We start from the raw sequence: 144,179 nt of genomic DNA on the forward strand, positions 1-144,179 counted from the left end.
ATTTTTCTCAAGATAATTAGACTTAGTAAACTTAAATGACAAAGTAAATGAAAGATATAAAATGCATTTTAGAAAACAATTTTAAAAGAAATATTCAGGTTCTACATCCTGAATATGCATCAATGATCTTTCAAAAGTATGTTACTAATGTAATTCAAGAACAATTAATGAATTTTATTTATTTTTTAAATTTTTTTATGGTGGGTACAAAGTACCCACCCCTTGGTAATACACGTTACTAAAAATGACTTGGTATTGTGAGGGTTAAAAGAATGATGTATTCATCACGAATCCTTAATGTACCATTGCCTTGAATTGGCTGCTCTCTACCTAAATAGTACAAATGGGCTCCACGGACCCACAAAGGATCATGGTAGTGTGATCAATGAAACATCTATTGGATTGCTTGGTAGTTGTGAGTCCCCATTTCTGTTGACCCTGGATGCCTGTCGCGTTTCTCAACACAGACTGCTTCACTTGGCACCAACTTACAACCAAAGACTATAATACACCAACAGTAATTTTCAAAGATATTATATTGAACTATACTGTGACATTAATTTTGTACATTACAAAAGCAGGGATTCATACATTCTTTATAAAATATAATTTGTATTAACATTAATAATTATTTTTATCCAGTTATGTTAAATGTGAAAATACATGGATGGTTAACATTGTGGAGTGTTCATATTTTTGTATAAAAAGAATAACAAATATAGTCACAACTACTTAATAGGACAAAGAAATAAAAAATATAGAAAAAATCAGTAAAAACCAAGCTCTCCAGTAAAAGCAGAGAATCATCTAAATATCAGCCCAAAATGATGTTGGATGATTCATAAACAGTGAGACCAACATTAATATAATTAATTAGGAAAATGGAAAATTACCCTTCCTCTTATACAATGTTCCATTTACTACCTGTAATTCTCCTTTGGTTGGTTCCTCATTCTTCTTGGCATGTATGGTTTTCAGCAATGCTGGGTCTTCACACTATTCAGCAGCAGTGACCTTCAATGCAGTGATGCGTGAGATTTCATCCACACTGATGTGTTACCCAAAGGCTTGAAAGGCTGTGAGCTGTCTTTGAATCTGTTTTTCTATGCCCTTGTGACATTGTAGTCCTGAAGCCACAGTGCCTGTATCAGTAGTCACATGATAGATCCTTCAGACTAATCACTTGGCATAGAGAATGGTGATCCATCACTGTGGTGAATGGTTTGCTACATAAATAAAGCCAGAACATGTTGATGGCCCAACAGCTGCGTATGTGCTCTACCTCAGTTGTAGAGTAGTTCATCTTGACTTGAAGAATACTTTGGAAGTATAGCCTATCACCTTTCCAGCACTTTTCTGAATTTATACTAGAACTAACCTATCCCAAAATTGCTAGTGTAATTTGATGTTCACTCTCAGCATTCATGTCATACAATACTAGAACTGGAGAAGATGTTAATGCCTCCTTAAGGACAAGGAAGGATCTTTCTTGCACCTTGTTCCAGGAAAATTTGAGCTCCCCGTGCAGTAGTTCTTGCAACACACAGTCCATGTTTCAGAAGTCCTTTATGAATTCTAGTAGTATGAACACATTCCAGAATAACTTATTGTATCAAGAATGCACAGAGGAATTGGAATATCTGTGACAGCTTGTGAGAGTAAAAATTTTCCAGATGTTTTGTAGTCAAAGTTTGGAAGTAAATAATTTCTTTGAGTGCAAGTAAAAATCTTGTACTAATTTTGTATATAAATGAACACTCTTTATTAGTGGAATTATATGCATTTTTGTTATGCAGAGTAATCATTCAGAATATAAAGTTTTAATTATTATGTAAGAAGATTTATCAGGGGAGAAGCTCTGTTTTGTGTATTTTATTATTTGTATGAGGTGTTTGGCCCAATCTCTGTGCTGTTCCATGAAAGTTGAAGTTGTACTTGGAGTCTTGTTGGGCAAAGCAGGTGGCGAAGAGTATTCTACACTTTCTTCATATGTGTGTTGTTTTCAAGAGCATGATAGAAGCTATGAAATATTGGAGTTTCCAAGTCCTCATTTTTAGTAAAAGTTAAGTTATTCTACAGGTAAGAAGAATATTTAACAAGTTGGGGGTTTGCAGAATACTCTGAGCTGAAGATTACAATGAGATAACTTAAAATATAAATGAACCCTCACAAGCCCATATTTTCCATGGATCAGGACAGATATTCTATCTGTGGTGACTATTGACTGGCAGTAACTGCCACCTGTGAAGTGCAGAGTAGACGGTCTTTGGGACTGAAACTTCCTGGCAGATTAAAACTGTGTGCCCGACCGAGACTCGAACTCGGGACCTTTGCCTTTCGCGGGCAAGTGCTCTACCAACTGAGCTACCGAAGCACGACTCACGCCCGGTACTCACAGCTTTACTTCTGCCAGTACCTCGTCTCCTACCTTCCAAACTTTACAGAAGCTCTCCTGCGAACCTTGCAGGTTCGCAGGAGAGCTTCTGTAAAGTTTGGAAGGTAGGAGACGAGGTACTGGCAGAAGTAAAGCTGTGAGTACCGGGCGTGAGTCGTGCTTCGGTAGCTCAGTTGGTAGAGCACTTGCCCGCGAAAGGCAAAGGTCCCGAGTTCGAGTCTCGGTCGGGCACACAGTTTTAATCTGCCAGGAAGTTTCATATCAGCGCACACTCCGCTGCAGAGTGAAAGTCTCATTCTGGGTCTTTGGGACTCTTTGTTCTTTGGAGTGGTCTTGTTGCCTTGGGTGCTTATGTTCATGTTGTGATTTTCTGTATTGTTTTCCTTGTGTATTGTGTAATTATATGAACCTTAATGAAAGTGCCAGATTGTAATAACTTGTAGTTTTCTGTGTGTACTCAGTTGCTATAGCCAGAAAATCCACATTGGTGACGCCGAGTCACAAAAATGCGTTGCATTTGCTTGCTATGCATCACCGGTTTTGCGCCACTAGACAATGTTGCAACCTCCAGTTTCCAGCAGTGCAGGTTGCCACGACCTCAGAATGGACCTTTGACTGTGAAGCGCAATGCCTTATCCTGTATGCTACTAATACACTGGGAAGTGTTTGCTTCGACTGGCTAGATGACCCTAACCTCTGCCAGCACACCATATGGGCGCTGTACAGTTTAGTGCAGATGCCTTCTATGGCATTGTTTGCTTAACAGAATGCTCCTCAAGCACAAGATACCAGAAACCCCTGCACCCCAACATGGACCATGTGGCTGTCCAGTTTCGGGGCCCACAAGCATGGCCGCCCCCTCCTGAGAGCGGTCCGTCGTTTAATATACCCTCTCTGCGCTGGTTGAAGGGACACTCACGTCAGCTGTGCCGGGCCATGTATATGCCTATCTGTCCTACTACCATGCACACACCTCGGGCAACACACCTGCCATGGTTCCGCACTCTCACTCGGCTCTCAGTTGCGATTTCGTGCATCTGCTCGAGATTTCGTCTGCATCACCCATTGATCCCTCCGCACCTGTCATGCCACGCTCAGTGTGTGGCCGTACAGATTTACTGCCTACAAGGACTGATTATCATATCTCACCTGCACAGCTACTGGATGTCCAACACACCACATCACTCGTCACTGAGGCAGAGTTCACATCAGTGTACACTGTGCAGAATCCCCTTACAATTCATGCCTTTCCTCCACCCCTGCAAGCACTGGCCACTGGTCGTTTCTAAAAGTGGCTGCCATTACAACCGGATAACCTAGTGATGTGGTTTACCATGGTGGACAACATTTTGGACATAAGGCATTCGGATGACAGCACTCGTATTGTATGTTTAGTGAACCATCTACATGACCACCCTGATCTCATCAGTGACTTGTTGCTGAAACTGTCCAAGAGGAACAAATATGCCTTTGTGCATGCATTAGTCATTGAATGCCTCTCTCATCCACCAGCTGATACTATTCATAACATTATTTATGACGAGACTATAGGCGACAGAACCCCCCTCACAGCTGTGGTGAAGCTTGCGTGCGCAGGTCAGTACTGAGATCTTGCCGAACTTATCACTCTGGACATGATGATTGAAGCTGCTGCAAGAGCTACAATTCTACTATTACTTTTGCTTCCACATATTGCAGCATCACTCGAGGATAAACTACGTCTGGCAGACCAGGCATACACCATTATTTGGCACCGCCATATCCTTTCACGCAGCACAGTGCCTAATACTGCCGAGGTTGGTAATCCTGTGAATATACTTCTACCATTGGGCGGTAGAGGCCAGGCATGTGTGTATCATGAACAGCACATGGAACAGCAGCCATATAGCAGACAAGACCTGGAATCACCAGAGTGTTGGTGCCAGCTGCTCCCTACTGCAACCAGGCTAGCTCTTGCCCACCCATCTTCCCCTCGCCTGATGCTTTGGCTGGCAGGACGAATACAGCTAACTCATCTCACTCATATGATGGTTCCACTCCACTTACAGGGACGCCACTCACAACTGCTGCCCACCCTGCACATTCCCAAATGTTGTCATGAATGGGACAAAACACAAAATTGCCATGACAAATGGGCCACCAGTATGTCATAAAGTGCACCGACTGCCATCACATAAACTATGCCTTGCTAAGGCTGCAGTGGAGAAACTAGTGTGGGTGGGTATTGTTCATCCATCAGACAGTAACTGGTCTTCACCCATACATTTAGTTCCCAAAAAGGACAGCAGAGTGTTCCACTGCAGCGACTGTCACTGAATCAAAGTGCGGATCATATTAGACAATTATCCGATACTTCATGTACAAGACTATGTGCAAGTACATAGCAGAGCACGCATCTTCAGTGTCCTGGACTGCTGCAAGGCATATTTATGGATACCCATGGAACAGAGTGACATACCACTTACAGGGACGCCACTCACAACTGCTGCCCACCCTGCACATTCCCAAACACCGCACATGGGCCACAGTAGGCACCACGGCTCATGGGTACATGGAAGGGCACCCACAGATGTTGCATTCTGTCAGATCCCCCACTTCACAAGGATGTTCGTATACCTTGGATTTAGGTTCATGCCAGTATTTTCTCATAAAAACTGGAGCAAGTGTCATACTTCCCTCATTAACTGTAAAGGACATGACACCAGCCAAACTATTTCTTCAAGAAGCAGATAAATCACCACTTTGTTTCAACAGTTTTGCCAAGTTACCTTTTGAACTCATACGTGGGAAACAATTCATTTGGTCCTTATTCGTGGCTGACGTAGAAGACCCAATATTAGGCACTGACTTCCTTTTTCACCATGGAATGTCTCCAGACCTCCAGTCGGCCACGTTATTACACCATGCCTCGTCTACTCATATTGTGTGTTCAGTTGCCTCCTCGGCTCCCTCTCAGCTTCCAGAAGATTTAGACACAGCTTTCATCGAGTGCTCTCCACTGGTGGACAGCCTCACAATTTCCATGGCCCAACTTCAGTCTGAGCACTCTGCAGTCGATCTCCTCGCTCACAATGCCGAACTGCACCACCCCATATTGTCGGCTATGCAAGTCCTCACTGAGGCATGATACCTTGTACAACTGCTGTCAACACTGCCACCCACTGACACTGGTGATGCACCATGTGGAACTTTGACACTGCCTCCCCCTGACATGGGAGATGCACCTCTTGGAACTTTGTCGCCGCTGATGTGGACAGCTTCCGCAGCACATAAGGTTAGTGACTCTTGTGTGCTACCGAACTGATTCCCATTAGCAATACCCCCCAAGTGAGTTCACCAGCCCAGCTGAATGTTGTCATGAATGGGACAAAACACAAAATTGCCATGACAAATGGGCCACCAGTATGTCATAAAGTGCACCGACTGCCATCACATAAACTATGCCTTGCTAAGGCTGCAGTGGAGAAACTAGTGTGGGTGGGTATTGTTCATCCATCAGACAGTAACTGGTCTTCACCCATACATTTAGTTCCCAAAAAGGACAGCAGAGTGTTCCACTGCAGCGACTGTCACTGAATCAAAGTGCGGATCATATTAGACAATTATCCGATACTTCATGTACAAGACTATGTGCAAGTACATAGCAGAGCACGCATCTTCAGTGTCCTGGACTGCTGCAAGGCATATTTATGGATACCCATGGAACAGAGTGACATACCAAAGACAGTGTTGATCACACCTTTCGCCATATACGAGTTTTACTAAATGCCTTATGGTCTCAAAAACGCGACCCAAACTTGGCAATATTTTATAGACTGACTCCAGTTTAACTGCATGTATTGTTATACATACCTCAATGACATACTTATTTTTTCCTCCTCTGACAGAGAACATGAACTCCACCTGACCACAAAACAGGACACATAGACGCGTAATGGAGTCGAGATCAATAACAACAAGTCACAACTTCAATGCACTGCTGTCACTTTTCTGGGGTACACCATCTCCTCTGGAGGTGTATGCCCCCCTCAGGAGCAGGTTGACTGCATTCGTGATCTACTTCTCCCAGTGTCATCTTGTGAATTATGCTGGTTTTTAGGAACTATCAGTTTCTACCATCATAACATGCCAATTGTGGCAGTAATTCATGCCCCTCTGACTGACGCATTGGCCAGGAAACAAACCTCAGGTAATCACCGGGTACAGTGGTCTGACAACATGGTGAGAGCTTTTGAAGACCTTAAATCAGCCTTTGTCAGATGCCTGCATCTCTTATTACAGCGGATGCAAGTGGTTTCACAATCAGTGCAGTCCTCCAACAGCACGTTGGTGACACGACTCAGCCACCTCATTTTATTTTTTTTTTTTCAAAAATCTATCTATAGCTCAATGTAAATGGTCTGCGTTTGACAGAGAATTGCAGTTTATGAAGCCGTAACATAGTTCTGCTCAGACATTGAAGGAAGGAGCATAACAATTTTCACAGATCATTCCCCCCCTCGTGGACCTTCCCCCATGTAGGTTTTAGCAGATGGGCTCAATTTTGCCAATACACAGCAGACTTCTATTACATCCAAGGTTCAGAAAATGTGGTGGCTGACTACCTATCATGTATCAATGCAGTTTCATCCCTCATTAATTTTGATGAATTGGCCCACTTATTGGACAGTGATACCAAATTGCACAACCTCCAACAGGACCCAGATACTTCCCTCTAGATTGTTTTCTGCAATCTACTGGGCTCGGTCAGGCCATTTTGGTGTGATACATCCATGGGCACTGCACAGCCTATTTTTCCCCCTGCGCTGCGTCGCCAAGTTCTCACTACGTTTTAACCTTTCACATCCTGGTGCTAAAGCTACTATGTGCCTTGTTACAGAATGATTTGTGTGGCCAGGTGTGAAGAGGGATTGTCGCACTTGGGCTCATGCTTGTTTACAGTGCCAGTGCTAGGTAAATATCACATCCCAAAAGGCCACTTCCAACATGTGCATCTGGACCTCGTAGGACCATTACCTGTGTCTGATGGTTTCAGGTATATCCTGTCTGTTATCAACCATGTTACATGTTTGGTGGAGGCGATACTCCTGCAGGATTCCATAGCATGTGCATTTGTATCTTCCTGGATAGCTCAATTTGGCTGTTCTACATCCATCACCACTGACCAGGGAAGGCAGTTTGAATCCCTGCTGTTAAACAAACTCTGCATGCTCTGTGGGGTGGATAGATTCTGCACTATGACTATCACCCACAGAGCAACGGACTGGTCAGGTGGTGGCACAGGACTCGGAAAGTGGCCCTCATGTGCCACAGGATGAGTGGTCCACGGTCCTTCCCTAGGTTATGTTAGGAATATGCATGGCTTACAAGACAGACCTCCAGGCTTCACTTGTGGAGCTCCTGTATGGTGAGACCCTAGTTCCCCCACAGAGTTTGTCAAATCATCGACCTATCCAACCTCTGCTTTATTTCAGTGTGTCTGGACGCACATAGCCACGATCTGCATGCCCCCTCCATGACCACACACCTGTCCTCAGGTCTTTCTGCATTTGGTGCTGGACTCTTGCGAGTTTGTTATGTTACAGGATGACACAGTCAAATTCAGACATAGCCTTAAACGCTTGTGACTGAACCACCAAATCCTTCTGTCAGTAAATGGGGTATGTTCTCAACTGACTCGGTTGTTTTAACCCCCTCCCCTGATGGAATGACCCGCTTCCTAATTCGGAATGTATATCACCAATACGGACTTGTAGCTGTCACGTTTTTGTGCTTACTGCTACGTATTTTAACAGTAGATAGCTCAGTCCTAATGGTAAGAGATAGTAGTGAATTCAAGTTGTTAATATTTGAATACAGCACAGCTGCCACACGCTCAGTTCACTTTTACTCCGCTCCTACCCTCGCCATTGCACAACATTAACTATGTGATACTTGGACCTTGCTAAGCTATTAAATTCACTTGTGTGTACATTTTGACCATTACTAGCCAGTATTTATCTAATGATTAAAGTACACTCCTAACTGGACTATCTCCCAAAGAGCTGTGATGATTGAACGGGTTCGATCCACGGCCTACAGTGCCCTACAGTTCACACGGTACCACTGCCTACCTGACCCATTTAAGTTGGTAGTGAGCTTATGTACCCAATCATCACTGCTAGCAGCAGTGGATAATCCTATCAGCATGATGAGAGCAGCAGACTTACCGTCGAATCCTCCTGAAAAATATTTATAACTACGGTCGCCAGCTCTGAAGGAGCAAAAGAATGATTCAATTTTTGGCTTGTTTCAAAGTGAAATGGCTTGAGTTGAATTTAAACTTAATTTTGAATATTACTATTACTGACCATTCAAGGTGATTCAACAAAGCAAATACTCTTTCAATTTCTGTGTTGACTTGGTAATTACTACCAAGACTATTTATGCAACTTGGGTTAACAAAATTCTATCCTTCAACTTTATGTAATGATTTTGGATATTAATCTTTGAACAATTGATATAGAATTACTTAAGTGACATTACTTAAAATGTTACTCAGAAAAATTCAAGTTAACTATAAAATGGCGACTCATTCTGGTGTGACCATTGCTCTTTTCAACGTTCTTATACGCTAAAGTATTCTACAACAAAATGAATTGTAAATGAAAGAGGCGATGGTGGCCTCAGTCTGATTTCACTATACTATGTTTGAGGTTACTACACTTTACAATGAACAACATGCATCGTAATTGTACTCATAACTGTATTTCGTCCTCTGTACTTGCATAAAAAGAAAAACTGGTACTCTCCTCTTACATTTCTATAAAGTTCAAATTAACAATTACAAGCAGTCTTGCCTTGGGTGGACGTACCGGTGCTGGTGGTGAGATGTATGTGGATAACGCAACTCTTCACGCCTCATGCCCTTAATGGCGGATGGAACTACGAGCCGCAGCACTCATACAAGCTACTGCAAGTTTGCTATAAAATCTGGGCACAGGAACTCTTACAATTAGCCCCAGTGGCATAGAGGCGACTTCGATAACCATTCGTCACGTTTTACTCCACAAACAGTGACAATATTCGCCTCTTCACCATTGCACAATCACTTTTGTGTGAGCACAGTTACACACGTCTGATCATGTCAACTCTCCCCAGGCCATTCTATTGTTCAGTCCCTGTGTCTCCAGCTACCATGAGTGACGCTCGTATCACCAAGAGTGGGGGCCTTCCCCTACCACATTTTTATCGAAATCATTTAGTGTTTAAGAAATTTTATATTTATTACCTGGAGTTCATACCAGTCATAATTATTTGCTACTAGAACTTAACAACATTAAATTATACAGCAATAACTTATAATTAACAAGAAAAAGAATACATTTGAGTCCGAGAGCTTAGTGCATTGTGTGACAGATAGCATGGTGGTGCCTTACCGCTAGTTCCCACTAGTGTCAGTTCGCTAATTCCTGGTTTTGCCAATAGATGGCATCAGGGTGCGTTCCCTGGCAGTCTCACGCCAGCACACCCATTTCCGACGTGCAGGCTCCAAATTACTGGCAGCCTACCATCATTTCAGTTCCGTTACACATTTCATCAAGATTTTCTGGTGGGTTAGATGTTCTTAAAATCTCTGTGAAAAAACAACAATGTCATTCAGATAATAACTACATTTTAGATGACAAAGTGTTTTTTTCATCGTACATCTGAAGGTAACTGGAGCTGTAAAAAGTCAAAACAGCATTGCTTAGAACTCAGAGAGGCCACCAGGAGTTATGAAGACAGTCTTTTGTCAGTCTACCTTGTAGCCTCATTTTGCCAGTACCTTTCCATAGTTGAGAAATCCTATGTTACTTTCATGTGGTCTAAGGTACCGTCAATGTGTGGCAATGGATAGACATCTTTCTTCTCAAAATAAAAGAATTTATCAAAATTGTTATTTCCATCTCTTTATCAGCTGTCCTTATCCCATTTTCCAGTGTGGTTCAAATATAATGTTTATCTTGGAAGATGCTCAGATGGCATCTTTTTGATGTGGCTGTAAAATATTATTTTTGGTAGTGTCTTATCTCTTCTGTCATTAAGACACAGAGGAAATACAGACATTTGCTATGAGTGGACACTGATTTAAATCAATGGAGCAAGTTGAAAATTTGTGCCATACTGGATTTTGACCCCTGGTCTCGTACTTACTAGGCAGATGCTCTGACCACTAAGTCATCCAGACACAGTGGTCATTGCACCTGCATGGACTTCCCTAGCACACCTCCCATCAGACCCAAATTCTCAACTTATCCATGCACTACTCAAGTAGTGTCTCTTATCTATTGTCCTCATTGCTTGCAGTGTTTCAATGATTCCCATAAGAGTTTGATCCTGCTGTGCATTTGCACAGAAGAGATCATTGGCCATCTTTGCCTTAATTATATATATATATGGTGTCTCTTCTTTTAGATGTATTCAAAAGCACAGACACCACATGTCTCTCCTGTCATTGTTGTTTAGACATCTAGTTGTCCTATATCTTCACTCTGCACTCTGTCTCTTAGTGTTAGTCCAAGAAGTAGCCTTAGGAACTTCATCTCAGCTGCTTGAATTCTTTGTTTATCTCCTGTTCTTATGATCCAGTTTCCACTACCATACATAAGGTCAGGCTTGGCCACCATGTTGTGTAGTCTTAGTATTACCTCTTTCCTCATAATTCTACCCAGGTACTTCCTCATATAGCCATTTATAGGATTTGGTTCCTGTATATTTTGGATCACATCTGAATAAGTTTTGTATATTGATATCTTTGCTCTGAGATATTTAAACGAATTAACCTATTCTGTTATTTTTTATCACTGTTTTTCCAGTTCTTATTGTGTTGAAGCCATCTGGGATAATTTTACTTCCCCTCTTGTTTTGCCATCTGCCTCCTGAAAATTCATTTTGTTTTTAATTAATTGCCATTAACATACACATGTATAATCTGCATTTTCATAAAAGAGAAAGGTTGGCCCTCAGTTTTAAAGAATATAACACCAGATCTAATTTTGTGATTAGTTTTATGTATGTAATTGATTTTCTAATTTATATTGACTATGCCTAGTTAGTATTTTTTGTTATAGGGTGAAATCAGTAATTGTTTTGTAACTTAAATTCTATTGTTGATGTATAAACAAATATAAATTGTGTACTAAGTATAAACATTTGGAGGAACAACAAATAGTATTCTTAAAGTATGTATTTGGCTCTATTCAAAAACATTTTAGCAAAGCCAGCCCTTAATTAATTCCAAAGTAACTAACAATTTTGTTGAAAGTATTGTTAGCATAATGAAATTTGTTAATTTCATTATTTAAACAAATAATTTGGCTTAACCCTTGTAGTAGAAGGAACTGTTAAAAAGAACCAATGTTTCGATGTATTCAGTTAATTTAATGAGTTAAGTTTTAATTGTAATTTCTGTAAATTAAACTTAGAACAATGTGTAGTTTCAGTACTTATTATTGTGAGGATATATAAGGACTCAATTTTTGGACATCAGACAGTCAGTCCACGGCTGAGTTGCAAAAGAGGAACTGTGTTGGTTAGAACAACAACAATGCTTCAACTTAACTGTGGAATAAGTGTTACACAGTTAGGCTGTGTGTAAAAACAATGACAGAGTGTCTTCTCTGTATGTACCTTTCTATTCTTCAAGAACTGTGAACTTTGTGGTTAGGTTTTTACTGCTCATAGATATTCAACAGTAAACTATTGTAGCAGTATGTGGATGTTCGCCTGAAAGCTATTAATAAAGCTTATTGAAAGTTGGCTGTGTCATTTACAGTAGGCAGTACTGCAGATCCACTCCCTATTTGTTTCAGTGACTTTTTTTCAGCCAGTACAAATGAAGAAATAAAAGAGGGCAAACATCATCACATGTGATGCCCCGGGTGAGGTATATTGTACATAACCACAATAAAATAGGACTCCCGAATTTTGAACAGTGAACTTAACTGCAGTTTACAGTGCAGCAGTCAGTCAGTGCATGGGTTTCATGGCCACAGTAGGACAGCAGTCAATCAGTGAGCAGGTTCTGTTGAAGCAGCATTGAGTACATGAGTAGCCAATCAGTGCGCAGGTGGACACAGCTTATTGAGATAAACAAGATGCCTAGCTAATAGAATTACAACTTGCAGTAGACAAAAAATCAAGATGACAACTGCAGCAGCAAGCAGCAGATGAACAATTAAAAAAAAAGGTAATTTCCTAGCAGAAGGTGTTTTGTATTAAGTGATACATAATGAGTAGCTTTAAAGAGCCAGACAGTGTGACTGAGGACAAAGTTGTAGAGGTTAAGTTTTTAAATAAACAAAAAGACTTAATGGGGACTGATTTGCAGGATAATAGTCGTTACAGGAAGTGGAAGCAATGTTAAGGCATGGAAGCAATGTTAAGGCAAATTATGAGTAGTTTGTGTATGAAAGAAGACATTAGTAGGTGGGAAAATAGTATGGAAAAGGACATTAATAGGTTGGGAAATAGTATAAAGAAAGTAGTACCTAACACTAATGAGAAATTACCAGTAATAAGTAGCAAATGTGTAGAAGAGAGAGAGAGAATCTTTGTGATGATTATAGTAGGAGAGTGGAGGCTTCCAAGAAATTTTGTGCTCAAAGTAGATTTAAACTTGAGAACCAAATGGATCACATTAAAAATGATACAGAAACTGAGGTAGAAATCAAGTGTGCAGTAGTGGTAGAGGAAAAACTGGTAAAAGTAAGTGAAAATGTAGATTCAAATTTGGCTAAAATTGAGAAAAAGGTGGAAGAAGTACAAAATCTAAAGCATAGAGAAACTGAAAGTGGGTCTAGCAGTTGTAATGATGAATCCAGTAGTGATGAATTTATAATTCATAATGATGGCAATGTGTTCAGAAAAGAAAGAATAAAGGAGGATAATATTAGGCCTAATGAAGAGCTAGAGTTTGAGAGTGGTAAAGGGGAAGAGGAGCATGCTATCTGTCTTTTGACTGGGTCTGATAATCAGTTTGGTAAGCAGGATGTTAGTTTTTCCACAGGCAGGATTAATGAGGATTTGTTGTATGAAGAAGATCACATCATATGTAAAAAGGAAGTGCGTCAACCTATAATAACAGCAAATGTACAAGGTATACATGTTAAGTGTTTACTGGACAGCGACAGTGATTTGAATGGCATTTCACAGGCATTGAATCTATTAAGAACACAGATGATATAGTGGTGATACATGTTTCTGGAATAACAATTGTTGGTGCTACTGGCAAGCTAACAAATAGTGGGAAACAAGAAGTACTATTAATTGTAAAATTGACAGGACAGCTGTTGGAGTGCAATTTATTGGTGATTCAAAATCTCAGCATTGATGTAATATTTGGAACTAATTTCTTGTGCAAATAGTAAGTAGGCATCTCAACAATCTGTGTTGGATTCATTATGTGGCAATAATGCTTATCCCAGCTGTCTGTCTAATTTTTCATGTTTCCTGAGGCAGTCAAACTCTTCTCCTATCTTATCTGTAGGTTATAAGTGAGTCAGAGACATTCTATCTTTGGCTGTCATGTGATTTTGTACAGTAGGAGACTTTAGTATAGGGAAATGTTAGAAAAAAATTCTCCAGTGTTGTATATATATATATATATATATATATATATATATATATATATATATATATATATATATATATATATATATATATGATGATGAGACTTACCAAACAAAAGCGCTGGCAGGTCGATAGACACACAAACATACACACAAAATTCAAGCTTTCGCAACAAACAGTTGCTTCATCAGGAAAGAGGGAAGGAGAGGGAAAGGCGAAAGGATGTGGGTTTTAAGGGAGAGGGTAAGAGGGAGAGGGAGAGGGTAAGGAGTCATTCCAATCCCGGGATGGAAAGACTTACCTTAGGGGGAAAAAAGGACAGGTATACACTCGCACACACACACTCACATATCCATCCACACATATACAGACACAAGCAGACATATTTAAAGGCAAAGAATTTGAGCAGAGATGTCAGTTGAGGCGGAAGTGCAGAGGCAAAGATGTTTGTTGAATGACAGGTGAGGTATGAGTGGCGGCAACTTGAAATTAGCGGAGATTGAGGCCTGGTGGATAATGGGAAGAGAGGATATATTGAAGGGCAAGTTCGCATCTCCGGAGTTCGGATAGGTTGGTGTTTGTGGGAAGTATCCAGATAACCCGGACGGTGTAACACTGTGCCAAGATGTGCTGGCCGTGCACCAAGGCATGTTTAGCTACAGGGTGATCCCCATTACCAACAAACACTGTCTGCCTGTGTCCATTCATGCGAATGGACAGTTTGTTGCTGGTCACTCCCACATAGAAAGTGTCACAGTGTAGGCAGGTCAGTTGGTAAATCACGTGGGTTCTTTCACACATGGCTCTGCCTTTGATCGTGTACACCTTCCGGGTTACCGGACTGGAGTAGGTGGTGGTGGGAGGGTGCATGGGACAGGTTTTATACCAGGAGCGGTTACAAGGGTAGGAGCCAGAGGGTAGGGAAGGCGGTTTGGGGATTTCATAGGGATGAACCAATAGGTTACGAAGGTTAGGTGGACGGCGGAAAGACACTCTTGGTGGAGTGGGGAGGATTTCATGGAGGATGGATCTCATTTCGGGGCAGGATTTGAGGAGGTCGTATCCCTGCTGGAGAGCCACATTCAGAGTCTGATCCAGTCCCGGGAAGTGTCCTGTCACAAGTGGGGCACTTTTGGGGTTCTTCTGTGAGAGGTTCTGGGTTTGAGGGGATGAGGAAGTGGCTCTGGTTATTTGCTGCTGTACCAGGTCGGGAGGGTAGTTGCGGGATGCGAAAGCTGTTTGCAGGTTGTTGGTGTAATGGTTCAGGGATTCAGGACTGGAGCAGATTCGTTTGCCACGAAGGCCTAGGCTGTAGGGAAGGGACCATTTGATATGGAATGGGTGGCACCTGTCATAATGGAGGTACTGTTGCTTGTTGGTGGGTTTGATGTGGACGGATGTGTGAAGTTGGCCATTGGACAGATGGAGGTCAACGTCAAGGAAAGTGGCATGGGATTTGGAGTAGGACCAGGTGAATCTGATGGAACCAAAGGAGTTGAGGTCGGAGAGGAAATTCTGGAGTTCTTCTTCACTGTGAGTCCAGATCATGAAGATGTCATCGATAAATCTTTACCAAACTTTGGTTTGGCAGGCCTGGGCAACCAAGAATGCTTCCTCTAAGGGACCCATAAATAGGTTGGCATACGAGGGGGCCATCCTGGTACTCATGGCTGTTCCCTTTAATTGTTGGTATGTCTGGCCTTCAAAAGTGAAGAAGTTGTGAGTCAGGATGGAGCTGGCTAAGGTGATGAGGAAAGAGGTTTTAGGTAGGGTGACAGGTGATTGGCGTGAAAGGAAGGGCTTTTTTCAGTGAGGCCCTGGACATGCGGGATATTTGTGTATAGGGAAGTGGCATCAATGGTTACAAGGATGGTTTCCAGGGGTAACAGACTGGGTAAGGTTTCCAGGCGTTCGAGAAAGTGGTTGGTGTCTTTGATGAAGGATGGAAGACTGCATGTAATCGGTTGAAGGTGTTGATCTACGTAGGCAGTGATACGTTCTTTGGCGGCTTGGTAACCAGCTACAATGTGGCGGCCGTGATGTTTGGGTTTGTGAATTTTAGGAAGTAGGTAGACGGTAGGAGTGTGAGGTGTCGGTGGGGTCAGGAGGTTGATGGAGTCAGGTGAAAGGTTTTGTAGGGGGCCTAAGGTTCTGAGGATTCCTTGAAGCTCCACCTGGACATCAGGAATGGGATTACCTTGGCAAACTTTGTATGTAGTGTTGTCTGAAAACTGACGCAGTCCCTCAGCCACATACTCCCGATGATCAAGTACCACAGTCGTGGAACCCTTGTCCGCCGGAAGAATGATGATGGATCGGTCAGCTTTCAGATCACAGATAGCCTGGGCTTTGGCTGTGGTGATGTTGGGAGTAGGATTAAGGGTTTTCAAGAAAGATTGAGAGGCAAGGCTGGAAGTGAGAAAATCCTGTAAGGTTTGGAGAGGGTGATTTTGAGGAAGAGGAGGTGGGTCCCGCTGTGATGGAGGACAGAACTGTTCCAGGCAGGGCTTAATTTGGATAGTGTCTTGGGGAGTTGGATCATTAGGAGTGGGATCAGGATTATTTTTCTTCATGGCAAAGTGATATTTCCAGCAGAGAGTATGAGTGTAGGACAGTAAATCTTTGACGAGGGCTGTTTGGTTGAATCTGGGAGCAGGGCTGAAGGTGAGGCCTTTGGATAGGACAGAGGTTTCAGATTGGGAGAGAGGTTTGGAGGAAAGGTTAACTACTGAATTGGGGTGTTGTGGTTCCAGATTGTGTTGACTAGAGTTTTGAGGTGTTGGGGGGAGTGGAGCTGGAAGTGGGAGATTGAGTAGATGGGAGAGACTGGGTCTGTGTGCAATGAGAGGAGGTTGAGGTTTGTTGGAAAGGTTGTGGAGGGTGAGTGAGTTGCCTTTCCGGAGGTGGGAATCCAGGAGATTGGATAGTTTTTTGAGGTGGAGGGTGGCATGCTGTTCAAATTTGCGGTTGGCCTGTAGGAGGATGCTCTGAACAGCCAGAGTGGATGTGTGGGAGGAAAGATCGAGGACTCTGCTTAGGGATAGGAGTTGAAGGGTGTGTTCATTGGCTGAGTTGATGTGCAGGTGAAGGATTAGGTGGGTGAGGGCTGTGGTTGTGCAGTTTGGAAGTGGTATAGGGACTGATGGAAAGAAGGATTACAGCCAGAGATGGGAACTTTAAGTGTGAGGCCTTTGGGGGTAATGCCAAATGTCAGACAAGCCTGAGTAAATAAAATATGGGAGCGTAATCTGGCTAGGGTGAAGGCATGTTTGTGGAGGGAATGTAAATAAAATTTAATGGGGTTGTTGTAGGGATGTTGTGAGGGTATGTAATGCCAACCTATTTATGGGTCGCTTAGAGGAACCGTTCTTGGTTATGCAAGCCTGCCAACCCAAAGTTTGGTAAAGATTTATTGATGACATAGTCATGATCTGGACTCACAGTGAAGAAGAACTCCAGAATTTCCTCTCCGACCTCAACTCCTTTGGTTCCATCAGACTCACCTGGTCCTACTCCAAATCCCATGCCACTTTCCTTGACGTCGACCTCCATCTGTCCAATGGCCAACTTCACACATCCGTCCACATCAAACCCACCAACAAGCAACAGTACCTCCATTATGACAGGTGCCACCCATTCCATATCAAATGGTCCCTTCCCTACAGCCTAGGCCTTCATGGCAAACGAATCTGCTCCAGTCCTGAATCCCTGAACCATTACACCAACAACCTGAAAACAGCTTTCGCATCCCGCAACTACCTTCCCGACCTGGTACAGAAGCAAATAACCAGAGCCGCTTTCTCATCCCCTCAAACCCAGAACCTCTCACAGAAGAACCCCAAAAGTGCCCCACTTGTGACAGGATACTTCCTGGGACTGGATCAGACTCTGAATGTGGCTCTCCAGCAGGGATACGACTTCCTCAAATCCTGCCCTGAAATGAGATCCATCCTCCATGAAATCCTCCCCACTCCACCAAGAGTGTCTTTCCGCCGCCCACCTAACCTTTGTAACCTCTTGGTTCATCCCTATGAAGTCCCCAAACCGCCTTCCCTACCCTCTGGCTCCTACCCTTGTAACTGCCCCCGGTGTAAAACCTGTCCCATGCACCCTCCCACCACCACCTACTCCAGACCGGTAACCCGGAAGGTGTACACGATCAAAGGCAGAGCCACATGTGAAAGCACCCACGTGATTTACCAACTGACCTGCCTGCACTGTGATGCTTTCTATGTGGGAGTGTCCAGCAACAAACTGTCCATTCGCATGAATGGACGCAGGCAGACAGTGTTTGTTGGTAATGAGGATCACCCTGTGGCTAAACATGCCTTGGTGCATGGCCAGCACATCTTGGCACTGTGTTACACTGTCCAGGGTTATCTGGATACTTCCCACTAACACCAACCTATCCGAACTCCGGAGATGGGAACTTGCCCTTCAGTATATCCTCTGTTCCCGTTATCCAGCAGGCCTCAATCTCCGCTAATTTCAAGTTGCCGCCACTCATACCTCACCTGTCATTCAACAACATCTTTGCCTCTGCACTTCCGACTCAACTGACATCTCTGCCCAAATTCTTTGCCTTTAAATATGTCTGCTTGTGTCTGTATATGTGTAGATGTATATGTGTGTGTGTGTGTGTGTGTGCGAGTGTATACCTGTACTTTTCTCCCCCTAAGGTAAGTCTTTCCACTCCCGGGATTGGAATGACTCCTTACCCTCTCCCTTAAAACCCACATCCTTTCATCTTTACCTCTCCTTCCCTCTTTCCTGACGAAGCAACCGTAATCAGCTCATTGGTGAAGCAGCAGAGGCAATATGCAGTAAAAACCATCCTAAATATGATATTAATTGTGGTATAGTGGAGGTGTTTCTGTTTGGTGCAATCAGTATATGTGAGATAACTATCTATTTGTGTCGTGGTACAGCCTTTCTAAAATTAGGAATTCCAACTTTAGTCATAGTTTCCTGGAGTAATGTATGTGGACAGAATAAGCAAGATTTGTATGCATATTGCCCTTCCAGCTAGAATGTCAAGCAAATAATAGTTTTTCTAAGTAATTATTTTCTCTGATCTGTAATGAGAATTAAGTTTGCTTAGCATAAGGATCTCTTTCTGTGGAGTGGTTTCCTGTAGAATAAATTTTGCATTAGATAAGCAGAGCAGGTGTTTAATTATTAGTAATGAAGCATGGATAAACTGACTAAACCAGAGGTTGTACAGAGTTTCAGCGAGAGCATAAGGGAACAATTGACAGGAATGGGGGAAAGAAATACAGTAGAAGAATAATGGGTAGCTCTGAGGTATGAAGTAGTGTAGGCAGCAGAGGATCAAGTAGGTAAAAAGACGAGGGCTAGTAGCAATCCTTGGGTAACAGAAGAAATATTGAATTTAACTGATGAAAGGAGAAAATATAAGAACGCAGTAAACGAAGCAGGCGTAAGGGAATGCAAACGTCTAAAAATGAGATCAACAGGAAGTGCAAAATGGCTAAGCAGGGATGGCTAGAGGGCAAATGTAAGGATGTAGAGGCTTATCTCACTCGGGGTAAGATAGATACTGCCTACAGGAAAATTAAAGAGACCTTTGGAGAAAAGAGAGCCACTTGTATGAATATCAAGAGCTCAGATGGAAACCCAGTTCTAAGCAAAGAAGGGGAAGCAGAAAGGTGGAAGGAGTATATGGAGGATCTGTACAAGGGCAATGCACTTCAGGACAATAGCATGGAAATGGAAGAGGATGTAGATGAAGATGAAATGGGAGATACGATACTGCGTGAAGAGTTTGACAGAGCACTGAAAGACCTGAGTCGAAACAAGGCCCTGGGAGTAGACAACATTCCATTGGAACTACTGACGGCCTTGGGAGAGCCAGTCATGACAAAACTCTACCATCTGGTGAGCAAGATGTATGAGACAGGCGAAATACCCTCAGACTTCAAAGAAGAATATCATAATTCCAATCCCAAAGAAAGCAGGTGTGGACAGATGTGAAAATTACCGAACTATCAGTTTAATAAGTCACAGCTGCAAAATACTAACGCAAATTCTTTACAGATGAATGGAAAAACTGGTAGAAGCCGACCTCAGCGAAGATCAGTTTGGATTCTGCAGAAATGTTGGAACACGTGAGGCAATAGTGACCCTATGACTTATCTTAGAAAATGGATTAAGGAAAGGCAAACATACATTTCTAGCATTTGTAGACTTAGAGAAAGCTTTTGACAGTGTTGACTGGAATACTCTTTTTCAAATTCTAAAGGTGGCAGGGGTAAAATACAGGGAGCGAAAGGCTATTTACAATTTGTACAGAAACCAGATGGCAATTGTAAGAGTCGAGGGGCATGAAAGGGAAGCAGCGGTTGGGAAGGGAGTGAGATAGGGTTGTAGCCTGTCCCCGATGTTATTCAATCTGTATATTGAGCAAGCAGTAAAGGAAACAAAAGAAAAATTCGGAGTAGGTATTAAAGCCCATGGAGAATAAATAAAAAAGGTTGAGGTTCGCCGATGACATTGTAATTCTGTCAGAGACAGCAAAGGACTTAGAAGAGTTGAACGGAATGGACAGGGTCTTGAAAGGAGGATATAAGATGAACATCAACAAAAGCAAATCAAGGATAATGGAATGTAGTCGAATTAAGTCAGGTGATGCTGAGGGAATTAGATTAGGAAATGAGACACTTAAAGTAGTAAAGGAGTTTTGCTATTTGGCGAGCAAAATAACTGATGATGGTCGAAGTAGAGAGGATATAAAATGTAGACTGGCAATGGCAAGGAAAACGTTTCTGAAGAAGAGGAAATTGTTAACATTGAGTATAGATTTAAGTGTCAGGAAGTCGTTTCTGGAAGTATTTGTATGGAGTGTAGCCATGTATGGAAGTGAAACATGCACGATAAATAGTTTGGAGAAGAAGAGAATAGAAGCTTTCGAAATGGGGTGCTACAGAAGAACGCTGAAGATTAGATGGATAGATCACATAACTAATGAGGAGGTATTGAACAGAATTGGGGAGAAGAGGAGTTTGTGGCACAACTTGACAAGAAGGGACTGGTTGGTAGGACATGTTCTGAGGCATCAAGGGATCACAAATTTTGCATTGGAGGGCAGCGTGTAGGGTAAAAGTCGTAGAGGGAGACCAAGAGATGAATACACTAAGCAGATTCAGAAGGATGTAGGTTGCAGTAAGTACTAGGAGATGAAGAAGCTTGCACAGGATAGAGTAGCATGGAGAGCTGCATGAAACCAGTCTCAGGACTGAAGACCACAACAACTACAACAATGAAGCAATAATAAAATAATGAATAATGTTAGGGTCTTAATTGTTAGGGAGCCTGTCTCTGCAGTAGGGGTATTTTTTGAGAATGCACTCCACTGACTGACAAGGTAAGAAATTTAAGTAAAATAATGGAGCTGACAGACTTGAGTAATGAAAAAGATAACTCTGCACAAACAAATGTGGTGCACATATATTAAGGATCTATTTGTGAACTAGGCAACATTGGCCACTATATACCTGGTGATCAAAAAGTCAATATAAATTGGACAACATAATACACCACGTAATAATGTAGTTAGAGAGGTAAAAATTGACATACATGTTTGGACTGACATGGGGTTTTATTAGGGAAAAAAAAGAAAAAGAAATCAAAGTTCACAAAATGTCTGACAGATGGTGCTGTAAAGCAAAACGTGTCAGTGACTGCGCATGACAATTGTGTATAAAAGGAGCTGTAATGAGAGAGAGAATCAGAAGTGCCAGCAGTCACAGCATGTTGACGTTACCTGAAAAGTCGCTTTTAATGAAGCTGTATTATCAGAATGGGGAATGTGCTAGTTCAGCATTACTATCCTATTGCAGTAGGAAGGGGATTCGAATGGGTAAAGATCCATTGACAAATGCAGCTGTGGTGAGAATGATTTCGAAGTTCGAAGCCATGGGATGTTTAGACAATAGACCCCGTAGTGGCCGACCGAGCACAAGGCGTAATGCTGCTGATTCAGTTCAGGAAGAAATGGGGACTGTAGTGGGTTTGTCTGTGTATGGGGAAGTCAGTGCTCGTGCAGTCCCATGTCGCACCGTCATTCCATACACTACTGTTTAGTTGGCACTTAGGCGTACCCTCCAATGCTATCCGTACAGAATCCAGTGTTACCTGGCGATTTAGTGAAGCTGAGGGCATTTGCGGTGTGGGCGTTTCAAAAGATGGCGGAAGATGACGATTGGTTGAGTAACGTGTTGTGGACCAACAAAGCTCATTTCATGCTCCGAGGATCTGTCAACGCCCACAACTGCAGAATTTGGGCTACCAAAAATCCTAGAACTGTCCATTGCACGATGAGAAAGTCACAGTATGTGTTGGATTTACCACATCTACCATTATCGGGCCTTTTTTCTTCGAGAAAATGCGTGATTCTTTTTTGTAACTGCTACTGTGGTGGGTGAGAGGTACGCGGATATGTTACAGAATCGCATCATCCCCAGCCTGGCTGATAAACATCTGCTGGAATGTACAATGTTTATGCAGGACGGTGCTGCGCCCCATATTGCTAGACATGTGAAAGATCTCTTGCGCACGTTGTTTAGTGATGATCGTGTGCTCAGCCGCCACTTTCGTCATGCTTGGCCTCCCAGGTCCCCAGACCTCAGTCCGTGCGATTATTGGCTTGGGGGTTACCTGAAGTCGCAAGTGTATCATAATCGACCAACATCTCTAGGGATGCTGAAAGACAACATCCGACACCAATGACTCACCATAACTCCGGACATGCTTTACAGTGCTGTTCGCAACATTATTCCTCGACTACAGCTATTGTTGAGGAATGATGGTGGACATATGGAGCATTTCCTGTAAAGACCATCATCTTTGCTTTGTCTTACTTTGTTATGCTAATTATTGCTATTCTGATCAGATGCGCCATCTGTCGGACATTTTTTGAACTTTTGAATTTTTTTGATTCTAATGAAACCCCATGTCATTCCAAGCATGCGTGTCAATTTGTACCTCTCTATCTACATTATTCTGTGATTTATTCAGTTTTCAAATTTATACTGACTTTTTGATCACCCAGTATATTGTGCAATTCACGACACTGCAGGTGAGGAATTATGAGATTAAGGTGGTAATACTGGGATGAAGAAAAGTAATTTTGCTAATTAACTGATAATGGTTGTGCTAGGCTGATATGAATATGCTGACAGGTCATCTGTTTGGTAGCATTGTGTGAGAATTTAATTTTCTGGTTGAATGAGAGTAGTGCTCAGGCCTGAATAGAGAAGTGGGGCTATGATTTGATATAACTTTCATCCCCTTAACTTTGATTTGAGTAGTAATTCAGTTATATGATGCTGACTCTAATCTTTTTTCTTAGCATAATGGTTCGTAATTCTATCCAACTGAACATCTTGACTTTTTGCTATTTTGAAAATGGAAGAGAGACCCAAATCTTTCAGGTTTAACCAGTTTCAGACAGTTATGAGTAATGTTTTGTAGTGTAAAGTGTACTTGATTTTAAAAAATTTTCTAATCATCACCTTTTGTACTATGGTCAATTTTAATGCTAATTGTTGTAATGTTATGAGAACTATGTAGTGTATCTTTCTATGAAGTAATGACTATTATTTTTAGTGTGAAACATTTTTCTTAGACTAAGTTAGAAGTAAAAGTAAGTGTACTAAAGTACGGTAATTTGATTTTTTCATGCATTGTGGCGGAGGAGGACCATCTACAAGGAAACTGATAGCAGTTCATTTCCTCGCTAACTGCCCCTTGGACCTGTTGGAGGCATGGACAACTTGGTTAGGAATTGTGTGAAAGCTCATTAAAAGTGTGAAAGTGCTTGCAAAATATACTAAACAATGAGCATGTGAAATTTTCTGTCTAAACAAGTGAACTGCAATGTTCAGTGTAATTTAACTTTTTGCAACCTTTGAGGATTTATTATCTGAGGCAAGACAGGACTTGTATCAAATGATATGTATCTTTAAATATAATCCATGTTTACCTGAAAAGAACATCACTTATGATGAAGATGAAAAATTTTGTTAAAAGTATAAGTTGTGGTTTTTTTTGTGACATTGTACAATGCACTGTATGTAAATATTTTGTATGGCCAGTTCATATTAAGTTAGAATTTGAAAAGCATATGTACTGTAGTTTTTGATAAGATATCTTATGTAATATTTTTTTTGTGTGTGAATTTGAAACCCAATTTCTGTGGTTGCTTGTGATCATTGAATTGCCTAGTTAGCTGTTTGCAATATCTGTCTGGTCAATCCAATGAGGGGATGATGTGATGAAGCAATCTGGGATAATTTTATTTCCCCTCTTGTTTTTCCATCTGCATCCTGAAAATTCATTTTGTTTTTAACTAATCACCATTAACATAAGTGAGTATAATCTGTATTTTCATAAAAGAGAAAGGTTGGCCTCAGTTTTAATGAATATAACACCAGATTTAATTTTGTGATTAGTTGTATGTATGTAATTGATTTTCTAATTTATTTTGACTATGCCTAGTTAGTATTTTTTGCTATAGGGTGAAATCAGTAATTGTTTCGTAACTAAAATCTATTGTTGATGATGTATAAACAAATATAAATTCTGTACTAAGTGTAAAGATTTGGAGGAACAATTAACAATATTCTTAAAGTATCTATTTGGCTCTATTCAAAAATATGTTAGCAAAGCCAGCTCATAATTAATTCCAAAGTAACTAACAATTTTGTCAAAAGTATTGTTTGTGTAATGATATTTGTTAATTTCATGATTTGAACAAATAATTTGGCTTAACCCTTGTAGTAGAAGGAACTGTTAAAAAGAACCAATGTTTCAATGTATTAAATTAATTTAATGAGTTATGTTTTAATTGTAATTTCTCTAAATTAAACTTAGAACAATGTGTAGTTTCAGTACTTATTATTGTGAGGATATATAAGGACCCAATTTTTGGTCATGAGACCATCAGTCCATGGCCAAGTTTCAAATGAGAAACCTGTGTTGGTTAGAACAACAACAATGCTTCAACTTCACTGTGGAATAGGCGTTACACAATTAGGCTGTGTGTAAAAACAATGCCAGTGTCTGCTCCATATTTATCTTTCTGTTATTCAAGAACTGTGATCTTTGTGGTTAAGTTTTTACCACTCGTAGCCTGGACCACATGCTGGGGCAACACCTCTTCCTCCGGCCCATGTTCGGCACCCTCTAGCCATTCATGGGCCGTGGCCCGCTGAGAGGCCCCCATGTGGCCATGCCAAGTCCAAACTTAGAATATTTTCAGGGTACCACAACTCACCCATTACTCACACACCTCCACTTATTAACATTCTGGCATGCCAGAATGTTCAGTTGTAGCACCCTTCAGTTCATACAAGTACACAGAATTAAATGATTAAATGATTAAAACACCAGGCCAATAGTGTTTACAAAATTATTGTAGTGGTGTGGGAGTGGCATGAATTTTGAAATAAACTTCAACGCAAATTATGAACAAAATGGCATATTAAATAAATGCCTGCATTTCAGTTATGTATAAAAATTTTTTTTGGACAAAGAAATAAGATTTTTTAAATGTACTTCCACTTATGGCAATTTTGTAAGCACTTCTTGTGCCGCTCACTCAGCGCTAAGGTGCCTTCTTGCACAAATTTTTTCTGTCACACTACACACGCTTACGCGGATTTTAGCATGAAGTATTGATCAACTCACATCAGTCTTTTGACCAAGTGCCTCGCAGAAATCGTATCTGTCTCTGAATTCTGAGCTCCACCATTTATTGTGACAAATCTGTCTACAACAAAAACCAAAAGTAAAAACCCATCAACCAACTATTTCCCAAACCCATCCGGGATCCTCGGTAAAGACTCTGTTGACGGAAAATGATACTTTAGGAACAAAGTCACAAGGCAAATGACTAAATCACAATAAGCTCAAATTCCCACAAGTTCTATTTAATTGACTTTAATAATTACTTCCTACCTCCACACACCAAAAAATGCATGCACATACAATTACAATTTTTACATCCTTCAAATTGACCACTAAATTCTTTGCCATACTCTTATACAAAGCATAAATCTATACATATTTTTCTTAAATCAATGAGGTCACTGGCCTCCATTTACCCTCCATGCTTAAACTTTCCCCTCTTGCACACATACAGTGGCACAATAAACTAACAAATTACTAATGAATCCCCAAGTAAAACAGAAAATTGTCCCTCCAAAATTACTACCACTAATTACAAATTAGAACAACTTTTCATTTCTCCCCTTTCTCTATATACTCTTGACTGCATCAATCACTTCCTTAATTCTGTTATGCATATTGACTTCCTCACTCCAACCCTCCATAACTATAGTATGTGCAGTCTGATTTTCACCTGTTAAAATTCTTAAATTTTACTTGCTTTTTTTTCATTATGAAATTCGAATTCTAGGCATTTCCCTACACAATTAAGCAAAGTATTGTATTTGCACAGGAAGTCAGTACCTAAAACTACCTCTTTTACTGGACCACTCACTACAAAACATTCTATCTTGAATTTATTTTCTACACATTTAAATTCTAAAAGTATTTGTTGTTTTATTGGCTTACTCATACCACCAACTGCTGTTTTAATCTGAACGCCAGTGGCTGGGAAGATTACTAGTTTCCTAATTTTGATCCTGTTCATAAAGCTCTCTGACACTGTTGACGCATTACTACCTGAATATAGAAGTGCATCTACCATTTCTCTGCCAACTTTAATTTCAATAATTGGCTGTACATTTACCATTTCCTTTCATTCTAAATATTTCTCCCTTAGTAAATCTTTTCTATGTCTTGTCCCTTCTCTTCCAATTCTAGCATATACACATCCTGTTATATCCAGCCCTCAGTCTGATGTTCTTCCCAAAATAATTCATCAAATATTTCCTTCACCCCAAATTCATTCCTTCCCTTTTCTAAACCCCTAGCAATTTTAAACTTCTCTCATTTCCACATATGTGGCAGTAATGACTGTAACGTTCTACCGTACCAATGCCAATCAGTCTCACTTGAGTCATATTCCTCCATATACCAATTTGTATGAACTTCATCACACAAACTATCCCCATCTATACTGTTTATTTCAGCCCTCTCTAAATTTTCTGTTAGTTCTTCCACACATTTTGTCAATTTACTACCCACAGCATGCACAACTTTACTGTTTTTCCCCTCCAAAATATCGACGCTTGCAGCTTCAACAAAATTACACATCAATTCACTGTTAAACACTTTATCTTCCTGAAATAATACATCAATGCCTAAACCATCATCACAAAAAATATTCATCTCAGCAATATTATCTGCTGATACACCATTTAAATCACTATATAAATTCACATCAGAAACCTTACTTCCCTCTGTTGACAAATTAACTTTACATGAATCGTACACAACTTTATCCCCCACTGGTACATTACACAAATTGCTGCTACCTAGTCTTACAATTTTGGGACTTCCAGACTTCCTACATTCCGGTGTGATTGGAAAAAATCAGCACACACTGCCATTTCTACACACTTTTCATCCAGATTAACCCCCAATCCTACTTTATGTACATTCTCACATTCAGACTTTGACAAATGTTTTAGATCCACACATTCATCATTAAGTTTTGCCATCATTTGTGACTAGAAACACATAAATTCCTTCCTCCAAAGTATCAGTACCAGTAGCTTTTACACCATTGCTTTTACATCATTACACAAATTACCATTACTCTGTTCCTTTAAACAGAAATCATCTACCTATACCGATACATTTTTTACTTCAACTGCTGACGAGACCAATGCTAAGCCTCCATTAGTAACACTGATGCTTTCTGCCAAAACACTATCACTTCACTTGCAGCTGGTGAGACCAAAGCTAAACCTATTTCACTAACATCGACTTGCTACTACAACACCTTCCTTACTGCAATTGCTACTACTTGCTAATACCTCTTCAGAACTCTCCACACAATTTGCTTTACAAAATTCATCTCCTTTTTAATTTCTTTTTGAACCACTTAATCTTTCCATTCATCACATTCACACACTCATTCATTACACATTCATTGCTTACATCATTCCCTGCAAATTTATTCCCATTACTTAAATCTCTCACAAATCTGTACTTCCACCATTTGCACCTGCTTTTATTGAAAGAGACATATATACAGCCTTCCTCTTTAATATACTCCACATTACATATTTGTTACCTTTTTCCAAACCTATCAACATTTCTACCATTACCATTATCTCCAGTCCTTTTCATCACCTGTTCAGATCACCATCCCTGGACCTGACATATGGCGAACATCAGTTTCCTGACTGGTTGTTACGTGATTGCACTTCGCGTGAATTGTCCCTTCAAATCTGCGTTCTTCACTTTGGTCCCATTCATGGAAGTTATCACACATGTTTGTTGTCCGACCATTCTGCTCATTCCAGCTACTGTTTCCCCGAGAATTCCTTTGATTTCTCTCACAATTATTATTTTGTTGATGATTATTTGGATTCCCATTTTGATAACTACCATCCCGTTTACTCTGATTTGAACTTCAAAGCCCTCTCTAATTTACCTACAAATTCTATAAATTCATCCATGGAATCACATGGACTATGGACAAGATCCCACTGCAAATTTTTGTGTAATCGCCTTTTTAACATGGTGATTTCTGTTAAACCCCCAATGGATGTTTCACATGCATAAGCTTGCCAAGTTTGCACTTGCAAAAATCTCTCATCACCCTATTAATGCACCTGTAACTCGTCCCATTTAAGAATTCATTTCAGATCCATGTCTGTCTTGCCTCGCTCCAAAATTTATTCAAAAAACACTTTGAGCTCTTTGTATGATTCGCACGAACTACATTTAATGTTTGCCCAAGACTGTGAGTCTCCCTCCAAATGCCGTTTTAACATATTTTATTTTCGCTTCATCCAACATACTGTGAACAAAAGCATGCCTACATGCAGCTAAGAAATTTACTGGGTGATATCTTCCATCATCTGTGTAATGTTTCTCAGATCTGGTATTTGCCCAAAGGATATTTATAACTGGCATGGCCTGTTGGGAGGCTAATGAATTGCATTTGTTTTTTAAATTAATTTTCACTAGTAATATTGGACTCTATTTTATCTTTAATTTTGCCCACATCTTTTCTCACTCTCACCTGCACAATTGGCAATGTTACTAATTGCTAAATTTATGTTACTTTTATGAGGATCTTGCACTTTTATGCAGTTGCTTACCTTGCCCCCAAGTTCCGTATGTATCTTATCCATTTTTTCCCCAACATCTTTTTCCATTGATTTGATTTTGGATTTTACTATTACATTTTTGTCTGTAATTTTCCCCCTATCCACTGAGACACATTTTAATTTATCATCAATTGCTATTTTAAGGTTATCTGTAATTTTTTCAACTTCTTCTTTCATAGCAGAACCTATTTCAATTTGCATTGTACCCATATCAGTCCAAATTGTATCCATAACTGATCGAAATGTACTGATATTCTTTGCCATTGTATTATTTCCCAATCCCTGGCTCATTTACGTTAAGCGAGACATCATATCTCCCCCACATTCATTCCCCTTGCCTGAATTCCTGCTAGTTACACTTTCGTGCTCTGATTTAGGACTAACTGGCTCACTTCTGTTTTCAGAATTACACATACTAGGTGTCTGTTTTATTTTCTGAGATCTGTAAGTGGAGCTTGAACTTCAAAGTTAAACACTATCTCACTATTTGTGCTGGTTAGCACACTGGACTCACATTCGGGAGGATGACGGATCAATCCCGTGTCCGGCCATCCTGATTTAGGTTTTCTGTGATTTTCCTAAATTGCTCCAGGCAAATGCCAGGATGGTTCCTTTGAAAGGGCATGGCCGACTTCCTTCCCTCTCCTTCCCTAATCCAATGAGACCGATGCCCTCGCTGTTTGGTCTCTTCCCCCAATCCAATCCAACTATTTGTGCAGGCACTTATCTGATCTGAGATGGTTCCCCCTGCCAAGGTGATGCCATCAGTTGTAGTGGAAGTCAACACTGAAGACTGCCGTGGAGTACTTGAAGACACTGCCATTTTACTGCTGTTGATCTGCTTCCACCACTGGAGAAGTCGCCTGATGTAACTGTAACTGATGCCGGTCACTGCATGTTCCATCTGTCTCTGATACTGCTGTCCACTAAACGCACTAACTGCTACTGTTCCCTGCACTCAACTTATTTAGAATCTGTGCCCCCACATGAATTGCCTTTAACGTGATAGATTAGGACCTCTATCGATAGCATGTGTTAATTGTGAAAATTACTACGTAATTTCACTATTTCCAGAAACCTACTTGTGTGTGTGTGTATGTGTGTGTGTGTGTGTGTGTGGGGGGGGGGGGGGGGGGGGGGAAGGAAGAACGATCTCTCACTGTGTTTTGAGAGAGTTTCACCCTACAGACTGGTATGCTGAATAACAAAGAGCAAAGGAATTACCACTTTGCAGGACACAAATCCAGGACGACAAACCTCCAATTGTGGGCTTTCAAATAAAAAATGCAGTGTGGTGGCCCTCAACTATGTACCCTCAGACTCAGATTTGAAATATTAAAAGTTTCAGCTGGTTTTGTTGAATATACACATAAATCGAATGGTCAAAGGTTCATATCACTCGGCAATTGCAAATTTTGAACATAACATAGAATTATAAATGAAAGATTGCAATTAAATAATTTCTGCAGCTACTATTTTTAACAACTTTAAATGCTGAGACCAATAGCAGAAGTACCTTTAAGAATGCCATTTATTACTGCAAACACTTATTGGTGTCAATGGTCCAGGAATTACGTAAAATATAAGTTGAATAATAGCGAACCAATAGATTCCTAGTTCACATAATTAGTTATGAACAACTACATAGCTCACAAAATATTCAATTATAAATACATACTACATCTTCACTGCAGAAGCCATGTAAATCTCACAAGCACAGGTCGGACTACGAAAGATTTCTATCTCCCGTGACCATGCACAAACTGCTCCACTCTCCAAGTAGTTCCTGCGACTGTCCATTGCTGCTTCCTGTCTAGCACCCTCTGTTCTGTGTGACCCAATGCTCCTCCCCCACCTCCATACAGTCTCCCCATTAACGAATGCTGTGATTGGCTAGAGTGCTCCCGCCATTTCTCCAAGCCAACCCACACTCACAAACATATTGAAACACATACGAAATACTTGATTTACATTTAAATAACTTGAAATTAAATATCCCTATGGCTGGACGATAAACACTCTCTAACACACATTATTAAATACATAAACAAATCAAATAAACATATATCAAAGGAATAGAAACCAAAAGTAGGCCATTAGCCTAATGTCTCTGAGCTTTCTAAAACACAGTAAATATTTGACCAATTTCTTCATGAATAGTATATATCAGATATAAACAAAGACATACATGAATAAATATATTTATAAGCATGCTGCTAATGTTTTTTTGTGTCATTGTGGAATACTTATGGCCTGACGCTATTAATAGTAATCAGCCACTTTGACCTCCAATAATGCACGTACTATTCAAGTTACATGCCTGTAATTCACACTAATTTAGGTTTACACTAATAGCTTTCTAAAGACACATTGATTGACAAAATCAGATGAACCATTTAGATTTTGGAAATTTATTGTTGAGTGTTACTTGCATAATTTACAGTCAGATACTAAACTTTAAAATAATAAAGATAATGAAAATCTGATTACACCATCAGAATTGTCGTGCAAATAATGGTAATGTGCATGTTTCTTTTTGAGGTATCGTGATTCCTCTGGCTACTATTAATTTCTATGTGAACTGTGAAATGTCTGCCATTATGATTTCATGAAGTCCACCATCTTTGGCACTCCTGCCATACAAATCTCTTTCATAGACACAAAGCACCTTTGACACAGTGTCAACATGGTATTCCCAGTGACACAGTCAGTCTGGACCATGCACTGGGGCTACCCCTCTTGCTCTGGCCAATGTCCGGCACCACATGGCCGCCGACAAGCCATGGCCTGCCGAGAGCCCCCCATGTGGCCACGCCAACTCCGAACTTGGAATATTTTCAGGGTGCCACAACTTGCTCATTACCGGTATAATACTCTACACACAGCTGTTTTATTATCTTTCCTCTTTGTTTCTGAGGCTGTACACACATCAACAGCCCCTTTCTCCATTTCATTTACTTTGTCTTTCTTCAGGATACTACTCTGCATTGTTAGTCAATGCAAAAATGTCATGTGCCAACACTTTTCTTCACAAGCACCACAGGAGAGGGCCAAGGATTCTCTGAAGGTTCAGTGATGTCATCTTGCAGTATTTCTCCACCCCCTCCTGGGTTATCCATCATTCAGTCATTGGAACTCTATAAGAGCACTGGCTGATTGGTGGATGATTCCCAGTGTTGATAAGGTGTTTTAGCATGGGATGTCTTTTCTCCACTTCAGATTTGAAAGCATCCAAGAATTGACACATAGCAGCTATCACGCATAGATCATAGATACTGTTCCTGTTTTCTGGCCAGATCCTATTGGCAGTTCAATAACAGTCAGCCCCCCCCCCCCCCCCTCCCCCATGTATAACCACTTCTTCTTCATGACCATTATAATTCTTATATTCATTGCTGGCATGGAACTTTCCTTTGTGAGTCTGAGTAGCTGTTTAAATTCAGCAAAAGCTTCTTAGTTCAACTGAGCATCTCAACTGATGATGACCTGAACTTGCCTCATTGATGATAGAGGGATAACAATGTCTTCAGTGGCAAATGAATCCAAGAGCAATTTTGTTATGTGAAGTTGTTGGAATAGCTTCATGAATATGGAGCTCTGATCTTATGATAACTGCAAGAAATCCCATCTGAGAGTAACACCATGAAAAATTTGAAGGGCTGTGTTCTGTTATTAATAGCTATTTCTCCATTTCATATTTCATCAGCTGGACATATATTTCATTTGTAAAATTCAGTACAATTCCTTTTGTATCATGGAATACAGTCTTTCTTAGGTGGGAATGATGAACATTCAACATCACAGAAAAAGAAGCCTTGAGATGATCAGTGCTCAAACTAGTTGGGCATTGATGAGACTTCCTGTTATCTCAGTAGCTGTTGTCCATGAAGAATTTTCATCTGTGGTGACCTTGCCTCTCTTAGTTTTCCTGAACTGGTGGCCTCACCTTGTTTAATTCTCCTGAATTCAGACGACAGGCAAGTAGCTGGTACCCAATTATCTCTTCCCACAAATCAGCTATGATTGTTGGCAGTGCTTGCCATGTTGTCATTTGTTGGGGCAGTTGGGGGGTGGGGGATGGTAGAGGAACATCACAAGTTATGCTTATCCAAAAAGTAGATACATGGGGGCAGAAGAAGTTATTACATGTACAAATATAAAATTTGTGCTGCACGAAACTGCAACTCATTTATTGTCGTTCTTCATCAGTGTAAAGCTATTTCATGGTATTAGAAAGCCCACATTTTATTTGAGTGCACCACTTGCTTGCTTGAAATGGGAGTCCATTTTGTGGTAGGTAACAGAAATTTTATGATTTTAAATTTTGTATTTAAGTTTCGATACTGTAGTCACAAATGATGGTTCTATGTGGCGTGCTCACATGTATCCAATCTACACAAAGTTTACATCCTTCCTAAATAAGAAAGACCATAAACACTGTTTATAGAACCATGTTAAGATTTTGCAGCAAATAACCGATAAGAAAGGTATTTTTTTAGTTCTTACTATCTTTTCACTAAGATCTGACATACAGCAAAATAACAGAAATACATTCAATATTTACCTATATACTGCACTGTGAACCTTTATATGTATGCCCATACATATAGTATCTACAGGACTATATACCTAGATGTTACTTGCTTGCTTACTCACTGTCACTCCTCATAACAAAACTATTGACATGTGAGTACAGCTGTTGATAATAGCTAGTACATGGAATATTTAGTCTCCAGCTGCAGCTTGTTCCTTGTTAATGTACATTTTTCCTTGTCAGCATCACAGAAGATTCTATTCCATAATAAGATCTTCTCCCAGGCACCATTTTCTCAGAACTCCGCATGTGGGAACTAGCATTACAGTATGTCCTTGGTTCTCACCACCCACCTGGCCTTAATTTATAATTTCTTGCATCTCAGCTTTTCTTCACTGTTATTTACGCTTTGCTTCATTCTGTTGTAGTATTCTACATCTTTTATTGCCTTTCCCATCTATTTCTCACTGCCCCCTCCAACCTCTGTTACGTACAATTCACTTAGCTTCTCACTGTTATTAACTTGTGCACAATGTTTCAGTAGTAATCTTGTCTTGCAAATTACCCTGTATTCCACCTTTAAGCTCCCAGGTTTTCAAATCTTGTCCAATGCAGTCCTCAATAGTCAGTCTTTACTTCTCATCCCATACAGTAAGTCTCCCCTGACCTGTGGTTGTGGGTGACTTTCCCAAAATGTACCTCTTTTCCTAGACCTCTCTAGTCCTTTTCCTCCACCATTCTTTCTTCACCTTCAACTCTTCTACCTGAAGAAGGAGCCACTGGCTCCAAAAGCTTGCCAATCACAACAGTTTTTTATATGTGTGTTCTGCCACCACCTAGTGAGTAGATCATTTTATCCATCCAATTAAATAAGAACTCGGGTACACAGTAAACAAAGGGTAAATGTATGAATAGTCTCCAGGTTTGGTGACTAATCAAAACAAATTGTTGCTTTTCCACTATAACAGGAAACAACTTCAGACCTTCATTATTAAAACTTGTAGTCAGACTCTTATGAAATCATTTACTTTTCTTTATCTTGATATTTATTGAAACTAAGCATAGCATCATCTTTAAAGCAACTGATAAATTCCTTAAACTTCCCCACTAACTAGTGCTGCAGAGGTTTGTTGTCCATTTGCTTCGAAGTGCAGTTTGCACAACAAGAATGGACATTCAAGATGTTCATCACAAATGTGGCTACCCACATGTGCTGTAATTACTTTGATTTCTATTTTAGTGCCAGTTTTTCAAAACGACTGTGTTTTCTTCTGTTATTATACTATTATTCAGCGATTTCATTGCGTATCACTGTTTCAAATTTTTGAAAAATCTTTCTTCTATTTCCTACGTGTTTGAAAGTGAAGATATCAGATTGATTATACAAAGTTTTGCTAAGAAATTGTTTTCCTATTTCATCTGTGTTGGAAGAAAAGGACATGTTACTGACTTTATTTGTGTTGTGTGTGTTAGTGAGACAACTGGGGAATATGTTCAACAATAATATTTTATGTAAAATGTTATGTAAAACTACAGAATTCCATGCATTTTTCCTTATGCTGAATTAGTTTTCCTGCACTTCACAATTTATGTTTATGAAATAGAAATGTGTATTTGTGATAGAGCAATTAATTTGCACAATGTAATTAATTTTGTTTTGCTTATTTCTTCACTAACTGAAACAGAGCGATCCTTGCTGGGGGACAAGAAATGGACACACCCATGGGCTGATGAAATTGGAGTAATAATTGGTATTCTGCTTATTATCTTGTTTTCTGCGATGATGGATTACATCAAGTATAGCCATGTAGCTCAGATCCATGATGTCATAGAAAAAATTCACAGAATCAGAGTTATACGGGGTGGTAAGGAAAGTATCTTGTCTACTGCAGAGGTGGTTGTTGGAGATCTCTGTCTGGTAAGTTAAACATTGATTTATCCAGTCTTTGACACTTTTTTTGTTCTCTTCTGATGATGATTGGATTACATTTTCAACACTTTTGTGCATCTCTTTTGTTTGCATAAATTGTAAGATGCTACCACAAATATTTAGTTTTCCATATTTACCTATGTGAAAAGAAAGGAAAGTAACAATCAGAAATTTGCTTATTTTCCAAAAAGGTGGATAGCTGTACCATGCACTGTTGTATTTAATCAGCATTGTATTAGATATATTTTTATGGAGTTTATGTGCCAGTGTGGTACTATTTTAATTTTCTTCCACATTTTTTATTTTATTGTCATTGTACCATTACACCAGTAGACAGTGTCAGATACATAGTACAATGCAATGATATCTTAAAAAGTACATTACAGTATTTTGTTATAATTAATAAATTACTTTACATCCTAGAATGGGTGGGCATTGTTGTTTGAATGCTTGTTCAGGTAGATCTTGTACAGTCTGTGAAAGCTTATTAAGTAATCTGTGCCCCATGAATGGTTGCTTGCTTTTCTCAGTTTGTTGTATGGAGCAAAAATGTACACATTCTCAACTTTTCGTTTGGTAACTTCTTTGCATAAGTTAGAATAAAGTCCACAAGTTTATTACCATCATGACTTTTTGTTCACAAAACAGGAGTTTACAGTGGAGCCTTATGGAAAGAACCATAATTATCCGAAAATCTTTCTTCTGCAATAATAAATTGTAAGGAAGACAATACCCATGAGATCATTAGGAATTCTGCCATTGCAAATAATGACATAAATAAGTGATTAAAAGCTATTTTTAATAATTTCGTCTTGTTATAAATATAAGTGTTACTGCATTACTGTAAGTGTTAATGTTGTGTGCAATAAGGTAATGCAGATTGAAGAAAACATTTTCCTTACTGCACCAACAGTCATAATTTCATTACTGATTTCACATATGAGGATCATGTGGTAACACTATGTTATGGAGAGTGCTCAAATGAAAAGCTGCAAAATGTCATAACAATCAATCTGGTTGAAATTTGCTTAGGCAGCTTTGGATACCAAAGTGAGACATCTAGGGATGTGGACACAGTGTTGTCATCTCCCTGTAAAATATTAAAAACCTATGCCCTCAGCATTCAAGGTGATGCTCACCATTTTTTTAACATCTGAGGTTCAGTACTCATTGAATTCCTAGAGCAAGGAAAAAACATTAACTGACATGTGCTGTGAGACACTCCATAGCCTATGCAAGTCTGTCAAGACCATATGGCCTGGGCTACTCATGGAATGATGATTCTGCTCCACAGTAACATGTGTCAAAGGTCATACAAAGTATGAAGGGCAAGTAAAAGAGGGAGCACCTTGAGCATTCACTGTTCAGTCCAGATACGTTGCTCTGCAACTTCCATATGTTTGGTCTGCTGAAAACATCTCAAAGGGAACAGCTTCAACTTGGATGGCAAACTGGAGAACACAGTGGAGGATGAGCTCCTATTACAACCACAGGAACTCTGGGAACAGGAAATCCTTCAGCTCATGAAACAGTGGGATATTTATGCTCAGTCCTCTGTTGATTACATTTGAATAGAGACTTCAGTTATACCTACAGTGTTGTTTCATGCCTTTTATTTTGAACAAAACCCTCATAAAGTTCTTTTTCATTGATGTTGTTGTATCTAGTGTTAAAATCAGTCAGTAATGTGTGATGAGTAAAAACGTTACCACAGATTAGTTCAACTGTAGACTGTGATTTCAATGGGGCCATTATAATAGGGAAGAGAATGGAGTGATCACTGGGGCTCTTTCATGGAATTGTAGGTTATGTCAGAAAGACTGTTAAATCAAGGAACAGGAGCTGATGATTATGCCTTTCAGGCAGAGATCAAAAACATGAAATTTGAATTATGACTGTTGAAGTGGGAAGAAGAGAAGGGGCGCTTGGAAAAGGTGGCAAGCAAAGGGCAAATGGGAAAATTTTTTCATCAAATTAAAAATTTATTTGAGGTAGGTTTCATGTGTACCAGAATTAGAGGAGGAAAATGCTCATGCAGATGCAGAGATAAATAGGGTGCACTGGAAAATGCTAAGAAACTTACACAAAAGTTGCATGCAAAACAGAAGAGGAAAAGGAGAATTTTGTTCCTACAGGAAAAATTAGGTGCACAGTACCACATCAAAAGTTTTGTGAAACCAAATGCTTGTCTTAGCTAGGTAAAAGAAAACTTAGAACAAACAAGTAGGTGCCGATAGTTGGGGGAGATGGAAAGCATGGCTGATAATGAAAAATACAAACTAGGATTAGCTAGTGAGCACATAAGAATAGGTTTTGTGGGTGTTCTGTGGTTCCATGACCAGCCCTATGCTAACTCCAATGTATAGTGAGAAACACGGGAGGGCATCGCCAGATTGATGCAAAATTTGATATTAGTGCTGTTCCCATAGTTGCTATAAAAAGTTGCTATAGGAAATCTCATTGCCTACACCAGTACAGGAGGAGTAAGGACAAGTTAGTGGATTATTTGCAGAAAACGTAAGGGTGGGGGTAGGGGGGAGGGGCACCAGCCTGTGTCTGTTTATGTGCGGTTGGATATGTGTGTAAGTGCAAGTGTATACCTGTCCTTTTTCCCCCCTAATGTAAGTCTGTCTGTTCCCAGTATTGCAGTATTGGAATGACTCCTTACTCTCTCCCTTAAAACCCACATCCTTTCATCTTTCCTGATGAAGCAACCTTGGGTTGCGAAAGCTTGAAATTTGTGTGTGTGTTTGTGTGGTTGCTATAGGAAATCTCATTGCCTACACCAGTCCAGGAGGAGTAAGGACAAGTTAGTGGATTATTTGCAGAAAACGTAATTGTGTCTATCTACCAGCACTTTCTCGTTTGTTAAGTCTCAGCATCTTTGTTTTTTATATATCTTTTTACCATGTGGAATGTTTCCCTCTATTATATTCATAAACTTGTAAATACTTTGAAATGTCCTATATCCCTGTAAAAAGAGATCTACAGATGAATAAAGTTACTACTGCTACTACTACTACTAGTAGTACTACTACTACTACTAATGGTAAAAGAAGGTGTTCACCATTTCATATTCATTTATTGGAAATCTCTGATTCTGCATTAGTTTAAAAGAATTGAATAGAATAGAATGGAATAAAATATATGCATGTTATCTGCTCCACCAAAATTTGGTGCAGTTTGATGAGTTCTGATTTGGTAGTACTAAAAGAAATTTCAAGAAATCCAGGTTGACATGACATCCTCTTTCAAAATCACATGTTTATTACTGTAACAAAAGCGGTTCTAAAAACTGTTGGAAAACTTACACACCCATGTCTGAATCACCACTCCTTGAATGTATTTGTAATAGTTTCTGCCAATGTCATTCATTATTAGAAACAGGAAAGTTATGGATTACAATAGAAATGTTGCTAGTGTACACACGCTATCAGCATTCAGTTACATATTAACACTTCCGTCTCACATTGTAACATAAAATTTTACATGGCTTTAAGCCTTTAGTATGGAAACTCATAAAATATACCCAATAAAAATATTTTTTTACAAATTTGCACGTATTGTGAAGATTATTAGCTGGAAAATGTTCCTAATATTTCTGTGAGTTTAGTGCACAAATAGAAATGGAATACTAATTTTAGTTCTTACAAAAACTATCCGACAATTACAAAATGAGAGTTGTTTATGTTTTATGTTCAAGTATTTATTAGTAACAGTCAAATAAGTGCAGAGATGTATGCACGCTTGCTAAAATCGGAATGAAACTAATGATAGAATATGAATCAGTACAATAAACTAATCCTAAATGACCAGAGAATTCAAATAAGGCTTAATGATAGAATGTGAATCAGTATAATAAATTGACTTCTAAATGACCAGAGAATTGAAATAAGGCTGTTACAAAATTTTTACAAGCCTGTAAATGTGGCAGCCTGACACCTGACTCCAAAGTATCATAGATGAAAATGAGAATGATACTCTCTCAAAAATAAAACTTCAATCAATTGCCAGAAACATAGTATAAAATTTCCTCAAAAATTACTAGTCACCACAGCATGAAGTTGACTTCAGTGAATGTCAAATGTGACAGGGAGTGTAATATATATATATATATATATATATATATATATATATATAGAGAGAGAGAGAGAGAGAGAGAGAGAGAGAGAGAGAGAGAGACTTACCAAACAAAAGCGCTGGCAGGTCGATAGACACACAAACAAACACAAACATACACACAAAATTCTAGCTTTTGCAACCAACGGTTGCCTCGTCAGGAAAGAGGGAAGGAGAAGGAAAGACAAAAGGATATGTCTTTGCCTTTACAAATGTCTGCTTGTGTCTGTGTGTGTGTAGATGGATATGTGTGTGTGTGCGCAAGTGTACACAACAAACTGTTGCCTCATCAGGAAAGAGGGAAGGAGAGGGAAAGACGAAAGGATGTGGGTTTTAAGGGAGAGGGTAAGGAGAGTCATTCCAGTCCCGGGAGCGGAAAGACTTACCTTATGGGGAAAAAAGCGGGTATACACTCGCACACACACACATATCCATCCACACATATACAGACACAAGCAGACATATTTGGGACTGGAATGACTCCTTACCCTCTCCCTTAAAACCCACATCCTTTCGTCTTTCCCTCTCCTTCCCTCTTTCCTGATGAGGCAACAGTTTGTTGCGAAAGCTTGAATTTTGTGTGTATGTTTGTGTTCGTTTGTGTGTCTGTCGACCTGCCAGCACTCTCATTTGGTAAGTCACATCATCTTTGTTTTTAGGTATATTTTTCCCTCATGGAATGTTTCCTTCTATTATAACCATATATATATATATATATATATATATATATATATATATATATATATATATATATATATATATATATATATATATATATATATATCAAAGACACCAACCACTTTCTCGAACGCCTGGAATCCTTACCCAATCTGTTACCCCCGGAAACCATCCTTGTAACCATTGATGCCACTTCCTTATACACAAATATCCCGCACGTCCAGGGCCTCACTACGATGGAGCACTTCCTTTCACGCCGATCACCTGCCACCCTACCTAAAACCTCTTTCCTCATTACCTTAGCCAGCTTCATCCTGACCCACAACTTCTTCATTTTTGAAGGCCAGACATACCAACAATTAAAGGGAACAGCCATGGGTACCAGGATGGCCCCCTCATACGCCAACCTATTCATGGGTTGCTTAGAGGGAGCCTTCTTGGTTACCCAGGCCTGCCAACCCAAAGTTTGGTACAGATTAATTGATGACATCTTCATGATCTGGACTCACAGTGAAGAAGAATTCCAGAATTTCCTCTCCAACCTCAACTCCTTTGGTTCCATCAGATTCACCTGGTCCTACTCCTAATCCCATGCCACTTTCCTTGAAGTTGACCTCCACCTGTCCAATGGCTAGCTTCACATGTCCATCCACATCAAATCCACCAACAAGCAACAGTACCTCCATTATGACAGCTGCCACCCATTCCACATCAGACGGTCCCTTCCCTACAGCCTAGGTCTTCATGGCATATGAATCTGCTCCAGTCCGGAATCCTTGAACCATTACACCAACAACCTGAAAACAGCTTTCGCATCCTGCAACTACCCTCCCAACCTGGTACAGAAGCAAATAACCAGAGCCACTTCCTCATCCTCTCAAACCCAGAACCTCCCACAGAAGAACCACAAAAGTGCCCCACTTGTGACAGGATACTTTCCGGGACTGGATCAGACTCTGAATGTGGCTCTCCAGCAGGGATACAACTTCCTCAAATCCTGCCCTGAAACGAGATACATCCTTCATGAAATCCTCCCCACTCCACCAAGAGTGTCTTTCCGCCATCCACCTAACCTTCGCAACCTCTTAGTTCATCCCTATGAAATCCCCAAACCACCTTCCCTACCCTCTGGCTCCTACCCTTGTAACTGTCCCCGGTGTAAAACCTATCCCATGCACCCTCCCACCACCACCTACTCCAGTCCTGTAACCCAGAAGGTGTACACGATCAAAGGCAGAGCCATGTGTGAAAGCACTCACATGATTTACCAACTGACCTGCCTACACTGTGACGCATTCTATGTGGGAATGACCAGCAACAAACTGTCCATTCGCATGAATGGACACAGGCAGACAGTGTTTGTTGGTAATGAGGATCACCCTGTGGCTAAACATGCCTTGGTGCACGGCCAGCACATCTTGGCACAGTGTTACACCGTCCGGGTTATCTGGATACTTCCCACTAACACCAACCTATCCGAACTCCAGAGATGGGAACTTGCTCTTCAATATATCCTCTCTTCCCATTATCCACCAGGCCTCAATCTCCACTAATTTCAAGTTGCTGCCACTCATACCTCACCTGTCATTCAACAACATCTTTGCCTCTGCACTTCCGCCTCGACTGACATCTCAGCCCAAACTCTTTGCCTCTGAATATGTCTGCTTGTGTCTGTATATGTGTGGATGGATATGTGTGTGTGTGCGAGTGTATACCCGTCCTTTTTTCCCCCTAGGGTAAGTCTTTCCACTCCCGGGATTGGAATGACTCCTTACCCTCTCCCTTAAAACCCACACCCTTTCGTCTTTCCCTCTCCTTCCCTCTTTCCTGACGAAGCAACCGTTGGTTGTGAAAGCTAGAATTTTGTGTGTATGTTTGTGTTTGTTTGTGTGTCTATCGACGTGCCAGCACTTTCGTTTGGTAAGTCACATCATCTTTGTTTTTAGATATATTTTTCCCACGTGGAATGTGGAGAAAGATGATGTGACTTACCAAACGAAAGCGCTGGCAGGTTGATAGACACACAAACAAACACAAACATAGACACAAAATTCAAGCTTTTGCAACCAACGGTTGCTTCATCAGGAAAGAGGGATATATACCATCTTCCATATGAAATTTTATAACTGTTGATAAAGCTGATGCAATTTTATGCATACATTTCTTAAGAGTGTCCCGACTAAGACCATCATATCCTACTGCATGGGAATTCTTTAAGGTACTCACTATTTTAATTATTTCTTATTTAATAATAATAATTTAATTATGAAGCATGCACAGTATATATATCTACAGTTTGGTTTTGAATGGTCTAATGAGGATAATTAGGATGAATTGGTTTCAGCAGGAATAAATTTCTTTCAGCAAAAAGTTACTGTACAATATAAAGTATGTCAGGATATGTGAGAAATATGAAAATATTAGAAAATCATACTTATGATCAGCTCATATGTGGAGACAGCAGGAATTTATGTAACAGCAGAAATAAAGAAAGAGAGGACTCTTGAATACATGGTTTATTACCATTTTTTGTAACATATAAAAGGTTTTAGTGCTCACTGCAGTTACTTAGGAAAGATTAACACTTGGTGAAAGGTAACATATTATGGCCGTTCAGGCATCAGTGAAATGAACATAAGTTAAATGCAATTGCCTACAATAACGCTTCAAACAATAAAGAAAGGTACATATGTGTATTGTCCTTCAGCCCTGAGTTTAATATAATATGATGGTATGCAGTGTAATGTTTTTAACAATCATTATTTTGTCTGTTGTGTAATGAGAGCAAAGTTTGCATGTAGTACTAGGACTTGTTAACATGGAAGTGTTAGCCTCTAGATTCATTTTTTGTATATAAGTACCAAAGTAAATGTTCATTTTTTAGTTAATTGAGTAATGAAGCAAGTAAAGAAGAAGGATATAAGGTAGTAATAATGCATCAACAAAATAATGAAGTAAAGTAATGAGAAATGTGTTAGGCAGACAACCAATGGTTAGGGAGCCTGACCTCGCGTTAGGATAATTTTCTGTTGGAAATGCTCTCCTTTAGCTAACAAGGTTGGAACCTAAAATGTATGTTGTATCTCACAGGTATGATGCAGTGTTCAGATGCATATGGTTTTCATGTAATACAACATTTTGGTGAGTGAGGCAACATATTAGTTTTGGTAAGTAGTTTATGACAAAATGGAAAGCTGCCTGAAAGAGTACTAGCTTGATTAAATACTTATATACTGCCACATATTTGGTTTGACATGCTATTGAAATAACAGTTACACTTATTTCTGCAAGGTGAAAATATAGTGCTGTAGGGAGTGAGACTGAAATGTTTCATGGTTAGATGCTATGATCCTTCAGCACCCATTGCCCACCCTATGGCTCCTACCTGCTGTAAGACTTGCCCTATGAATCCTCCTACCACCAACTACCTGCCCTGTAAAGGGCAAAACATATGCTATCAAGAGCAGAGTCACCTGTGAAAAGAAACATGTAGTGTCCATTCTGTTATGTAAACATCATTCAGCATTTTACATTCATATGACTACCACCAAGGTGTTATGGAAATAGACAGAGGGTGTATACTGGCACCACACAAGATCCTGTTGCCTAGCATGCTCTGCAACGTGACAGTCATGACTTCAGTGCCCATTTCACCATACATGTCATCTGGATCCTTCTGCCAGACACCAGTTTCTCAGAACTTTGCAAGAGAGAACTGGCATTACAACAAGTCCTTGGTCCTTGCCACCAAGCTGTCCTTAAATTTATGTTAATTTCTTTGGTCTCAGTATTTCTTCACAGTAACTATTCTTTGCTTCATAACTGTTTGTCATGAATGCTGATTTGAAGATGGCACCAGCAATGAGACATACTGATGTTGGGCTTGGATCTGTTCTGAGGCCCCATGACCAGCCTCATATAAACTCTTTTGTTAGATGACTTAATTTAGAGGTGGAACAGCTGCCTTGATCATTTATGGGTTCTCATATTGGTGTGGGTCCTGTTGATTCAGTCAGTAGGTGGGACTGTCTAGGCTAATAGCAAATAACTTAAGGGAGAGGGGCACTATTACAAGTGGTAAAGTACCAGTGGTTGCAAGTAACACAACAACAGATTTTTTAGGGTAGGGAGGGCAGAAACAAAAGATGTCAGCACACAGGCTGAAAATGACATCCAAATTGATAGAACAGGCAGCCAGAAAGCAAATTTTAATGTACACAGTTCATGCTAATAGTCCCTGATTGAAACCAGAGATTTTCAAAAATTGACAGTAAAATTAGATTGATTCAGCCAGTGCACAAAATCAGTTACACTTATTGCATCAGAATATCCAAAGAATAAGGGGTAAGCTTAATGAGTTGCTTATTTGTGATTAAGAATTAAAAGTTGGGCAAGCCAGTTAATATAATCTGCCTCTCTGAACATCATGTGACCACTGATATAAATATGTTACATGTTACGGGTTTCAAGTTAGCTTCTTACACCTGTAGAGAAAATATGGAGAAGGGAGAGTTGCCACATTTGTCAGAAACTGTTTTGATTTCAACAATATTGTTATTAATAAATTTTGCTGAGAGCAGCACTTAGAAACATGTGCAACAGAAGTAGTATTTTGTAATAAGACCTTTATAGTAGTAAGTATGTACTGAGCACCTTCAGGAAACTTTAACCTCTTCATAAAAATCTAGTAGCACTGTTATCCCAAGTAAAAAACAAGGAATTAGTGGTTGCTGGTGATTATAATGTGGATTTATTGAAAAGCTCTGTCAGTGAGCTATTATCACAATCATCAACACTGGCATTCAATACAATTCCTACTGTGAACTTCACAACTGGTGATTGTAAATGCTCTGAGATTGATACTGATAATATCTTTGTAGACAAATCTAGGAAAAAAATCTCATGTCATGAAACCAATAGTAAATGGGCTATCTGGTCATGACCTGCAGCATTTTGTGTTAAATGTTGAAACTTGTCAGGATAAAACATCTATTGAACCTCAGTACATGGGGTAATAAATCAGTCAAAAATTGAGAATTTTAAGAGATTGCTCAAAGACATTAACTGGATAGATGTTTGCAATACTTCTGACTCAATGGAAAATACAAAGCATACATTAATAAAGTTACTTCCTCTTTTGAAAATTGTTTTCCCCTGAAGGTAAATCAAACAGAAGTCTAAAAATAAATTATGGACTACACAAGGAATAAATATATCATTTGGAACCAAAGGTGACTGCATCTACTGTCTAGAACAGCTATGATGCTGGCATTATAATTCATTACAAAGAATACTGCAAAACATTGAAGCAAATAAGTCATAATCTAAGCAGCTTTATTATGAGAAAAAGATAATTACACCAGGCTGTATGGAATATAGTGAAGATGAGACAGATGGGGCCACAAAGGAAGAGAAACAGATAGCTTTAAAAATAAATGAGACATTGGTAATAAGTAAATTTAGTTGCAAACCTCTTTTCTGTTACTGACAGCTTGGGGTTATCAGGTTCAGTAAACAGTGCAGTTGAGTATCTGAGACCAGTCTTTACAAATAACTTCAGTAAAATGGAAATGACACTGATGTCTCCCAAAAAAGTAGCATCCATCATAAAATCCTTAAAATCTATGTATTCTAGTGGTTATGATAACATACGAAGTCAATCAAAGAGTGCTAGTGCGAGTTTAGTTCTGTCTTAAGTTATTTGTGTAATCAATCTCTTATCATCATAGCATTGCCAGCCTGGCTAAAATATGCTGAAGTTAAGCCTCTTTATAACAATCTGTGTGCTGTCACAATACATTAAACACCACTGATGACTGCAAGAAAGATGGACAACCCATCCCACAACTGTTCACTGAACACGTCCTGTTAACTGTGGTGCTGCACATAGAAAATGGAGTAGCTGACAATGGCTGCAGTCAGTAGAAGCCTGATACATTCCAGATGCTGTTGACAGGCTCCAAGCAGAACTACTGCTAGTAATATTAATGTACAGTAGTGAAGGGTGTGTGAGGTATAACTATATGAATTGAACCTAAGTGGAAGCCATGGCCATTCTATTTGCTATACACTGATCACATCAGCCATGCTTTGGAACAAGCTACCAAGTAAGTCACTTGTAATCTACCCATCCCTTCTTTGTTGTCACTACTGTCTGCAATGGTGATGTCTTTTCATAAGATACAAGAGGAGTAAGATTTACAATAAACTTTCTACTTATTTTTCTTGCACAGTTGGCTCCAGTTCTTCATTCTTGAAGCTGAAATTTTATTATTTCAGGTTCTCATACTCCATTTGATCTAAATAAATTGAAGAATGTCTGTGCAGAATTTTTGTTTATTCAATGTTCATTTGCATCACATTTTACTATATCAAACCGTCTTTTGAATTTTTGCATTAACAAAGCTGAAATTACATAGTTCATCCAAACTACAACAATATGTTATATCACATATGAGGCATGCCTATTGTTACTTTACTCTGCAGTATTAACAATATTCCGAAGGGTTTTCAATTTTTCTAGACAAAAGAATTTCTGTTAGTTTAGATTATTATTTTATAAATGAATCCAGAAATAAACATAATAAACAGTACTAGATTGTATAATTAATAATATAAATTTTAAGTGTGCAAAATTCTTTTGTAATTTCAAATGTTTCTAAAAAATAATTTTAACTGTACATTCAGAGCTAGTACATATCAATTGTAACAATGAAAACAAAGTAATTCATTTTCATAAATTTCAACTTGAAATATAGCAAATTATATGAAACTTTTCAGAAAAATGGTTGAGATAATATCGATTCCAGATTCCAAGTTTGTTTTGTTTGCCGATGATACAAACATTGCAATAAATAGCAAATCAAGTGTAGTCTTAGAAAGATCAGCCAATAAAATATTTGTGGACATTAATCACTGGTTCCTAGCCAATTCTTTGTCACTAAACTTTGAAAAAACACACTACATGCAGTTCAGAACTTGTAAGGGGTGTCCCAAGAGTATATGTCTAACATACGATGACAAGAAGATAGAAGAAGTGGACAGTGTTAAATTCTTGGGGTTACAGCTTGATAATAAATTCAACTGGGAGGAGCACACCACAGAACTGCTGAAGCATCTTAACAAATCTCTGTTTGCAATGCGAATTTTTTCAGACATAGGGTATATAAAAATGAAAAAGCTGGCATACTATGCTTACTTTCATTCCATAATGTCATATGGGATTATTTTTTGGGGTAATTCATCAAGCCAAGCTAAAGTTTTCCAGGCACAAAAACGTGCAGTAAGAATTATATGTGGTGTGAACTCAAGAACATCCTGCAGAAGCCTGTTTAGGGAACTAGGGATACTAACTACAGCTTCCCAATATATTTATTCCTTAATGAAATTTGTCATTAAAAATATATCACTTTTTCAAACCAACAGCTCAATTCATGGAATCAATACTAGAAATAAGAATAATCTTCACAAGGATTTAAAGTCACTTAGTCTTGTACAAAAAGGTATGCATTATTCAGGAACACACATTTTCAATAACTTGCCAGCAGCCATAAAAAGCTTAACAACCAATGAAATTCAGTTTAAGAGAAGCCTAAAGGATTTATTGGTGGCCAACTCCTTCTACTCCATTGATGAATTTCTTAGTAAAACCAACTGATTTGTATATAAGTACAACATAACTTCTGCACAATTTCAGTGCAGTAATGTATTCACTGAAAATTTGTGTGTGTGTGTGTGTGTGTGTGTGTGTGTGTGTGTGTGTGTGTGTGTGTGTGTGTGTGTGGTTGTGTGTAAGTATAATCTAACTTCTGCACCATTTCAGTGCAGTAATGTGTTCATTGTAAATAAGTATTATAGTAGTTGTATTACATGTTTATTACCTTATAAATAAATAAAAAACTTTTTTATTTTAAATTCAGTGCATTAGTATTTGTAAAATGACTCTTAGTGTTCATTAAAAAATGACGATCAGTCCACTTGGGACCTGTGGAATGGTACATTAGCTTATTTGTTTTAGTTGTAAATATTTGTCATGTATTGTTGTTTTTCTGACATGTTCCACATCCTGGAGGACCTCCTCACTACGGATCAATTGGAATGAAAGTAAATCTAATCTAAAAATCTAATCGACATAACCAAAATTCAAAAAATATTTCTGGTATTGACTACTTCTGTTGAAGAAAAGTAATTAGAGAAGGATGTCCCTTACACTCTGCACTAACATCAAAATGCTACACAGCTGCTGGCTGCAAGTGTAAAACAAACACCAGAGATGTTGTAAACATCTCAGGTGATGTTATCTTGTGACTATAATATCAATCACATTGGAATCGACCAATTCACACAAATATCTGGATATCACACTACATGGGTATATGAAGTGGAAGTGTGTGGGACTCATATCAGATAGGACTAGCAGAGGGATGTCGAACATATACAGAGAAGAGCAGTACAATCAATCACAGGTTTGTTTGATCCACGGTAGAGTGTCACAGAGGTACTGAAGAAACTGAACTGGAAGAATCTTAAAGATATTTGTAAAATATCCCAAAAAAGTCTGTTAAGAAAGTTTCAAGAACTGGATTTAAATGATGATTCTAGGAATGTACTACAATCCTCTGTGTATCACTCACATAGGGATCGTGAGGATAAGATTAGAATAATTACTGCATGTACAGAGGCCTCCAAACAACCATTCTTCCTGTGCTCCATACATGAATGTAATGAGAAGAAACCATAGTGACTGGTACAATGGAATGTACTCTGTGCCATGCACCTTATAGTCGTTTGCGGAGTATAGATGTAGATGTATATATAGAACAAAATACATCCATACACCACAGTGGATATGAATAGAAGTTTAGGTGTCCTTGGTATTGATCTTGGTCAAATACAACTGTGAAACATGCAGGTTTGATTAACATATGCGTTTATGTTCAAGAGGTTACAGACTCACAACAAAGATGTGGCTAATGTTTTATTGTAAGTAGTAACATGAAATTATTGAATAAATTCTGATTCATTCTCATTTTTATGTATCTTTGTATAGTTAAGTAGTGGTGATATGGCTGCTCTTAAATAACCACCATGTACAATGGAACACACGGTCTTTTGCTGTGGATCTTTCATCTTTGGTCATTCATCATTAGTTTTTGTGGTTGAATGGTAAAACTTGTAAATTTCAGAACACTGATTTCAGTCTGAAGTTGTTTTAGTGAGTGAAGAGCTCCTGTGTGCTTGAAACTTTTCTTTCATTCATTTATTCTTGCATCTGTGAATTTGTAAATCTTTGCTACTTTTAACTGATTTAAGTTGTGTTATTATTTTGGACAGAGTTGCTTGGACTAGCTTTAATGGTTATGAAGTTTAGATTCACCTGGAAAGACAGAGTTCATGCTAACAAATATTGAGAGGTTTTTATGATTTTTGTGAGGTTATTTTACTGTTGTGTGTATTTATTTAGCACATGCCGTTAGCTGTGAATGCTCCATTGCATGAAGTGATTATGACTTTGCCTTGCTGTTTAAATACTGACCAGTTACTCACAGACTTTATTTATACTTGGCACTATTCACATACATTGTGCATTTCTGAAATAAATAAATGTATAGATCAAATTACAAAAGAGTCTGGTTTAGGCAGTATTATTATCCTCCTGGGTTTTGACCAACAATTACAACCTCAGTTCAACTGCTTACTTTACCAATATTTATCCCACTAATTTGTCTCATTACTATTATAAGATTTTGTTTGAATATTATTGTGTAGAATTTTTGGGCTATAGAGCAACGGAATACAGCCACCCAAATATTGACAATGGTGGGACTGTATATTGCCTGAACTTTTTGACACAATCTAAAATGTCATGGTCAATTACAAAAAAGGGGATACATGATGTGAGAGAGTAGAAAATTACTACGGGTGAAGTTGTAACCTCCAACCAAGTTAGGTGGAGAACTCGATCCACTTGGCGGGATAGTATCTGCTGATTTTAATACTTCTTTAAATTAGAAGACCACCTACTTGGAAAGTTCTATAATATTTCTGAAGCACATGTAGGCCTGCTATGTGGCCGCCTTCTCCACACACAATGACTGCATGTCTCTTCCTCCTCCAGTGGTGTGTCTTTTACTTTATACTGCATTTCCCTGTGTTATGGCATTTTGTGTAACTACTGGAAATCATTTCCCAGACTACTCCTGTGCTTACACATAAAAATAATTATGCACATAAAAAAAAACTGATTTAGAAGTATAGGAATTGTTACATCTATTACTTTAGAATGAATATTGATACCAACTTACATTTCCTTACTGCATATATTACATAAACACCACTGATTACTTGTGAAAATTTCCAGGAATATGGAACTGAGTGTTTAAAAATGTAAACAAATAATAAATTTAAAAATAGTGAATATTAACCTTTTCTGTTTAGGTGAATGTGGGTGATGTAATTCCAGCTGATGGAGTTCTTATTGAAAGTTATGATCTGAAAGTTGAAGATACCCGAATATCAGGAGATGTTCCATGCATGCAGAAAGGACCAACTGATCCTATAGTAAATGCAGGTAAGTTATAAATACTTATTAACTTAATAGTGGATTATTGTGTAGTGATATTGCCTCTTGCCCTTAAAACACAATGGGGCTCAAGTCCTGGATGTGCTTTTTTCTTATTTTTGCCGTAACTGAAATAAAACAACCTACAACAGAATATTTATGTAGCTGTAGGGACATTATCACTTAAATAATACATGCACACCAATTTCAAATGTACTAGAACCAATTTATTTATCACAGCTAGACTATACAATGTGAACAACAAGAAAACAAAGTAAGAACTGCAAAAATAATCTGTACATACAAAAAGATTCTCAATTATCACACTATTGTTACTTGATCATTTTACTGCCACACAGCCTGTGCATACAAAAAGATATTTCAGTGAGCATCCTTGATTAATTGATAATTTTACTGACACATTGCCTGTGCATACATTAAGTTTCTTCACTGGTCTCTCTTGATTAATCAATCATATTATAGCCAGACAGCCCCCCACCCCCCTTCCCCCACATCCCATCCCCCTTGCAGATACCAATGATGAAGGAATTTACAACTTTTTGACTACACTGCTGGTTGTCATGCAGACAGCTGGTCATGACAGGCATGTAATTGCAGTAGCCTGTAGCGGTTAATTAAAAAAGAAAAAAGAGAAGAAAAGAAAAAGAAAAAAGGTTGAAAATGTGGGAAGAAATCGTAAGTGAAAATGTGTGTTTTTTTTTTTTTTTTTTTTTTTTTTTTTAAATTGTTAATGACAGTGAAAAAAGGGAAAGAAAGAAAGAAATGCAGATTGGACTTCGTATTGCAGAAAAGCTATAGTTGGGGTGGTCCTTGCGGTGTTTTTGAGCAAAAGTTAAACCAATTTCCACTACCAAAATTATTGAAAAGAAACAGAGAATAACAAAATGTAACTGACAGGGGGAAGTGGCATAGATAAGAGTTCATCCTTTACCAGGTTAACTTGTCTTCTTTCGTGCAGCATCCAGGTCTTCAAAAATCTCCTTCATATCAGCGTGAAAAGTCTGCTTTGAAATCTTGCAATCGTCCAGGAATCACTAATTTATACCAATTAAAATCATCTTGATACTGTATGCAATTTAATTTACTTTGCTACTTCCATCCCCCAAATTTCTTAACAACTTCCACAGTATGTCTACACATTAAAATTAGATCAAGACTAGCTAATAAGTTTTTTTAACATCTTCATCAGATCACGTCTGCCTTAAGCTTCGGCTATCAAGGGACAATCAAGAAACGGATAGAAAAACAAAAAAGAGTTACAATTTTAGTATTTTCTCTGCCACCAAGTGCTCATACCGCTGTGACAGCACAATTCATGTCTGAGGGAACGAGTGCAGTGCGGCGAAATTCAAAGTCCCACTACAAGCCAAAGCAGGTAAGCCCGATGAGCAGGAACTGGGCATTGGTGAAGTGGATGTAGGTAATGTGGGAATGGCAGTGTGATGCATTGGCAGCATGTTTCCTAAGTTGTTGCATCAACTGAGGTAGCTGCAAATTGGAAGTTGCTATCTGTTTTGTTCCAGGAAACTTCACTACCTGAGCATAGCTTATAATCTGTGTCCACTTTGTGTTCATCTTCAACCTCTCCATCAGTTACTAGGCAGCTTGTAATTCATTTGCTATGGACTGCAGTTTATGATGTACAGCATCATTCTCCACCCATAACAGATCTGTTTTTCACTTTCCTCTGGCATAATACCACTCTGAGTTGCATAGCCAAGAAATCAAAGTAAGGCAGGTGTTTTCCATCTGTGCATGCTAATTTTCATCATCAGATACATTAATGAGGTCAGCTCTAGTGCAGTTGAGCTGTGTTAGTGATGATAAATGCCCACTCCAATTGAGTTGCTAGACAAATATTGACTGTCAGAGTTTTGTGTGGGGACATCATGAACATTCACAGCCATTAACAGTAAGGTTTTATTTGTATTCACATCCTGTGCATATGAGGGAAATGGTGCTGATGCCTGAGTCCATGTTAATTAAAAAGACTAAGCCTGATGTTTTGTTGGGGATGTGTAATCTTGTGACTCATTAGTGTATGCTGGAGGTGGTAGTGACTGGGTCAGCAGCATCAATGTTGAATTGCTGTGTCCTCAGTCAGCTTCTTGTGACCTGTGCTCTGCTGTGTGCTGATGAACCTCTGGTAGGTGATGTTGTAGGTAGGTGGTGTGATCTATTGCACTCACTGCAGATCGCTGTTGTATTTGGATGCATATCATAGCTTTAGATCCAAAGCATCCATGAAATGAACGAATCCCTGCCGTGGTAGCTTATGCTAGTGCATAATTTTGAGATTATGGAGCCAACTCTCAGTGTGAGCAAGTGATGTCATCCAGATTAGTGCAGAGCAGTAATGTTTTGAGCTGTCTTGTCATCTTCTCAATTACAGTGAGCAGACTTCAGAGTTTATTGGAGATTACCATACAAGTTTGCATATTGTGAATATGTGTTGATGTCAGCTGTTTGCAACACATGAAAATTTGTGCTGGATCAGTTCTACAGACTTATCATGAGAAGTCTCCTTAAACACATGTTAGCTGTTTGAGTTTGCCTCCAGGACTGATCAAAACTTCCACACATCACTTAGTCACAAACCTTATGCTCACACAAATCATGATTCCCTTGCAGGGAGACAAGTATTATATCATCATTTTAGTCTTTCAAGGCAAGGATGCCCAATAAATGATTACAATGTCTGTGTTTGTACAGTGTTTGCATCTTCACAATACAGACTCTGTCACTGATGATTACAGCTATGGTAAACATTATGAAATAAGTTTTCATATTGTGAAAATGCATTGACATCAGCTGTTTGCAACATATGAAAATTTTTGACGCACTGGGACTCAAATCTGGATTTCCTGCTTATAATGAGAGGTTCCATTAGCGGGGTTGGCTATCTGCACATGCCTTGAGACCAAGTCTAAACTTCCATATGTCACATAGTCACTACCTTATGTTTGCACAATTCATGAGTCCCACACAAAGCAACGAGTATCATATCATCATTTTAGCCCATCAAGGCATTGATGCATCGTATATTATTACAATACAGCATTAGAATCTTCATGATACAATGTTCTTCAGACATGCATGCAGACATTGTAACCATATATGATTCACTGAAGATGTTTGTTGGCTGTTAGGGCATAGCACCAGCGCAGTTCTACATCTACATCTACATCCATACTCCTCAAGCCACCTGACGGTGTGTGGCGGAGGGTACCTTCAGTACCTCTTTCGGTTCTCCCTTCTATTCCAGTCTCGTATTGTTCGTGGAAAGAAGGATTGTCGGTATGCCTCTGTGTGGGCTCTAATCTCTCTGATTTTATCCTCATGGTCTCTTCACGAGATATACGTAGGAGGGAGCAATATACTGCTTGACTCTTCGGTGAAGGTATGTTCTCGAAACTTCAATAAAAGCCCGTACCGAGCTACTGAGCGTCTCTCCTGCAGAGTCTTCCACTGGAGTTTATCTATCATCTCCGTAACGCTTTCACGATTACTAAATGATCCTGTAACGAAGCGCGCTGCTCTCCGTTGGATCTTCTCTATCTCTTCTATCAACCCTATCTGGTACGGATCCCACACTGCTGAGCAGTATTCAAGCAGTGGGCGAACAAGCGTACTGTAACCTACTTCCTTTGTTTTCGGATTGCATTTCCTTAGGATTCTTCCAATGAATCTCAGTCTGGCGTCTGCTTTACCGACGATCAGCATTATATGATCATTCCATTTTAAATCACTCCTAATGCGTACTCCCAGATAATTTATGGTATTAACTGCTTCCAGTTGCTGACCTGCTATTTTGTAGCTAAATGATAAAGGATCTATCTTTCTGTATATTCGCAGCACATTACACTTGTCTACATTGAGATTCAATTGCCATTCCCTGCACCATGCGTCAATTCGCTGCAGATCCTCCTGCATTTCAGTACAATTTTCCATTGTTACAACCTCTCGGTACACCACAGCATCATCCACAAAAAGCCTCAGTGAACTTCCGATGTCATCCACCAGGTCATTTATGTATATTGTGAATAGCAACGGTCCTATGACACTCCCCTGCAGCACACCTGAAATCACTCTTACTTCGGAAGACTTCTCTCCATTGAGAATAACATGCTGCGTCCTGTTACCTAGGAACTCCTCAATCCAATCACACAATTGGTCTGATAGTCCATATGCTCTTACTTTGTTCATTAAACGACTGTGGGGAACTGTATCGAACGCCTTGCGGAAGTCAAGAAAGACGGCATCTACCTGTGAACCCGTGTCTATGGCCCTCTGAGTCTTGTGGACGAATAGCGCGAGCTGGGTTTCACATGACTGTCTTTTTCGAAACCCATGCTGATTCCTACAGAGTAGATTTCTAGTCTCCAGAAAAGTCATTATACTCGAACACAATACGTGTTCCAAAATTCTGCAACTGATCGACGTTAGAGATATAGGTCTATAGTTCTGCACATCTGTTCGACGTCCCTTCTTGAAAACGGGGATGACCTGTGCCCTTTTCCAATCCTTTGGAACACTACGCTCTTCTAGAGACCTACAGTACACCGCTGCAAGAAGGGGGGCAAGTTCCTTCGCGTACTCTGTGTAAAATTGAACTGGTATCCCATCAGGTCCAGAGGGCTTTCCTCTTTTGAGCGATTTTAATTGTTTCTCTATCCCTCTGTCATCTATTTCGATATCTACCATTTTGTCATCTGTACGACAATCTAGAGAAGGAACTACAGTGCAGTCTTCCTCTGTGAAACAGCTTTGGAAAAAGACATTTAGTATTTCGGCCTTTAGTCTGTCATCCTCTGTTTCAGTACCATTTTGGTCACAGAGTGTCTGGACATTTTGTTTTGATCCACCTACCACTTTGACATAAGACCAAAATTTCTTAGGATTTTCTGCCAAGTCAGTACATAGAACTTTACTTTCGAATTCATTGAACGCCTCTCGCATAGCCCTCCTCACACTACACTTCGCTTCGCGTAATTTTTGTTTGTCTGCAAGGCTTTGGCTATGTTTATGTTTGCTGTGAAGTTCCCTTTGCTTCCTCAGCAGTTTTCTAACTCGGTTGTTGTACCACGGTGGCTCTTTTCCATCTCTTATGATCTTGCTTGGCACATACTAATCTAACGCATAATGTACGACGGTTTTGAACTTTGTCCACTGATCCTCAACACTATCTGTACTTGAGACAAAACTTTTGTGTTGAGCCAACAGGTACTCTGAAATCTGCTTTTTGTCACTTTTTCTAAACAGAAAAATCTTCCTACCCTTTTTAATATTCCTATTTACGGCTGAAATCATCGATGCCATAACCGCTTTATGATCGCTGATTCCCTGTTCTGCGTTAACTTTTTCAAATAGTTCGGGTCTGTTTGTCACCAGAAGGTCTAATATGTTATCCCCAAGAGTCGGTTCTCTGTTTAACTGCTCAAGGTAGTTTTCAGATAAAGCACTTAAAAAAATTTCACTGGATTCTTTGTCTCTGCCACCCGTTATGAACGTCTGAGTCTCACAGTCTATATCTGGCAAATTAAAATCTCCACCCAGAACTATAACATGGTGGGGAAATCTACTCGAAATATTTTCCAAATTATCCTTCAGGTGCTCAGCCACAACAGCTGTTGAGCCAGGGGGCCTATAGAGACATCCAATTACCATGTCTGAGCCTGCTTTAACCGTGACCTTCACCCAAATCATTTCACATTTCGGATCTCCGTCAATTTCCTTCGATACTATTGCACTTCTTATCGCTATAAACACGCCTCCCCCTTCACTGTTCAGCCTGTCTGTTGTGGTATCATGCCATTGGGAAGACTTGGAAGGAGTTAACCATCCTCAGATGAATTGATGCTTGAAGACACAGCCAATGTGGCATATGCACTGAGCATTGCGTGCTCTCTGGCAGCCATCTGGAACAGCCTCTGTGATGGCTGCCCCTTGTGTTCAGCTAAAGCCACCCATACATGAAAGAGCATTCATTGTTGTCAGATGTGCAATATCAATGGATCAAGAACTTCACTAGTATTGATCAAGGCACACAAATGTTGCCAGAACTCTGATGGAGTTTCGTCACCCCACCATTCATGGTATAACTCTTATCTAACATTCTAGTCTGATGATTTTGTGCAATGAGCAATGAAAACCACCTTGAGAGTGAGGTAGGCTTGTTGCTATGGTGGGTGTAAAATAATTTCTGACACTAATGATGCCGGATGTTGGTCCATAATACTGTTAGTCATTTTAAATTGGTCATGGTCCTCGAGAATGTACTGACAGGCAAAGATGCCTTCCATAACTGCAAATTGTAATTCTGGCTGGTTGGGCACAAGCTGTGGAGCCTGTAATTGTAAATGTGGTGCTTTAGAACTGACAAAGCTAGCAAAGTATGTTGCTCTGGAATGTGCGTGCAATGTGGATGAATGTACTAGAACTGGCAATGTATCCTACCATAGTGAGGATGCACAAAGTATTGTCTTGTATAAATGGCACTCTAATGACCAAGTGACCACATGGCATGGATGGCAGCATATTGTCTGAAGTCATATTGGTTCATGGTACTTCATGCCATGGTCATTGCCCAAGTGAGGAAAGCTCCAAATTCTCAATTTATTGAAGGATATACTGGATTTCATCACCAATGGTGCAAAATAGGTTATTTGGATCCTCCAATGGAATTTTAACTGCCAGAAATAACACATGCACAATAATACTAGTTCTTCTTTGGGGTCACCAATTAGGTAGTGACACTATTGCCTACATACAACGCTTGCACTAAATTCAGGTGTACTAGAACCACTTTACTTAACACAGCCAGAATACACAATGTGAACAACAATAAAATGAAACAAGAACTGGCAAAGGTAATCCATATGTACAGATAGGTATTTGACTGATAACACTTAATTAATCATTCATTTTACTGCCAAGTAATAATATTCCATATTTTAGCAAGACATAATAAATACTGTGTATAGTCAACAATTTTATAAGCATAATTTTACAAAGTTTGTTTAATACACAATAGATGAAACTTAAAACAGTTGTTAAACTTGTCAGACTGAGAAGCCTAATTTTGTTTCAAGGCACAGTTGTGATTGAAGGATTTGGGCGCATGATCGTTGCTTCAGTTGGCACTCCACTGCATGGCCATGTATCTACATATGGAAATGTTAAAGGTAAGTGGCAGTAGCAAACAGTGTTCTTCTTAACTTGTTTTGATTCTTCAATATATGTCGAGCACAAAACTTTACAGGAATCTGAAAAGTAAATCCTGTTTAAACATTGTTAACACTGGAGTTCTTCCCTTCTGAAGGGACCACTGGGGCCATGTGTGTTAACACTGGACATAACATCAATGTGTAGGACTTGTACAAAGTACATTACACTAAATGACCAGTAAGAGGAAAGCTAAATCAGAATTGCACTTTGGGGACTAGAGAAATCTGTCATAGAGCCAGCTGTAAAGTGCTCTAGCTCTCACCTACTGGGTAAATATGAGCTTTAGCTTTAATTTAGCTTCTGATAATAGTATATCATCTGCATTTGATCATTATATTGTATCCACAGCAACACAAATTAACTTCTTGGTTTATAAGAAGTAATACACTGTATAGATCAACACTGATTTGTTGGAAACTGAGCCAGCCCAGTTTGAACTTAGGGACTGACTACACCAAACTGTCTTAAAATCTTACAAAGTTTACAGTTCTAATGACTTTACTATCTCATGAAATAAACAAATCAAGATGCTGTTCCTTTATTATTATTAGGAGATATTCTGCATGTATTCTGCATGTGGCATGCCATAACCTCTCTAACATTCAAGAGACTCTGAAACATATATAAAAGCAGAACAACTGCTATCCCACTAACATCCTAAAAACTGATATAATGCATCTAGTCATATTTGATTATGTTCCAATGCAACATCATAAGTGTCATTCTTTGTGAAATATTTCTTATGCCTGATTTTTTTAACTGTCACACAGTACTGGTACTGCCCAGTACTCTTTTCATCCAACTTACAGCTGAGTATGTCAGGACACTGAAGGGTGTTTTGATTTAGTAATGAGAGCACATTTGCTAAAATTCTACATCCAACAATTTCTGGGAAAAATTTGTTTGCTAAACAATTAATTGACATTAAAAATTAGATCTGCAGTTATAGTCATTAGTCAGTCAAAAGTGGCACTACAAAAACAAAATAAAATAACAGAGGTAAAAGCTTTTTTAACTGAAAATATACAGCTGATAGAAAATCAGTTTTTTATAGATAATCTCACTTATATTCCATCCATTGTTTATGAAATATTGGTCAAGTGCTTCATAAAATTTGTGTGTAGCTTTTGATCAGTGTTATGATAATCTACAGAAGTTTCTACTGCCCGTATTGTGCAAACTTGAATAGAATAAGTTATTTCCATGGATGGGACCACAAAACACACTTCTTGTTGATGAACCTTAATTTTTACAACAATGGTACCCATTTTGAGGGTAATATTCGCCAGTCACTCAGTCTCTTTGTATGGCCTATGTTGTAACATTGTTCACACTTGATATCAGAAGTAATGCCAACCAAGTTTTATTCTGTTTCCACTTGAAGAGCTCCATAGCAACACTGAATGAAGTATAGAACAGTATGAAGCATCATAATTGTAAAACAGATTGATGCGCAGTCTCTTATGTGAGCATACTATAAGCCAATAAACATTAGCAAGGCCTAGGGCTTGGTATACCAGGCTTATATTGGGCTGTTGTGCACACAGAACAATGCTTGCTATGTCATCTGTCCAGACTGTGAGGTAACCTCTCTAGGCATTGTTTGATTATGCACACTCACATTATAGGCTTACAACACTCCTTCCACCTTGGGTGAAAGTTTTCAATGTGGAGATGTCTATGTCTTCATCAGCGAGTGAAGATTGCTAGAGCAGGTTCTTTAGCTGCCACAGTAGAAAGTAGAATATGGCCTGAAATGGCATGGGCACAGACAGGTGCAGTGCTATCCCCCCCTCCCCCACCCCCCCACACACACACCAATGAGTGGCCATAAGGGAGGACTGGTGATGGTGCCGTATCTATGTCCACATGTCCACATCTGGGCAGGTATTTGGCGATGGAGGGAGCAGAGGAGGTGACACTGGTGACTTCTCTGTCTGGTCGTGGTGCCCCCAGAGTGAAGATGGTACTGAAGCTGAAGGAGGTGTGGACTCTGACACGGGGGCCAGCACAGATGATGGAGGCAACCACAGTGGCGGACGGCTCTCCAGTGATCGTCAATCATGCATGCATGGAGCTGATCATAGTGTCATGACACCAAGCCATTGGAGCTGTATATGATGCAGAGGCAGTAGCTTTGGCAGCAATGGATGACGACTGATACTGACTTATGGCACCAGCCAGACCTGCAGTTCCACATGGTGGAGGTATAGGGCTGACAGCTATGACGTAACTTCGCTGGGCTACGGTTGCTGACTGGAGTGAAGCTGTATGAACTAAACCTACCGAGTGCTAAGGGCAAGACTGAGTGATAAATTTTTTCATCTGGGTTTTGAATATAATGATCAGCTGCTCTGCCTCTCCATTGGACTGGGGATGAAAGGAAGAGGCTGTAACATGCCAGATGTCACTCTTTGTACAAAAATATTCAAAATGTTGAGACACAAACTGTGGGCCATTTTCCGTCACAAGTGTGTATGGCAATCCTTCTAAGGCAAAAATCTTTGAAAGAGCCATGACTGTAGCTGCCGTGGATGTGGGTAGTCAAAAACCACATAAGGAAATTTTGGGAAATCACCCACTACTACAGGCCAAAAGGAGTTAAGGAACAGATCCACCACAAAATCAGCATGAACACACTCCCAGGGACACTGGTGGAGGGGAGGGGGGGGGGGGGGGAGGAAGGATCACACTGAAAGAGAGGCCCCAGATACTTCCAATATTTCACTTTCCCACCTTTACAATCATTCAAACATTAATTGATGTATTTTTTCAGGAATATTTGTGCAACACAGTTGTTGCTTTTCCCTTCACAGTAAGTGCCAACAATAACAGAATGAGACATAAGAGTGCAGTTACATATTACTTTGAGTGATAATACACAATAACTTGAATAAGTGACTAATACATCATATTAGTTGTGTTTTACAAGTAATTGAAATAGCATGAACAACTATGTTTTTGGGCCTTATGTACATGTATGTGTTCACCACTTGGGTGAGAATACACAATAAATGAATCATAAATGATTGGTACATCATGACAAAAAACATGGTTAGGTGTTATACACGGGTAAGTGTTCACCACTTAGGTGTGAATACACAATAAATGAATCATAAATAATTGGTACATCATGACAATTATATGGTTGAACATTATACATTGGTAAATTGGTTTGAGCATTAACTTCAGTATCTTCAATAGTGCGGAAATACTAGCTTGTTTCCCAGATTCTCCTATAAAATAGGCTTTAGTCATTTAATAAAGCTGACACGGTAAATTATAATGGTCTCAGCAATAGAGTCATAAGCATGTGGACAGGGGGAAGAATAGCTTTGAACTCTGATGAGAAGTAAGAAATGAAATAGAAAATTTGGAGTGTTGGAGTTGAAAAAGAAAAGATAATACACCCCACAGATTAATTATGTGACAGTGAATAGTATAAGCAAGTCATTCCTCATGAAAATATAGTGACAAAGCATACTTACATATAAGTGAGTGTTCACAATTTCGAGTGCTGGTACATAGCAAAAGAAAAAAAAAAAATTACATACAACCTTAGACATTGATAAATATAGAGAGCAGTGTAAGTGAGCCATGCCTCACAATAATTACAAATATTAATAAGTGAGCCATTTCTCATGATAATTAAAAATATTAATAAATGAGCCATTCCTCACAATAATTACAAATATTAATAAGTGTTCACAACTTTGAATACTGGTATGTAGCAAAATAAATACATGAGTAAAATGTTTATCAATTCAGTGACAACATACAACAAAATTAGACATAAATAAATAATATAGTATGACTGAGAATAGTTACATCTAATAATGCACAAATGCTAGCTTGATTCCTGGCTCCTCCTATAAAACAGGCTTTAGTCATTTAATAGGCTGACAAGGTAAATGAGATGAGTCACAGCGATAAGGACATATGCATGTGGTCAGAGACAAGGATAACTTGGTACTCAAATGAGAAGTAATAAATGAAATAGAAGATTCGGATGCTAGTATATAGCAAAGTAAATACCTAAGTAAATATTTACCATTTGGGTGACAACATACAACAAAATCAGACATAAATAAATAGTATAGTATGACTGAGAACAGTTACATCTAATAAAGCAGAAATGCTAGCTTGTTCCCTAGATCCTCATATAGAATAGGTTTAAGTCATTTAATAAAGCTGACATGGTAAATTAGAAGGATATCAGCAATAGAGACATATGCATGTGGACAGAGGGAAGGATAGCTTGGTACTCTAATGAGAAGTAACAAATGAAATAGAAGGTTTGGAGTGTTGGAGTTGCAGAAGAAAAGACGACAGACCCCAAAGACAGGAAACCCCCCTACCTCCCTACCCAGGACCCTCACTGTTCCAGTACTTCACTGTGGTGCCGGAGGGAGAAGAGTGTTCAGCATTCCCTGCAGAATGGACTTGCCACAACTTCACCTCCCCAGTTCCTGAAAATTAACCCCAACACTCCATATTGATTGATCAACGTAGGGTGGACAAATAGCATTCTGCTGGACAGAGCAAATGAGAAATATAATGCTGTATTGGTTGACCAAGTAACAAATGCTAGATCCTATCAGTGCACTTACAAGCAGTCCCTCTGGCATCTGTGTTTGATCAAACATAATCAATTACATAAACATATAATATTGAAACCTGTGACATATCTGAGACATATACATGAAAATTACTAAAGCGAGTCACAGATTTACTATGTTCCTCTGATATCTGTTGCTGCTCAAACATAAATTATTACATAAACATGAAAATGTAAGGTAGCCAAATGCATTGAATTACAGCATCTCTCATATCAAAAAAATAAACAAAGTCAACTGCTCATAGGGCAGATCATCCAAGTGTTACAATGTTGACATTATGTGAAGTACTTTCATATGCTTCAATATATTAGCAAAACACCACAGAGTCAAGTGTGATAATGACAAAAGAAATTTTTGTTACATTTCCAAAATCAAGCAAGAGGCAGGTCTGAGATATAAAATTAAAGTTACTGGAATCTCAGCCAAGTGATACAGAAGTTCCCTTTCCAAATGTCATGGCATATATAAGTCTTACATTAAGTTCAAGGACATATTTCATGTGTTTATAATGTTACAAAATTTTATATAAGGCAAAAACTATATAGTGTGTGTGTGTTTTTCAAGTGGCAGTGCTTATAAATAAACAGTCATTAGTAGGGTGATACGATCAATTATAGTTATGATATTGCTGTTAATAATAGCTGGGGTAGGCTGTATGCCACAAGAAAGCAGTTTACCACAAATAAAATGAATAATTACAGAGAATTAGGCTGCATGTGACAGCACATCATAGTATATGTCACTACATCAGTAGTTCTAATTTTGTGCCTGTAAGTTGTAGATTAATTGTAGTAAGTGCATTTCTTTTGAAAGGAATAGAGCATTGATAATAAGTGATTACCGAGAACCATGTGGCACATACCAGTATATCATTGTATTAGGTATAGGCAGATAATATTACTAGCAGCAGCGCGTATGAATTAACACTCATAAGTTTGAAATTACATTGACAATAGGTGATTATAAAAGAATGTATTGCATGTAACAGTATATCATTGTATTAAGTCTAGACAGACCAGATTAAACAGATGATTGTAATATGCATCGTATCATGTAAAGGTAGTTGCCAAGCAATTTACAAGAAACAGAAATTGTTGGACCTTTCAGAAATCTATTTTCTTGCAAAACTTATGCCAGTTTTCAACTGTTGGAATGCACATAGACATAATGACTGTACCACTTGTAGGGCCAAACATCCTCATTCCTTTACAAGTCAAACTCAGACTTTAGAGTAACTGAACTGACATGAACATTTCAGGTCAGGAAACCACAAGGACGGATAAAGGGATTTTCCCACAATAACTGTCAAAGGCACCTTGTTCTTGTAGTATGAAAGTCGTCATCCCAAATTTTTCAGCATCTTCTTGTAGAGGCTGAGAGCCACAATGGCCACATGCCACTGTAGAATCAGTTTTACATTGGTAAATTAAGTACCAACAGTTTACGTCCAGAATACATACTGCTCAACAACTACTTGACAGATTTCTCGTTAGTCATTACCACATTAGACTTGCTGTAGCAACATCAGATCACACAGTAAATAAAATTGGGCACTCATAAGGTAAATTCCAACATAGGTTAAGGCACAGGGTGAAGTACTAGTGGTTAAATATGAACGAATTAATATTAGGAGAAAATGGTTAGTTCAGCCACACTAAGGGTATGATAATATATTTCCTCATCAGTTACATATTAATGAATCAACTAGTCTTCAATTTAAAGTAGATGTCAGCAAGAACTATAACTATATTATGAATTTGAATCCTCAATCTTTTGTTTTTCCTTTGCTACTCATTACATATGAATCATTAGAGCTCATCAGAGTATTCTCAGTAAGATATTGGAGAAATTTAACCAGTTTTCATTAAGAATCAGAGTGAAAGCTAACATTTGTATATATTGAAAAGCATTGACTTGCTGTAACATACAGCAATATTGAACAGGTCAGATTTGTGTAGACATTGTGACAAAGAACACTACCTATCTATACTAAGGAGATAGCATGACATATACAGATACCAGACATTATTAAATAAGACTATCAATGGTTTGGTCATTGAAGCGGTAGAAAATTACATGAAAATAAAACTGTGTGAATCTTAAATCCTGGGAATCAGAACACTTCTGTCCCAATAACTATCTCCAACATAAAATTCCGTTTTTTTATGCTCCACAGACAAAGCCGTTCTAGTAATTTAAACATAATAGAGTTTTGTTGTTGTTGATAATTGTTACTTTTCCAATTACACGGTAGATCTAATACATGTTGAGGACAAGATTATGACACAAAAGTATTTTCATACTTGACAGTGAATCAATGTCTATCCAGTGACTTTCACAAATGTAGGCACCCTGGTGGTCCCAGTCGCCTACGGTGGACTGGATGGCCAAGCGGTGACCTCTCCAGTTGTCAGGATGCTAGGAAATGGCTGTAGGAGCGTCAGAAACGCCAAAGAAACATTATTAACTCATAACACCTTTATTCCTGCTGAGTACAATGTGGCTTGGTGATATCAATGACCTTCCCCGAGTCCTCACTGACTCGTAGCGGGCCGTGCAGTCTTGCTAGCGCAGCTCCGTGTGCTGTGACGTAGTGGAGGAATGCCCTTACTTTGGCTGCGCGTGGCTGGTGGCGCCAGGCTGAGCGGCCGGCAAGCCGGTGCGCGTAGAGGCTCTGGGTTGGAGTCCCGGCGCTGTCGGCATGAGAAGCGTTCTCATAGTGCGGAGTGTACTCCATCCCACCCCATGTTCTTCCCTGCTGTTCCTGGTGGCTCGTCCATGGTGGTCGGGTGGAACGAGCTGCAGTCCCCCAGCGTCGTCGGCTCACTCAGTTGTGACGGCAGATGCACAGGGCCTAGGCCCCGCACGATCTCGACGACAGCTCACTGATGTGGTCAGCATTGGTGGCGAGCGAGTCTGCTGCGATGTCTGCTAATCCTGGTTTGATGATTGACAGCGACAGCTGAGAGGACCAGAGCTGGTACTGTCCCCTCACATCTGCTGCTGGATGGGCCGCCCTTACTGCAACATCTCCTTAATAAAGGTTAACATGTCGATCACTGAGCTGAGCACTACACAGTGACCCAGTACACATCTAACTGCAAGTCTAACTGCGAGTGCGAGTGCCTTGTTGCTATCAAAGCTGGCGTATTTAAAGGAATCACTAGCGACGTCCTGACGTCATGCTCATTTGTAATGACCGCATTCGTTCCACTTACACTGCTGATTCATCTGTCGTACTCGCCCCTTAGGTGTTCTTGCAACAGAGTTACATGTTGTTATGACAGACTTAACACAAAGTTGTGAAATGCAGTACAGCTGACGCTATACGTCTGTCTCGCACTCTACGAAAGTCTCCGTCTTAACACATACCTGTATGCTAAGAAATTCTCTCTCGCCTGTTGTGTGTAACCAGGCCATTGCCTCTGCGTGACAAAACATTCTGATATATGTGCAATCCTTCTTACCTCTTGGCTAACCTACTGCCTCTGGCTCTTGGCATAGGCAACAAAACGTTGACAATATTCCATGTTTCCAACTCTTTACTATTCCGTGACACTACACATAATAGGTATAGTAACAGGTCAATCCAAATGAGAAGACACATATAAGGCTACAAACAGTCTAACATAATTGTTATCACATCCCAGATGTAAAGTGGTAAAATGTCACTATAACAGCACAGATATCTTAAGTAAACTTCACACTAACTCTAAACATTTTCTCAACTTTTCACAATATCATCAGCACAATGAGAGTACAACATTATCATCACAGTGCGGGTACCACATCCACAATGTAAAGTAACAGAACCTCATTATTACTGTACAGACATCATAAGTAAATATTACAACAACTCTCCTCATAATTCATAGTCTGGTTGTATTATAAAACCACACATTATTTAACCTGCCCTAAGTTTGTACTCATATCCAGATAACCAGAAAAAGTCAGCTTGCTTAGAATAAAATATGTGCACCAGATCCTTTTGGCATCCAGTCTCTAACTATTTGTCTGAATCAGAAACTGGAAGAGGGTGAGTTTGTACAGAAAAGTAAGAGAGGATGTGACTTGAAAAGGAAAGAGTCACACCAGCTCGGAGCCTTGGGTTCGCCACCCCAAAATTGCAAAATTTTGTTAGAATCATTTGAGGTTGTCATCATTTGAAATAGCATCAGTTCTTACTGTTATCACAAAACTGTTACCCTTGTCACTACATGTTTCACCAGACTAAATTACTGTGTTCATATTTTACTGCTACACAGTAGCAAATCACTACATGAGGAATCTTCATAAGAAAAATGAATATCATTAATTTTTGAAAATACTGGTTTCTAAAAAAACTTGAAATTGTTGTTTTGTTCTTCCACACACTAAGTGCCTGGTCAAGATATGGACTTGTGTCTTACAAATTGCACACTGTATACTCTAGGATAGTAGAAGGATCTTAACTGCTCCTACTAACTACATAGGATAATAAAAGGGGAATGATTCCAGAAAATAAATATGGAGTCACTGGCTGGGACAAGGCACCATATGCCACATGGTGTATCTATGAAAGTACTACAGATCCCCTACCTGTTAAATTTCACCACAAAACTACTGAAAAATGTTTCTGAGAAGATGTTAACCCCCCAGATTTTGCCTTGACTGTACAGTGCACAGAATGTATTCTCAACTATTTCAACTCCTCAAATCCCTATTTAATAAAAAATAAAATAAAAAAAAAAATCAGTGATAACAAATACGAAAATAAATTTCCTCTTATTGGTTATTTCACTTTCACTGGGTTAAAGTACTCACTGTAGAGTTTGCTAAGGTATACAGTATGATCTTGACTGTGTAAAGTAAGACGCATAGCAAATAAATTTCCAATGGTGTGTCAAACATAAAAGAACAAATATCATGATGCTAAACGGATGATTAAGGTTGTCTGCACTATTTCAGCTGTGTAACATTCCCAAATCCAAATAACAACAAATTCAAATTGTCCTACATAAAAAAAAACAAACGACCCCCAATCTATGTCGGGTAAAAGCATACGCTAATGTTGAAATATACCCTTTTCAACTGCCACTCTATGAATAGACAAATAAAGGTAAAATATGCAAATATTCACACATAAAATAAATATGAAAACTAAAAAAAAATTAAGTATTACCTTCAAACGTGTTAAGTTATCCGATTTCTCACTTGTCAGTTTTTGCATTTGCAAAAAGCAGTGGTCATTAATTGAGCTTTTTATGAGTAGTAATTTTCTTTCAATTAGTATTTTCTTGACTACTGGATCAAAGTATTCATAGCGTGGCCTGACAAGGTGTACAACATAGATTTGTCTGTGTGGCATAAAGCATACATTCTTCAACACAAGTTTACTATTTGCTGGTTGTTCATTCAGTTTTGTGGTACTTTCATTAACTAGGTAATTGTTTTTGCAAAGCTCCCTCAAATCTGTCTGCAAACAACTGATTTCAACACACACATTCCCTTCCTCCACTATTTGTACACATTCACTGATTGAGTGACTGTTAGATGCCTGTTCCAAATTTCTAAAACTACTTTCCTTTCCTAAATGCACATTTTGACAAATTTCCTTTATAGTTTCAAACTTTTTGCCACCATAGTCACTAACTGTTTTCACCACTTTATCACAATCACTACCTTTTACTACAGATTTTACACATTTACTAATCATATTACCACCAGAAGACTGTTCCACATTTTTCATGGAAATTTTATCATCTGAGTACACACTTTGACAAATTTCACTTAAGACCTTACACTTTTGATCACCATACTGATATTTGCTGCTATAGTCATTGACCACACTTAGTACTCTATCACTAATTAGATATTCTTTTCCATTTTCACAAACACATTCAGACACAACTTCACCAACATCAACTGGTAACATTAATCTATCAGGCACTGCTCTACTGGTTTCTAGCTCATTACTCGAACACACACCAGAAATTCCAGTATCATTCAGGATCAAATCACCAACTTTAACTTCTGTATATACCATCCCATCTAGTTCTGTAAGTAACATATCATCATCTGAAACACTCTCATCAGAAACATTATCATCATATTTAATATATATAATATACCAAACTCATCTCTCTCTTCACACACTTCTTCAACAATCTCAACACTGTGACTACTCTGTTCTATCACATCCTCATTTTCCCGTCTATTATCTACGGTAATTTCACCTGGAATTACTCTGTCATTCTCACTTCCATTGCCTAGCACGTGAACATCAGCTTCCACAGCTACAGCACCAGTATCAGCATTTTCACTCATTTCACAGTCACTCAACATTCTCACTATACCATGCTCATCAGATGTGTTTCTCATCAATATCAATAGCTACTACTGTTAAAGAAATTTGTTTTCTTCTAATTCAAATGCAGATTCAGATTTTTTGCTTTTGTGTTCATTTTTGTTTTCAGATAAAAATTTTCCCAAAATTTCCCACCGAATTTCATTCTACTCACTTCAGGTTGTATTCTGGGTACAAAAATTTGGTATGTTCTATTTGTTCTGCCCCTTCCCCTCCTGAAATTATTACAATGTGCCTGATTGTAATTATTCTGTCTATTTGCCCCATTGTGCCAGGCTCTGAAAGAGGCAGGTCTTAGTTTACTGGACCATTTCTTCTGTTTTCAAAATTGTTTCTATTGTTTCCTTGACTTTGCCCCCACTGCCTATTTCTTGGTTTGAAATTCCTGTTCTCAAGTCTCTGCCTATCATTCCTCTCCCCATTTCTTCTGTCATCATTTCTGAATCTGCTATTAAAATGATCATTGAAAGCTCTGTTATTGTTATTCCTGCTATCATCAGGTCAATACATTTGTCATTTCTCTCCCATGCTAAATCCAATTTATCTACATACCTAAGAAATTGTTCAATTGTATCATCAGGTCCGTAGACAAGACTCCACTGTACCCTGTGTGGCAACCTATGTTTTAAAGTGTCTATTTGGATCATTTCATCTAGTGGTTTATCAAGATGTACTAAAGTTCTTAACTGTTGTTCATGAGAGGTTTTCATGCATCCACCACCCAGTTTGAAATTTGGCCCATTCAAAAATTCTAACTTAATTCTAGCTTGTTTAGTTTCTGATCAGAATTTGTTCATGAAAGCTCGTTCTACCTCATTAAACATGGTACCTCATTAAACATGGTTCACCCATGACAAAGCCTCCCCATCTAAAAACATTTAAAAAAATTTAACTTTCAAATTATTGCTCATTTTATCAGTCATGTTGTTTTTAATCAGGAACATGAAATCAATTGGATGTATATTGCCCTCCCCTGAAAATATTTTTATGTTTACATTGTTCCACAATGTACTGTAACACAAGAAAGATTTCACAGCAATGAAATCTTTGATTTCTTTAAATTTAGATCTGCAATTTCGCCTAAATAAGTGCCTACATCTTCTTTTAATTCTGCGAAATTCTCATTTGCAATTTTAGTGAAATTTTGTATATTTTGGTATGTTTCTGTGAATTTCATTATGAAATCTTTGTTGTGATTTTTCAATTGTAACACTTCTACAGTAGTAACTTTTTTGAAATTTTCCATGGAATCTAGCCTCTCTTTGAATTTTTGGTATTCCTGTTTTACGGTAACAATTTCCCTTCTATAGTCAACACATTTTTGGTACTCTTGTCTACTTTTTCCCAGCATCTGTCTAAACTGTCTTTGTCTTGCAAATCTGGGTTCCATGCTCCTCTAATTTTTTATCAATTGTATCAAGCTTTTGATCAGGAGTGATTCTACGCTTGTCAATTGACCATTTTTGTTCATCAAACAATTTTTTAGTTGTCTTTTTCTGTTCTTCCATTGATCTTTCTTTCCATAAGTTGAACTAACCGATCCAAGGCTGATACATTAGGTTCAAATCCACGAAAAGGTGAACATACACTACTGTGATCACTATCCTCTCAGATTTCATTGTCTCGATTAACTACATTATTATCAGTAATACCTATGCTGTTTTGCAAGTTTCCATTAACCATCCCATTATAGTCAACTTCCCTATTGTTGTTAACCTCCCTATTATCCTCTATAATCACAATGCAGAAGAAAAACAATTTCCAAAAATAAAAATTCAAATAAATTTTGTACTTACAATTTGTTCTCCAAGTTGCATTTTTACATAAGTATGATTATGTCCTTTGTAGTGTTACTCACTTTATTCTCTGTCCTGTTCTCAAAAAAATGGAATATTATTTCAACAATCAGGTTAACTCTGAAACAAAATACAAGATTAGTTTACAGAATTACATTGTATCAAGCTCCATACACCAATTATAACATTCGTAGGGGTTATTTTTACTCATCATAGCTGGTAATCCATGGCAGCAAAAGTCCTGGAACAGTAACTGTAGGTTTTTACTATAAAGTAAAAATAAAATTTAATCAAGTATCATAGTTTCATTTGATATTTGTTACAGTTTCAAAATAAAGGCATCTTGACAAATCTTAAATAAGTTGTAACATACAATAAATTATCTCAACAAGCTACATGCTTTCTGTCCAAAATCACACAAAACACTGACCTCTACTGCCAACATGGCTGTAACTATTTATACTTTCTTAACAATCCTGAACAATCCTCAGCATTGTTTAAAATGAATACTTGATTAGTTAACAATTAGAATCGATACAAAAAAATTGAAAATGCATATCTGATTGTATATTTACTCCAAATGAGCTAGTACACTATGATATTAGAACATGTCTGTTATTTTATTTGAGAATAAATTCTCAAATACGAAATTACAATAATACATTTATGTTTTTTATTAATTACCAGAGGATCCCTGCATGGGAATTGTTCCCTTCATTTACAGAGCTTCTACACTTTGAACTGAAAGAGATTGAACAGTTATTTTCTCAGTTATAATTTTTTTTAGATGAGTTACATATTTTGTTTACATGTGCGATCCTGAATTTAACTGGAAAATGTTCATTTTAAGTGAGTCTTAATGGGCTGTTATATTTCAGACTGGATGGGTTGAGAAAAAATGTGGGGCATGTTGTTCATTTCATTGTGGTGTGTGCCTTGAAACTGGTAGCACACCCTAAATCTTATAAAAACAGGGAGGAATATTTCTAGCAGAGTGCATCCAACTGTTGGCATGGAACTTTATGCTGTACCAGATGTATTCTATCAGAACTGGACAACCCAAAAATTCTGAAGGCATCTAATCCAAATAAGTTTTCAGTGTTGGCATCATCCACTACTAGAAAGGTTAAAGGATGAAAAACTGCTCTGTACACTGTTGAAGTAGAAAACTCCCAAAATGGGTGTATGTTGTTTGTTGTAACTCACCAATTGATGAGATACAAGGGACAATACCTTTGATCCAAGATTCACAAAGGTTTGAGAATTTAACAGTCACTGCTGCTCTCATGTCCACTTGGATTTTTAACCTCTCTATCAAATGTTTTCAATGTAGAGTGTGTGTGGGGGGCTACCATCACTTAGGAAACTCTGTTACTATCCAGATTCATTGAGAGTTGTACACAGATGCACAGTTGCAGACATGAAAGGATGACATGCACAAAGCACTGGGTGATGTGCAGCCATTGTAAAAAAAAAGTTATTTTTTTAATTAATTAATTATTTTTTTTTTTTTTTTTTTTTTTTTTTTTTTTTTTTTTTTTACAGTGGCTACACATCACCCAATGATTTGGGCATGTGGCTTTCTCATGTTGAACTAAGCAAGGGAATGACGGAAGAGGAGCACACAGCCATTGTTGTGACACTGGCTGCTGCTGTTCCTTAATATGGTGCTGCCCCATGTGGCATGGAGGCCACAGTGGCACAGCTGTGATGCTGTCTACTCCCCTGTGAGCTAACTGACAGCAGCTGAGGAGGAGAAGAAGCAACAGCACATACTTCATACAATTCTCTGTCTGATTTCCTGCTACACTATATACTCCAAAAGCACTGTGTTGTCTGAAGAAGACACAGCCAGGGCAAAAGGCACCATATCTGCAAAGATGTGAGCTGGTGCCAGTGCCATAGAGACTTGCCACTTACTTGTTCCACCAGTGCCACAGGTGGTGCTGAGGATGAAGATATCGACTTTGCCTCAGCCAATTTCTGGCCAAGTACTATGTGCCAATGACTGGACAACAATGGACAGAAACATACTCAGAAGATAAAAGAGCAGCTCTCACCCACTTGGTTATAGATCATCGTCCAGGCCTTATGTAGACAGGAAATATTGTTTAGTGAACTCTTAGAAGTGAACAGACAGTTGTAAAGTGAGACTGCTATGTACTGTGAAGTTAACCTATGATTATTTGCACTCAGCCATTGAGGGTCTTTTTGTTTTATATTACATGCAGTGTTGTTAGAGTGTTGTAGAACCTTAATACCCCTATCCTGTTACCTGGTCCTGGGTCATAGCTGTGTAACAGTAGCAGGGAGAAATTGTCTTAGTGGTGTACTGCACCAGAAGCTGTTTCATGAACTCGCAAACTTAGTTTACTCTAACAACAGTGACAACTTGGTCTCCACAGCCATAGTGATGAGGCCTTACCAAAACTGGCGATGAGGGTTTAAAAAAAAATTATATTCACATCATCTTTGTTTATATATATATATATATACAGATAAACATTCCACGTAGGAAAAATATATCTAAAAACAAAGATGATGAGACTTACCAAACAAAAGCGCTGGCAGGTCGATAGACACACAAACAAACACAAACATACACACAAAATTCTAGCTTTCACAACCAACAGCTGCTTCGTCAGGAAAGAGGGAAGGAGAGGGAAAGACGAAAGGTTGTGGGTTTTAAGGGAGACGGTATGGAGTCATTCCAATCCCGGGAGCGGAAAGACTTACCTTACAGGGAAAAAAGGACGGGTATACACTCGCACACACACACATATCCATCCACACATATACAGACACAAGCAGACATATTAAAAGGCAAAGAGTACATATAGAAAGAACATGGGAAAAATATATTAAAAACAAAGCAAAGATTCCATGACTTACCAAAGAGGAAAGCACTGGTAGATAGACACAATAAAAAACACACAAACACACGCACAGAATTTCAAGCTTTTGCAACCAACGGTTGCTTCATCAGGAAAGAGGGAAGGAGAGGGAAAGATGAAAGGATGTGGGTTTTAAGGGAGAGGGTAAGGAGTCATTCCAATTCCGGGAGCGGAAAGACTTACCTTAGGGGGAAAAAAGGACAGGTATACACTCGCACACACACACGTATCCATCCACACATATACAGACACAAGCAGACATCTTTGCCTTTGCTTTTTAACATGTCTGCTTGTGAGTCCAGATCATGAAGATGTCATCAATAAATCTGTACCAAACTTTGGGTTGGCAGGCCTGGGTAACCAAGAAGGCTCCCTCTAAGCGACCCATGAATAGGTTGGCGTACGAGGGGGCCATCCTGGTACCCATGGCTGTTCCCTTTAATTGGTGGTATGTCTTGGCCTTCGAAAGTGAAGAAGTTGTGGGTCAGGATGAAGCTGGCTAAGGTAATGAGGAAAGAGGTTTTAGGTAGGGTGGCAGGTGATCGGCGTGAAAGAAAGTGCTCCATCGCAGCGAGGCCCTGGACATACGGAATATTTGTGTATAAGGAAGTGGCATCAATGGTTACAAGGATGGTTTCCGGGGGTAACAGACTGGGTAGGGATTCCAGGCATTCGAGAAAGTGGTTGGTGTCTTTGATGAAGGATGGGAGACTGCATGTAATGGTTTGAAGGTGTTGATCTACGTAGGCAGAGATGCGTTCTGTGGATGCTTGGTAACCAACTACAATGGGACGGCCGGGATGATTGCATTTGTGAATTTTAGGAAGAAGGTAGAAGGTAGGGGTGCGGGGTGTTGGTGGGGTCAGGAGGTTGATGGAGTCAGGTGAAAGGTTTTGTAGGGGGCCTAAGGTTCTGAGGATTCCTTGAAGCTCCGCCTGGACATCAGGAATGGGATTACCTTGGCAAACTTTGTAAGTAGTGTTGTCTGAAAGCTGACGCAGTCCCTCAGCCACATACTCCCGACGATCAAGTACCACAGTCGTGGAACCCTTGTCCGCTGGAAGAATGACAATGGATTGGTCAGCCATCAGATCACGGATAGCCTGGGCTTCAGCAGTGGTGATGTTGGGAGTAGGATTAAGGTTTTTTAAGAAGGATTGAGAGGCAAGGCTGGAAGTCAGAAATTCCTGGAGGGTTAGGAGAGGGTGATTTTGAGGAAGAGGAGGTGGGTCCCGCTGTGACGGAGGACGGAACTGTTCCAGGCAGGGTTCAATTTGGATAGTGTCTTGGGGAGTTGGATCATTAGGAGTAGGATTAGGATCATTTTTCTTCATGGCAAAGTGATATTTCCAGCAGAGAGTATGGGTGTAGGACAGTAAATCTTTGACGATGGCTGTTTGGTTAAATCTGGGAGTGGGGCTGAAGGTGAGGCCTTTGGATAGGACAGAGGTTTCGGATTGGGAGAGAGGTTTGGAGGAAAGGTTAACTACTGAATTGGGGTGTTGTGGTTCCAGATTGTGTTGATTGGAATTTTGAGGTTTTGGAGGGAGTGGAGCTGAAAGTGGGAGATTGAGTAGATGGGAGAGACTGGGTTTGTGTGCAATGAGAGGAGGTTGAGGTTTGCTGGAAAGGTTGTGAAGGGTGAGTGAGTTGCCTTTCCGGAGGTGGGAAACCAGGAGATTGGATAGTTTTTTAAGGTGGAGGGTGGCATGCTGTTCTAATTTGCGATTGGCCTGTAGGAGGATGCTCTGAACAGCCGGTGTGGATGTGGGAGAGGAAAGATTGAGGACTTTTATTAAGGATAGGAGTTGACGGGTATGTTGATTGGCTGAGTGGATGTGTAGGTGAAGGATTAGGTGGGTGAGGGCAATGGATTGTTCAGTTTGGAACTGGTATAGGGACTGATGGAAAGAAGGGTTGCAGCCAGAGATGGGAACTTTAAGTGTGAGGTCAGACAAGCCTGAGAAAATAAAATATGGGAGTGTAATCTGGCTAGGGCGAAGGCATGTTTGTGGAGGGAATTTAAATAAAACTTAATGGGGTCGTTGTGGAGGTGTTGTGAGGGTGACATAGTACTAGAAGGTGGAAAGTGTAACATGAGGCTGAAATGAAAGTAAATATAAAAATATATGGGGAGAGATAAAGGTGAACTAGAAAGCAAATGGAAATCTGGTGTGAAAAAAGGCGAAAAAGGGTTCGTTAGAGCTGGGCTATGTTGATCCTGTGGTGAACTTGTGTAGGTAGATAACGATGTGCATAAATGTTAGGTGGTTATGTTGCCGCCAAAACACGTTAAAGGGTGGAGAAATTCGGGAAAATTTCGAAAAAACTACGTGAGGATGTATTAAAAGGAGTGGTTTGGTGGTGGCAGATTATGGAAATGAGGCTAACAATTGTCTGATGAAGAAATAATGATGTTAAAACCTGTGGGAAGCGGCTAAAAATGATCGGTGATGTGAGAAAAATGGAAATGGAAACAAAGCAAAAGTTATTAAAACTAGCCGAATGGGTTGTTTAATAGCTAAAGGAACTGTTTGTGAACTAGAAATGGTGGATTTTGTAGCAGCGGTAGTGTTGAAAGCGGGATTTTTTTTTTTTTTTTGTTATGGTTTGGAAGTGGGTTACGTATTATTGAGTTGTGTGTGTGCAAGTGTGTGCCTGTCCTTTTTTCCCCCTAGGGTGGGTCTTTCCGCTCCCAGGATTGGGGTGACTCCTTGCCCTCTCCCTTGGAGCCCGCATCCTTTCGTCTTTCCCTCTCCTTCCCTCTTTCCTGATGGGACAGCCGTTTGTAGCAAGGGCTTGAATTTTGTGTGTTTGTTTGTGTGTCTATCGACCTGCCAGTGCTTTTGTTTGGTAAGTCTCATCATCTTTCTTTATATATATATATATATATATATATATATATATATATATATATATATATATATATATAATAGAAAGAAACATTCCACATGGGAAAAATATATTAAAAACAAAGATTCCATGACTTACCAAACGGGTGCTGGTAGTATATAGGCACAATAAAAAACACACAAACACACACACAAAATTTCGAGCTTTCGCGGGCCCCGGTTGCTTCGTCAGGAGAGTGGGGGGGGGGGATGGGGCGATGTGGTTTTTTGGGGGGGTGGGGAGTCGTTCCGGTCCTGGGAGCGGTGGGACTTGCCTTGGGGGGGGGGGGGGCAGGTGTGCACTCACACACACAAACGCATGTCCGTCCGCGTGTGCACGGGCGCAGGCGGACATTTGTAAAGGCAGACATTTTACAAATGTCTGCTAGTGTCGGTGTGTGTGCAGGTGGGTATGTGTGTGTGTGTGAGTGTGTGCCTGTCTTTTTCTCCCCCTAAGGTAGGTCTTTCCGCTCCTGGGATTGGAATGTCTCCTTACCCTCTCCCTTGAAACCCACATCCTTTCGTCTTTCCCTCTCCTTCCCTCTTTCCTGACGAAGCAACCGTTTGTTGCAAAAGCTTGAATTTTGTGTGTTTGTTTGTGTATCTAAAAACAAAGATGATGTGACTTACCAAATGAAAGCACTGGCATGTTGATAGACAGGAGCGGAAAGACTTACCTTACGGGGGAAGAATGACAGGTATACACTCGCACACGCACACATATCCATCCGCACATTTGCAGACACAAGCAGACATTTGTAAAGGCAAAGAGTTTCGGCAGAGATGTCAGTTGAGGCGGAAGTACAGAGGCAAAGATGTTGTTGAATAACAGGTGAGGTATGAGCGGCGGCAACTTGAAATTTGCGGAGGTTGAGGCTTGGTGGGTAACAAGAATAGAGGATATTCTGAAGGGCAAGTTCCCATCTCTGAAGTTCTGACAGGTTGGTGTTAGTGGGAAGCATCGAGATAACCCAGATGGTGTAACACTGTGCCAAGATGTGCTGGCTGTGCACCAAGGCATGTTTAGATACAGGGTGATCCTCATTACCAACAAACACTGTCTGCCTGTGTCTATGCGAATGGACAGTTTGTCGCTGGTCATTCCCACATAGAAAGCTTCACAGTGTCTGCACAACATTTCAAGCAGACAGAAAATCTCTGCTTGTGTCTGTATATGTGCGGATGGATATGTATGTGTGTGCAAGTGTATACCTGTCCTTTTTCCCCCTAAGGTAAGTCTTTCCATTCCTGGGATTGGAATGACTCCTTACCCTCTCCGTTAAAACCCACATCCTTTCATCTTTCCCTCTCCTTCCCTCCTTCCTGATGAAGCAACCGTTGGTTGTGAAAGCTTGAATTTTGTTTGTGTGTTTGTGTGTCTATCAACATGCCAACGCTTTTGTTTGGTAAGTTACATCATCTTTGTTTTTAGATATATTAGCTAAATATTTTATAGATTTGTATCCATCAGCTGTAAAATATCGACTGAGTGGTCATCATTACCTGAAGCAGTTTCTTTTTTCATCTTGTCTATAACATGTTTGATTTCTGAGGGGGAGTATTTCTCAGATTTGGGAAACTGAGGTATTCAGGTAGTCTAGGATTAAGATAACATCAATGACTTTACTGTAGAGATTATTGCTAAAATTCTCAATATATTCAAATATTTCTTCATTGTCTGTAATTTGGTCTTTATCTGTGTGTAATGCTATTAGCTGATTCCTTCCAGTCAAGCTTCTGCTTGGCTATCTTTAACTAGATTTATTTTCAATACTGGCATTTACTGTATCTTCTTTGTACTACTTGATGTCATCTCTCATGCTCTTTCTAAGAGCCTTGCACATTTCTGTATATTCTATCTCATCTTTATCTGTTCCCACTTTTGTTTTTCTTCTCTTATCTATAGAACTTACCTTTTTATTTGTTAGCTTCTTTGGTTGGTTTTGAGATGTACACATGCCACCCACTCCTTCAGCTGTTGTGATTAGTATATTGGTTATTGTTTCTGCATCACATTCTTTTAATTTTTTCTTAATTCTTTCCTGAAATTCATCTTTTTGTTCACTGAGATTTTTTAAATTTAAATTTTTTCTTTTTCCTTTAATTAGTTTCAGTCTTCCATCATTTGTATTCCATTCAAATCTTGCTGTCATTGATCAATGATCTGTGTTTATACTGAACCTGTTCAGCACAAAGACGTCTTTAACATTCTAAGGCCTGTTTGTAAGACTGAAGTCTGTTTAATTTTTCACTTCAAAGATGGAACCACTCCAAGTCTGTTTGTGGCTAGGATTCTTCTTGAAGAATGTATTCATAGTAGGTGTTTTCATGCATTTTGCAAATTGAACCTGTCTCTCCCATATATCATTACTTTCATTTATCCCATGGTAGCCAAAAACTGAATTATCTTCCTTGCACATTCTTACTTTGACATCAAAGCCACCAATAATAAATTTATAATACCAATCTCTCTCCCTTTCACAGATTTCTTTCAGGCACTCATAGAATGATTCTATCTCCTCATCTGAGGGACTATAAATAGGGGCATATGCTTCATCAATTTGGATTTTATATCTTCCTGATATTTTGAGCACCAAACGTGTAATTATGCTTGAAGTTCCTTCCAATATTGCTATGTTGTCTGCTATGGTTTTGTTTAGTAAAAATCCAACTCCATTTAACTTTTCCCTTTGATTTGCCACAGTAGTATAAGAGATTTCCTGTATTCAGTCGAAGGTAGTTTCACCTATACGATGTACTTCATTTAAGACAACCATGCTTTTTTCTAATTCTTCTTCTGTTTCTGTCAACCTGTTGTCTCCCACTAGCGAATGACAACTACGTGTGAATACTTGAACGCATTGCTTCTCTTGTTTTGTAGACTTAGTATTTTGTGACACTAAAGCAGCTCCTACGTGTAGATCTGAATGTGGGGGTAATTGAACTCTGTAATATTTTACCTTACTGTCAAACATCATGACTCAAAGGTGAGAAGCATATTCACCTTGCTTCCTTCATAATGGATTGGCAATCTGATTTTCAGCACCACCCCTAACATGAAGTACAGATGCCTCTGGCTGGCTGCTCCTCTGGTCTACAGATATCACCCATGCTACTAGTTGTGGTCCACCCCAGGTATTTTATTTCCCTGGTGCTGACCATACCTCCAATCTGCTACCTGCTGAAGCACTTGTTGCGGCACTAGCAACCCTCCACAGTATGCAACAGGGAAATAATTTTCAGAGCTTTTTTTACAATAATTTCTTTTGTATTTCAAAGTGATATACATACAATCTAGATAAAATTAATACTATCAGGCACAAATCTCCTAAAAATAATAAAGAATCTATTAACAATGTTTGCCCAGTTGCAAATTAGAAAATGTTTCAAGAAAATGTTCTTTAGCCATCAGGGGGACATTAATCAGCAAGAGTGCCTTTGTTGTAGCCTTGTTTTTTTTATAAAGATATGAACAGCGGTAATTCATTTCCTCTCCTAATGACCTATTCAAAAATTAACTGAAACACAACATTATTAATTACATAATACAACATTGACTTTGAGCCCAGGATCCCAAACTCGTCCACTTGCTGGAGTTGTCAGAAAACAAATGAAAACCAAGTAAAAACATAACACAAATTTGACTTTCACTCTGCTGTACCTTAACCCAGGAGTAGAACATTCAAAGGTGCTCAAAGTGGTGACCCTGGAGACCAATACACTGCTGCACTCATTGAATGAAGAATTATTTACTGCTTCCAGTGGTCCTGCTGAAGAGAATTACAAGCAAGCACAATACATTCCTGCATGTCCTCTGGAGTTGTCGGAATATTATGATAGACGGTGTCTTTAATGCATCCCCAAAGAAAAAAGTCCAGAGGATTTAAACCTAGAGACCTAGCAGGCCAAGTAAATGTTCCTCCTTGACCAATCCATCTGGCAGGATGCCTTCAGTTCAGAACACGACATGCACGTGAGGCATTAAGTGCTGGACATCCATCGTGTTGATACCACTTAAGCATTTTGGTTCTTAGCGGCACTTCGTCCAGAAGAGGAGGAAGAATTCATCTGAGGAAGTTGGCATAAGCTGTGCTGTTTGGACTACCATCGATGAAATAAGGGCCAACAATTTTAGTACAAATCATCCCACACCAGATGTTAACTCTCCATTGACACTGATGTTCCACTTGTCTAAGCTATTGTGGGTTGTCGCTGGACAAATAATGCATGTCCCTTGTATTTACCTGTCCTTTGTTTGAGAGGGAACATTCATTGGTAAATAGAATTGGAGAAGAAGTCCGGGTTGGCAAGGATTTGCTGCTGTGCCCACTGATGGAACTGTACACAATCCTGGAAATAATTCCCATGCAATTCTTGAAGTAGGTGTATGTGGTAAGGATGGAACTGCTGATGTGTAAGAACATGACGCGCACTGGTTTTAGGAATGCCCCTCTCATGTTCAAGCTGTCATGTGCTCACTTGTGGTTTCATAGCAACGGAAGCAAGAAAAGTAAGTTCGGCAGCTTCATCTGTGTGTGAGTGTTATGATGCTTGTGTTGTTGTGGGTTGCAACTTCTACATCTGTTGGGAAGGTGGGTTCTTGTCAGGATATTGCTCTCTGTACTGTTCTGCTGCTTGCGTATCATTTTGCCTATCTTCAACAACAACAACAACAACAACAACAACAATAAAAGAAATGTTATGTCAATGCAGTTTGTAGGAAGGACAGCCTTTACTGTATGCATACTCTACACAACAGTATTTAAAAGGACTAAACTACTGTACTAAATGTACCCGTAGTGTTCTGCTAACTTACTTTCCCCATAGACAAGTAGCATTTCTACCATATCTTCTTTGGTGTACATTTACATTCTACTCACACAACTCTTCAACTGGTGATGGTTGACAGAATGATGGGTGTGCGTTCTACTTATGTTTACATTAGTCCTCTGTCAATGTCTGCACATGGATATGTTCCATTACCCCGAGTACCTGTACTAAGTGCTGGGAGTGCCAATGTCATTGTTGTGTTATGTAATTAATAACATTGTGTTTCAATGAATGGTACACTGTGATACATTTTTGAATAGGTCTTTATGAGAGGAAATGAATTACCAAATAAAATATACAGAGTGCCTTATAAAAAAGTCACACCGGTATTTATATCTTTGTAAAAAACAAATCTACACCGAAGGCAATCATGCTGATTGATGTCCCCCTATATATATATATATATATATATATATATATATATATATATATATATATATATATATATATATATAGTTTTAAAAAGAAAGATGATGAGACTTACCAAACAAAAGCGCTGGCAGGTCGATAGACACACAAACAAACACAAACATACACACAAAATTCTAGCTTTCGCAACCAACGGTTGCCTCGTCAGGAAAGAGGGAAGGAGAAGGAAAGACAAAAGGATATGGGTTTTAAGGGAGAGGGTAAGGAGTCATTCCAATCCCGGGAGCGGAAAGACTTACCTTAGGGGGAAAAAAGGACAGCGGGTTCAAATTAAGGTAAGTCTTTCCGCTCCCGGGATTGGAATGACTCCTTACCCTCTCCCTTAAAACTCATATCCTTTTGTCTTTCCTTCTCCTTCCCTCTTTCCTGACGAGGCAACCGTTGGTTGCGAAAGCTAGAATTTTGTGTGTATGTTTGTGTTTGTTTGTGTGTCTATCGACCTGCCAGCGCTTTTGTTTGGTAAGTCTCATCATCTTTCTTTTTAAATATATTTTTCCCACGTGGAATGTTTCCCTCTATTATATTCATATATATATATATATATGTGACTTACCAAATGAAAGTGCTGGCAGGTCGAAAGACACACAAACGAACTCAAACATACACACAAAATTCAAGTTTTCGCAACAAACTGTTGCCTCATCATATATATATAATAGAGGGACACATTCCATGTGGGAAGAATATATCTAAAAAGAAAGATGATGAGACTTACCAAACAAAAGCGAATAGAGGGAAACATTCCACGTGGGAAAAATATATCTAAAAAGAAAGATGATGAGACTTACCAAACAAAAGCGCTGGCAGGTCGATAGACACACAAACAAACACAAACATACACACAAAATTCAAGCTTTCGCAACAAACGGTTGCTTTGTCAGGAAAGAGGGAAGGAGAGGGAAAGACGAAAGGATGTGGGTTTTAAGGGAGAGGGTAAGGAGTCATTCCAATCCCGAGAGCGGAAAGACTTACCTTAGGAGGAAAAAAGGACAGGTATACACTCGCACACCCACACATATCCATCCACATATACACAGACACAAGCAGACATTTGTAAAGGCAGATCACACTGATAAAAACTACCAGGTTTATGTGCTTTCCATCTGTTGACTACATTTGAAACTGCTTATGTCCAAGCAACCCTTCATCAGTGAAGATGGATGTTAAACATGTGGCATTATCTGACAGCGGTGTGTTGTTATAAGAGTGCAGAGCACTGTGTGGGAATTTCGCATGTGTTGTACATACTGTTCTACACAAATTACGAATTTTACAATCTTCACTTGTGCTCCCCACTGGACTTGTGACAAGATGTGGATAACTATTACAAGCATCTGCCTTGGGCATAGGTAGTTGAATATTAGCAATCTGACCTACTTAATTTGATGATTCAGTTTCCCTTTTCTTCATGGCCTCTTCTACCATGTGTACATATTATTTGCATTCAAATACTACCTTCTGCACTAGTGTACTACTTTGATCTAAGATACCTGCTTCTGCTCTTTTGTTTATATTGTCAAATTTTTTCCTTATCTGAGTTCTTTCTCTTTTGGCACATCCAGAGGCTAATTCCAAGCTTTCTTCTCTTAATGTTTACACCTCTACTGCCAATGGTAATCCTTCACAGTCCTTGTGTGGCATGTTGACTGTAGTGCTCACTTTGTTTACAGTAGTACACATTTAATTTTGATCTGCTCTTACGATTATTCGTATGTGTGATTTTCTTTAATTCACTTTCTACATGTTCTTGATTGTTACTAACTGAACCTACCTTTTCATTCAGGACATCAAAACGTCAATACTTCCTTTAACCTCAGAAATAAACTACTGTTTTAATTGTTTTTCTCATTTCACTTAAATTTTCACATATCTCTGTATAAATTTTCTCTCGGATCATTGAATTTTTGTGTGACACTGTTTTGGAAATCTTCCACCACCTGTTTTTGTTCTGTTTTGAAATTTGAGAAACCTTGTGTCAAATCGTTACATTTCATGTTCAAGTTGATGTGTAACTGTATTGAAATTTGTGTTCATATCATGAAATTTCGGGTTCACAATTGTCAGTAAATTGCTGTAACAGTAGTAGTGCTATTGTCATTATTATATGCTGTACTTTGCATATTAATATTTGGATTACTGATAATCAGTGTCTGTCCTATATTGTCAAAATACATTGCTGTTTTACATTCCTCTGTTTTATTCAGCAACAATATATCACTTCAGGAGATGTGTGAAACATTCTCGTAGATAGTGATCATGGTATTGTCACAGTTTGTCTGTGTACCTGTGCTGTCATTTGTTACATCTGTAGTACCTGTTTCTGATGTATGTTGGCTTTCTGCTAGCTGCATGGTTGGCAGCTCGTTTTCATATTACTGTTCATGCAAATCACCACCATCTTGACTGACTGCACATTATATGTTATGATCAACAATGGGCACCATTTTCATCGTGCTAGCAATTACCAAAATAAAATTTAATAAAATTCAGCAGAAAAATTTTTATGCTCGTAAATCTTACACCTGAAACCTGCAATTTCCTGTGAAATTGCATTTCTATAAATTCCTCTCAATTTGTCAAAAAATATTATGACACAAATGATAGAAATTTTCATAATAATTTACACTATACTGATGAGTCAAAGTTTGGCAATATTTCTGAGTCCTTTTGATTAATAAAGTTCCTACTAGGGAAATGGTGAGGAGAAAGGAAAGAAAGCTAATTATGACAAGAAAGGTACTACTGAGTGTAATCACGCAAGCTATTGCACAAATTTCCTAGCTTCTCTGTATAGCCAAGCAGCTCACTCCATTGTTGGATAATTGGTCCTTTTTTAATTCTCTGCTGCTCATTTTCATATAATAATAGCTTTTGTTGCACTTGTATTCATTCAATAAGAAAACTGACAAATATTATTTTTTCTTGTACACAATAATGACAATTTTTTCTCTTATGTTAATTTAACATTTGCTAGAAAAAGTCTATTCATGCTTAGCTGTGATTTTCTCCTGTAAAATTGGTCATCAGTTTGTGTTAGTTCTGTTGGTCGATTTTGGAATAACTGTGGTGGGAGGCAGCCCTACAGCTAACACAAATAGTACAAATTGGTGTGTGGTGTGAAATCTACATAATGAGGGCTAATTACTACTTGCAATACTGGAATTAAAGCACAAATTCTTGTTGAAACTAAATTTTGTGCCATGGGCAGTTACTCACATAGGGGTGGGGGAAGAAAAAGAACCTATGTAGTGCACCAATACTGAAATCTCAATGTGTATGTTTTAAGATGTTTTGTTAATTACTGCCTCTTCTTACAATTACAGTTATGATTTTTTTTTTATTATCACACATATCATTTGATGCACCAGCAAAAATTACACATCAATTTTTTATGCGATCTAAAACATAAGTACCCTTAAGCGAGATTGAAACAAAAGTTGTTAGAAAAAACTGAATAGTCTCCTGACATATCTCTTTTGTTACAGAGATTATTTTAAAATCCTGTCTTTACTGTCTTCTGTGGCGATGTACCAATTTTTTACTACTAATGAGGAAAAGAAAACATTCATATAAATTGATATTGAGAGAAAAAATAAAAAGATGTTGCACAATGTGAAAAACACTGCCCTCCCTTGATGTCCTCACCTGCTGGAAAACCAATGGGCTCGTCAGCCACAATATCTACAGGGAATCTACACACAAAGATTAGTTTTTGCATGTTCTCAGTCACTACAAAAGGGTGCATAACACTTGAAGTGTACTAGAGACCATCTTAATGTGGCTTGTACTACTACTGGACAAGCAGTACACACTGTGGACCAATGCTGGATGGAACATGGTAGGTGCTAAGCTAGCCTGAAAAATCAGCAATGGCAAAACATGATATAGAGTATTGACATGGGACTGTGTTCAGCAAAACATCCATCATTGTAAAGATGAAAAGATTTTGGAATAGTATTTTAAAAGAAGCTATTGAATTAAATATATCTGAAAACACCATCAGTAGTGGTTATAGTTTGCAGCTCAATACAGCCTGGAAACAGGCCACTGTGAAGTTGAAGTAGGCATGATGACTTGGGTGAGTACATTACCATTTTTGGCATTGGAGTGAGCATCATTGACATCACAGTGTGGCTATGTAATGCTGAGGCCATAGTGACATGGCAGCTATTATGCACCTTACAATGGCTGAGGAGAGCTTGGTTGAAAGCTCATGGGATTTTAACTACCTGAAGTGGCTGAAAACCCAAGAAGGCATCATTAATTCATATTGCTGCAAGACCATGCATTCATACATAGTCGCTTACTGATATCCCTCATCCTGTTATGCTTTCTAGTCTCCTGTAGCTGCTCCTCTGTGTTTTGCACATTCTTCACTGCTGAGTCTATGGCAGCCACACCTCCAGCCAAAGAACTCATAGCTGATAGCCATTCAAGTGCAGAAATTAATAACAGTATGATTCTACAGCTGTCCTAGGTACTGGTGGAACTCTGGGAATTTTGACACATATTCTTTGTACTCCTTTCCACTTCCAAGGACTCTTACATCTACATACATACTCCACCAGCCGCCGTATGTTGCATGGCGAGGGTACCCTGTGTGTATGTGTGTGTGTGTGTGTGTGTGTGTGTGTGTGTGTGTGTGTGTGTGTGTGTGTTGAACTGGGAACCTAGAAACAGCAGAAAGGCTTCATCCCACCATAGCCCTCAGTGATTCACAACCCCACAACAGGCCACAGCAGTCCATCCACTCCACTTACGCAGTATGATGACAATGCAAGCAACTTGAAATACCAACTACCACAACACATACCCATCTTATTCCATAATATGATTTGCTATGATGCTCACTTTTTGTTTAACACTTTCAGCTAGGAAAATGATAAGGTCAGTATTAATATCGCAGATAACCTCGCTACTGAGTGCCTGTAAGTTCCAAAGACACACACACATTACATTACATTTACATTACATTACATTACATTTTTATTGGTCCTTTTGATCATTTGTTGTACAAGGTATACAATATGATATTGGACATGTCATTGTGATTTACAATACATGTTTTTAAATCATACAAGAATATTTACATTGATTTAGGCTTAATATTATTGCACCTGATGGTTCAGCTTCCATACATTATACCGGGTGATCAAAAAGTCAGTATAAATTTGAAAACTGAATAAATCACAGAATAATGTAGATAGAGAGGTACAAATTGACACAGATGCTTGGTATGACATGGGGTTTTATTAGAAGCAAAAAAAAAAAAAATACAAAAGTTCACAAAATATCCGACAGATAGCGCTTCATCTGATCAGAATAGCAATAATTAGCATAACAAAGTAAGACAAAGCCAAGATGATGTTATTTACAGGAAATGCTCAGTATGTCCACCATCATTCCTCAACAATAGCTATAGTCGAGGAATAATGTTGTGAACAGCACTGTAAAGTATGTCCGGAGTTATGGTGAGGCATTGGCATCGGATGTTGTCTTTCAGCATCCCTAGAGATGTCGGTCGATCACGATACACTTGCAACTTCAGGTAATCCCAAAGCCAATAATCACACGGACTGAGGTCTGGAGACTTGGGAGGCCAAGCATAATGAAAGTGGCGGCTGAGCACACGATCATCACCAAACGACGCGCGCGAGAGATCTTTCGCGCGTCTAGTAATACGGGGTGGAGTGCCATCCTGCATGGACATCATACGTTCCAACAGGTGTTTATCAGCCAGGCTGGGGATGATGCGATTCTGTAACATATCGGTGTACCTCTCACCCATCATGGTAGCAGTTACAAAACCATAATCACGCATTTCCTGGAAGAAAAAAGGCCCGATAACGGTAGATGTGGTAAATCCAACCCATACCGTGACTTTCTCATAAATGCAGTAGACCTTCCATGACTGTTCTAGGATTTATGGTAGCCCAAATTCTGGAGTTGTGAGCATTGACAGACCTCGGAGCGTGAAATGAGCTTCGTCAGTTCACAACACATTACTCAACCAATCGTCATCTTCCGCCATCTTTTGAAATGCTCACACTGCAAATGCCCTCCACTTCACTAAATAGCCAGGTAACAGTTCATGATGCCAATGGATTTTGTACGGATAGCATCGGAGGGTATGCCTAAGTGCCAACCAAACAGTAGTGTATGGAATGCCGGTGCGACGTGTGACTGCATGAGCTATGACTTCCCCGTGCATAGACGAACCCGTTACAGTTTCCATTTCTTCCTGAACTGTCTCAGCAGCATTACACCTTGTGCTCAGTCGACCACTACAGGGTCTATCGTCTAAACAACCTGTGGTTTCGAACTTCGAAATCGTTCTCGCCACAGCTGCGTTTGTCAACGGACCTTTACTGGTTCGAATCCCCATCCTATGGTGATAGGATCATAACGCTGAACCATCACATTCCCCATTCTGATAATACAGCTTCACTAAAAGCGGCTTTTCAGGTAACGTTAACATGCTGTGATTGCTGGCGCATCTGATTCTCTCTCTCATTACAGCTCCTTTTATACACGATTGTCATGCGCAGTCACTGACGTTTTGCTGTCCAGTGCCATCTGTCAGACATTTTGTGAACTTTGTTTTCTTTTTGGTTCTAATAAAACCCCATGGCATTCCAAGCATGTGTGTCAATTTTTACCTCTCTATCTACATTATTCCGTGGTTTAATAAGTTTTCTAATTTATACTGACTTATTGATCACCTGGTATTTAACCTTGGCAAAAAATTTTTATGTTTTGTGATATTCACCTATACTATAATAACATTTTTGCAATAAATACTTATGGACAGCAGCTTTAAATTTTGAAGTGTCATTTATTGTTTTAATGTTTTTAGGTAGCTTATTGTAGAGTCTGTTTCCTGTTTGCAGTGGTCCATTCTGTTTTAGTGTTGTGTGTGCATGTTGAACATGTATGTCCTGCTTTCTCCTTGTGTTATACAGGTGAATACTCTGGTTGTTTGATACAAGATTGTTGCTATGTTCTAAGATTTTCCTTATAAATATGATTACTTGTAAAATATACAGACATGGTAGTGGACGATATGTAGTTTCTTGAATAAGGGCTTGCATGAGCTTCCTGACGCAGCATTTTCTATGGCTCTTACAATAGTATAGCAAATGGTATTTAATTTATTTGTAATATACTTTGTATGTTGGACCCATCTTAGATCTTCTTGGATCCATATCCCAAGAAATTTTGTAGAGCTTACATTTTCGAGTGTTCTAGTAAACAACTCTATGTCTGGTGCTAGTGGACATTTATTTTGCACTGTGTGTATATGCATTGTAACTGTTTTCTGTGTTTATTACTAAGTTGTTTCTGGAAAACCAGTCTCTAATGTGGGTGGTACAATTTCTAATCTCATGTAGAAATTCTTCTTTGGTCCTTCCTTTTATTATCACATTTGTGTCATCCACAAATTTTATGTAATTATGGCATGGGCTAGTTGGTTCCAAGTTATTTACAAAGAGTAGAAACAGAACTGGTCCTAGACTGGAGACTTGTGGTACACTAAAACTATACTTGATGCTCTGGTTTTCTGAGCAGTAGGACTTTATCTTGTTCCTGTCTTGGATAGTAATCTCAACTAATTGCTCTCTGTTTTGGAGATATGATTTTATCCATTCATAATGGCAATACCTACAGATTCAAGTTTCTGAAGCAAATTTTGTGACTGATGACATTGAACACACACACACACACACACACACACACACACACACACACACACACACACACACACAGACAGTGTTAAAAACTAAATTGCATTTTCGAAGCAAATCAACAGCCAGAATAATGCTCAAATTCCTGGAACTATTAGATTTCATGACTAGAAACATACTGAGAAAACACCAGGAGGATAGGCATATCATCAGAGCTGCATATACTGATTATGTGAAGTTTCAGCTGATGAAGGTTGTCTTTCCTTGCAATTAGAAATTCGGATATGTTCTACATCCTGGAGGACCTCCTGACTATGGATCAATAGGAATGAAAGTAAATCTAATCTAACCTGAGACACAGACTATGCAAAACCATGTGTCCTGACATAACTGCATTCTCCGGTTAATTCTAAGGCAATTCCACAATGGTTGTGGAGTATAGGCCTATGATGAATATTTGGCAGGAGCACCACATCTTTGATAAGGCAATATACAAGAATATCCATGAAAGCTAAAGTAGATCTGCTCGCACAGATTTTTCAGAAATTTCAAAAGGGTACGCATGAATATGTACACTCTGGATTCTACATTGTATTACACCATTTGTAATACCACAACCCTTTTTGGGATCCTGTATCCTATTCCAAACTCATCTCCACTCTGCTGAAGAGGGAATACGTGTAATATTGGTAATTTACACCACTTTAAACTGTTGCTTTGACATTGTTTACATTGGGCCTCACCAGTCTATAGAAAGAAGGAAACATATTGGATTAAAAACTAATGTACCATTGCAATTTACACACAAGGCAAACTATAGGCACATGCTATGAATAATTTTGCTATTGCAACTATGGAGTAATTAACGATTAAATTTCCAAAATTTCCAAGTCATATATAGACAGCTATTTTTATGCTTTGAAACTAGAAATTATTTGTAGCCACAACAGAAACATGACATTATGGTTTTTCTGTCAGAATGCTTATGTTATAATTGATATTAGTTAGTAGAACTGTAATTATGACTATATAGAAATGTAAAACTGTACTTTTACAAAATTTAATTAATTGAATCTAGGCCTTTCATTCAGTAAAACTAATTGCTCTGTTCACCTGATTATGGTAGGATGATTTTCCTTTAAGTCAATAAAATAACATATGCAAATAAATGAAATATATTGCTGCAATGATAAAACATGTAATTTATAGTCTTAATAGAAACAGATTCTTTCCTGTCTTTCTAGGAAATTATTCACTTTTATTTTCTATGTAGTTTCTGAAGCTGTACACAAGAACTTTAATTGTATAATTCCAAAATTCATTATGTAATAATGACAGTAATTGTTTAAAAACCATATAATAGAGGCAATTTGTACACCTTATGTCAGTCTTAGACCAAATATTGTATCAACAGCATGTAATCAGACTTTGTAAATTTTATGTTCGCCGCTGAATATCAAGAGAATGAAATAAAATGAATTGTGAACATGAAGCACTGAAACTTATTGAAACTATTGCATAAATCCCATGTGGCAATGCAGTAATGTCAAAATGAACCAACGGCAGCATAAAGAAGCAGCATTCCAGATTATTCAAGATATGTAATTATTTGGTCTAGAATATCCATAATAAGACGTGGTATACTTAACATTGTTTTTCTTTTGTTAAGCAATGATAAACATCCCAACCTTCAGCACAAAAACGTTTTTGGCATGTATAATGACACATTCCAGGACTTTCATGTAATGCAATGTTAAAAAGAATATGTATCAACATTGAACTATTGACTGCTACTGATGATAATATGGTGCTTTTTTTGAATATGGGATATATGGGGGACTTTATAAGTATGGAAACATGTAGTCCAAGGCAAATAACACACAAATGAGTGAGGAGGAGTACAGTCAATCTGAAAATTTGAGTTTCATCCTTCACTTGGATGTAAACAACCTCTACGGCCGTACCATGCAACAATCTAAGCTGTTTAGAGAGTTACAATGGATGTCAAAAGAGAAAATCACCAGACTGGAGAAGAAGATCCTACCTGTGACAATGAATTTTGGTGAAGGATATGTCTGGAGGGAGACTTGGAATATCTTTCCCCTTTGCATATATTTGAAAACAGTTTCCCTAAGAAAACAGTGAAATATTATATTAAGAAACCATGTAAAAAGCCATGGCTTACTAAAGGGATAAAAATATCTTGTAAACAGGAAAGGGAAATGCATCTTGTAGGTAGGAGGAGTAATGATCCTGAAACAGTGAAACATTATAAAAACTACTGCACTGTATTAAGAAACGTTATTAAAAAGTCCAGAAGTATGTGCATTATGTACGAGATTAGCACATCTGATAAAAAAAATTAAAACAATTTGGAATATTGTTAAAAGGGAAACAGGGCAACTGAGAGCACAGGAAGACTGTATTTCTATCAGACGCAAGGAAAAGTTTGTTAACAAGAAGTCAGAAGTAGGAAACAATTTAATAATCATTTTTCAGTGTTGTAGAGAAAACAGGATTCAGCTGTTCATTAGATAATGCAAGGCAGTATATGGAAGAGACAGTACCTATGCAAACCCACCTCTCCTACTAAAATTAGGAAAATAATAAATTCACTCAACAGTAAAAGCTCACATGGAATTGATGGCATTTTCAACAGAGTACTAAAAGCTTGTCCCCAACAAAGTAGGATTCTCAGCTACATATGTAGTAGCTCACTGAAAGAGGGCATTTTTCCAGACAGACTGAAGTATGCTATTGTTAAACCAGTGCATAAAAAAGGGATAGGTCTGATCCTAACATTCATTTCTGATAGCTTTGCCCAAAATTCTTGAAAAAGTAATGTATTCAAGAGCAGCATCACATATTTGTAAAAATGAAGTACTAACAAAATGTTAATTTGACTTTCAGAAAGGCTTTTCAACAGAAAATGCTATATATGATTTCACTGATCAAATATTAAATGCATTGAATAACTGAATACCACCATTGCGATATTCTGTCATCCCTCAAAGGCTTCTGATCATGTGAATCATGAAATTCTTCTAGATAAGCTTAAGTGTTGTGGTATGAGTTGGACAGTGCACGAATGGTTTAATTCAAACTTAACTGGAAGATTGCAAAAGGTTGAAAGTAACAGTACAGATAGTCTGCAAAAATCAGCGGAGTCCTCTAACTGGGGAGGTATCAAGAATGATTTCCCACGGGGTTCAGTCTTGGGTCCCTTATTGTTCTTAATATATATTAATGACTTGCCACTCTATATTCATGAAGATTCAAAGCTAGTTCTTTTTGCTGATGATACAAGTACAGTAATCACACCCAACAAGCAAGAATCAGCTGAGGAAATTGGAAATAATGTCTTTCAGATAATTATTAAGTGGTTCTCTGCAAATGGACTCTCACTAAATTTTGAGAAAACACAGGTTACACAATTCTGTATGGTAAATGGCATAACATGATTGATAAATATAGACTATGAACAGAAGTCTGTTGCTAAGACAGAATACTGAAAATTTTTGGGTGCACGCATTGATGAGAAATTGAACTGGAAGAAACACATCTGTGATCTTCTGATACTGTTAGGTTCAGCTACTTATTCTATTAGGGTTATTGAAAATTTTGCAGATAAACCCATCAGTAAATTCGCTTACTATGCCTATTTTCATTCACTGCTTTCATATGGCATCATATTTTGGGGCAATTCATCATTAAGAAAGGAAGTATTCATTGCATAAAAGTGTGTAATTAATTGCACGAAAGTGTGTAATCAGAATAATAGCTGGAGCCCACCCAAGATCACCTTGCAGACAATTATTTAAGGAACTCAGAATGTTCACAGTACCTTTGCAATACATATATTCTCTTATGAAATTTGCCATTGATAATCCATCCGAATGCAAAAATAACAGCAAAGTGCATAGCTACTACACTAGAAGAAAGGATGATCTTTACTATTCTGGATTAAATCTCACTTTGGCACAGAAAGGAATGAATTATGCTGCACAAAAATCTCTGGTCATTTGCCAAATAGTAGTAAAAGTCTGAGAGATAGCCAACCAAGATTTAAAAGCGAATTAAAAGAATTTCTCAATGACAACTTCTTCTACTGAATAGATGAATTTTTAGATATGAAGTAGAAACTATAAAAAATTATTTTGATCAAAGAAAACTTATGTTAAAGTGATACATTCCACATCATTATGAAATGTTGTATTCATGTACTATGAAACAAGGATTAATGTATGTATGTGTGTATGTATTTGCATCATGTGCACAGTGACTTGTTGCTGTGTCCCGAGTGCCTATTCTCATGCAATATGTGGAATTTTGTCCCATAACGACAGGAATCTCAGGCCTGGGACAAAGATTGATTTTCTTGATGTGTAACATTTTGTTAAATATAACTTTCATCATGATACAAGCAACCTTGAAGTTATTGTGTCATGGAAAGTATGGTCCCAGGTGAATTGTGTACAATTGTGAATGTCAGGTAACTAGAAAAGCAAAAGGGAACAATAGAAAAATGTTAAGTACACACTTTTGCCCCTGCCTACCCTATGTCATTTCTTTGATGCATTTACTTTGCTTTACCTGCTAAACTTCAATCTGCAACATAATGTTCTACCAAACCATGATTTGCGACTTATGCTAAATCATGCTGTCTGCAAGGTTTGTCCAGTATATTAATTTCCTTATCATCAAAAACGGGGTGCTTTTTCAGCTTTGTTCCATGTCCTTAGAAATGGTATCCAGGGTTATGAAAAGCAACTTGTAACTTATCAAGAATACTGCCTTCATTGCTGATGTGTTTCTTAGCACTCATGTAACCCTACTGCATGGTTTGGGAGCCATGTGCCTGTTTATATATAAAATCATCAATGTTCACCCAACAGTCACAATGTAATAGGAAGCCAAACCCCTGAACTAAAGCATTGTTCCCTCAATGTCTTATGACATGTCCTGCGAGAAACATGTCCAGTCCAGAGCTTTTGTCCATATACTCTGTGTAAAAACTTTTCATGATTTCTCCACTTGGAAATTGTAAATATTTCTTTCAACCAGTTCAGTGTGTAACACTTCTGAAATGCAGTTTTGGGTCTCAAAATATATGTTAAATCACCTTAAGTGAATTCTTGCTTGCATAGATCCACCATATAAATACAATTGTATACTGTATTTTGCAGCTCATTATCACTAACATCAATTGGTGTCATTTTAATCAGTACTCCGCAGTAATATGTGGGAGAATGCCTTCAATTTTTAAATGCCATGCTTAAAAACCGCTTCCATATGTGTCTTTTTTATCATTCTGTTCAAACATTCCACAATACTCACTTTCATGTGTGAGGATGTTGAGTAGTGGTTTATTCCCTATCATTCCATTACCAACTTGAAATGTCTATTGTGAGATTTGCCTCCTTGGTTGCTTAGAAGATTGTTGGGACAATGATTTATTCCCACCTGCAGCAATTGTTTGAACACCTGTGCAAATTCCTTTTCTGTCTTCACTTTTACAAGTAGGCCCAGGTGAATTTGGAATATGTATTTATGATCACTAAAATATATTTGAAACCTTTATTCTATTGTGAATATTGTTTTATACCTTTGAGATCAGCCTGCCATAAATCGTATAAACCTCATATTATGACGTTCCTTTGAGGAAATGTTTCGGGTGCAGGTTTGTGGAACTCATGAACAACTGTCTCCATAATTACTCTCAGTGATACATCTGTCTCCAGGCTCTGAAATGAATGATGTGATTTCATTCACATGAGCAGTATTACTACAATACCTGAAACTGAAGGTTGTCAAAAGCCATTCTATACTTTCATTCACGTCAGCATTGCGTTTATACCCTAGAGGTAGAGTATTCAGTCTTTTAAGCTGAATGTCCATTCCTTCTCCTGTGCTGTGTGCAGCAGCTAATGTGGTTCTAATAATATTCTTGTGTTTATTACATCTTGAGTTTTTGTTCACCTATTTTGGGTTTTGTTTCACCTGCATATGTTAGTCATCTGTAATATTTGGCATATATTTGTACCTATTTCATTGAGTGCTGGCTGGGGGTCAAAATTTTTAACAATATTAGATTCAGTGAAATAGGTTGTTCTTTGAAACTCACTATTCCCAAAATGTACTGCATTCTCTTTTAAATGTATAGACTGTTTGCATATGTTCTGTCTAACCTCACTATCACTGTGGCAGTTAATGAAGCTGGTAATTGTGCATCCATCTTCTTCTTCTGTTATTCTGCCTCCAGCCATAGTTTGTAAGAAGATTTTCTGACTTTCAGTTACTGCTTTAAGCATTTGTGTGAGAGAATGATCTCTCTTCATTAGTCTTAATTGTAATAGCGTTTATTTATTGCAAATAACCTTCTGCACCTCAGCAACATTACATCAGATTTGAGACAGCATACAACTTACATATGCTCTGAGCCTATGAATGTATTGGAATACACCTTCCATGTCTGTTGCCTGGCTAAAGCTGAGCATATCTGTCAGCCTTGGTTTGACTCCTTCAGTATCCTCATTGGCATATAGTTCATGTTGTCTGATTTTATCATTCTACATCCCATCTTCTGTAACTGGTGGATTGATAAGACTTTCCAGTTCCATTAATTTTGTGGTGATTGCCTTTCTGTCAGCCTACAGAATGAGTGTATGACATGTGTGAATGTGTCCATAGCCTATGGTAATTGATACAGGAGTATGAGTATTGAGTACTGGTACACTACCTTTTAAGCAAAAACACTTGGAAGTTTCATTTAAATTGATCATCATATAGTTTCCCAGTTTTATCTATAACCAGAAACACTTACTGTGTGTGTTGTTTCAGAAATTCTCACACATGCTGACAAATCCATTGAAATTCTTTTAGATAAGCTAAATCATTATGGTTTGAGTGGGGCAGTGCACAAATGGTTTAATGGTTTAATTCATACTTAACTGGAAGAATGCAGAAAGTTGAAATAAGTGGTTCATGTAATGTTAAAACAACAGCTGATTCCTCAAACTGGGGGCTATCAAGTACGGGGTCCCACAGGGTTCAGTCTTAGGTCCTTTACTGTTCTTGATATACGTTAATGACTTACCATTCCACATTGATGAAGATGCAAAGTTAGTTCTTTTTGCTGATGATACAAGTATAGTAATAACATCCAAAAACCAAGAACTAAGTGATGTAATTGTAAATGATGTTTTTCACAAAATTATTAAGTGGTTCTCAGCAAACGGACTCTCTTTAAATTTTGATAAAACAGAGTATATACAGTTCCATACAGTAAATGGCAAAACTCCAGTAATAAATATAGACTTTGAACAGAAGTCTGTAGCTAAGGTAGAATTTTCAATATTTTTAGGTGTCTCCATTGATGAGAGGTTAAACTGGAAGCAACACATTGATAGTCTGCTGAAACGTCTGAGTTCAGCTACGTATGCTATTAGGGTTATTGCAAATTTTGGTGATAAGAATCTGAGTAAATTAGCTTACTATGCCTACTTTCATTCACTGCTTTCGTATGGCATCATATTCTGGGGTAATTCATTGGTGAGTAGAAAAGTATTCATTGTTCAAAAACTTGTAACCAGAATAATTGCTGGAGCCCACCCACGGTCATCCTGCAGACATCTATTTAAGGACCTAGGGATCATCACAGTAACCTCACAGTATATATATTCACTTATGAAATTTTTTGTTAATAATCTAACCCAGTTCAAAAGTAATAGCATTGTGCATAGCTATAACACCAGGAGAAAGGATGATCTTCACTATGCAGGATTAAATCTTACTTTGGCACAGAAAGGGGTAAATAATGCTGCCACAAAAGTCTTTGGTCACCTACCAAACAGCATCAAAAGCCTGACAGATAGCCAACTAACATTTAAAAATAAATTAAAAGAATTTCTAGATGACAATTCCTTGTACTCATTGGCTGAATTTTTAGATATAAATTAAGGGGGGAGGAAAAAAAACAACTTAAACATTAGTGTAATGCAATATTTTGTGTAATGTAATGTCTTTTACAGACATCTTTTATTAACCTGACACGTTCCACATCGTTATGAAGTGTCATATTCATGATGTATGGGACAAGTATTAATCTAATCTAATATAGTCTCATACTAGTCCCTGCATTTGTTTGGTGTTAAAAAAAAAGAAAGGGTGGGTGCCGACAATGCATTGTGAAGGAATAATCACATGGGATGGAGTTCAGTAGTTGTGATGTCCATGTACATTTTCAGAAAAATTGGATGACATATTCAAGAAGAAGAGCTTTAAGTGAATAATGCATTGGTCTACATCTAGCCACTGTACAAGCAGTTATTCTGCTTGATACTGACTGGTAGAGTTGTTGGATATTCAGCTGAGAGATATCATGTGAAATTCTGTACAACTGGACCAATAGATCGTCAGAACCTTGAGATGGTTGGAGGGCCCTATTCATAATGCTCCAGACATGCTCAATTGGGGAGAGATATGGTAACCTTACTGGCCAAGGTAGCGTTTGATAAGCACAAACACAAACAGTAGAAATTCTCACTGTGTACAGGCAGGCATTATCTTGCTTTAATGTAAGCCCAAGATGTTTTGCCATAAAGTACAACAAAATGGGACACAGAATGTCATTTAAGTATCAATATGCTGTAAAGATGCAATGGATGACAACTGAAGGGGTCCTGCTATAAGAAGACCTGGAAATCCAGATGATCATTCCTGGTCGTTAGTTCGTACGGTGGATGACTGTCAGGTTGGTAGCCCATGACTGTCCAGAACACCTTCAGACCTGTCTTTGGCCTGGAATCTCATTGGCTGGAGTAGAATTGTCTTCTGTGATGAGTCCCACTTCAAACTGAGGCCTTACGACCAGCAAATGCATGCTGGAGATGTCCTGGACAGTGGTGGGATACCAACTTGACTGTCACCTACCATACTGCCTGACAACTAGGAATGGTGGTCTGGGATGCCACTTCTTTTCATAGCAGGGCTCCTTTGATTGTCATCCATTGTACCCTTAAATCACAGCAGTTAGTTGATGATATTCTATGCCTCCATTTGTTACCCTTGATGGAAAGGTATCCTAGGCTTACATTTCAGCAAGATTATGCTTGCCCATACAAGGTAAGAGTTTCTGCTGTTTGTCTTCATGCTTGCTATATACTACCTTGGCTAGCAAGGGCGCTGAATCTCTCCCCAATTGAAAACATTTGGAGCATTATCAGCAGTGCTTTCCAACCCACTCAGGACCTTACAAAATATTTAAATATTCACTGAGATACGCTGGTGCATTCAGGATTTGGTAAACATTTTACACTTCCTTCAGAGGTACCAACATTTAAATAAAATTTTACAAAGAATCTTTTCAGTAATATTAATGACCATGTTGATCAATGGAACTACACCACAAAGGAAAATGGCTTGTACAGTGACTAGATGTAGACCACTGCATTATTCACTTGAATCTCTTTAAACTCTTGATCAGTAAGCCTCACAGGTTTTAATGGAAGAGTACATTTTACATAACGGTATCAGCTATGTAAATCACCACCACAATCAGATTTGAAGTTAAGCAATCAAACCAAACTGTCTCTGTTAAAGTTAATGTTTTTAAGTGATATAACACTTTCAAAATGTAATTTAAACACTTTTTACAGTGAGGAACACCCTTTACTATATGTCCATCAATAACTTCATAATTGGTTTCATGAGTCTCCATCATACTAAAGCAGAAGAGCTATCCATCCAATAAACATCAACCAGAGCCCCTTTAGAATTTTATTATAACAAATCCCACCAAAGCAACTTCAGTGAGCTTCTAAGGTACACATACTATGTTGATCAGTAAACATAGTTTAGTTTACATTTTTTGTATTTCACAAATGTTGATAAATACAATGGTCATACAAGGTAAAGGCCTTATGTAGAAGTAATACATTTTCATATAATCATTTCAAACATAATTTCTAACAAAATGCAGGGGTGATGCTGACAATGGTGCCCTGATGTTTATGCCACCACAGACTATTGGTACCCTCATGATAGTGACCCATAATGCTCATCTGTTAAGATCTTCTCCATGCAACATGAAACAAACAGAAAAAAACACTAACATTTCAGTACACAAATCATAAAAGTAAATTTACATATTTAAAGCATATACTATTATTGCTTGCCAGATGGTGCTCAAGCAGAAAATAGGGACACTGCTGCACTCCTATTTGGAGCACTACACAACCAGTCATGCTCTGTTCTCTTCAGCACTAGAGAAGTCCATTTAGGTTGTGATCCATTGTATTTGTATTTAATAAATGAAACTGTCATATGCCCATTCTGGATAAGAACAGGGATTTTTCCTCATTCCAGCCCCATTTATACTCAAACTGCTGTAAAAATGAATATTGAGGATCTTTCCTATGGACAAAAGACAACCAAGGGCAGAGGCCCACCACTCTTTACCCTCCAAGTACAATGGTAAATAGAAAGGATGCAATGTGCCTGCAGTCAGGCCTATAGTTGAATAGCTGAATAAACAACTAAATATAAATGTATTAGATTTGCTTCTGCAGACACTGAATGCATCAGCAACATGTTATTTCCAGAACTACAACCTAAGAAAGTTATAAAACTCATCAGGTACCTCCTACTAGACATTAGACTGGTTATGGTGTTGTTTTAAGCAGATACTTGTGCTGATTTAATGGGGCTAATGTTAAACTATCTTTGAAGTCAGTGAATAACTTGGAACCTATTTCCTGACACAGTTAAATAAGTTGAAGTAGTATGTTTGGGAAAGCAGCATACACTCATTTATCTGAGAAGAACTTTTTAACTGACTCTCACTCTTGCTTTCATAAATGATTCTCAGCAGCAAAAGCCATGTAATATCTACTAAATGAAGTTCTGGCAGAAATACAAAAGAAAAACTATGCTGTAGGTGTATTCTGTGACATTCCCAAAACCTTTTACTGTGGGAACCACAAAATTATTCTCGAAAAACTCTCACTTGGCTGGAGTTGTTCCTTCATAAAAGAAGGCAGAGAGTTACATTTAACAGCTGGTCTCACAGGAATAGAACTAACCTCAGAATGGAAAAACATAACCTGTGGAGTCAGTATTGGGTCCACTTTTATTCTTAACCTGCATAAATGACTTCAGATTTTTTTAACACTTCTACTTAATTATTATCTACTCGTCGCTAAGGTATTCCTCAAAACTTCGAAGACAGATGATCTGACTCATAAAAAGTACATGTCATCTGATGTTATCTAGAATGATAAGTAGAAGTTTAAAACGAAAGTTTTCTCCACACAACTGAAATATTCGTAGATTGCCTGGATCTTCATGAAGTGTGTGGTTTACAGTGAAAGTGGTCAGTTCCAGTTTTTAAACATTTATTCTTCTGTTCATAACAGCTGATCAAATCCATCATGACACATTGCAAAGAGGCTGAGTTGTACATTATGTCTTTGTAAAACAACTGACTGGTTCTCAAATCAAGAAACATACTTTTTCACAACTTTAAATCTTAGTCAAATAATATTCAAGTAACTAACACACATTACACTTCGAGATATCAGCTCAAACTGACCATCCCACCAGCCTCGCTGCTTCCCTATTTGTATATTCTAAATAATGGATGGTCACTTGGACCATTATTACTTAATAAAGACAACATATTTTTAATCATATTTCCAATTAAAAGTTCGAAAGCTAAGATGTTTTTATTGCACAGAATAATATGTCTAAAATTACAGAATTGAATAATATGTGAAATTTGTAATGTAAAAATGTTTTTAAATGTGAAAATTCCATCTAAGTATGAGTACAATAATGAACTTCACAAAATTAATTAACACACACTAACTACACAATGACTCACATTCTTAACAATAATTGAAGCTAAGAAGGTAAAACAAAACAGGTTTTGATTGATGGAATTTGCAACAGATGCCTAGAATTTTATAATTAGGCATATATCTGGTTACAACAATACAAGTATAATTAATAAAGTCATTAAGATGGAATGTTCTTTACAGCTTTCATCCTAAATTTACGTTTTACAATGTGTGCCTTCATTTGCAAGTGACAGAATAACTTCTTGAATGAGTAAACTACATTTGTAAAAGTCCAATTATTTGAATAATTACAGGTGGTGATTAATACCATATACACTCCTGGAAATTGAAATAAGAACACCGTGAATTCATTGTCCCAGGAAGGGGAAACTTTATTGACACATTCCTGGGGTCAGATACATCACATGATCACACTGACAGAACCACAGGCACATAGACACAGGCAACAGAGCATGCACAATGTCGGCACTAGTACAGTGTACATCCACCTTTTGCAGCAATGCAGGCTGCTATTCTCCCATGGAGACGATCGTAGAGATGCTGGATGTAGTACTGTGGAACGGCTTGCCATGCCATTTCCACCTGGCGCCTCAGTTGGACCTGCGTTCGTGCTGGACGTGCAGACCGCGTGAGACGACGCTTCATCCAGTCCCAAACATGCTCAATGGGGGACAGATCCGGAGATCTTGCTGGCCAGGGTAGTTGACTTACACCTTCTAGAGCACGTTGGGTGGCACGGGATTCATGCGGACGTGCATTGTCCTGTTGGAACAGCAAGTTCCCTTGCCGGTCTAGGAATGGTAGAACGATGGGTTCGATGACGGTTTGGATGTACCGTGCACTATTCAGTGTCCCTTCGACGATCACCAGTGGTGTACGGCCAGTGTAGGAGATCGCTCCCCACACCATGATGCCGGGTTTTGGCCCTGTGTGCCTCAGTTGTATGCAGTCCTGATTGTGGCGCTCACCTGCACGGCGCCAAACAGGCATACGACCATCATTGGCACCAAGGCAGAAGCGACTCTCATCGCCGAAGACGACACGTCTCCATTCGTCCCTCCATTCACGCCTGTCGCGACACCACTGGAGGCGGGCTGCACGATGTTGGGGCGTGAGCGGAAGACAGCCTAACGGTGTGCGGGACCGTAGGCCAGCTTCATGGAGACGGTTGCGAATGGTCCTCGCCGATACCCCAGGAGCAACAGTGTCCCTAATTTGCTGGGAAGTGGCGGTGCGGTCCCCTACGGCACTGCGTAGGATCCTACGGTCTTGGCGTGCATCCGTGTGTCGCTGCGGTCCGGTCCCAGGTCAACGGGCACGTGCACCTTCCGCCGACCACTGGCGACAACATCGATGTACTGTGGAGACCTCACGCCCCACGTGTTGAGCAATTCGGCGGTACGTCCACCCGGCCTCCCGCATGCCCACTATACGCCCTCGCTCAAAGTCCGTCAACTGCACATACGGTTCACGTCCACGCTGTCGCGGCATGCTACCAGTGTTAAAGACTGCGATGGAGCTCCGTATGCCACGGCAAACTGGTTGACGCTGACGGCGGCGGTGCACAAATGCTGCGCAGCTAGCGCCATTCGACGGCCAACACCGCGGTTTCTGGTGTGTCCGCTGTGCCGTGCGTGTGATCATTGCTTGTACAGCCCTCTCGCAGTGCCCGGAGCAAGTATGGTGGGTCTGACACACCGGTGTCAATGTGTTCTTTTTTCCATTTCCAGGAGTGTATTTTATTCCTACCATTTTCACTAATTCAAGTTTTTCCCATTACTACAATGAATGCCACAGTTTGTTGAAATATATTGTCGTTTGTTTTATTTTGTAATACTGTCTGCTAATTAGTCTCCAATTTAGTGTCATTTTTATGAATTTCACAAATCACCACAATAGCAATCATTTTCAAGTGAGGTATTGTAGTACACGATGCCAGGGAATTGAAGATTTCATTAAGTCGTTGTATATTAGGTATATTACAATTTCCTGATAACAGAAGCATGCTAATGAAGAGTCTACACTCTACCTTATTAGCCACAGTTAAAATAATAACTAAAACAGGCCCACAACTGGTGAACAGTAAATTGCAAAAGTCTTACAAATCTCATGTTATTCAGTTTCAAGCAAACAACAAAGCACTTGTGGCACAAGAATTGACATTAACTGTCATACAGTCAATTAAATATTGCTTGTAAAATTCCTGGGATTCCAATAATTTTAAATAGAGTCAACACCCATATAAACTAGTAAAGGCGCTTATTTCAGTATGTTTGGACTTAGAAGCATCTCTGCTTTTATTGAGCTAAAGACTAGAGTGTAAGCTTATTTCATATGTTTTGACTATGGAATTATCTTTTGATACAGTGCACATAAATAAAAAACTGTATTTATTCAACAGAACTGGTCAGCAAGACTACTGTGTAAAGCAGATAACCACACACCTTGCAGGAATCTGTTGAAAGATTTTGGAATTCTTATGATCCCTTCCCAGAACATTTATTCCAATGCATTTTGTCAGTGATTGTAAAAGTAAGTTCCAGCTGAATTGTGATTGACACAATCATGATACAACATAGGAAAATGATTTTCAAGCAGCCTTTGACATCTTGTCAAGGGCTGAGGTGTGAAGTTATGTAATCTGGCATAAAACGCATTCAGTAAGCTCCCATATAACATAAAACAACTATTAGGGAATCCCAGGCAATCGAAAAGAAATTTAAAAATGTGCCTTTTTACTCATACCTTTTACAAATTACCTTATTATCTAGATTTAAAGATTCAGAATTCCTATGAGATTCATGGTAAGCTGAAATGCTAATAGTAAAGCTGCATGGAATGTAGTAGTGTATTGTAAATAGACATCTGTTGTGACAGGTGTAGGTACCCGATTTCCTCAAAATGTCTACATATTTATGAAAATGTAGAGGTACTAATAACAGCAGTTTTATACAACTAAGGAACCAGCAGCATTCTTGAAAGTAGAACTTTTCTTTTTATCTAGTAGGTGGTGTAAAATAATGCTAAGGAGTATAATGATAGTTTATGGTTAATGAAGATGTACAGACTATGTTCCCATGTGCTCCTCTTTTATTATCATATACCTTGTCTAATTCCAGTTCCTTGAAGGTTCTCCTTCTTGATATTACCTGTAGAATACTATGACTGTATAAATTAATGAGCAGACTGCTTACTTGCTGGTAACATGATGAATATACTTTATTCTTGGTGTTGTCTGATTTACCTTATATGATCCAGGGTGCCAATGTTGATTGTAGTTTTATTGATCCCAGAAATCTTACTATTATGTATAGATATGGGGCAAGTCACAGAAGAGCTGTTTGTATTAAAATTGCAAAGATAAATACATTTTTGGTTTATTCAGTATTACGTGACATAAATTGTCAAAAATAATTCATTACTCTTACTGTATGGCTTTTACATTAAGCCATCAGTCATGGCAGGTAAAGGGTTCAGCTGGCATACACCATATAGGCCTACATACATACTAATTACACTAGGTTGTCACATTTGTAAATAAGTCACAACACGAAACCACCACTCACATGTATAATGTAACTCAAAATTCCTCTACAGAATAAAAACAATGTTCCTACTGGATCAATTTTATTTTGAGCCTGAATCCTTTCTGGAAAGACTTTATCTTCAAAATAGCTTCTTGTACAGGCATGTCCCCAAGTACACCCTCCTCCCCCTCCAACTATGTACGTAAGTAGCTGAACATATTGAAATCAAATTTTACTATTAGAAGAATGCTTAAGGTTATCAGAAGTAATACATTCGAATATAATTTGACAATTTGATTGGTTTCCTTATATATTTCCATAAAGCACTTTATTAATGATGTTTCTTATTTGCTTGACAACAAAAACGTTTCTTTTCAGGACCTTGGAGCAAGAAATACATTTTTCAGAAGCTTATTGAAATTGACAAGAAAAAGGAGAAGTTACTCTCATACACAGATGTGCAAAACAAACTGTTCAGGTTTTCCACTGAACTAACATATATAGGTCTGTAACAATCTGACAAGCATTTTGCAGTATCCAGTTAGATTATATGTAAATGCAAATACAAACAAACAGGCATGTCAAAAGGTGAACCGATAATTCATACAAATTGGATTGGTAATATCTTCATCAAGTTATTATTTCAGTATTTCCTACAGATCACTTTTCAGTTCATCTGTTTCATTAAAAATTTGTTTAAAGTGTACATATCTCACAAAGATGCTTTTTCTCAACTGCTTTCTGTCTCACAGGAGAATGAGTAACTGCAGATAATTGATATTCATGTTTTAACTGATTTTTTTTACAAGAGTGAATGAGGAAATGGTCCAACCAACATGTCAAAACATACCCTGAAATTTTTGTATCCAGATTCCACCCAAATTAACACATGTGACTACCCATAGAGAAATTTTCCAGCTGTGGAAAGTATTTTTAAGGGAATTGACAGACAATGTAATTTCTGAAATTGTTAGACAATGTAATTTCTGATAGCTCTGTGTCAGTTGAAATATATCAGCAGAACAGCATTCTTAAATTTCAGTCATTTATGCATTATCATTTTTCATCAACACAGTTTATGAGTTGCTTTCAGTATTCTCAGTGTACAGTACAATAAACAGTGCAGTTGCCAACACCATTTCTCACTCTATCACAATTCTTCCTAAATAATACTAGTAATTACTGTGACATGCCTGAAAGCATTTATTTTTCTCTTGTCATGTGCCTCATGTAATCATCATTCAAATGACACTTTGATTTACTATGATGACTATGGGGAATAAACAAGGAACTTTTCCATTGTTAGTATAATATATACACATCAAAAAAAGGTGCATCACCTCAGTTCTTAGAGTTCTGGAACCTGTACAGAAAATTGGAATAGAGAATAGAATAATGAATGAATGAATGAATGAATGAATAGAATTGGAATAGAATAATTTCTGCCCCTTTTATTGTTCATGAAAACCAAACATTGTATTTTATATCTAAAAACAAAGATGATGTCACTTACCAAATGAAAGTGCTGGCAGGTCAATAGACACACAAATAAACACAAACATACACACAAAATTCAAGCTTTCGCAACAAATGGTTGCTTCATCAGGAAAGAGGGAAGGAGAGGGAAAGACGAAAGGATGTGGGTTTTAAGGGAGAGGGTAAGGAGTCATTCCAATCCCGGGAGCAGAAAGACTTACCTTAGTAAGAGTACGGATGGATATGTGTGTGTGTGTGTGTGTGTGTGTGTGTGTGTGCGAGTGTATACCTGTCCTTTTTTCCACCTAAGGTAAGTCTTTTCACTCCTGGGATTGGAATGACTCCTTACCCTCTCCCTTAAAACCCACATCCTTTTTGTCTTTCCCTCTCCTTCCCTCTTTCCTGATGAAGCAACTGTTTGTTGCGAAAGCTTGAATTTTGTGTGTATGTTTGGGTTTGTTTGTGTGTCTATCGACCTGCCAGCACTTTCGTTTGGTAAGTCATATCATCTTTGTTTTTAGATATATTTTTCCCACATGGAATGTTTCCCTCTATTATATTCATATCAAACATTGTATTTTGTATCACCATACAGAGAGACCTTCAGAGGTGGTTGCCCAGTTTGCTGTACCCACTGGTACTTCTAATACCCAGTAACACTTCCTCTAGCATTTATGCATGCCCATATTCGTTGTGGCATACTAACTGAAAGTTCATGAAGGCACTAATGATCCATATTGTGCCACTCCTCAATGGCAATTTGGCATAGATCCCTCAGAGTGGTTAGTGGGTCACATCATGCTTAAATAGCCCTTTTCAATCTATTCCAGACATGTTCAATAGGGATCATGTCTGGAGAACATGCTGGCCACTCTAGTTGAGCAATGTTGTTACCCTGAAGGAAGTCATTCACAAGATGTGCATGATGGGGGTGCGAATTGCTGTCCATGAAGATGAAGTTGTTACCAATATGCTGCCAATATTGCACTATCGGTCAGAGGATGGCATTCATGTGTTGTAATGCTGTTATGGCGCCTTCCATTACCACTAGTGGCGTACATCGACCCCCACATAATGCCACCCAAAAACAGCAGGGAACTTCCACCTTGCTGAACTCACCAGACAGTGTGTCTAAGGTGTTCAGCCTGACAGGTTTGCATCCAAACACATCCCTGATGATTGTCTGGTTGAAGACCTACACGACATTCATTGGTGAAGAGAATGTGATACCAATCCTGAGTAGTCCATTCAGTATGTTGCTTGGCCCATCTGTACTGCACTTCATGGAGTTGTGATTGCAAAGATTGACCTCACCATGGGCTTTGGGATTAAAGTTGTGCATCATGCAGCCTATTGCGCACAGTCTGAGACGTAACACGATGCCTTGTGGCTGCACGAAAAGCATTATTCAACATGATGGCATTGCTGTCAGGGTTCCTCCAAGCCATAAACCATAGGTAGCAGACATCCATTGCAGTAGTAGCCCTTGGGCAGCCTGAGTGAGGCATGTCATTGACAGTTCCTGTCTCTCTGTATCTACTCCATGTCCGAACAACATCACTTTGGTTCACTCCGAGATGCCTGGACACTTCTCTTGTTGAGAGCCCTTCCTGGCACAAAGGAACATTGTGAATGTGATTGAACTATGGTATTGACCTTCTAGGCATGGTTGAATTACAGACAACACAAGCTGTGTAACTCCTTCCTGGTAGAATGACTGGAATTGATCAGCTATCAGACCCTCTCCATCTAATAGGCATAGCTGATGCATTGTTGTTTACATCTTTGGGCAAGTTTAGTGACATCTCTGAACAGTCAAAAGGACTTTGTCTGTGATGCAATATCCACAGACAATGTCTATCTTCATGAGTTCCAGGAACCTGGGTGTTGCAGAACTTTTTTGATGTGTGTACGTATTCAAAATTTATCATAAGAACTGCGCTCCAGGAATTGTTAAAAAATGATATATGTGAAAGAAATATTTCACTTCAATAAATGAAAGCCATGACTGATTGAATGTAATGTAAAAAGTACTTGCAATATATCATAACAGCCAAAATTTTAACATTGTTGTTGTTTCATTGTATGTTTCCTGCATAAAAATTTCATGGTGGGTTTTGAAATTTCAGATTGGAACATTCCATTGTAAGATACAATGTTTTTTTTAAATTTATTTTTAACTTATTAGCAGAGCAAGCAGTTTTGAACTCATATCCATGCTACATCAGCATTTATACTCTATAAACCACCATGAGGTGCATGACAGTTGTTAGGGTTTCTTCCCATTCCATTCATGTATGGAGCATGGGAAGAATGATTGTTTCGATCCCTCTGTATAATAATTATTCTAATCCTCTATGTGAGCAATACATAGGGGACTGTAGTATTTTCCTAGAATCTATAAACCACCATGAGGTGCATGACAGTTGTTAGGGTTTCTTCCCATTCCATTCATGTATGGAGCATGGGAAGAATGATTGTTTCGATCCCTCTGTATAATAATTATTCTAATCCTCTATGTGAGCAATACATAGGGGACTGTAGTATTTTCCTAGAATCGACATGTGAAGCCAGTTCTTGAAACATTTTTGATAGAATTTCTCGGGATAGTTTATGTCTATCTTCAAGAGTCTGCCAGTTCAGTTCCTTCAATATCTCTGTGACACTCTCCCATGGATCATATAAACCTGTGACCATTTGTGCTACCATTCTCTATTTATGATCAGTATGCCCTGTCAGTCCTATTTGGTATGCGTCCCACATACTTGAGCCATATCCTAGAACTGGTCACACAAGTGACTTGTAAGCAATGTCCTTTGTAGACCGATTACACTTCCCCAGCATTCTACTAATAAACCAAAGTCTGCCACATACTTTACTCGTGGCTGAGCCTGGCTACATAAGTATTCAGCAAACCACTGTGAAGTCCATGCCAAAGGGTACTTAAGGACACAGGGTTCTTTTTAATGATGGACAAATCAGTGTGTTTTTATTACTTTATTAAATTCTATACTGTTCCCTGATTATGAGGATATTTAATTTATTGGGTTTACAATGAAAGATGACTATCATATACCCAGTTTTGGAGTCACAGCTGTGTATACTGCTATGCCCCCATTATTTAGATTATATTAAACCATTACTATTTCCTAAACCAACTGGAAAATTTTTGCTTTTGTTGATTCTGTTTGGGATACATTGTATGTATTGGTAACACTGGTGCTTTCCAGCATCTGTGAATAATATAGTTTACACCTGTTTATTTTTGCCTTATGGATGTGTTTTGTTTCTAACCTACTGAAAGTTTCTTGCCCAAATGCTACAGATTTTGTGAGTCTAGACATTCATTAGTTCACAATAAATACCAACAATAAAATGCTTCAAAATATCAGGTGCTGGAAGGTTTCTTGGGAAATGGCTGCACATTCTTCATGGAGTGCTGCACCAAGGAGAGGTATCTACGTCAGTCAGTGAGACCTGGCACAAGGTCGGCATTCCAAAACATCCCAAATGTGTTCTATAGGATTCAGGTCAGGACTTGGTGCAGGCCAATCCATTACAGGAATGTTAGTGTCCTGTAACCACTTTGCCACAGGCCATGCATTATGAACAGGTGCTTGAAAATGTTGAAAGATGCAATTGCCATCCCAAAATTGCTCTTCAACAGTGGGAAGCAAGAAGATGCTTAAAGCATCAATGTAGGCCTGTGCTGTGATAGTCTCATGAGAACAACAAGATGTGCAAGCCCCCTCCATGAGAAACATGACCACATCATAACGCTACCACCTCCGAATGTTACTGTTGGCACTACTCACACTGGCAGATGATGTTCACTGGGCATTCGCTATACCCACACACTGCCATCAGATCGCCACATTGAGTATCATGATTTGTCACTCCACACACTATTTTTTCACTGTTCAATTGTCCAATGTTAATGCTCCTTACACCAAGCATGGCATTGTTTGGCATTTAGTGGCATGATGTATCATTTATGAGCAGCTGTTGACAATGAAATCCAAGTTTTCTCACCTCCCACCTAAATGTCATAGTACTTGAAGTGGATCCTGATGCAGTCTGGAATTCCTGTGTGATGTCAACAGATAAGGTGGACCTGTACACTTTTGTGCTGCACATGTCCCTTCACATTTCCACTCCACTATCACATCAGAAACAGTAATATTGTGTTTTACAAATATGCAACTACCTCCACCTTTGTAAGATGTTCTTGAGAAGTGACCTATGAGTTTAAAATTTGGTATCAAAACACTTTCTATTTCAAAAGACCTCATGAAATGTTCATTAATACATAATATCTGTGTATCTGACAGTTCACTTGCACTTGATAACAAAATTTCTAATCCATTAAGTTTGGTTTTGAGTCCTTGTACATTATGGATGTATACCTTTGGATCAAGAATTTTTTTGCTTAATTTTATTGTACATTGGTGAGGAGGTTCAGACTTTACCTTATTTACTACAATTTGCTGATGGAGTCCTTTGCAAGTTTTATGGTGTATCTTTAACTTGTTTGATGATGCTATCTTTAACTGGAGCCTACAGCAACAGCAATCTTATCCCCACCTGCAAGCAAGTCAATAGCTTCATCATCTCCAAGGGAATTGCCAGCATCAGCTCAAGGTAAATCAACAAGCAAGTCATCAGTTTCATCATCTTCAGTAAAGAAGGAAGCATCTACTGAAGAAAAATCGACATCATCACAGAGAACAGGAGGTAAACGTAAAGTTGTGTGTCCTCCTCATCTGAAGGATTTTTTAACCACAGGCACGAGAAAGAAGAAACCACCAAAATAGGTAATAATCCAAACAACTTCTCCATTTTTCATCAAAACATAAGGGGAATAAGAAGCAAACTAGATCAATTAGAAGTTAACATAAATAACAAAAACTTTATGAACAATGCTCAGATCTTATGTTTCTCAGAACACCATATTACAGAAGGAATTGAAATGTTACATATAGACAGTTATAGCCTTGCCACCTACTACTGTAGAGATAGCATGAGAAAAGGTGGAGTAGTAATTTTCATTAAGAATAATTTAACTTTTAGATCTGTAGATGTAAGGAAATATTGCAGTGACCAACAGTTTGAAGTGTGTGCAATAGAAGTGTCATTAAACAGTTCCAAAATAATAGTAGTTACAGTGTACAGGGCACCAGGAACCAATTTCACAGTCTTTATGGTTCAGTTAGAATTGTTACTATCAACCTTATTTTCTAAAAATAATGACATTATCTTACTTGGGGACTTTAATGTCAACTTCGCAATGGAATGCAACAACAAAGTAGAGCTCCAGAATTTGCTGAGTTCCTACAATCTTACATCAGTGGTTGACTTTCCTACTAGGATCACACCTGACTGTCAATCTCTGATAGACAATATATTTTTAGATGTAAATTTATACCAGAACTTCACTGTCACTGCAATAGTAAATGGCATATCAGACCATGATGGACAGCTCCTCACTCTACATGACTACAGACCTGTCAAGAAAGCAGTCCCATCCTGGAAGGCAATCAGACTTATGAACAAAGAGACCCTGGAATTTTTTAACCATAAGCTGCAGCATGAAGATTGGAATTCAGTTCGCAGAGTAGATGATGTTGATACAAAGTTCAACATATTCATAAATGAATTCCTATCCCACTTTGAAGAAGCTTTTCCTAAAAAGTTTGTTAGGAACAATATTTCCTCGTCCTTAAAGAAGCCATGGATCACAAAGGGTATTCGAGTGTCATGTAAATATAAGAGAGAACTTTATGTTGCAACCAGAGTGTCAAGGGACAGAGAATTAATCAGCCATTATAACATGTATTGTAAAATCCTAAAGAAAGTTATTCAGACATCAAAAGCACTGTATTATGTAAAAGAAATTGATAACTCCAATAATAAAATGAAGACTGTCTGGCAAATAGTTAACAAGGAGACAGGGAACAATAAAAAAAGAGCTGTAGAAAACTTCATAATCAAACATGAAGGGAATCTTGTGCAAAATCCTGAGATCATAGCTGAAATCTTTAATAAACACTTCCTGTCAGTGTCTGAGCAAATAGGCTGCAAGGGTTCTGTGAATGATGCCCTGACCTTTTTGCGAAATGCTTTCCCTAACAAAATCATCCAAATGCATATTAGACCCGTTACAGTATCAGAAATTGAAAGAACAATTGCCTCCATGAAAACCAAGAACTCCTGTGGAGTAGACAATATTTCTAGCAAATTGTTAAAGCAGTGTTGTACTTCTGTAAGCAATATACTGTGTCATATTTTCAATGCCTCTTTGCAGCAAGGAATTGTTCCTGATAGACTAAAGTATGCTATCGTGAAGCCTCTCTTTAAGAAAGGGGAGAAAACTGATGTTAAAAATTTCAGACCAATATCTCTCCTGACTGTGTTTTCAAAGGTACTAGAAAAGCTCATGTATTCTAGAATTTTAGAACACCTACATAAATTCAATATTCTCAGCAAACATCAGTTTGGTTTCCGGAAAGGTCTGTCAACTGAACAAGCAATATATGCTTTTATAGATAAGGTTTTGGAATCTCTAAATGAGAAAATGGTGACAACAGGGTTATTTTGTGATTTATGTAAAGCCTTTGACACTGTGAACCACCAAATACTGTTACTGAAGGCAGACCATCTAGGAATAAGTGGTGTAGCAAATAACTGGCTTCAGTCATACCTGACAGAGAGGAAACAGAAAGTAGTCTTAGATAAGTCAGACAATTTGTGTGGTGGAATGATTTCATCGGAATGGAGAGACATAAATTGTGGAGTTCCACAGGGCTCTGTTCTTGGTCCTTTACTGTTCCTGTTATTTATAAATGATTTACCTTATTCTTCAATGATTCAGTGCAATTTTACCATCTTTGCAGATGATACTAACATAATGGTTAATGGTCTTAAATGTGAAAATGTTCAAGAGTCTGTTAATACTATTCTTATAGATTTAATGAAATGGTTTACTGCAAATGGTCTTTCACTTAACCTGAGTAAGACTAATTATATTCAGTTCACCCCAACTGCCAAAACTGAGGAAGAAATGACTGTTAAATATGCCACACAGGTCATAGAAAGAGTGGAAGTAACAAAGTTTCTAGGCGTGAAGATTGACTGTAGAGTAAACTGGTCCCATCACATTTTAGATCTTTACAAGAGACTCAGCTCTTCAGTTTTTGCAATGCGAATCATCTCTGTCAGTGCAAACTTAAGCATTAAAAAAGCTGCATACTATGGTTACTTCCATTCTTTGATGGCATATGGAATTATTTTCTGGGGAAATCAACCTCTTGCAAAGAAAATATTCATTGCTCAGAAGCGTGTTGTAAGAGTGATGGCTGGTGTAGATCCTAGATGCAGCTGCAGAAGCCTATTCTGGAATCTGGGAATTCTTACAACTACTTCTCAATATATATACTCACTTATGTGTTTCATAAGTAAAAACACTGATTTATACAAATGTAACAGCGAATACCATCAGTATAACAGAAGGAGGAAACATGATTTCCACACTGAAGGTAAAAATTTGAAGATTGTGCAGAAGGGTGTACAGTCCTCTGGTATAAAGATATTTAATGCTCTTCCTCCAGAAATCAAATGTGACATTGCCAACAAATCTACATTTAAAGAGCTTCTGAGGCAATTTATTTTAGCCATGTCATTTTACAGTTTGGAAGAGTTTATGAAACACAGTGAGAAACGGCCTTAAAATAAGATGTATTATCATATAAATTGAACATTAAGCTGAACATTCTTGTCACATATGTAACTCTTTTAGTGTTAACTGCTTATATTTAACAGTCTGGGTTGTATGACCTTTTCAGGTTTAATTTACTTTGTTTTATACCTGTAATCTGTAGGTCTAAGGATTCTCATTCCATTATATTGTGTTATGGATCATTGTAGTGGTTAAGTAACTTTATATTCTTTACCTGTAAATATAGTGTACAAGTACTTGTCATTGACAATGTAAAAATTGACACACACTACATCCATGTGAAATTGTCACAGTTGGATCCATGGTGTAAGAAATAAATAAATAAATAAATAAATAAATAAACTTGTTTGGTGATGCTAAGTTTTTTCTTTTCTCAGGGGGGGATAGAAAAAATCCTCCTTCTTGGGTATATTCCACCTTGATCTTAAATTAACACTTACAGGTGTAGCTGCTGCAGTCCTTTGTGGATCTTCTGATGTCTCCTCTTTCCTGCTTTCTTTGTTCTTGTCAAATTTGCTTTTCTCATTTTTGCCTGTAAGTCTTTCAGGAAGCTGACAGACAGATCTATTTTGTAATAGTCTTTCTTTAATTATTTCACAGATGTGGTCACACATAACACTTTTTCCATCATAATTAAGGTGCATTCTGTGTTTGGTGTGCAGGTTTCGATGTAGTTTACTTACGTCCAGTACATCGCACTTTGCATATTCTGCACACAATTTCTTAATTTTGATGTTAGTTTTCCTAATTTCTTTATTAACACATGATCTGTAAATTAGGTCGTGTCTGTGAGACACAGTGGCTACTATTGTGTTCCTAGATTTATTCACTTCTAGAAAGTTCTGTAGCGTTTTAATGCAGGCATCGGCTGCATTTTTAGCTATGTCATTCGAAACTGCTATACATACTATAAATTCATTATCCTGTATTGTGTTCATCTGAAGATCAGTGTCTATGACATGGTGTGTTCCCGCTCCAGGTTTCACTATGCTAGTCACTGCTGTTTCTCGATTTTTCTCTCAGAGCATGCTTGAAGGATTTCTGCTGTGACTGTCGGCAAGCAAGAGAATAGCACACTTTTTCCTTAATGATACGTGTTTGCCCTTACCACTCTTTCCAAGTTTACTGTTGGTGTCCGAATTACAGGATTTTACGTCACAATCAGTTGTACACTCCTTATGACACAAGACATCATATTTGTTTTTATCTAACAAAGTAACACTTTTAAAAGTTTTTGTGATTTGAGACCAAAATTTTTGTGACACTGCTATCCACTCGGATGATTTCTCATGTGTATCTTGTTTCACTTCACACAAATTTTCTACTGTTTGTACTTCGCCGATTTCTTTCTTCAGTGCAGCTATTTCCCTTTTTAAAATATTGACTATGAATTGTAGGCTTGAAATTTGTTCGTTTACAGTTGTAATTTCAGCTTTACAATTTTCATAGGTTTTCTTTTTAACTACATAACTATAACTATTTCTCGTGTTAAAATTTCCGACTTCCACACTTGTGGCCATCTTGTCTTCATGGTCTGTATGGGGACAATATCTAGGGAACTAAAGTATATTCCTAGTTTCCTTTAGTAATGGTCTCTGAAATTATGAAGACAGTTTTGTGGGATAATTTGCTTGTGTCATCAAGAACATACAGTCACAGGTTTTCCAAAATTTACAAGAATCCCTCTAATGAGTCAAATAAGACTGTGACCATTTGTACTTGCCCTTCTTTTTCCACATTCACTGTCTATCTATCATATTTAGTATGTGTGCGACACACTTCATAAATATTCTAAGGTGGAATGCACAGGTGATTTGAAGGCAGTCATAGCTTTAGCATCAGTTGAGGAAAATGCAATAAATTCAGACAGAGAGAAGTTGAATGTGGCCCATAACCTAAGACAGGATGATGGAAACAGCACAAAATGTGACAGTTGAGGTTGAGGAGGTCACTTGATGCATGAGTACAGGAAGAAATAGCCCATACAACAACAGTGGAAACGGAAACGCTGTGTGGCCAGGGCCTCCTGTTGGGTAGACTGTTCGCCTGATGCAAGTCTTTCAAGTTGACTCCACTTCGGCGACTTGCATGTCGATGGAGATAAAATAATGATACAGACTACACAACACCCAGTCCCTGAGTGGAGAAAACCTCCGACCCAGCTGGGAATCGAACCTGGGCCATTAGCTATGACATTCTGTCGAGCTGACCACTCAGCTACCAGGGGTGGACATCTACATCTACATCTACATCCATACTCCGCAAGCCACATGATGGTGTGTGGTGGAGGGTACCTTGAGTACCTCTATTGGTTCTCCCTTCTATTCCAGTCTCGTATTGTTCATGGAAAGAAGGATTGTCGGTATGCTTCTGTGTGGGCTCTAATCTGTCTGATTTTATCCTCATGGTGTCTTTGCGAGATATATGTAAGAGGGAGCAATATACTGCTTGACCCTTCAGTGAAGGGATGTTCTTGAAACTTCAACAAAAGCCCGTACCGAGCTACTGAGCATCTCTCCTGCAGAGTCTTCCACTGGAGTTTATCTATCATCTCCGTAATGCTTTCATAATTACTAAATGATCCTGTAACGAAGCGCGCTGTTCTCCGTTGGATCTTGTCTATCTCTTCTATCAACCCTATCTGGTACGAATCCCACACTGCTGAGCAGTATTCAAGCAGTGGGCAAACAAGCGTACTGTAACCTACTTCCTTTGTTTTCAGATTGCATTTCCTTAGGATTCTTCCAATGAATCTCAGTCTAGCATCTGCTTTACCGACAATGAACTTTATACGATCATTCATTTTAAATCACTCCTAATGCCTACTCCCAGATAATTTATGGAATTAACTGCTTCTAGTTGCTGACCTGCTATTTTGTAGCTAAATGATAAGTGATCTATCTTACTATGTATTTGCAGCGCATTACACTTGTCTACATGAGATTCAATTGCCTTTCCCTGTACCATGCGTCAATTCGCTGCAAATCCTCCTGCATTTCAGTACAATTTTCCATTGTTACAACCTCTCGATATACCACAGCATCATCCGCAAAAAGCCTCAGTGAACTTCTGATGTCATCCACAAGGTCATTTATGTATATTGTGAATAACAACAGTCCTACGACACTCCCCTGCAGTACACCTGAAATCACTCTTACTTCGGAAGACTTCTCTCCATTGAGAATGACATGCTGCATTCTGTTACCTAGGAACGTTTCAATCCAATCACACAATTGGTCTGATAGTCCATATGCTCTTACTTTGTTCGTTAAACGACTGTGGGGAACTGTATCGAACACCTTGTGAAAGTCAAGAAACATGGCATCTACCTGTGAACCCATGTGTATGGCCCCCTGAGTCTCGTGGACGAATAGTGCGAGTTGGGTTTCACATGATCGTCTTTTTCGAAACCCATGCTGATTCCTACTGAGTAGATTTCTCGTCTCCAGAAAAGCCATTATACTCTAACATAATACGTGTTCCAAAATTCTACAACTGATCGACGTTAGAGATATAGGTCTATCGTTATGCAAATCTGTTCGACGTCCCTTCTTGAAAACGGGGATGACCTGTGCCCTTTTCCAATCCTTTGGAACGCTACGCTCTTCTAGAGACCTACGGAACACCGCTGCAAGAAGGGGGGCAAGTTCCTTCGCTTACTCCGTGTAAAATCGAACTGGTATCCCATCAGGTCCAGCGGCCTTTCCTCTTTTGTGCATTTTTAGTTGTTTCTCTATCCCTCTGTCGTCTATTTTGATATCTACCATTTTGTCATATGTGCGACAATCTGGAGAAGGAACTAAAGTGCAGTCTTCCTCTGTGAAACAGCTTTGGAAAAAGACATTTAATATTTCGGCCTTTAGTCTGTCATCCTCTGTTTCAGTACCATTTTGGTCGCAGAGTGTCTGGACATTTTGTTTTGATCCACTTACCACTTTGACATAAGACCAAAATTTTTTAGGATTTTCTGCCAAGTCAGTACATAGAACTTTACTTTCAAATTCATTGAACGCCTCTCGCATAGCCCTCCTCACCCTACATTTTGCTTCGCGTAATTTTTGTTTGTCTGCAAGGCTTTGGCTATGTTTATGTTTGCTGTGAAGTTCCCTTTGCTTCCACAGCAGTTTTCTAACTCAGTTGTACCATGGTGGCTCTTTTCCATCTCTTACAATCTTGCTTGGCACATACTCATCTAACGCATATTGTACGATGGTTTTGAAATTTGTCCACTGATCCTCAACACTATCTGTACTTGAGACAAAACTTTTGTGTTGAGCCATCAGGTACTCTGAAATATGCTTTTTGACACTTTTGCTAAACAGAAAAATCTTCCTACCTTTCTTAATATCTCTATTTACGGCTGAATTCATCGATGCAGTAACCGCTTTATGATCGCTGATTCCCTGTTGTGTGTTAACTGTTTCAAATAGTTCGGGTCTGTTTGTCACCAGGAGGTCGAATATGTTATCGCCATGAGTCAGTTCTCTGTTTAACTGCTCAAGATAATTTTCAGATAAAGCACTTAAAAAAAATTCACTGGATTCTTTGTCCCTGCCACCCGTTATGAACGTTTGATTCTCCCAGTCTATATCCGACAAATTAAAATCTCCACCCAGAACTATAACATGGTGGGGAAATCTACTCGAAATATTTTCCAAATTATCCTTCAGGTGCTCAGCCACAACAGTTGCTGAGCCAGGGGGCCTATAGAGACATCCAATTACCATGTCTGAGCCTGCTTTAACCATGACCTTCACCCAAATTATTTCACATTTTGGATCTCCGTCAATTTTCTTAGATACTATTGCACTTCTTATCGCTATAAACACGCCTCCCCATTCACTGTCCAGCCTATCTCTGCGGTATACATTCCAATCTGAGTTTAGGATTTCATTAGTGTTTACGTCTGGTTTCAGCCAACTTTCTGTCCCTAGTACTATATGGGCATTGTGACCGTTTATTAATGAGAGCAGTTCTGGGACCTTTCTATAGACGCTCCTGCAGTTTACTATTAGCACATTAATATTGTTATTCCCTGTTGCATTTTGCCCACTCCTACCTTGTCGCATCTCAGGAGGCGTCTTGTCGAGCCTAGGGAGGGAATTCTCTAGCCTAAAAAACCCACATGTGCACTCCACACGTACTCTGCTACCCTTGTAGCCGCTTCCGGCGTGTAGTGCACACCTGACCTATTCAGGGGGACCCTACATTTCTCCACCCGATAGCGGAGGTCAAGAAATTTGCACCCCAGATCTCCGCAGAAACGTCTGAGCCTCTGGTTTAGGCCTTGTACTCGGCTCCAAACCAGAGGACCGCGATCAGTTCTGGGAACGATACTACAAATAGTTAGCTCACATTCCACCCCGCGAGCGAGACCTTCCAACTTCACCAATTCCGCCAGCTGCCTGTACGAACTGAGCATGACCTCTGAACCCAGACAGCAGGAGTCATTGGTGCTGACATGAGCAACAATTTGCAGTCGGGTGCACCCAGTGGTCTCTATTTCTGCCGGCAGGGCCTCCTCCACATTTCGGATCAGACCCCCCAGCAAGCAGACAGAGTAAACACTGGCCTCCTTCCCCAACCTTTCCGCTATTTCCCTAAGGGGCTCCATCACCCACCTAACATTGGAGCTCCCAATAACTAATAAACCCCTCCCCTCGTGTGCCTGCTCGGACCTTGCTGAAGGAGCAGCCACATGTCTGCTCACAGGCAGAGCGGGCGATGCCACACGGCCAGCGTCCACATTGACCCTCCGCCTTGTGCACCGCAAACGAAGCTGAACCCACCACTCCCCTTGGGGAGAGGGTGGCCCAACCATGCCCGGTACCCGCGAAGATGTCTCGACAGCAGGGACAGTGGGTGAAACATGTAACACCTGGGGTGTACCATGCGACGCACCAGACTCCCCACTGCCGCTACACTCCGAGGCAGCAGCCTGAAGATAGCTGACCGTGGCCATCAACACGTTCAGCTGTTCGTGAACAGTGGCCAGCTCGTCCTGCGTCCATAGACAGCAGTCCCACATCCTATCCATCCTAAGAAATCAGTTTACCGAAGAGAGTTAATCTACTTTTAACTAGACTTATAATAGCTGACTAAACTGTGGTTATTAGACACTTCTTGTTGAAAACAATGAAAATAGGCACTACCTGTCTCTGGACCATATTCAAAACACACACGACACAGTGAGCAGGTACAAGTAAAGTCCTCATGTGAAGCATACATGAAGTTGCCAATTACAGAAACAGATGTTTGCAAATTTAGAGGAAATGGGTTAAGGTCACAATGTTTGCCTCTGGTGAAGTGCAGTCATTGTAGTCTGATGGGACATACTCCTCCTTGCATGGAAGCAAAACCAAGGACATGTCTTACATGTCACCACATGGGGCAATATGCATGAGACTACACAGACAGCAGATGGTTAAAAGTAAACAAGAAGTTCACTCTGGGAAATGACAGCAAAGCATGATGCCATAGTCACATTATGCAGCATTCAGCATTGTTTGTATTGTGGACTGCACTAGAAAAACAATTTCATTCAGTTAAGATATGAGAAATCTTTTAACTTGCAAGTAAATTTATTGACTGATAGCAGAGCGTTCATGAGCTTAATGGAAGAGGCAGGAATACAGCCAGGAAAGCATTGCATCTCAACAAGAGCTGTGACTATTCAGAGCTTTGTGAATGAAGATTTATGCACACTGGGTGAAGGAAAATTAGCTTTGTATGCACCATAAGGGACCATGTGACTACAGAACTTCCAAATAATTGGGACAAATATTGACTTACCTTTCAATGGCTTGCTGGGAAGAGACTTCTTGGGCCAGCATTATCAACTGTGTGGGAAGAAGACTGAAAATATGGAATGAATGGGTTACATTACAAGAAGCATTTGAGTTCATAGTTATACCTACATCCACACTCTGGAAACCACTGCAAAGTGCATGACAGAAGGGGCATCCTATGGTATCAGCTATTAGGGTTTCTTCCCATTCCACTCATGTGTGGAGCATGGGAAGAATAGTTCTTTGAATCCCTCTGTGTGTGCTGTAATTATTGTGTTATTGTCCTCACTATCCCTATGTGAGTCATACATATCAGGTTGTAGTATATTCCTAGGGTCACTTTGTTAGCAGCTTTCTTGGGGTTGTTAGTGTCTGTCTTCAAAAGTCTGTCAGTTCAGTTTTTTTCAGTATCACTGTAACACTCTCACACAGTTCAAACAAATGTCTGACCATTTGTGCTGCCCTTCTCTGTATACATTCAGTATCCTCTGTTAGTACTGTTTGGGATGGGTCCCAGAATCTTGAGCAGTATTCTAGAATTAGTTACAGGAGTGATTTGTAAGAAATCTCTAGTGTAGACTGATTGCGCTTCCCCAGTATTCTACCAATAAACCGAAGTCTACCACATGCTTTACCCACAACAGAGCCCATATGGTTATTCCATTTTATGTCCCTACGAAGTGTTAACACACAGATATTTGTATGAATTGGCTGTTTCCAACTGTGACTCATTCATATTATAGTCATTGGATACTGCATTTTTCATTTTGTGAAATCCACAGTTTTACATTTCTGAACATTTAAAGCAAGTTGGCAGTCTTTGGACCACTTTTAAATCTTATCAGGAAGTGACTGAATATTTATGCAGCTTCTTTCAGACAATAGTTCATCACAGATAACAGCATCATCTGCCAAATAGGGGAGGTTACTATTAATACTGTCTGTAAGGTCACTGATATACAACATGAACAGCAGGGGTCCAAACAGACTTCCCTGGGGCACACCTTAAGTTACTTCTATATCTGATGATGATTCTGCATCCAAGTTAACATGCTGTGTCATCTTTACCGAAAAGTCCTTAATACAATCACAAATTTCACTTGCTACACCATATGACCAAACTTTTGACAACAAGCATAGGCATGATACTACATCACATGCTTTTCAGAAATCATGAAATACTGCATCTTGCTGATTACCTTGATTCAAAGCTTTCAATATGTTGTGTGAGAAAAGTGCAAGCTGGTTTCCACACGACTGATGTTTTCAGATTTCATACTGGTTGGCATGGAGAGTTTGAGATACCCCATTATGTTTGAGCTCAGAATATGTTCTAAGGTTCTACAACAAATTGATATCAGTGTTATGAGATGGTAATTTCCTGGATCACTTCTACTACCTTTCTTGTAAATGGGTGTGACATGTACCTTCTTACAACTAGTGGCCACAGTTTTTTGTTAGAGCGATCAGTGACAGATTATAAGATGAAAAGGCATCTGCCTGCTTAGCTGGGTAATAACATGCTCGCCTCCCATGCAAGCAGGCCTGGGTCCAATTAGCAGCCATGTTGGAGATTTTCTCCTCTTGGGGACTGGGTGTTATGTTGTCCTCATAATCATTTCATCCTCATCACCAGTGTGCAATGTGGCATCAACTGAAATGAGACTTGCACTCCCTGGATGGGGCCTCCTTGCCAATGATGCCAATAGTCATTTCATTTCATTAGAAAAGGCACTCTCATCCACAAATTGGGCATAGAATCTGTTAGGGGTTCAATTGGGCATGTAACTTGTTTAGTTTTAATGACTTCAGCTGTTTCTCAACACTGCTGACACTAATATTTATTTCACTTACATTATCAGTGTTGTGAGTATTAAACTGAATCAATGCTTCTGGGTTTTCATTATTTATTTATATATGAATTACATAATACAGAAGAACCTGCTTCAATCAAAAGAAATAGATTACAAGCCTCCTCTAATACTTGTATGGGTAAATTACAATCTAGAATGTCCACTTTATAAATGATTAACCTGATTATTTATTTATGCCAATTTTATGCTGCATGAATTCTCTAATTGTGTCAAATCTATTTTTTAATAAATATTCTTTAAGGAATGCTTTAAATTTACAGAGTTCCTTTATGTTTTTGATTTCTTTTGGCAATTTATTGTATATCTTGACACCTTGGTAAAACATAATGATTTGGGTTTTAGTTTTATTCATTCTGTCTAGGTACAAGCAATTAATGTTTCTGGTTTGGTGATCATGGATGCAGCTGTTTGCTGAATATTGGTTGATATTTTTGTGAATAAAAACTGTAGTTTGCATGATACATTCACTTGGGATTGTCAGAATACCCAATTTTTAAATAACTCACTGCAGTGTGCTCTTTTGTGACTCTTGCTCATTATTCTGATACCTTTTTTTTTTGCAGTCTGAACACATTTTTCACATTTTGGGCATTTGCACCCCAGAATGTTATGCTGTATCTTATTATAGAATGTATGTGTGCAAAGTATGTCATTCTCTGGCATGAACTATTGCACACAGCGACTAATATTTTAAGGCATAGCATGCTGTGCTAATTTTTTCTCAAGCATCCTAATATGTTCATCCCATTTTAATTGTTGATCAACATACATACCCAAAAATTTTGTGTTGGCTACACACTCTATGGTTTCATTTTGAACTTTAAGTTTTGTCATATTTGGTTTTTTCTTTATATTGAAGTTTATGTTATTAGTCTTTTTCACATTAATGGTTACTTCATTGTTATTTGACCAGTTGTGAACTTTCATAAGTGCCTTTTCAGCTTTTACATTTAACATTTCTGGTGTTCTGTCTGTAATTATTATAGTGCTGTCATCAGCAAATAACACTGTTTCACCTTGTGTTACCTACTGTGGGAAGTCATTAATGTGAATAAGAAATAGTACTGGGCCTAACACACTCCCTTGAGGTACTCCAATGTTCAAATATTCTTCATCTGAAAGATGCTTCACTAAATAATTTGAGCTTCTTGAAATTTGAGATATCTCCACCCTCTGCACTGTGTCCGCAAGGTAAGATCTAAACCATTTATTTACAGCCCCCCTGATTCCTAATGCTTCAAGTTTACCTAGTAGGATTTTGTGGTCAACTGTATCAAATGCTCTACTGAGATCTAGGAAAATGCCTGTTACTTGTTCTCTTTTATCTAGGGCTTCTAGAACTCTTGTAAATTTTTCTGTAGCTGCTTCTGTTCCCTTTCCAGTCCTGAAACCAAACTGTTCTCTGCATAGGAGTTGGTATTTATTTAAGTAGTCGATAAGTCTGTTTTTCATAATAGTTTCCATTATTTTTGAAAAAGAAGACAGCAAAGGTCTGTAATTCTCTATATTTTCTGTATCACCTTTTTTGTGTATGGGAAGAATTTTTGCATGCTTTAGATAATAACGGAAGCAACCTGATGAGAATGACTCATTTATAATGTCTGCTAAGGGTTCCTTTATTCTGCTAATGCAGTCTTTTAATATACACATTGGAACTTCATCTAAACCTGTGGATGATTTACTCTTGAATTTATGTACAATGCTATTGATTTCCTCTCCAATGGTGGGCAGCAGTAGCATTGTGTGAGATACATAGTTCTTTGCCATTGTGTGTTGTGTTTTAGGAAGCTTTTCTTGTAGTTTTGTTGATATATTACTAAAGTAGTTGTTTATAAAGTTTGCCAGGCCCTTAGGATTTTCTATTGAACTACCTTTATTTCTCATTTTTATGTTCATCTGCTTTGATTGAGTTACTAGTTTCTTGTTTTACTATATTTCAAATGGCTCTGCTTTTATTGTTTGAGTTCTGTATGGCGTTTTCATTTTGGATTCTCTTTGCTTCCTGCAACAGTTTTCTATATATCCTCTTGTACCTGAGAAAAAACTGTAAGAAGGCTGGGTCACTCTTATTTTTGATAGATCTCAGATATTTAAGTGTTTCAGAGGATTTTCTGATACCTTTTGTTACCCAAGTCTTCCTACTAGATCTCCCAACAGAAAGTACTACTTTAGGAAATGTTTCCTCTAATTTTAACTTGAATATATTCATGAGTTTGTTGAATTTTTCATTTACATGTGTTCCTCAATATACTTCTGACCATGTCTGGCCAGTTGTCTGTGTTGCAAATTCACACCTTTTTGATTTAGAAAAAACCCTCATGTAGCTAAGCACTTCTTCTTGTAACTTTGCAGATGTTTTAAGTTTTGCACTTTGACCAAAGTGGTCTGATATCCGAAAGTTTTTAACAGGTGCTTCACAGCATTTATGGTTAATATCTGTTAGAATATGGTCAATTATAGAAGATGAGTGTTTGGTTACTCTTGTGGCATTTGTTACCCATTGTGAGATGTCATAACTGTGCAAGATATTTAAGAACCCGGTGCTGACTTCACCCATTTTCAGCATACTGATATTTAAATCTCCACAAATAATAATACGTACTTTAGGAGTACATATTTTGTCCAACACTCATATTAATTTAGTGAAAAGTTTCAACATCACCATTAGGAGACCTATATAAACACAGTATATACATTGTTTTAAGGGGTTTTTGTTCTTTTAACTCTACCACTGAAAGTTCAAAATGTTTTTCTTCATGCAAAGAAATCATATCACTCCTAACTATGAACTGTAGTCCTTTTTTCACATAAATACAGGAGTCCCCATCCCTCTTTAATGTTCTGCTATAATAACATGCTAATTCATAAGAAGGTAGTACTATGTATTCAATTTCAGATCCTTTGCACCAGTGTTCAGTAATGCAGACTATCAAGCTATATATGGCTTCTAGTTCAATTTCTTACTGTTGCACTTTGTTCCTTATTGACTGAACATTCTGGTGAAATATTGTTAAATAATTATAGTTACATATCTTGGGCGCTTCTTCTTCCTTCCTTCTATTAAAAAATCCTTTAGATGGGGAGGAGTCACAGATGTTCTTTAGTTCACACTGCTACATGACAGATCTTCTACTGTTGCCATTGCTGTAGGTGTTGCTTCCTGACCTGTTTGTGGTAATGACACTGCTCCCATCACCACTGTTGTTCTTATATTCACTTCACTGCATCCTGGATCTTCTGTTACTACTGGTTTTGCATTCCCTGTTGTTACTGCTATTGTAGTAGCTGTTGATGCTGACACTGATTCCTCTTCTGCCAATGTTATCAAAGCTGCTCCATTTGCAACTGTTTCTTCTGTGGAATCTAAATCCCCAATATCTTCAATGGCCAGTTGCTGTTTGAATGTTTGAATGGAATGTCTTCTGTCTGTATGTTCTGTTGCCTCCAGTGGAATTGGGTCATGTATTTCACTGTTTATGGAAATAGTTTTCATTAACTCCCCAAGCTTTTCACATAAATAGAACTTGCCTTTCTTGTTTAAGTGCATTCCATGTTTTGTGAACCACATTCTTTCCAAATCAGCTGTATGAAGAAAGAAATATTGTCCATGGATCTGCAGATTTTTTGGTAGATGCTGTTGGCTTTCTGGATCTCTTTATTTACACAGGACCATTCTGGTAGATCATGTATGTGAGTTAATCCTATAACAGTAACATTTTTATTTTTTATTTTGTTTAGTGTTTGAATAGCTTCTCTTAGCTTGTTTTTATAGATATCATTTGCACCACTGAATATTACTATGCACTGATTTTGCCATGTGTGATTACTATAATTACAGTCTTTTAAAATTTCTTTCATACAGACACCTGGTTTGATGAAACCTGTAGCTCTGAGTCCATTCTGATATTGTATTTTTTCTGCTAACCCTCTTCCATTACTATCTGAATATAAGACAACATCTCTTGTTTTATTCCCCATGATGTTTTACGTTAATTGATTTCTATTTGTAACAGAACATTTGAAAATAGAGTTAAACATTTCAGCTTTGCTTTACAGTCCTCAGTTTCAGTTCCTGTATCATTTGTTAAGAACTTGACAGTAATGTTGGTGCCACTAATAGCCTTTATTTCTTTGGATTTTGTGAAACATCATCTGATGATCCTCTGCTCTGCTATGGTAGTTACTGAAGATTCATGCACTGCCCTCTCAACAGCCATCTCTCTATCTAAAGCCCTATGCTTTGTTTTAAACCTATTATGATGTAGTCTCTGTTTCTTTAGTAGATTCTTTACAGTTACTGTATACTATGGTGGGTCCCTCTTATTATGAACTGACCTGCTGAGAACATTGGTCAAGTATTCTTTTAAATTTGAGCCATAGTGCCTCTGTATATCCTGTGCTGAAATTTCAAATTCATCATTGATATATGAAACTAATGATTTGTTTACTCTAGTTTGCCAAACATATATACCTTTATGCTTGTTTTAGTTGCCATTTGTACTTTGATAATCTTTGTTACTACAGCCACTAATCACTGATACAATAAATTTCCATCATGAGTGGCGTTTCAAACTGTTTATTCTAGAGAGTTTTCAGAGAAGGCATTTAGCAATTTTTCACAAGATGTCTTACGACACTCACCACTAACAAGACTGTAATGTTCCCAGTTGCTTGTTGGATGATTGAAGTCTCTGCTGATGATTACAATATGTTTGTGGAACTTATGTATAAGCAGACTGAGGTTTTCTCAAGGTTTTTGGTTACATCAGGAGATGAGTCTGGTGGGTGATAGAAGGATCCAATTACCACTTTAGGCCCACCATAGCCAAGTTAGGGAGAGCACCTAGCAATGGTAATACCTCCAGGCACATTAGAGGAAAACAGACAAACAAGAGGCTGGGATGCAGAACTAAAACAATGTAAGAAGCTACCAGATTCCAAAAGTGTCATATTTGGAAATGATAATGAAGGAGCCAGCAGCAGCCCACACAAGACTTGAGAGTTTAAGCAGGATAGCAAATGCAAATAGTATGAGAGACAAGGCAGCTGAGACCAGGCAACTGAACAGGAAGCAAAAGTAAGTTAAACAGAACCAAGTGAGTGCAGATCAGGTCATGGAGAATAAGGAAGCATTGCATTAGATTGGTAAAAGCTGGGCTTAGACAGGCCACAGAATATACAAAATACTCAAGTGGCAAACTGCCAGTTGACAGGTCAGGTACAAGAAGAGAAGTGAATAGGGCTACAGAAAGTACAATTTGTGAAGATGTAATTAACACAGTTTAAAGGGACTGAAGCTGTCATCCTAAGAGAGGAGATATGCCCAGGAGTATTCATAACAGACACAATAGTAACCATAAATGATGGAACCTGTATTATGAGTATAGCCGATACTTGCGTATAATACACTCCTGGAAATGGAAAAAAGAACACATTGACACCGGTGTGTCAGGCCCACCATACTTGCTCCAGACACTGCGAAAGGGCTGTACAAGCAATGATCACACGCACGGCACAGCGGACACACCAGGAATCGCGGTGTTGGCCGTCGAATGGCGCTAGCTGCGCAGCATTTGTGCACCGCCGCCGTCAGTGTCAGCCAGTTTGCCGTCTTCCGCTCACGCCCCAACATCGTGCAGCCCGCCTCTAGTGGTGTTGCAACAGGCGTGAATGGAGGGACGAATGGAGACGTGTCGTCTTCAGTGATGAGAGTCGCTTCTGCCTTGGTGCCAATGATGGTCGTATGCGTGTTTGGCGCCGTGCAGGTGAGCACCACAATCAGGACTGCATACGACCGAGGCACACAGGGCCAACACCTGGCATCATGGTGTGGGGAGCGATCTTCTACACTGGCCGTACACCACTGGTGATCATCGAGGGGACACTGAATAGTGCATGGTACATCCAAACCGTCATCGAACCCATCATTCTACCATTCCTAGACCGGCAAGGGAACTTGCTGTTCCAACAGGACAATGCACGTCCGCATGTATCCTGTGCCACTCAACGTGCTCTAGAAGGTGTAAGTCAACTACCCTGGCCAGCAAGATCTCCGGATCTGTCCCCCATTGAGCATGTTTGGGACTGGATGAAGCGTCGTCTCACGCGGTCTGCACGCCCAGCACGAACGCTGGTCCAACTGAGGCGCCAGGTGGAAATGGCATGGCAAGCCGTTCCACAGGACTACATCCAGCATCTCTACGATTGTCTCCATGGGAGAATAGCAGCCTGCATTGCTGCGAAAGGTGGATATACACTGTACTAGTGCCGACATTGTGCATGCTCTGTTGCCTGTGTCTATGTGCCTGTGGTTCTGTCAGTGTGATCATGTGATGTATCTGACCCCAGGAATGTGTCAATAAAGTTTCCCCTTCCTGGGACAATGAATTCACGGTGTTCTTATTTCAATTTCCAGGAGTGTAGTTGCAACTACTGATACTGGAGGTATCTGCACCTACCAGACCTTTTAAAATTTAACAGGTGAGTAAGAGACTACATATGCAGTCAGACTCAGGAGGAACCTGTTATTGGAAAATATTAGCGTAGGGCACCTGAATCAAAAAGTCAGGCAGACATACACAACTGTAGTGAAACATCAGATTCTGCTATTACCCAAAGCCTAAGGAAGGACTTAACCAACAGCCATATAGACTTTCACACAAACCGCAGAACACATTAAAGAAGGAGGTTGATAGCATGTTGATAGATGGAATAATATCCCACAGTAGGAGTGCCTGGAATTTTCCATTGGTAATGGTTCCAAAAAGACAGATGCCAGCTGACAACAAAAATGGAGGGCAGTAGCTAATTATTGTAAATTAAATGATGTATGAAATTTTAGATAGTTTGGGAGATGTGAAATACTTCTCTACTTTTCTATTCCTTAATGAAATTTGTTGCAAATAATGTGTCTCTATTTGCAACCAATAGCTCAATTCATAGTATCTGTACTAGGAATAAGAACAATCTATGTAAAGACTTAAAATTGCTTACCTTTTTGCCAATGCCTCTTCTTTCTTCTTCTTTGTCCTGCCTTCCTGAGATCTTTTGGTGAAAATATTACAAGTTCCATAGTGGCACAATGAAATTATGCAACAGTTAGTAATCTCATTGTTTGTTTATTGGTATTTATGGAAAAGATAAGAAACTCTCTCATACTCTCATGTGTCATCAAACTTCATGTAGCATTTTTTGTGTGTGATGGACTTCACTGTGTCATGAAACATTTCAATGAATGCCTTATGGCATTGCTTGACAACACAATCAACAGCATCATACATGTATCTGTTTAAATTGATCCTCCATATTTTAAATAAGCCTTTGGTTAGTTTTTGTCCAAATCAGCACTTGTGTCAACATTGACTTCAGCTTTGTGGATTAAACCCAAGCATATTCATAGCTATTGTCTGCAATTTACTGAACACACTGGCACATAACTTATTTCAAATCTAGCACGCAGTTTTCAGTACTTCTCTGATCAGCTAAACAACTCTTTTGTAATGACATGATCTTACATAAAATCTAACTGAAACCAAATTTATCTCCATCCAAGTCAGAATCATGAAATAAAATTTGCCACACTAACAAGTGAACTATACATGTGCACTTTTGCGCTCTAAGTCATCTCAGAGTAAAAGCTGCACGTAAACTCACTCTCCTTTTCATTCATAGAAAAACCAAAACACCTTTATATTAAATATTTCCCATTCTAAATAGACTTCAAGAGTTTATATTTCACAATCAATAAAATTTTATCATCTGAGAGAAACTATTTATTTGCCAAAACGGATTTAGATCACAATTAATTCATGTTTGGACAATGATGTCATAAATCAACATTTTCTTGAGATGAATGCAATACATGTACCAAAAGTACCACCTGCAAAGTAATGTACTGATTTTTTACAACAAATTTGCTACCTCTTGTATCACTACACCTTGGTCCATAAAGTGGTCCAGTGTTCAGGAGCACACATTTCCAATAAATGCCAGTAACCATTAAAAACTTGGTTTTGGATAAAGCACAGTTGAGACAGAGCAACTACTTCCCCTGTACAGGTGAATGTTGTAACAGGCACTGTCAGAACAGCTTAAGTATAAATGTCTGTTAGATTGCAGTTTTGACAGCACTTACAGACAACAGTCAAGATTGGGTATGTTGTGTATGACAAAAAAGTGCATAACTGTGGTTTATTCTGCAGTATATTATTTCTGTAAGTATTAGCACATTCACTTTATTGTAACTGGTTCACATACATTGTCAAACTCGTAACAAATGAGGAGGGAAGTGAATATTGATTTTCAATTGTTCTATTTTTTTACATTATGTTTTCTGACATATTCTACACCCCTGAGAACCAGCCCGGGGCCATGGAATGAGAACTGAGTCTAGTCTGTCTAATCTAATCTTTGGTTTTGCTAAGAGTCACTATCACTGTAAATGAATGATATGGAGAAAAAAAGGCATTCAGTGTACACCTATGGGACATTATGAATGAACCAAAATAGCCATGGTTAATGTGTCAAATACTATTTCATAAGTCAATAAATAACATACTCACCTGATTGCCTTTGTAAATGGCTTCCAGAATATAATGTCAGAAAAGTGCAAGTTTGGTTCCATGTGATCAGTGTTTTCTGAATATTTGCTGGTATACATGGAAGAAGTTACACTGTTCAAGATCTGCTGTTACATTTCAGCTCAAACTGTATTTATGATACTATTACAGATGGATCTCAAAGATATTGGATGCTAGGGTTCTGATCTCTTCATCTGCCCTTCTAGTTGACATACATCACCTGAATTTTTTTTTATTCTGCTACAGCATTTGTTGAATTGTTCACATCATTGAAATTTTGAAAGCCAAACACATTTCACATAGCATGTCTCTATCTACAAGGTGCATTCAAGTTCTAAGGCCTCCGATTTTTTTTCTAATTAACTACTCACCCGAAATCGATGAAACTGGCGTTACTTCTCGACGTAATCGCCCTGCAGACGTACACATTTTTCACAACGCTGACACCATGATACCATGGCAGTGGCAAAGGCTTCTTTAGGAGTCTGTTTTGACCACTGGAAAATTGCTGAGGCAATAGCAGCACGGCTGGTGAATGTGCGGCCACGGAGAGAGTCTTTCATTGTTGGAAAAAGCCAAAAGTCACTAGGAGCCAAGTCAGGTGAGTAGGGAGCATGAGGAATCACTTCAAAGTTGTTACCACGAAGAAACTGTTGCATAACATTAGCTTGATGTGCAGGTGCCTTGTCTTGTTGAAACAGCACACACGCAGCCCTTCCCGGACGTTTTTGTTGCAGTGCAGGAAGGAATTTGTTCTTCAAAACATTTTCGTATGATGCACCTGTTACCGTAGTGCTCTTTGGAATGCAATGGGTAAGGATTATGCCCTCGCTGTCCCAGAACATGGACACCATCATTTTTTCAGCACTGGCGGTTACCCGAAATTTTTTGGTGGCGATGAATATGTGTGCTTCCATTGAGATGACTGGCGCTTTGTTTCTGGATTTAAAAATGGCATCCACATCTCATCCATTGTATCAACCAACAAAAAGAAAGTCCCATTCATGCTGTCGTTGCGCGTCAACATTGCTAGGCAACATGCCACACCGACAGCTATGTGGTCGTCCGTCAGCATTCGTGGCAACCACCTGGATGACACTTTTCGCATTTTCAGGTCATCATGCAGGATTGTGTGCACAGAACCCACAGAAATGCCAACTCTGGAGGCGATCTGTTCAACAGTCATTCGGCGATCCCCCAAAACAATTCTCTCCACTTTCTCGATCATGTCGTCAGACCGGCTTGTGCAAGTCCGAGGTAGTTTCAGTTTGTTGTCACATGATGTTCTGCCTTCATTAAACTGTTGCACCCACGAACGCACTTTTGACACATCCATAACTCCATCACCACATGTCTCCTTCAAATGTCAATGAATTTCAGTTGGTTTCACACCACGCAAATTCAGAAAACGAATGATTGCACGCTGTTCAAGTAAGGAAAATGTTTCCATTTTAAGTATTTAAAACAGTTCTCATTCTCGCCGCTGGCAATAAAATTCCATCTGACGTACGGTGCTGCCATCTCTGGGATGTATTGACAATGAACGCGGCCTCATTTTAAAACAATGCGCATGTTTCTATCTCTTTCCAGTCTGGAGAAAAAAAATTGGAGGCCTTAGAACTTGAATGCACCTCGTATTTCCCAACAATTTCTTTGACATGAATTATATGGTAGTCACTGCATCTTCAGAAATTTCTGTACTGTGACTATAAGCTATGTAGAATATGGATGATTCCTCCCATCATGAAGTGTTCTGTGAGATATATATATCTATTCCAGGTATGATCAATTTACAATGAACCAAGATTTAAAGCAACTTCTAGAGATAACCAAAATTTATGATACCATCTCCTTTTCAGTAACACTGTAACTAAATTTCAGGTACAAACTGTGTGATTCATGTTGTCTGAATCTTTATATCATCTATTGATGCATTTAATAATTTCCCATCTTTCTAGATAAGTACACAACATATAATAATTTTGCCCTTGTCTGTGAATTAATCTTGCACTAAAAATTAGTTATGCTATAGATTCTATTTTACATAAGTTGCCAAAACCCATGTATTTCAAATAATTGATAATGTATCAGTTATGTTACTGAAACTTCCTGGCAGATTAAAACTGTGTGCCAGACTGAGACTTGAATTCAGGACTTTTGCCTTTCACGGGCAAGTGCTCTACCATCTGAGCTACCCAAGCACGACTCATGACCTGTCCTCACAGCTTCAATTCTGCCAGTACCTCATCTCCTACCTTCCAAACTTCACAGAAGCTCTCCTGTGAACCTGCAAGGTGAGTTGTGCTTGGGTAGCTCAGATAGTAGAGCACTTGCCAGCAAAAGGCAAAGGTCCCGAGTTCGACTCTCATTCTGGAACACAGTTTTAATCTGCCAGGAAGTTTCATATTAGCGGACACTCCACTGCAGAGTGAAAACCTTATTCTAGTTATATTACTCTTCACAAAAGTTATATTTTCACTAAGCATAAAGTTGTCATTATATGTCAAAAATAAGCTTAATTTCTCATAAACACAATCATAAATAGAAAAAGCAAAATACTCATTGGCTTGAGCAAGTGACATATTTCCAAATATCTAAAAAAATGTTTTCTAATTATCTAACGCAAACTGTGGCACTAATTTTATCCTTGCATTTTTGAAAACTTAAAAAAAAAAAAAAAAAAAAAAAAAAAATTAAAAAAAAAATTGCTTTGCTGAAACTAGTTGGTATTGAATAACAGGAAATGAACAAAAATTGTAACATGAATCATAACCATTTCTGGAACTATCTAAAAAGAAAAGTTTAAAAGAAGATAGAATAAAATGCACATGGCAGTCAATAAGTGTTGCGTGGTTATTGTTGAGGTAACAACTGCCATGTAACTTATGCATTACATGCTTTTTCTTTGTGTCATGTAGATTTCTGGAAACACATCTGAAAACAATGAATCTTGTATATATCTTTGTGATTTTGTGGACTGTGATTATGATGAAAAAGCTCTCTTTACTATGGAAAGAATTCTCTTTGTGAAGTGTTGGAATGGTAATAAGAATCAGACATGTGAATTAAATCAATAAATCTTCTGACTGGAGAAAAACTTCTTCACTATGAGTTAGCAAAACCTGGACCTATTTATCACTCCTCAAGTGTGGCGTCAAATTGAAAGACCAGCACCTGACAAATGGCCTGCCCTGCGGAGGACCATAGCCATACGATTAAATAAATAAATTGAAGAAGTGAGCCTAGCATCTGGAACAATTATACAGACAAGTGCAACAGCATTCTTTCATAACAACTGTATTATAAACTTTTAGTAATGTCTAATTTTTCTGATAATGTAATTGAATGTAATGTGTAATTTTCTGATAATGTAATTGAACGTACTGTAGCAGCAGTGTCCAGTGTTAGAAAAGTACATGTTTTCTCAATTGCATATGTGCAAAAGTGTTTATGTAACAATAAAGCAAAAGAATGGGGCCATTATAATTCTCTCTTTTAAATGTAGGCCTCAGTTGTTCTACGTGTTCCTGCCCAGAAGTATATAATTGTTTTGAGTTCCATTTTGAGATGTGACTCCTCCATCAAGGTTACTGAACACACAAATCTTCCTACTGGCTTTAGTAATCACATTTGCTACAGCTGCTTGATTCTCACTTATACTACACACATCAAAAAAAGTTTTGAATCACCTCTGTTTCCCAACCTCCTGAAGATAGACATTGACTGTGGGTATTGTATCACAGGCAAAGTCCCTCTGACTGTTCAGAGATGTCAGTAAACCCACCCAAACACGTAAACAACCATGCATGAGCAGTACCTATTAAATGAAAAAGGTCTGATAGCTGATAAGTTCCAGTCATTCCACCAGGAAGGAGGTACATGGCTCATGTTGTCTGTAATTCAACCATGCCTAGAAGGTCAATACCATAGTTCAATCACATTCACAATGTTCCTTTGTGCCAGGAAGGGCTCTCAACAAGGGAAGTGTCCAGGCATCTCAGAGTGAACCAAAGTGATGTTGTTCGGACATGGACGAGCTACAGAGAGACAGGAACCATCAATGACATGCCTCATTCAGGCTACCAAAGGACTACTACTGCAGTGGATGACCGCTACCTATGGATTATGGCTCAGAGGAACCCTGACAACAGTGCTACCATGTTGAATAATGCTTTTCGTGCAGCCACAAGGCGTCGTGTTATGACTCAAACTGTGCACAATAGGCTGCATGATGCACAACAAATGTAGATTCTGATGATTGGAAGTTATGTTGGATGGAGAAAGAAGCTGGGAATTTGGTTAAGTATATATGTGAGAATTATGGACACTGTGTTATTCAAAAAGTATACAAAAGCTACAAATAAATGTTTATTTCTAAAATATGGCTAAAACGTTAGGAGAAAATTGTCTGCTTGTGACAGGTGTCAGAGAGTCAAGGCAAGTAACCTTTCTTTTTGCTCTCTGAAATTATTTCTCATCCAATAAAACTTGGACTACTTTTGGGATGGTGGTTGGAAAACACCACACCATTTTGTGCAAAATAACTGCAATTTCTTGTGCTGTATATAATTTACCTGTGTTTACTTTGATAGATTTTTTATGTTTAATATTATTTTGTATATACCAGTGTACTTTATGTAATTATGAAAGAAGAATTTTAAATATTACATAAACAAATAGTTAATGAACAACATTTCAAAGTAAATTTCAGTCTTTTTGACATTTTTGGTACAATTTATAGCCAATATTTTTTACATAAGTAATTAAATAATTCAGTTTACAAGAAAATATGTAAGAATGAGCTAGTTGTCTCATGTTGTGACATAATTTGAAAGACTTGCAAGGCAGTTTTTCGTATGTTACAGTATAACCTATTATGTGACATGAAAACCAATAAACACAAAATGTTTGCAATATTCACAGACTAAAAGACAAAATGAGTGATAAAACTGATAATCTTGTACATGGAATAGTCAGGTGGTCTGCTGACTTTGGTAGGCACACCACATGGTGAGGGGTGCCTTCCCTAGCTGGATGTATCCATTCTTAATTTCTGACGCATTCTATTATAACTCTTTCCTATCCAGGTTCTGTCCCTGCTGTGCTCTTCATTTATTTTATTTACTCTTTCCTATCCAGGATTTATCATATTTTCTGTCACTACAAGTTCTGTGGATGAGGTGATACAACAGTTCTACCCTTAAAAACAGCTGTCTTGTCGAGGGGGTGGTGTTGGTGCGGGGTGGGGGGGGGGGGGGGGGGAGTAGGGAAATCTTGCAGAGCAGGGCAAGAAATAATTATTTTTGTTGTAGCATATTTTTATATCCCAGGATTCAGTGTTCTGAGTGCAAGTTAAATTTGGGAGTAAGACATTGTAAAATGTTGTTACAAAATTATTTCATTGGTGTTACAAGCAAAAATAGTAAGTTCCTAACTAAGTACCTTAATTTTGTTCTGTGGTCTAAAGTATTTTGCTACATTCTCTTTAAATCACTTCCAATAACTCTGTATGGACTAATATGTCTTCTTTTCATCATAGGGCATGTCCGCCCCAGTAGCTGAGTGGTCAGCGTGACGGATTGCCGTCCTCCGGGCCCGGGTTCGATTCCCGGCTGGGTCGGAGATTTTCTCCGCTCAGGGACTGGGTGTTGTGTTGTGTTCATCATCGTTTCATCCCCATCCGGCGTGCAGGTCGCCCAATGTGGCGCCGAATGTAGTAAGACCTGCGCCAAGGCGGCCGGACCTGCCCCGCGAGGGGCCTCCCGGCCAATGACGCCAAACGCTCATTTCATTTCATTTCATCATAGGGCATTACCAATCAGTGATGTGTTGCTAATTGAAGACAGATTTATAAATGTTGGTAGATAAAGGAGTATAAAGAAAACGTTTTTGTGTAGTGGTTACTAACAGACATTTTCATGAATTTTCATGGCAATATGATAAAATCACTGTGATATCTACCATTTTTGGTTTATCTCTTATGTCATGTGATATTTGGTAATAATTTGAGGGCTACAGAAAAGGTAAAAGGTCATTATTTGAAAATTTCTGTTAAAAGAACTTTGTGGAGCAAGATTTTGTTCTTGACCGCATTTTAATGAAGTATTGATGCTGAGATAATCAAAATGTTGTATGTTGTATACTGAAGAACTGATGAACAAAAGTTTGGGGTGGGTAATTGTAACAAAACTGATTATGGAGAGATAAATGTATTAATAAATCTTTGATCATGTGAAATGAATGATTGTATATTTAAAAAAAAAAATCCACTACTACATAGCTGTGCGAAAATGTTTTAATGTCAACTTATATAAACACTTAATGAAATTTCAATGATGATTATCGATTTCTCAAAAACTATAAACATTTATTTGGATTTTAATTGTGAAACCTGTTTTCCAAAGGTGATTTTGCATAAATAGATTGATATATGATAGTAATTTCTGTGCTATATGTTGTTAGAGGTATATCTTTATTTTTTGCTCAGTTAGTTGTACAAGTTTGAAGTGCAAGGATAGGGTAAAAGTTATGTGTACTATATTGATTTGTATCGTGAAGTGATATGACTGAAAATATGTGAGTTACATACCAGAAAGTCAACCAGAATTCATATGATTTCATAGAAGCAATCCAAACACCCTCTAGAAGATCATAAAAAGTTATATAGAAAAAAAAAATAAATAAAAAAATAAAAAAATTAAAGAGCATTCAACATACAACAAAGAAGAGGAATAAAAGAGAGTATTAGTAAGTAATAAAAATGATTATTCAGATCTTACCATTGTTATCTCTCACTGCTATGCGTCACTATCTCTGTGTGGCAAACATTGTGAAATATGACCAACAGCACAAATTAGTAACATACTTCAAAAATTAATAAATCAACTTTGGGTAACAAAAGGGTGGTGATGGTCAGAATTCTACACAATCTAAGATTGGATAGAGAACTCAGAGTAGTGGTTAATAATGAAAGGGGATAGGTATTTTACCTTCCCACATTACAATACTGTAATGCTTTTGGAATAAAATCATGTGCCAGTGTTATAGTGCATTAGCAATGCCTTGCCCATTCTCTTGAGTTTGACCTCTGACTTGTCATTGGGGGATGCTGACACAGTATTTCAGGTAACTGAGGGGAGGACATTGTCTAGGGACACCCTCCTCCAGCATTACTTTTCCTCAACACAAGTAGTTGATACCAAAAATAATTACAACTCTTTAAACAGGTTAATATTACCTCAGATGTTTCCCTAAAAGAGATTCATATGATTTTGTACATGGTGTGGTATATTTCATGCTATAATCCATAAAAAAGAAATTACTTTAATTTCATTACTAAAATCAATATATACTAGCTCTATACACACAGTTAAAATTACTTCTTTTTAGAAATATTTGAAATTATGAAATATTTGGTACACTTACAATTCCTATTATTAATTGTGCAATCTGATGATGTTTATTATGTTTATTTATAGATTCATTTATTAAATAATGGTATAAATTGGTGGAGATTTATTTGTCAAAAAAATTTGTAAACTCTGGAATATTGTTAGTACTGCAGAATGAATGAGGAGTGATGTGATTGGATGTGTTTTTATTTTTGGCAATAACAAGGTAATTGTCAGTTTTGTGAAGTAGAAATTGTGAAGATGGTGTGATATAGAAAAATATGAAAGAATAAAATTTACAGAAACAGAAATTACTTCCCAGGCAATACTTCAACCTTATTTATGTCAATTGGAACCATGAGAACCTATAATATCAAACATTTCAACTCCAAGAATCAGCCCCTAGGCATGAAGAACTACAGCCAACTATAAGAAATGAAGATAAGTAAAAAGTTTATTGTAAATCTTATTCCTCTTAAAGGTTATTAAAAGATTTAATTATGGAGTCAATGACAATCAATAAATGATGTGAGGGATGGGTAGATTACAACATAAATGTACACATGAGACACAGTGGCATGTTTGTGGTCTTTAGTCAGTTTTCCAAACGTACTGAAGTCAGTTTTCTGAACAGACTGGAGTTAGTGTGCAATATAATGAAGTATTTATGGATGCAACTGTTAGTAGAAAATACTCAACTTCATTTTTTGTCAATCTCTGATCCTACAAGGTCTGTAAAAGAATTTGTGAGTATCTTCTCCACCAAATTTGCTTCATTTTCCTTAGTACTTCACAGTGCAGATAATGACATGGTATACCAAGAGAAATTTTATGTAAACAGGCTGACATGAAATTTCACTTTCAGAAATGCACGTTTCTTGTCCATAGTTGATATGAAACTGTAACAGAACTGACTTCTGAAAACTGTCACAAAACTGACACCCTATAGCTGATTCACCACAGCTCAGATCCTATTCTAACAATTATATTTTACATCATTCATTATTACCAAAAGAAAATTTAAGAATTACAGTCAAAAACCTGTTGATGTTTATAGACTGATATCACAGAGTTAGATATTAACTCACACTTCCCATGCTGCAACAGTAAGTTTTACATGGTTCTTAGGTTTTAGTATTGAAATTTGTAAAGTATGTTCAATAAAAATGCTTTTTATAAAGTCACTTATGTCATGAAAATTACTATTTGGAAAACATTCCCAACCTGTACATGTGTTCTGTGTCCTAAATACTATCAAAAACTGGTTTCACTTTTTTTGAAAACTATCCTGAAATTAAAAAATGAGAACTGTTTATGTTTTGCATTAAAGTATCAATCACTAAGATGTACTAAAATGAATGACAATATACTAAATTGAGCTTAAAAATGGTCAGATGAAGGAAATAAGATTGTTACTAAATTTATACAAGACTGTAAATGTGGTAGCTTGACACCTTAGCTCATCACTTCATGTCATGCTTATTCTAACAATCATATACTGTATATGAGTGTTTCAAATGCAAGGGATAGAGCAGGATGCTTGTGATACTGAAGTCATCAGGGGATTCCTTGATGTGTGCAGTGTTGAAGAAGAATACTATGTATATATATAAAAAAATGACACAGTGCAGTAGTTAAAACACTGACTTCATATGCAGGAGAATAGAGTTTCCTCTAGCTGACTATACTAATTTATATTTTCTGTGGTTTTCCTGGGTCACTTCAGGTAAATGCAGGGATGGATCATTTTTCAAGACCGTACTTGACCACCTGTCCTTTCCTTTTGTAATATTTTTATATCTGCTGTGTATATCTACATTTTTCACCTGTTTATTGTCATGGTGTTATGACAACTAGTCCTGTGTCAGTGTAAGATAATCTTTGAATAAATGAATGATTAAAGAAATGGATAATCTTGAAAATTAAACCAAAAACTTCTGTTTTTGAATAGTTAGTCATTAATATAACAATATTTTCCACTGACCATATAGCAGAAATGCTGTGTCACAGATAGGCACAGTATTATGTATGGTTACATTCTATCCTGGATTTTCCATTGTTAGACATTAATATGAAGGAATAAGAATTGAAGGTTAAGTGACATAAAAATAAAACTCAAAAACTACTACTTGTTTTTGAAGTAGATGGACTTCAATATGAGCAACATTACAATCAAAAGCTGAGTAATAACTCTAAAACCAAACCCAAAAACAGCCATTTTTTAAATTTTCATACTTAATATGAGTAAAATAAAGCTAAGTTATGATGAAGCAAGCAGTGCTCATCAATGTGAAATTCTTGTGACATATGTGAAAATATTCAGTACTAGTAGAAGCTTGTTGTTTTTAAGTAAAGTACAAAGGACAGCATTTGTGAAAATATATAAGACATTAAATAATTTTCCATAACCAATATAAAGTAAGATAATTAAATTTTAGTGTTTCAGATGTAACATAGCCATCTGACTTATAGAGAAGGATTAAAATTATATACTTGAGAGTGTTAAAAACCCTTGTCTAGTGACATACTTAAGAGTAAATGAAGAACATCCATGTAACAGAGTACAGGTCTTAGTTTAAAAGACTTCCAACAATAGTTAGCCTTTTTTGAGATGATAGGTAAAGTTTTTGACACTTCAGTAGGAAAATGTCCTTGTGACTCATACATTCCTTTTCTGATGATGTAAATGTTATCCCAACTTCTTTAAAGAATTTTTCTGCAAACTTATACACCAAATATGAGTTGTGAGTTGTGATTTATTGACTCACAACATATGTAATCTAAATCGTTTGATTCAGGTACAGGGGACATGTCAAATTGTGGTAAAATTTTACCATCAACTAAGAACAGCTGATATTAACAAACAGCATCATAATAATAATGCAATTTTGTCCCCTAATTAACCCTCACTCAAATTACATTTTAGCCTCTATTAGCATTTCTCCCACAGAATCTGCTGTAGCCTTGTTTTTAAAATTTCTGGCTTCATATTAAGTATGTTTTTGGCCATTAACTTGTTATATATTGTCATCCCCATGTACTGTGGAGTCCATGCATATAATTTCAACTGGTGTGTAGGTAGCATAAAATTTCTTTTAGTTCTTGTGTTAAAATGATTCTTGGTTAAAATGATTCTCCTCAAATAATTTTTGTCTGCTGTGTAGGAAGATTATAATTTCATAAACGTATATGGAGGGAAAAGTTAGGTTTTGTAGTTTCTGAAATAATGAACACAAGACTGTTTTCTGTGCAGTATATATGTGTTGGACAATTTTCTTTTGCATTATCAGTATTCAAGATATACTACTTGAACTTCCCCAGGAAATTATTCCATATCTGATGACAGATGATACGTAATTTTTTGTGTGATCAAGTCAGTGGAATTTACTAGTACGTGCATTGCAAATGCAAAACTGCTTAGTTCATTTGATAGGAAGTATTTTAAGTTCCACACATTTTGAATGTTTGGTTTTCAAATGTACTATCAGTTTTTGCTATGTCCAGTTTCAACCCATTTAACTGGAACCAGTTTTCTAAGGTAGCCAGTGTGCTTACAATGGAGCTTGGAATTTTTTTTTTTTTTTTTTTTTTTTTTTTTTTTTTTTTTTTGCACCGTTATCTTCAATTAAAACAGAAGTATCATCTGCAAACAGAATTGATGAGGAATTTATATTTATAGGTCAGTCATTTACGTAGAATAGAAACAGGATTGGCCCCAAAATGGAACCTTGAGGCACACCTTGTGATACTGTACTCCATTTAGAATGATAATTCACTGCATCTTAGGCAATAATTATGATTTGTTTTCTGTTGTGTAAGTATGTTGCTATCCAATTTAGGGCATTGTTCTTAATCCAGTATTTGTCTAATTTGTAGGTAAGCAAGTAATGGTTTACAGAGTCAAATGCTCTTGTGAGATCACAGGAGATAACTGCAACTTTACTCCTCCGATCAAGTGTTTGCCTACCTTTTCAATAGAGTTACTCACTGCACCCAGAGTGTTTTTTGCTTTGAAGTCCAAATTGGTTACTTATAATAATATCATTTTTTACTATAAAGCTTTTGATCTGGTTTGCAGCTACTTCATCTAACGCTTTTGATGGGACTGGAAGAATAGAAAAAGGCTGATAGTTTCCGATGTCTTCCCTTGATCCTTTCTTGAACACAGGTCTGACTTTGGCATACTTCAAAACATTGACAAAGCATCCCTGTTCAAAAGGCTGGTTGAATACTTTAGTTAAAGAAGGTGCTATTATGCCACTCACTGTTTTGATCAATTTAGTTGGTATCCTGTCCCACACAGCTGAGTTTGTATTTTTAAGGACAGTGTAACATTTCCCACATGCTTTATTGTGACTTTTTTTAAAATCCATAAGGTACTCAGCTTCTTGATGGATACCAAAGATATTTACTATGCTCTAATACTCAGCTACATCAACATCTGACTTCGCCACATTATGAAGAATTCATTTTAACACACTGATATTTGAGCAGGGTTTACAATAAAGCTACATCAGACATACTCAGTAAGACATCTGTTTTATTATATTTCATTTCATTGTGAAGTTCCCTCTTGCTGGTGCTAGAAATTTTCATAACCTGGGTTATCCATTTAAGTTTATTTGTTGAATGTGGTTCTAAGTGGAAGCGTTTAGTTAAATATTTCAAGAAAATTATTACTTAAAAATGGTTAAAGTTACTATTAGTTGAAATACAATTGTTGTAAGGCCATTCAACCTCTCTTAACTTACTTCTAAATGTAATTGAATTTTTATCCTTGAAGTTCCTTTTCATATATCATTTCTTACACGAAATTTCATTCTTAATTCAATGTGCTCATCGATTCATAAATCTATGCACAATTTATAAGTATTTCCAAAGACATAATTTGTTAGAATAATATCGATATCAATACATGTAACTGACTGTGCATTTACTGTAGTGGGTTGCATGAATTTTTTTTGAAGAGGAAGGGTTTTTTTAAGTCAGTAAATTTGGACATGCCATTGCTTTTAAATATCATATTAATACTGAAGTCAGCAGCTATTACTATCTTTTTCATGTTTTCTTTACTGAGCTTCTCAAGCAGACAATGATATTTCACCACAAAAGCTTCACTTGTGGCTTTCTCT

The 144,179-nt window shown here is 38.4% G+C and overlaps 1 protein-coding gene across 1 annotated transcript; it reads left to right on the top strand.

Annotated features, from left to right (window-relative positions):
• The first annotated feature begins 34,961 nt into the window (after positions 1–34,961).
• LOC126188431 (calcium-transporting ATPase PAT1-like) lies at positions 34,962–106,009 on the top strand. Its single transcript, XM_049930035.1, has 6 exons — positions 34,962–35,008; positions 35,087–35,265; positions 35,362–35,711; positions 50,958–51,090; positions 58,194–58,286; positions 105,583–106,009. The coding sequence occupies exons 1-6, from the start codon at positions 34,962–34,964 to the stop codon at positions 105,714–105,716; spliced, it is 936 nt and encodes a 311-aa protein (XP_049785992.1). The 3' UTR covers positions 105,717–106,009.
• The last annotated feature ends 38,170 nt before the right edge of the window (positions 106,010–144,179 follow it).

Source organism: Schistocerca cancellata, chromosome 5 (genome assembly GCF_023864275.1).
Source record: "Schistocerca cancellata isolate TAMUIC-IGC-003103 chromosome 5, iqSchCanc2.1, whole genome shotgun sequence".
NCBI lineage: Eukaryota > Metazoa > Arthropoda > Insecta > Orthoptera > Acrididae > Schistocerca > Schistocerca cancellata.

Excerpts from the sequence above, each read along its gene's own strand:
- LOC126188431 (XM_049930035.1), top strand. The coding sequence starts at position 34,962 with ATGGACATTCAAGATGTTCATCACAAATGTGGCTACCCACATGTGCT. Across the intron at positions 35,266-35,361 it reads TATTTGTGTTGTGTGTGTTA|TTTTCCTGCACTTCACAATT; the intron begins GTGAGACAACTG and ends ATGCTGAATTAG. Across the intron at positions 58,287-105,582 it reads TACATATGGAAATGTTAAAG|GACCTTGGAGCAAGAAATAC; the intron begins GTAAGTGGCAGT and ends GTTTCTTTTCAG.